This window comes from Prunus avium, chromosome 3, assembly GCF_965620075.1.
Source record: "Prunus avium chromosome 3, drPruAviu1.hap1.1, whole genome shotgun sequence".
Taxonomy (NCBI): Eukaryota; Viridiplantae; Streptophyta; class Magnoliopsida; order Rosales; family Rosaceae; genus Prunus; species Prunus avium.
This window is the reverse complement of record NC_142286.1, coordinates 2,871,510-2,981,314: the sequence shown is the minus strand read 5'-3', so window position 1 is coordinate 2,981,314 and position 109,805 is coordinate 2,871,510. Positions and strand designations below refer to the sequence as shown.

At 37.4% G+C, this 109,805-nt stretch overlaps 14 protein-coding genes, 1 non-coding gene and 1 pseudogene across 21 annotated transcripts; 5 read left to right on the top strand and 11 right to left on the bottom strand.

Annotated features, from left to right (window-relative positions):
• The first annotated feature begins 6,987 nt into the window (after positions 1–6,987).
• On the top strand, positions 6,988–14,328 carry PSD (ARM repeat superfamily protein). The gene is made up of 15 exons (XM_021972765.2): positions 6,988–9,168; positions 9,360–9,449; positions 9,590–9,679; positions 9,805–9,909; positions 10,207–10,266; positions 10,646–10,708; positions 10,801–10,896; positions 11,154–11,318; positions 12,050–12,223; positions 12,320–12,385; positions 12,468–12,566; positions 12,850–12,996; positions 13,689–13,874; positions 13,990–14,033; positions 14,142–14,328. Exons 1-13 carry the CDS (start codon positions 7,444–7,446, stop codon positions 13,776–13,778), a joined length of 2,970 nt encoding a protein of 989 aa, XP_021828457.1. The 5' UTR covers positions 6,988–7,443; the 3' UTR covers positions 13,779–13,874; positions 13,990–14,033; positions 14,142–14,328.
• A 2,211-nt stretch (positions 14,329–16,539) lies between these two features.
• LOC110768915 (plastid developmental protein DAG) lies at positions 16,540–21,285 on the bottom strand. Of its 3 annotated transcripts, none has more exons than XM_021972784.2 (4): positions 20,937–21,285; positions 20,684–20,781; positions 20,550–20,615; positions 16,540–16,806 (listed from the first exon to the last, which is right to left on the bottom strand). In XM_021972784.2, exons 1-4 carry the CDS (start codon positions 21,236–21,238, stop codon positions 16,790–16,792), a joined length of 483 nt encoding a protein of 160 aa, XP_021828476.1. In that variant the 5' UTR covers positions 21,239–21,285; the 3' UTR covers positions 16,540–16,789. The 3 variants fall into 3 exon arrangements, with proteins under 3 accessions (XP_021828476.1, XP_021828475.1, XP_021828474.1); XM_021972783.2 differs by lacking the exon at positions 16,540–16,806 and adding an exon at positions 19,774–20,185 and having other exon boundaries at positions 20,550–20,585; XM_021972782.2 differs by lacking the exon at positions 16,540–16,806 and adding an exon at positions 19,774–20,185 and having other exon boundaries at positions 20,937–21,282.
• LOC110768913 (Protein kinase superfamily protein) lies at positions 16,848–19,148 on the top strand. Of its 2 annotated transcripts, XM_088251201.1 has the most exons (6): positions 16,848–17,205; positions 17,287–17,463; positions 17,587–17,722; positions 17,882–18,018; positions 18,138–18,261; positions 18,364–19,148. In XM_088251201.1, the coding sequence occupies exons 1-6, from the start codon at positions 17,080–17,082 to the stop codon at positions 18,948–18,950; spliced, it is 1,287 nt and encodes a 428-aa protein (XP_088107327.1). In that variant the 5' UTR covers positions 16,848–17,079; the 3' UTR covers positions 18,951–19,148. The 2 variants fall into 2 exon arrangements, with proteins under 2 accessions (XP_088107327.1, XP_088107326.1); XM_088251200.1 differs by having other exon boundaries at positions 16,849–17,463.
• A 2,541-nt stretch (positions 21,286–23,826) lies between the features above and the next one.
• LOC110768900 (trimethyltridecatetraene synthase) lies at positions 23,827–25,848 on the bottom strand. Its single transcript, XM_021972769.2, has 2 exons — positions 24,900–25,848; positions 23,827–24,594 (listed from the first exon to the last, which is right to left on the bottom strand). The coding sequence occupies exons 1-2, from the start codon at positions 25,800–25,802 to the stop codon at positions 23,965–23,967; spliced, it is 1,533 nt and encodes a 510-aa protein (XP_021828461.2). The 5' UTR covers positions 25,803–25,848; the 3' UTR covers positions 23,827–23,964.
• Positions 25,849–36,594: 10,746 nt separating this feature from the next.
• Positions 36,595–38,304, bottom strand: LOC148295451 (uncharacterized). Its single transcript, XM_088250174.1, has one exon. The coding sequence runs from the start codon at positions 38,302–38,304 to the stop codon at positions 36,595–36,597; it is 1,710 nt and encodes a 569-aa protein (XP_088106300.1).
• Positions 38,305–41,774: 3,470 nt separating this feature from the next.
• Positions 41,775–46,196, bottom strand: LOC110768882 (linoleate 13S-lipoxygenase 3-1, chloroplastic). Its single transcript, XM_088250492.1, has 8 exons — positions 45,623–46,196; positions 45,227–45,507; positions 44,575–44,812; positions 44,135–44,464; positions 43,770–43,963; positions 43,256–43,557; positions 42,868–43,131; positions 41,775–42,681 (listed from the first exon to the last, which is right to left on the bottom strand). The coding sequence occupies exons 1-8, from the start codon at positions 45,993–45,995 to the stop codon at positions 41,925–41,927; spliced, it is 2,739 nt and encodes a 912-aa protein (XP_088106618.1). The 5' UTR covers positions 45,996–46,196; the 3' UTR covers positions 41,775–41,924.
• A 10,295-nt stretch (positions 46,197–56,491) lies between these two features.
• LOC110768869 (uncharacterized) lies at positions 56,492–57,059 on the bottom strand. Its single transcript, XM_021972732.2, has one exon. The coding sequence runs from the start codon at positions 56,986–56,988 to the stop codon at positions 56,623–56,625; it is 366 nt and encodes a 121-aa protein (XP_021828424.1). The 5' UTR covers positions 56,989–57,059; the 3' UTR covers positions 56,492–56,622.
• A 1,441-nt stretch (positions 57,060–58,500) lies between these two features.
• TRNAS-GCU (transfer RNA serine (anticodon GCU)) lies at positions 58,501–58,582 on the bottom strand. Its single transcript has one exon. It is a non-coding gene; the product is annotated as a tRNA-Ser (tRNA).
• Positions 58,583–59,237: 655 nt separating this feature from the next.
• On the bottom strand, positions 59,238–61,936 carry LOC110768872 (Subtilase family protein). The gene has a single exon (XM_021972734.2). The coding sequence runs from the start codon at positions 61,795–61,797 to the stop codon at positions 59,479–59,481; it is 2,319 nt and encodes a 772-aa protein (XP_021828426.2). The 5' UTR covers positions 61,798–61,936; the 3' UTR covers positions 59,238–59,478.
• A 4,304-nt stretch (positions 61,937–66,240) lies between these two features.
• Positions 66,241–67,948, bottom strand: LOC110768910 (DUF1677 family protein (DUF1677)). Its single transcript, XM_021972779.2, has 2 exons — positions 67,508–67,948; positions 66,241–66,916 (listed from the first exon to the last, which is right to left on the bottom strand). Exon 2 carries the CDS (start codon positions 66,906–66,908, stop codon positions 66,432–66,434), a length of 477 nt encoding a protein of 158 aa, XP_021828471.1. The 5' UTR covers positions 66,909–66,916; positions 67,508–67,948; the 3' UTR covers positions 66,241–66,431.
• A 4,190-nt stretch (positions 67,949–72,138) lies between these two features.
• LOC110768908 (Alpha/Beta hydrolase fold-containing protein) lies at positions 72,139–86,722 on the bottom strand. Of its 2 annotated transcripts, none has more exons than XM_088250307.1 (9): positions 86,219–86,722; positions 85,682–85,997; positions 84,925–85,122; positions 84,506–84,778; positions 83,856–83,958; positions 83,556–83,674; positions 82,835–83,011; positions 82,548–82,619; positions 72,139–73,361 (listed from the first exon to the last, which is right to left on the bottom strand). In XM_088250307.1, the coding sequence occupies exons 1-9, from the start codon at positions 86,278–86,280 to the stop codon at positions 72,594–72,596; spliced, it is 2,088 nt and encodes a 695-aa protein (XP_088106433.1). In that variant the 5' UTR covers positions 86,281–86,722; the 3' UTR covers positions 72,139–72,593. The 2 variants fall into 2 exon arrangements, with proteins under 2 accessions (XP_088106433.1, XP_021828469.2); XM_021972777.2 differs by having other exon boundaries at positions 86,333–86,721.
• Positions 86,723–87,442: 720 nt separating this feature from the next.
• On the bottom strand, positions 87,443–91,381 carry LOC110768878 (proteasome subunit alpha type-6). Its single transcript, XM_021972749.2, has 9 exons — positions 91,163–91,381; positions 90,467–90,561; positions 90,296–90,377; positions 90,063–90,159; positions 89,045–89,103; positions 88,827–88,909; positions 88,386–88,481; positions 88,082–88,141; positions 87,443–87,808 (listed from the first exon to the last, which is right to left on the bottom strand). Exons 1-9 carry the CDS (start codon positions 91,236–91,238, stop codon positions 87,716–87,718), a joined length of 741 nt encoding a protein of 246 aa, XP_021828441.1. The 5' UTR covers positions 91,239–91,381; the 3' UTR covers positions 87,443–87,715.
• A 148-nt stretch (positions 91,382–91,529) lies between these two features.
• Positions 91,530–93,425, top strand: LOC110768879 (V-type proton ATPase subunit G-like). Its single transcript, XM_021972750.2, has 4 exons — positions 91,530–91,689; positions 92,037–92,129; positions 92,596–92,696; positions 92,941–93,425. Exons 2-4 carry the CDS (start codon positions 92,042–92,044, stop codon positions 93,082–93,084), a joined length of 333 nt encoding a protein of 110 aa, XP_021828442.1. The 5' UTR covers positions 91,530–91,689; positions 92,037–92,041; the 3' UTR covers positions 93,085–93,425.
• Positions 93,426–95,843: 2,418 nt separating this feature from the next.
• Positions 95,844–101,039, top strand: LOC110768888 (uncharacterized). 2 transcript variants are annotated; one of them, XM_021972760.2, is made up of 13 exons: positions 95,846–96,404; positions 96,791–96,937; positions 97,020–97,232; positions 97,303–97,392; positions 97,533–97,649; positions 97,956–98,225; positions 98,525–98,681; positions 98,778–98,855; positions 99,317–99,417; positions 99,610–99,780; positions 99,959–100,033; positions 100,236–100,352; positions 100,598–101,039. In XM_021972760.2, exons 1-13 carry the CDS (start codon positions 96,027–96,029, stop codon positions 100,931–100,933), a joined length of 2,250 nt encoding a protein of 749 aa, XP_021828452.2. In that variant the 5' UTR covers positions 95,846–96,026; the 3' UTR covers positions 100,934–101,039. The 2 variants fall into 2 exon arrangements, with proteins under 2 accessions (XP_088107197.1, XP_021828452.2); XM_088251071.1 differs by lacking the exon at positions 100,598–101,039 and having other exon boundaries at positions 95,844–96,404; positions 100,172–100,337.
• A 644-nt stretch (positions 101,040–101,683) lies between these two features.
• Positions 101,684–104,764, bottom strand: LOC148295450 (uncharacterized; annotated as a pseudogene).
• A 2,027-nt stretch (positions 104,765–106,791) lies between these two features.
• On the top strand, positions 106,792–109,422 carry LOC110768887 (Nucleoside diphosphate kinase family protein). 2 transcript variants are annotated; one of them, XM_021972759.2, is made up of 6 exons: positions 106,792–106,941; positions 107,148–107,242; positions 107,505–107,723; positions 108,520–108,627; positions 108,757–108,866; positions 109,083–109,422. In XM_021972759.2, the coding sequence occupies exons 2-6, from the start codon at positions 107,166–107,168 to the stop codon at positions 109,112–109,114; spliced, it is 546 nt and encodes a 181-aa protein (XP_021828451.1). In that variant the 5' UTR covers positions 106,792–106,941; positions 107,148–107,165; the 3' UTR covers positions 109,115–109,422. The 2 variants fall into 2 exon arrangements, with proteins under 2 accessions (XP_021828451.1, XP_021828449.1); XM_021972757.2 differs by having other exon boundaries at positions 106,930–107,023.
• The last annotated feature ends 383 nt before the right edge of the window (positions 109,423–109,805 follow it).

Below are 109,805 nucleotides of genomic sequence, written 5' to 3'. Positions count from 1 at the left end.
TATGTATTGGTAAATGTCCCCAAAATCGGGTATGAACTCGTAAATAACCCTATAGGTTGGGGGGTTTACTGATGTTTGTCCTTGTTTTTACTTTCTAGTTTTTGTTTTCATCACTTTTGTTACTCATTCCTCTCATCCTCCAATCCTCCCCTCCCCTCCCCTTCTCTCTCTCAATCTCATCCTCACACACATTCTCACTCTCATTTTTCTCTATACTTACAAAAAATGATTACTAAAAACTAAAATTGAAATGGTTATCAAACGGACCCAAAGTGACTAAGAAATTTCATACCTCATCAAATGTAACTTTATTTGTACAATTGATAATGTCATATTTGGTCTCAATATCTAAATCCAAAAAATATTATTAAACTTAAAAGTGATCATCAATGTAAGCCTATATTTTTGTTATTCAAAACATATTACTCCCCCACTACTCCTCCTCCTCTCTTCTTCCTGATTATGAATTATAGAACGACTTATTTGTTCTATTAGGTTCAATTTTGGTGACCCCTTATACCCTTTATGTGGGTGTGAGCTCGAGCTCTACTCAAATATTCCCTTACCCAGATAGGCTACAAGTGGCTTGGTTGGAGGGCTAAAGGGCTAAATATGGCCATCCAAATCTACTAACTAGTTAGAGGGGGCCTTCACAAAATTTTAAAAAATAATTCGAATAGGAGCGCTCAAGCGCTAACTAGTTAATAAGTTAATATGATACTAACTACTTGGTTTAGCCCACTTCATAATATCATTTCATATTGATTAATATTTTATCCATTCATTACAATCATAATTGTCATGAATTTCATATTTTAAAATAGTTGAATATTAATCTCATCATCTACACTATTAAAGGCTTAAAAGTTAATAATTTATATTCAAACAAAGAGAAGAAATACAAAAAAAGTTCAAAAATCCCAATATTACGGCACCCTACTCAGACATGTAAAAAGGAGGGGGGGTAAATTCACAAAGCTTAAGTTAAACAAAAGAGGAAGAGGAAGAGGAAAAAAAAATATTTAGGAGTTTTTAGTGCAAATATCATAACCTAACCTAGAAGATTTAAGGGAAAGTAAAAGAGTGATTAAGAAGTTTTATGGTTAATTTGTTGACAAAAAGAACATAATATATTATTTATTTTAGAGTAAATATCCCAAAAATAATCTAATATATAATTTAATTAAACAATTAAATTAAACAATAAATAGAATAATGAAATTAAATATGGCGTGCTCCACTAGGATACAATTATCTAAATCAAAGTCCTAGCACTAGGGCTTTGATTTCTAGCGAAATTTGCATGTTTATCTATGCGGCTATACAAGAATGATGATATGAATGTTCTTTGCGAATTTACAGGACAAACTCAATCAAACAAAAGCATTATATGATATTTCAATTTTAAAAATTATTCAAATAATTAGTTAATTAATTAACTAATCATGATTAATTTAAATCACAGAGCCCAAGACGTGTACAAAAAATGAATGTATTATTGAAAAAATGTACGTATATAATACGAGTATTAAACGTGAAAATACTAAATTTTTTATATGGGTAATAACTTTGGCAAAGTAAAAAAGTCAAAGGGGACAATAGAGACACCAGTAATGGCCTAATAGTAATGGATAACGCTCTAAACTACTTTTATCGGTAAAAGAAAGTCGTGGAAAAAAAAAAAGAGATCCTAATATATAATAAAGAGTATAACCGATCGGCTTTACTATTTATCAAAAATATATATATTTTAAAAAATACCCGCGTAAAGCCGGACGGCTATACCATTTTGGGGAAAAAAAACCATTTATGAATAAAAAAAGCCCGCCTAGCGGCTAGGCGCCCAGGTGTGAAAACAAGTATGGCAGCGCGGCTATACTAATTTTAATTTTTTTTAAATACCCAAGTAAAGCCGTGCGGCTATACTATTTATAAAGAGAAAAAAGGCCGCCCACGTGTGGAAACAGGTATAGCCGTCCGGCTATACTATTTTTTTTATTATAAAAAACACATGTATAGCCGTGCGGCTGTACTATTTGCAGGAAAAAAACCCCACCTAGCGATTAGGTGCCCACGTGTCAAAATAAGTATAGCCGCACGGCGATACTAATTTTTTTTAAAATTACCGTAGTAAAGCCGGGCGGCGATACTATTTGTTAAAAAATTAAAAAAGGGTATAGCCGTGCGGATATACCTTTTATTATTATTATTTTTTAAGTACCCTCCTAGTTGCATTATTTTAATTTCCTAGTTTAACCATATTCAAAGCAGATGTTGAAGAGAGAGAAATTTCACAGTAAATCAATATGAAATTCAATTTTTTCTTCTTCTTTTTTGGTGCGAATGTTTGCCTTTGGAGGAACAACAATCAATATTATATCATATATAATATATATTAATACAAAGGGTAAAAAGATTGAGGGGGGGTTCCCTACATGGCCCCGCCCCTGACTACAAGTCTTAAATGTGATTTCTTGCGTATTACTTCGAAGATGTGTAAAACTATAGCTCAGGTGCTTGCACCATCTCCTTCATGTTTCTTGTTAATTGCATATTCCTTTGGTTATGGATCCCTTAGTTGCTGTGTTAGTTTTGGTGCACCATCAGTTCGATTCTTGTACGCTTTTGTTTGGGCCTTTGGCCTTTTTGTAAGGAACTGTGCTATGTATTTTTTGGGACCTTACCAAAAAAGAACTATGCCTAAATCTCTCCAACGGGATTATTTTGAGCTTATGTAATTATCATATTGTAATCTTTCCTTAGTAATGAAATTCCTTATGACAAAAAAAAAAAAATCGTTCACATCAAATATATGTTATAATATAAGTGAATAATAGAGTTCATATGTCATAAATTGAAAATATTATATTCATATATAGTCCATCGTACAAAAGTTAATAATTTATATTCCAGCAAAGAGAAGAAATACAAAAAAATTCAAAAATCCCAATATTACGGCACCCTACTCAGACATGTAAAATGGAGGGGGTGAAATTCACAAAGCTTAAGTTAAACAAAAGAGGAAGAGGAAGAGGAAAAAAATATTTAGGAGTTTTTAGTGAAAATATCATAACCTAACCTATAAGATTTAAGGGAAAGTAGAAGAGTGATTAAGAAGTATTATGGTTAATTTGTTGACAAAAAGAACACAATATATTATTTATTTTAGAGTAAATATCCCAAAAATAATCTATTATATAATTTAATTAAACAACAAATAGAATAATGAAATTAAATATGGCGTTTGCTCCACTAGGATACAATTATCTAAATCAAAGTCCTAGCACTAGAGCTTTGATTTCTAGCTAAATTTGTGTGTTTATCTATGCGGCTATACAAGAATGATGATATGAATGTTTTTTGCGAATTTGCAGGACAAACTCAATCAGACAAAAATATTATATGATATAATTAGGAATGGAAATTTTCCCCGTGGGTAAGGGTCTTCGTGGGGATTCGACCCTAATGGATCGGATATGAAGGACAAAAATCAGGTATGGGGAATTTTTTGGGTATGGTGTTCGGGGAGGAGTGGGGATGGTATTTTAATCCCCAACCCGAACCCTCCCCGTTTAGAATATATATTAATTTTTTGATGAGGTATATATATATATATATATATATATATATATTGCCATATATAAATATGCTATTAAAGTGATTGTACTGACTAAGTTTTATATTTTATATTATTATATTATATACTTATATAATTTATACAAATCTTATGCCACACTACTTATTTATTTAGTTAACTTCCAATACATATATAAACATTCTTATATTGTCTTATAAGTATATATTATATATATTTATTATCTTGAATTAGTTTTTTTTTTCTTTCAACAAAGTAGTTATATATTGATTTTTTCTTCCGTAATGCGGAGGGTCGGGGAACCCATTCCCCAACGAAGGTGGGGATGGGGAATCCCCGATATGAATATTGCGGGTATGGGGGAGAAAAGCTTAACAGGGATGGGGATGGGAATGCCATACCCACCCCCGATTCGACCCATTGCCATCCCTAGATATAATAAGAGTATTAAACGTGAAAATACTAAATTCTTTATATGGGTAATAACTTTGGCAAAGTAAAAAAGTCAAAGAGGACAATAGGGACGCCAGTAATGGCCTAATAGTAATCGATAATGCTCTAAACTACTTTTATCGATAAAAGAAAGTCATGGAAAAAAAAGGATCCTAGTATATAATAAAGAGTATAACCGATCGGCTTTACTATTTATAAAAATATATATATTTTTAAAAAAATACCCACGTAAAGCCGAGCGGCTATACTATTTTGGGAAGAAAAAAAACCCCAGCATATAGCCGTGCGGATATACCATTTCTAAATCAAAAAAAGGGCCACCTAGCGCCTAGGCGCCCGGGTGTGTAAACAAGTATAGCCGACCGGCTATACGTTTTTTATATTTTAAAATTAAAAAAAAAAACCAAGTAACGCCGTGAGGTGAGGCTATACGATGTTGGAGTAAAAAAAAAAACCCCAGAGTATAGCCGTTCGGCTATACTATTTATAAAGAAAAAAAGGCCGCCTAGGTTCTAGGCGCCCACATGTGGAAACAAGTATAGCCGTGCGGCGATACTATTTGTTAAAAAATGAAAAAAGGGTATAGCCGTTCGGATATACCTTTTATTAATTTTTTTTTAAAGTACCCTCCAAAAAGTGCCGGCCAGGTGTCGGCTATACTAATTTTTTTTTTTATAAAAAAAACCCATGTAAAGCCGTCCGGCTATATTATTTATAAAGAAAAAAGGCCTGCCTAGGGTCTAGGTGCCCACGTGTGGAAACAAGTATAGCCGTTCGGCTATACGATTTTTTAATTAAAAAAACCCATGTATAGCCGTGCGGCTGTACTAGTTGCAGGAAAAAAAACCCGCCTAGGGATTAGGTGTCACGTGTCAAAATAAGTACAGCCGCCCGACTATACTATTTTTAAATAAAAATTTCCATAGTAAAGCTGCGCGGTACGATTTGTTAAAAAATTAAAAAAGGTTAAAGCTGTGCGGATATACCTATTATTTTTTAATTTTTTTTCAAAGTACCCTCCTAGTTGCATTATTTTAATTGCCTAGTTTCACCATATTCAAAGCGGATGTTGAAGAGAGAGAAATCTCACAGTAAATCAATATGAGAATTCAATTTTTTCTTATTCTTTTTTTGTGGGAATGTTTGCCTTTGGAGGAACAACAATCAATATTATATCATATATAATATATATTAATACAAAGGGTAAAAAGATTGAGGGGGTTCTGGGACCACTCTGGTCTCTACATGGCTCCGCCCCTAATTACAAGTCTTAAATGTGATTTCTTGCGTATTACTTCGAAGATGTGATTGAGGGGGTTCGGGTGCTTGCACCATCTCCTTCATGTTTCTTGTTAATTACATATTCCTTTTGGTTGCTGTGTTCATTTTGGTGCGCCATCAGTTCGATTCTTGTATATGTACGCTTTTGTTTGGGCCTTTGGCCTTTTTGTAAGGAATTAGGCTATGTATTTTTTGGGACCTTACCAAAAAAGAACTAATGCCTAAATCTCTCCAACGTGATTATTTTGAGCTTATGTTATCATATTCTAATCTTTCCTTAGTAATGAAATTCCTTATGACAAAAAAAAATTCGTTCACGTCAAATATATGTTATAATATAAGTGAATAACAGAGTTCATATGTCATAAATTGAAAATATTATATTCATATATAGTCCATCGTACAAATGAGAAAGGGTAACACCATGTGATCGTATTCCTATATCATAATCCATCAAAGAATTACCCCACTTTTTATTTTTATAAATATATTTTTTTCCTAGCCCAGTAATTTCAAATAGATTTCTCCTAGATGTGATGTATAAGGCCTATGAAATCCACCGCAGGAGAAAATGCTGCAGCCAACGATGACTGGAATGCTAATGGACTTTGTGTAGCAAAATATTCGTGGGCTGGGCCTTAGGGTGTAGTAAAAAATGGAGAATTTCAGTTACACCCTTTTGAGGTTTAGTTTAGACCCCACTAGTTTCATTTATTCCATTTACACCCTACACTTTTTAACATATGTGAACTCCCACGAGCAGTCAAATGGCAAGACCGTAATTTGACACTTAAAAAAACTAAATATAGTAAGACCCCCTTCAAATTTAAATAAATAAATAAAAACTCATGTTTCAATTCCCCAAATACCCTCATAGTTTACTAAAAAAAAAACAACTCAAATTCTATATCGACTCATCAGCCCATGACTATTTGTGTGTGCAACTCAATTTATTTTGGTCACTCCCAATTGTTCATAATTGATTAATTGTTGTGTTGTGAGCATGCTGACCAATTCATTACATTAAAAACTATATGATCTGCACGTGCAATATAATTTATGGCATTATATTGTTGTTTTATATAAGTGATAATTTATTTTAATATAATCTAAAGTAGAGGGATATGGATTCTAATTCGAGTGCAGAGTGGAAGCACATCCACTATAACCAACTTGACTAAGCTTATGTATACTATGACATTATATTGTTAAATTGATTTCAGCACTAGTAGGAGAATCATATTCTTAAATATTTAACTAAAAATTGCATCTTATGTTTTATGATTCATATTATTCTCTTCAAAGCAATAAAATTGATGAATATAGAACATCAAAAAATCACACTGCCAAGGGAACTTCTAAAAATTAAATTTTGTTAGGTATTTTTATTTTTAGATCAACGGGTAGAAGGGAATTCAAACTTAAAAGATATGAAATTATGAAATTATATTGTGAACTGTGCTACAAAAATGGCTTGTGCCATATTAATTTTATGAAAAAGTGGTTAATTTTCTTTTATAAAAAAATTGGTATTACAAGAATATTTATATTTTCTCAGATTATATTTTCTATTTTCCCAAGAAAATTCAGGGGTATTTGTGTATTTTGATTCTTGGCTTGTGCCATATTTAATTTTATAACCCACGTTAGCCTTCTTCCCTTCGTTCATGCTTCAGTCATTACTGTTTCTCTCTGGCTTCTGTTTACTACCTCTGGAAGACCAGAACTCTAAAAACCTATAAATTAGACCCAAATCCAAACCCCCCCTCTAGGGTTTGCTCTCCAACACACAAACACAAAAGCCACTGTCACAAAAACCCTAGCTACCTCTAACACACATTCTTGTAAAGATCTTCCAATTGATCTGATCCAATAAAGAAAAAAACACAAAGGTAAGCTCTCAGATACCTCTCAATCTCTCTGTCTTTCTCTCTCATTCGCTCTATACCCTTTTCAATATTCTTCGGATTCTCAAACCCCACAGCTGCCTTTGGGAAAAACCCAGATAGAAAAACCGTAATTTTGCTGGAAAAATACCTAATCGCAGCAATATAGTTTGAAACTTTGAAAGAAAATTTATTATTGTGGTTTTGGACCTAAGGGGTTTTAGGTCCATGGATGATCTCGAAAAAGCAATACTTATAATGTTTGATGAATCGGGCACCGTTGATTCTGAGCTGAAACAGAAGGCAAAAGATTACTGTGATAAAATTAAGGAAGAACAAGCAATATGTAGTGTTTGCATTGAAAAGTTGTGCTTTTCGAACTTAGTTCAAGTCCAGTTTTGGTGTTTGCAGACTCTGCATGAGGTTATTAGGGTCCGGTACTCATCAATGAATCTAGATGAGAGGTATTTGATCAGAAAATCAGTGTTTTCAATTGCATGTTTTGGTGGATTTGATGATAAGAGTACTGTTAGGGTTTTAGAAGGTCCTGCATTTATAAAGAACAAACTTGCTCAGGTTTTGGTGACTTTGATATATTTTGAGTACCCATCGGTTTGGTCTTCGGTGTTTGTTGATTTTTTGTCACAATTGAGTAAAGGGGCAATGATCATCGATATGTTTTGTCGGGTTTTGAATGCTTTGGATGAGGAATTGATTAATTTAGACTACCCTCGGACACCTGAAGAACTAGCAGTGGCAGCGCGGGTTAAGGATGCTATGAGGCAGCAATGTGTAGCTCAAATAGTTAGAGCTTGGTATGACATTGTGTCTATGTATAGGAACTCTGATGAAGAGCTTTGTGCTAGTGTTTTAGAATCAATGAGGAGGTATATTTCTTGGATTGACATTGGATTAATTGTGAATGATGCATTTATCCCGTTATTGTTTGAGTTGGTTTTGGTTGGTGGGCTCTCCGAACAACTCCGTGGTGCTGCAGCTGGATGTTTGTCAGCAGTAGTATCAAAAAGGATGGATCCTCAGTCAAAACTACCGCTGTTGCAGAGTCTTCAAATGCGTCGGGTTTTTGGGTTAGTAGCTCAGGATAGTGACTCAGAGTTGGTTTCTAACGTAGCTGCATTGCTTACTGGGTATGCGGTTGAGGTTCTTGAATGCTTTAAAAGGTTGAATTCTGAGGATGCTAAGGGTGTTTCAATGGAGCTCTTGAATGAAGTTTTGCCCTCTGTGTTTTACGTGATGCAGAACTGTGAGTTGGACTCTACATTTAGCATTGTGCAATTTCTTTCAGGTTATGTTGCCACAATGAAGACTCTTTCCCCATTGAGGGAAACACAGTTGCTTCATGTGGGCCAGATTTTGGAAGTGATCCGTTCGCAGATCCGCTATGATCCTATGTACCGTAAAAATTTAGATATATTGGATAAGATCGGAAGAGAGGAGGAAGATAGGATGGTGGAGTTTAGAAAGGATTTGTTCGTGCTGCTGCGTAATGTAGGTCGTGTAGCACCTGATGTTACTCAGATATTTATTAGAAACTCATTGGCTACTGCTGTTGGATCATCATCAAATTGGAATGTTGAAGAAGTGGAAGCTGCACTTTCCCTTTTCTATGCATTTGGGGAGTCAATAAATGGTGAGGCAATGAGAACTGGGAGTGGTCTCTTGGGTGAATTGGTACCAATGCTTTTATCTACAAGGTTCCCTTGCCATTCAAATAGGCTAGTTGCACTTGTGTATCTGGAAACAGTAACAAGATATATGAAGTTTGTTCAAGAGAATACCCAATATATTCACATGGTTTTGGCTGCCTTCCTCGATGAAAGGGGTATACACCATCTAAACGTCAATGTGAGTCGAAGGGCGAGTTATCTCTTTATGAGGGTTGTGAAATTGCTGAAATTGAAGCTTGTGCCTTTTATAGAGAATATTTTGCAGGTATGATAACAAACATTCGTTCTCCAATTGCTTTCCTATATATCCACGTACTTATATTTCAGTTCCTCCAGACCTCATTAATTTGCTTTCGCCTTTTACTTTCATCTCCTTTGAATTCCTTTATACATATTACCATTCTTTTTTTCAACTTCTCTCCATCTCTGCTAAATTAATTTAAATGAATTTTACAGAGTTTGCAAGATACAGTCGCTGGATTTACAAGTATGGATTATACATTGAAAGAGCTTTCGGGATCTGAAGATGGTAGTCATATTTTTGAGGTATTCACTTAATATTTTTATATATCTGTTATTATACCTTTTATGTGCGCTCATGAGTGTGTTTGGGAAAGAAAGGAAGTATTCTTAATAGAGAATGTGGGTGCCTGTTCCATTCTAACGTGTATCGGGTCTCTTCGCAGGCAATTGGTTTATTAATTGGCATGGAAGATGTACCACCAGCAAAGCAGTCTGATTATCTCTCTTCACTTCTCACTCCTCTTTGCCAACAGGTTGTTGACTTTGCATGGGTGTCACCCCCTCCTTTCGACCCCCAATTTTTTTTTTTTTTGACCCAAAATTAAGGACCGAGTGAAAATGTGAGATAAGCATTTGATGTGGTCTTTCTACTGTCTAGGTTGAAGCATTGCTCAGGAATGCCGAAGTATTGACTCCTGAAGAGGCACCTCAAAAATTTGCTAATATTCAGCAGATAATCGTGGCAATTAATTCTCTCAGCAAGGTTTTCAACATCCTTTGACCTTCTAGTTAACATGTTTCTTGGTTGATTTGTTTATATGTAAAATAGCATATGCCCCCAAAAAAAGTTATAAAACTCTTGATCAATTCGCTTACAAGATCTGGTAAAAGAGGAGTTTTTATGTTGTCACTTATATTAAAAGTCTTCACAGTCCTTTACCCCTTCTGCCAATCCTGCTTAGTAAGCTGTATGGTTTCAGAAAATTCACTATGTTTGAATGCTTCGAGATTTGTATTTATTTACATGAAATTACTCTACTGAAATTTATATGCCATCCAGGGCTTCAGTGAGCGTCTTGTAACTGCTAGTCGCCCTGCAATAGGTCTCATGTTCAAGCAGGTTAGTATTTATATCTTTCTTTTGTTCACCTTCCTTCAAGCACGTGATCTGATTAATTTTTCTGAATGCCAGTTTCTCTGAATTAAAATTGTGGATATAGGGCTTTATGTGTGTTTTTTTGTTTGTTTTTTGTGACTCACTATCTCTACACCTTGATGTTTGCCTATTTGATGAACTTTATGGTTAGCACTCGTGGGCTCTGTGATATTTCAATGCTGTTTTATAACATTTTGATCTTACAGTTTCCCTTTTAAAGTACAGCCCTTGTAATTAGTGATTTTTGGCATATGGATGGGAACTGGTCTTTCCATACTTGTGGAGAAGCTGTCAAAATATTTCATGTTTAACAATGTGTGTTTCTTTTCCCATGGTTATCCAGACATTGGATGTTCTCCTACAAGTACTTGTTGTGTTTCCTAATGTAGAGACTTTGCGCAGTAAGGTAAGGAGTTGTGTGTGGGATACCAGAAGTACTTTGTTTTGATATTTTATCATCTGTGCTTGTAACCTGATGCTAGTGTATGTGGTATCCAGGTAACATCATTTGTACACCGCATGGTGGACACTCTAGGAGCATCTGTTTTTCCCTACCTCCCAAAGGCACTGGAGCAATTGCTTGTGGATAGTGAGGTATAAAGCAGTTATAACTAAATTCTTCTGTTCTGATTTTTATTTTATTTTATTTTATTATTTTTGGTGTTAAATCTAACTTTGAGAAAATAATTTTTGGTAATAAATAGAGAACAAATTGTGGACAGGTACTGTGTCACCAAGAAATAAAATTCAGAAAACAACAGTTCTGTTTCGCATAAGTGTACTTTGCACCAGTTATCTTCTCATTTTTTTGTTGACAACAATGTTTGACTATGGATTCAATGATGATGCAGCCAAAGGAGTTGGTTGGGTTGCTTATATTGCTTAATCAACTGATATGCAAGTTCAATACATTATTCCGTGACATATTGGATGAAGTATTTCCTGCTATTGCTGGTAGGATATTAAATGTTATTCCAGTAGATGCACTCCCTTCAGGACCTGGATCCAATACTGAGGTATGAGACACTGACTGTTGCTGTTTTTCAACATTGAAAGACCTGTTCCTTGTGCTAAGCATATGATCTCTCATAGAGTTTTATGCTAATGGCGAATGTATATGGTGTTACAAGTATTATCAGTTAATTACAAGTAGTATCAGTTAATGTCATCAAACCATCATACAAAGGTTGTTACTTAAATGATTCATTTGTATCTTTTCCCCCTGTTTCCATCTTTTATGTGCCATGTAAATTTACGTTTAGACCAATTACAGTTGGGCAGACATGTGGTATAAAAAGTAATGCATCATTGCTTGCTCTAATGGTACTTACAACAGGATCTTTAACTTGTTGTGGACGATGAGTTCTGTTTGTGTGAGTATGTGTTTTCTTTTTCTTATTTGTTTTTCGGTTTTATTTTGGCTATCGGATAAAAAGAAAAATAGGGAAAATAGGACACCAACTTAGGCAATTTAAATGCCCAACATCAAATACGAAGTTACAATGTTTATTTCGTTGATCATATTTTTGTAATATACTTCATTCCACTTATTTTTCCTTTTCCCCAATGTTGGTAGCAATGAGCTGCTTGTGTGTTCTTCATTTTCATTAGTGAAAGCTTCTGCGGAACCAAAACTACTTTAGAGTATCATTTGGAACATTAACAGTTTTGAAAGTTTATTTATGAAGTTTGAATGTCAAGGCCGAAACTTTTTATACTGTTATTTAATACTCCATTCTCGTTGTAGGAAAATCGCGAAATGCAAGAACTTCAGCGAACATTATATACATTTCTTCATGTGATAACTACACATGATCTATCTTCTGTTTTCCTATCCCCCAAAAGTAGGAGCTACTTACAGCCAATCATGCAGTTGCTTTTGTTCACATCTTGTAAGCACAAGGATATTCTTGTAAGAAAGGTATGTGTTCTTGGTTTGCCTTTGGCGTTTTGGTTCTTATTCATTCTAATTACTCTGCATTAGGATAATTTCTAACATATTATTGCTGTAACTTAGGTATGCGTACAGATATTTATAAGACTGATCAGAGATTGGTGTGCGATGCCTAATGGTGAAGAAAAGGTAAGAGCTTACCTTTAGTCCTTCTGCTTGGTAATGTTAAAATATATTGCTTTTCATCTTAATATGGGGTCCTTGTTTTCAGGTACCTGGTTTCCAGAGTTTTATAATAGAGAACTTCGCTACCAACTGTTGTTTGTACAGCCTGCTTGACAACTCTTTCGAGTTTCGTGACGCCAATACTGTAAGATTGGAATTAATAATCTTTGTGATACTTTTATTGATAGTTTTCGTTGTTAAACCATTAAAGAAGAGCAGAATATACACCATAAAACGAAGAGTAGACTATACACCATATAACTAAGAGGACTAAATTGCTGAAGCAGATTTGGAGACAGAGATGTTCTCTTTTAGTAGTGTTCAATTATATGAGAAGTTGCTGACGAATACTTTTATTTATAATTTGCCTTGGATTTATTTTATTGCTTCATACTTACCTTGAAAATTGTTATTTTCATTTGTCGCAGCTTGTTTTGTTTGGAGAAATTGTATTGGCTCAGAAGGTCATGTATGAAAAGTTTGGCAATGATTTTCTAGTTCATTTTGTCTCAAAAGGTTTTCCAGCAGCGCATTGCCCCCAAGATTTGGCTGAGACATATTGCCAGAAGCTGCAGGTATAAAAAAGTGGCTGTAGATTACCATGTTTTGGTGGACCAAATACAAAAGTGTTTCTTTTTAACGCATTTTTTCATTTTTGTCTTCATTTGTTCCTGTAGTTTACGCATATTTATTTCCTTGGAGTGGTGCTAATACATACTTTGGTTATTTGATGACATATACTGATTTTCCAAAGATTTTCTTCAATAACTACAACAGTTAAAAGTGAAGAAAATATTAAAAAAGGGGTAAAGTAGTCAAATAATTGAGTAGGCTAAGTTAAAAGAAATGAGGAAAAAGAAAAGGAAACACATTGGCCTCTGTTCTTTCCCATCACTCTGGCAGTTGCCAAATGCCACCGCTAATATTAATTAAGCTACTAGTATCAGTTTGTTGTTTCCCTGAAGAGTGTTAAATTTGTAATATGATATTATGAGAAGATGTCAAGGTTGGTGATATTTACCTGTTGTGTTAATGTAATATTGTCATCTAAAATGTTGATCTGTGAATGCACGTGTCATGTTGTTCCAATATTACCTATTTGAAGATGTTGGTCAAGTGTCTTGAGCTTTTTCCAGTGGATTTGGGGTTGGTTTACAGGATGTTCTTAAAAGTGTATTGCTTACGGAAATAAACCAGAGCTGAATATTTAGTAGAACATTTCCAATTATTTGTTTATGATTTTTTTGGCTGCTCATTTTTTCTGCAGGGTAGTGATATCAAGGCATTGAAGTCATTCTACCAGTCTCTTATTGAAAATTTAAGACTTCAGCAGAATGGGAGTCTTGTTGTCAGATAGCATTGCCACAGTAGACAAAATGACATCATCTCATGTCAGAGTGTTCCTTGTTTTTGTTTTGTGGCAATTCTGGCGACGCATTTTTGTTCACCGAAGGTAACTACAGCTGATGTTTGTGTATCTCTGCTGATTTGTTGTACCTATTTGGAATGTTATATTTTTGTATGTATTATGTATTTCTGTGTTGTACTTACTCTGGTAAATGTTGCAGGTTCTTTCTGTATATAGCTTTTGTGCGGCTATGTTATGGACAAGGTATAAATTCTTCATATTGGTTTAAACCAAATCTGATAAATAAAGTATTCCAAATGACTTGTATAGTTGCTAATTTGTTTTTTTGCCCTTCCAATTGTTGTTCTACAGTTGTATATTTAAGGAGGAAGTTCTGCTAATTGTCTAAGAAGTTCTGTTACATCCATCGATTGGAGCTGCCTAGTCTGAGATCAAGGTTCTTGTGTTGTCTATAGCGATTATTTTCTTCTACCTGATGTAAACATCATCTTTTTGTATTTTTAGCCATATGCAATTTTCCAATCTTTGATTCATCCAAGTCTTTATGTTTCTTTAGTCACACGCTTTACTGCTTCAAGCTCTACTTCGTTGAGATTTTTTGTATAATCTTTATAAAGTCAATAATTAAAAAAAGGAAAAAAAAGAGAGGGACTCTCCCTCTAATGCTTTCTTCAAGTTTATGCGCCTTGTTTATCAGAATGTCGTATAACTTGTGGTATACCGTCAATTCTGGAAATCTACTCTTATGTTTAAGAAAACAGCCTAGTGTACAAGATGTCTTTGGGGGCCCAAAATGCAGAATAACTTATGTGAAATGTGCTATTTCCGGCTAATCATGATATGCCAAGTAGAAAAGTGACTATACGTGGCATACTGCGATTGGCCAGGATAGCAAAGTAGAGCCATTCCTATTACACTGTAGTGTCTGATGTGGCCGTGGGTTTTGTTTTAAATCTATTTTCACCCCTACACTGATGGGTTTTGTGACCATCAGCATCGCAAAATTTCTGCTTCATTTTCTGTCAACTATCAGAAGCCGGCATCTGGTGTTACTTGAAATTCTTGTTGGCTTGTGGGAGATTGTAACAAGGTTTCCGGCAACCCTATTGGAGGCATCGTTCTTGACGTTCTTGCTGTTGACCATAGACGATTATAGCCAAGTTTTCCATCAAAGTATCAACCTTTATTGGGGGCAATACGTTTCCTTGCTGTTTGGTACAATTGCAGCATGCAAAACTAGCATCTTTTTCTTGACAGACGGAAAAGAGTCAAATGTCATGCGCCCCCCACTACACAAGCAAAATAAAAATCACTTAGCCATCTGCGATTTTCTCTATTTTTCCTACTAGTGTCGTCTAATCATGTCACAAAATATCCTAAACTTTTTCTTTTTATAGCAGAAAATATCCTAAACTTTGTTTTTATTTTTAGTACAAGTAATTGAGGGAGGGGGGTTTACACACAAATATTCATTGGGGCCTATGGGTTTCGAAACTCTGCCCATATCATATGAGTGGAGGGGTAAGAGCTCAACCAACTAAGCTATACCCAACTGGCTTTATTTTGCCATTTTTAAATTTATGAGAACCAGAAATCATCAACTAGTAATGGGGTTGATCTAATTAAAATACGTCAGCTTTAATTCGTCACCCATACTACACAAGCAGAGAGAGCCCTTTTGTTTTCTTTTGTTTTTTGTTTTTATTAAAAAATGTAGTTTTTGAACTTTCATTTTTTTGTCTTTGAAAACACAAACAGAGGATTGAAACGAAATTTCATGGAAGATGAAGGGAAATAATTAGTTACTTGACTTTCTTGGTTACAACCTCTTGAAGCAAAGAATATTGTAGGTCTTACAAAATGTGTTGACCTCCTTTTTTATCCTAAGCTGGCTGTAACTTTTTGAGTCTGTCTCAATTTCATACAGCGGTCGCCCAAGGAAAGCAATAAATGGATGACTATGAGCCTTTCTTTCTTTTTCTTTTTGGTTGCGTCAAATGATAAAATTGAAGTTCAGATTTACTCATCATGTTGGTTGTAACCAACAAAGGTCTATCATCTATTGGTAGATGATTTAGGGTTGGGGCCATTTTGCTTTTCCTAAAGTTCATGGTTCAATAATTCCTGTTACCCTAGTCTTTACCGGATTCTAATGGCTGGTTTGGTAACGTTTTAGATTTTAGTTTTTAGTTTTCATTTTCCTTTGTTAGAGATAGAGAGGAAATATATGGAGGAAAAGTTAAATGAAGAGCGTGAGAGAGAAACGAGTTAGAAATGAAAGAGAATGAATTAAACAAAAACTTGAAAAATGAAAACAACTTAAAATTATTTTTAGTTTTACATAGCATTCCGTACACATTTCTTCAACCCTCCCTTTCTCTCACATATTTCATCTCTATCTCTAACTGAAAAACTGAAAAATTAATAATAATAAAAAAGAAAAAATGAAAAGGTTACCAAACAGGTTCTGGGATTTGGTTTTTTTAATTTATTAAAGTTTCAATCTGTCATCTAATTGCTGTGTTTATTATAGCCAAGAGCAAACAATTAGAACAAACAGTACCAGATATTGGGAGATTCTGCTTTCCAAATCACAAAAGTTACCATTGTTAGAATAAAATACATGTAGCAAATTTACGGTGCATGCACAACAAATATTTTGAGTATGCTTTACCAAAACACTAATTGCAGCAATCATGGGGAAAAAGCCATAGACTTGGAAGTGTACAAGGAAATGAGAACGTATGTTTTCCCATTTGAATGATTCTTGCCACAAAAATATATAGTTTCCCAATCAATTCTCAGAGGTCTCACAAAGACCAACAAACAATACACTTGAACCTAAACTCCATTAATTAATCTGGCAGATGATCAATAAAAAAAAAAAAAAAAAGGCTCTAGAGACCTGGTCTTTCACAATATGAAACCATCCAAAAGTGTCTTTTTCTTCTTCTTCTGCTGTGAATCTTCCAAGTCTTGAAGGGACCAAACTTTATACACTACTTTAGACTGAGGACTGAAAATGAAATAAAATGGTTTCAAGAATCATATATTTTATTGTGTAAGACATGAAGATCAGCCAAAATGGAAAAGAAGAATATGGTTGGTTAACTTATGATCATCATTGGATCATTGACTTCTTTTTGCAGAGTCTTGTGGAATATACCTTATATATTTAGCTATTCCCCCATATCTTTCTCTAATTTAATCCAACCATATGTTTTGGACACACAGATAAGGCTTCTTTTAACTCACCCGAGCCTCTGAGACCATATAGCCTCAGTAAAATATGAGTCTCAGAAAACTGGCACTCAAATTATTGACACCAGGTTGTTTCAAGACCAACAAACCAATCTCAGATCAAAAATCCCAGACGTCGAAAGAAATCTCTTCGCGGAGATTGTCACTCTCCGATGTGAGTAATTCATCAATCTGCACTGTCCTCAGTGATCTGTCAAATTCACTTATTGGATCAAACCTTCATATCTTTACACAGAAGGAACTCAAAAAGATTACCCACAACTTCTCTAAGAGCAACTATCTTGGTGAAGGTGGATTTGGGAAGGTATACAAAGGGTTCATTGATGAAAAGCTTAGGCCCGGGTTGGAAGCTCAACCTGTGGCTGTTAAGGTGTTGGATTTAGATGGCAAACAAGGACATAGGGAGTGGCTGGTAAGCTTTTTGTTTTTGTTCTTGCCTTTTTTTTTAGCCCATTTCAAAGTTTATGTTGCTAACAATATCATATGCTTCCTAAGTTATAAAAATGCTAATTCTCAAACACTTCTGTATTTGTAGGCTGAAGTGATTTTTCTTGGGCAATTGAAGCACCCCAATCTTGTTAACTTGATCGGCTACTGCTGCGAAGATGAACATAGGCTTCTTGTGTATGAGTACATGGAGAGGGGCAACCTAGAAAATCGACTATTCAAATGTAAATATACCATCTGCTAACATTTAACTGCAAATAATTAAGATCATGCATGCAGGAATTTTGTTCTGAAACAATCAGAAAAATATTGATTTGGGAGTTCACAATTTTATTAGCAGGATGACAGAACTTATGAATTTTTATGTTTGTTCATTAATGCAGGTTATGGTGGAACCCTGCCTTGGTTAACAAGAATAAAAATAGCAATTGGAGCTGCAAAAGGCCTCAGCAGCCTCCATGAAGAAGAAAAGCAAGTCATATATCGAGATTTTAAGGCTTCAAACATCTTACTAGACTCTGTAATTTTTCTCTCCTTAGCTCTCTTCTGCGCTTAATACAAGCATATAAATATGGCTCATACAAAACGAAAGAAGTTCCAGAAAAAATTGAGTACTAATATCTCTCTTTTTCTCCCCAGGATTACACAGCCAAGCTCTCTGATTTCGGTCTAGCCATAGATGGCCCGGAAGGAGATGAAACACACATTACAACATGTGTCATGGGCACTCATGGCTATGCAGCTCCAGAATATGTCAAGACAGGTAATGCAAGTTGATTTTAAGCTACTACTTTCATTCCTTCTTTTCATCAGTGGCCTTGAAAATTTCCACAGCTAACTAATCATGTACTCTCTTTTTTTCCAGGTCATTTAACGACTATGAGCGATGTCTATAGCTTCGGTGTAGTTCTTTTGGAGCTACTAACAGGTAGAAGGTCCGTGGATGAGAGCCGCCATGGTAGAGAACAGAACCTGGTGGAGTGGTCTAAACCATTTTTGAAGGATTCACATAAACTTGACCGTGTGATGGACCCGGGACTCGAGGGTCAGTACTCAACCGAAGGTGCTAGGAAAGCAGCTGCATTGGCTCATCAGTGCCTTAGCCATAACCCAAAGTGTAGACCAACAATGAGCACTGTGGTCAAGACCTTAGAGCCTCTGATGGACTTGAATGACATTCCAATTGGACCCTTTGTGTACGTTGTTCCAACTGAGGAAAAAAATAAAGTTCCTGCGTATAGGATTGAAAGAGAGGGTCAAGCTGAGTGTGAAGTGGTGAAAAATGGGAAAAATGGTGAGGAAAAAGAGGTGGAAGTGAAAGCGAAGGGGCGCCACAGGAGCCGAAAAGGTCATCGGTATAGAAATCGGATTAAGTCATTGAGGTCTAGCACTGTTTATTCTGATACAGCTCTGTATAGAATTCTTGGAACCGGTTTATACTCTCCCAAATAAGCACTCGAGACAATTAGGAAAACAAACACAGAAGAAGAAAAGAAAAACTATAAGCATATATGTGTATTATGGTTGTTTTATTTGTTTCTCTCTGATGGAGATCTTCCCTTGTGTATGACTTTCATGTGGGGTCTTTGGATTCAGAGTTTTTGTAGCTTCTCTTACATCATTACAAGAAATACAAGTACTTTGAGACAACTCACTCTTTCTCAGAACACTCTGTTTTCAATTTTCTATGCTTTCCCATAAAAACAGTTTCAGCTTTCATATTTAAAATGAGTTTTCCTTTAAATGGAAAAAATGTTTATTTCAAACTATGAAGTCATAGAAAGAATAAAAGATGATCTTGTTTAAATTATTTAAGGGCTCATGTTGGTGGATTGATCAAACCCTATACTATTCTAATCTTCCATTAGGTTCTCGAGGGCAAATAATGTATTCAATATTCCAAGTCAATTTCCATGAATATTTCTTCCTTTGTTTTGTGTTCAAAATCAGCTCAAACGGCATGGTGCACCAATCAAAGGTTTGAACAACCCACCCAGCAGATTTCGGAGGGCATATTTTTATTAGTCTTACAAAATCTATGGAGATAGACTAGAATTCTTCAGGGCCAGCCTCATATTTCAACACTTGCACCAAACTCCACCCAAATCCCAAGTTGGCCTAAATCACAAGTTACGTGCTGGTGTAACTAAAGAATTTGCTATTGCCTACGACTATAACAAAAAGTGGGTCCCCTCCAATTCAAGGATTTGCAGAAAGGATCATGCATCCCCAATTCAAACCAAGTATGGTTTGATAAGGACTTGGGATACATAAATGCAATGCAACTTTTAACCAAATTTTGAGTGGGAAAAGGCAAAAACTAGGTTTAGCTCGAAGATAAAACTATGTGATAATGTAAATATTGGAGCCAAAGAAACAATTAAGTTTCTAAAACAAGTCTATATCTGCTACATCTCTTCATATATTACCAAAGATGAAGCTCTTTTTCCTCCACTCTATGACATTCAGGTTGATGCAACACAACTGCTTCACATTGTAATGTCTTGCTGCTTAAATCTCCAGGAGGTGAAACTTGAGCATCCGGATCGAAACTAACTAGTTGAGGGTAAAAATTCAGGGGTATAAGAGTGATCAAGACTTAACTGTTGTGTGATTTTCGTCGAGCACCCAGTCTGCATGATATTTTTCATCATATGGAGTAACAATGCCATCAACCAAAGGTTCTCCTGTCCAAAACCAATGCATTTTGAGCATAGACAACGACGGATCACCTATGGAATTTTCTCTTCTTTGGAAACAAGAATCAAACTTCATTTTCCTACTGAAATGAACCAAGTCATTGTGGCTTGAGATTACTTAGATGAGTGTCTACATGGTATTATGACGAGTAGGGCTTACATTCTAATTCTACTTGATGAGTTATGACTTGGGATTTATTTGCAATAATCTTTCAAAATCCATATTTTTCAATGTTCTCTTCTTATCTCTTAAAAACATCATTGTTCATGAATCATGTAGCTTCCACTTTAGATATTAAAAAAATCTAGCTCAACATGAAGAAAAGAAGATAAACCAAGAAAAACAAAATACCTCCATAGTCATTTTCACCATGACTCAAGTAAGAATCTGGTAGAACCCATTTCACATTGGCCAGAGCTGCAACCAAATTAACAACTTCAAATAATAATAATAATAATAGAATAGAAGAGTTTTGAAGAATTTACATTTGATCTTAAAAGTCAAATTCTCTGGGACTTTGCAGCCAAATGCGTAGTAGTACTTTGTAGAAACAGAGTAAATTGACTTCTTTGCCTTCTCTGCACTGCAATTACACAACAAACTAGTTGAAAAAACAAAATTCAAAAAAAATAACTGCTACATTTCAAACACTTCAAGCTAAAAATAATTAACACTAATTCAAGTTTCAAACTTTGCAACTTAAAACGCTAACCCTGATGGCGTTTTTTCAGTTTTTACCTTCCGAGGGCCGTGGCTAGGGTTTGGATGTAGCCATTGATGATCTCATCGCGAAGAGGGTAGCCCTTAGGAGGCTCCATAACCACGAGCCAGTGCTCGTAGTCGCAGCCCTCCACCAGCGAGGCCAACCGAGTCAACCCGCTGCACTGAGTCGCCTCCGAGCTGTCCGCGGCGGAGGAGCCTATCGGAGCTGAAGAGGAAGAGAAGCGCGAAGATGGAAACGACGGCGGACTTGAGAAAAGGTATCGGCGGAGTAGTGTCGCCGTTAGACTTAACGGCTTTCTCACAATGCTTGATCTCATTCCCGGTATGTCGTTTTACTCTCGTTTGTGCGCCGGCACTAGGCCCCCTCTTTTAAGTTACGACATATCATGTATGGGCTGGCCCAATGTATATCATGGGCCTACCAACTATATGTTGGCTTCTAATTGTGATGAGCATTGGGTTCCATTTTGGGTTTTGTTAATTTGTAAAGTGTTGATTTATGCCTGGAATTTGTTCGATGAGTCATTCTTTAGTAGGGCCCTTTATGAGGTATTATCCTTTAATCGTTGGATCAAACTAATTAATTTGATCCAACGGTTAAGATATAGGGCCTTAGATAGGCCCTTACTATATCTTACGTTGGAAAAATAGCATAATTTGGGATGATTTAAGGGTTGTCACTTTTTTCTTAAAAGCTGGTTTTGTATGAACAAGATATACTCATGTCATGACTTTAATCAATTGGTACCAAATCCTGATTTGACATCTTGAACTTCATGATTTTCACAATAGCATTAGGCGGAAATTCAATTAGACTTAAATCACAGTAATAAAATAGGAAACTATTTATCCTTATTTGACCAATATAATTATTCTGAATCAATTAAACAATTTATCTACCACATAGGACACTTCATGTAAGCCACACAAAATAACCTATTTATAAAATATTCTTACAAGCATAATTTAGGGTTAGTACCAAGTCCGTATCAATGGAGTGGGGCAGCATAAACGTGAGAAGTATAGAAGCGTGGGAAGTAGCTCATGGGCACATCCTTACAAACTGGTGTTAGGTAATAATGCAAAAAGTGGGATGTTGATATGACTTTGAAATGCATCATATGCATGACTTGGTCTTTTGGGTAATAGCACTGTGTTAGTTGACAACCATGGTTATCTTATTACCATGCTCAGATTCTCAAAAGTCTTGTATGGAGGTGACAAGATAAGTTTTGCAAGTACACTAACCTTTACAAAGTTGGCTTTTAGTGTAGAAAATTTAAGGCAAGTTGTTGTCACATTTATTTAATCAAGTGATCTCTTCTCTAGGATTGAGATATGTTTATTATACTTGTATTTATATATATATATTTTAGTCTTCATCATATATTATATATTATCTTTCATCAATTATTCCTTTATTTATTCTAAGATGGCCCCCATATTCAAACTCTTTTCATTATTTAGTCAAGTTTCTGCAATTGATTTGCAATATTGTTCAGTGATACTAGTGATTAAATTTAGAGGAATGCTATTCACAATCGCTCAAAAGCGATTCTCACAGCACTTGCTAGACACGTGTACCCGTTCCCATCCTTTCTTTTTTTTAATTGTTTTTTCTCTTTCTTCTCTCGGTTGCCTCCCTCTCTCTCTTATTCTATTACTTTTCTCTCTTTCTTCTCTCTGTTGCCTTCGTCTCTCTCTTTTTTCTATTTTTTTTTCCATTGCTCTCCCTCTATTCTCTCCTCCTCCTGCTTCTTCTCCTTCTTATTTTCTTTTCCCCGTCTCCGTCTTCTTCTCTGTATCTGTCTCCATCGATGGGTTGTAAAAACCCAAACCTTTTGTAACACAAAAACAAATACCTCAAGCTTTAAAAACCCAAACTTCTTCTTCTCTGTGTATGTCTTCCCCCAAATCACAGTTCTCTCCCTCAGATTTCTTAACTTTCTTCTCTCTGTTTCTCTTCTCTCTCTTTTTTAATTTCTTCTTTTTCTTCTCATCTGGTATCCGAGAAAGAAACCCATTTGATGGGTCTCGGAAAAATTCTAATGGAGCTATTGGTGCTGGAGGTGTAATCCGTGACTCTACAGGGGACTGGGTCACAGGGTTTACAGTTAATTTGGGTAAAGGCCAAATCTTAGAGGCTGAGATATGGGGGCTGTTCTTTGGTCTCAAATTGGCAGCTGAAAAAGGCATCCCCAACCTTGTGGTTGAGATGGATTCTGCAACTGCAGTTCAGCTTTTGAGAGAGAGACTTAAGACTTGAGATTAAAAATGGAGGGGAGTGCTGAGGTTTCAGACCAGAAAAATAGAAACAAAAGGGCTGTGCAGGCCAGAGAGCACGGAAGGGAAGAGGAAATGGAGAGAAGGAAGAGAAAAAAATAATAGAATAAGAGAGAGAGGGAGGCAACCGAGAGAAGAAAGAGAAAAAACAATTAAAAAAAAGAAAGGATGGGAACGGGTACACGTGTCTAGCAAGTGCTGTGAGAATCGCTTTTGAGCGATTGTGAATAGCATTCCTCAATTTAATTTATACCAGTGGATTCTGAGGCAGCTAGCACTCTAGTCTGTCAGCAAGTGGAACTCACCCATCAAATGTGTGGTTTAGATGTTTGGTTGTGGAAACACTTACATGAAATTGTTATTCTTGGCAAATCACGGTAGATGTCTAGTTGTGGAAATACTTACATGAAATTGCTATTTTTGGTCAATCACGCTATGTCATGCGTGATAACTTTTTCATACGGTATTTTGTGATTGGCCGGTAATAGCAAAACAAATCCACGTTTCATTCAAGTTTTGTTGGTTGGTTAGTTTGTTCATGGCAATTGGTTTGAAGCAGAGAAGTAAAGATGTAAAATTTACCATGTCCACGGAGGAGGAGAAAAGTGGAAAGAACAGGAAATTACAATAAGAGCCTCTGGATTTTGATCACACACATCATAATCTTACAATAGTGCTAATTTTTTTGGTAGTAAAACTTAGCATCCCAATAGTAATTATTCAGAGGGAAGAAGAGAAGTAACTGAAACTAAGATAAAAATCAGAGTGAGTAAACATGAGGTGGAAGACGAGGTTCACAGACTGCAACAAGAGGAAACTTCTTTGGAGTTGAAAGCCCAAAAATTTCCTCCATGTTCAAATCCTCCTCCTTCAAGTTGTCAGGCAATCTCCATGTAAACCCATGTAGGAGATTGGCCAGGCTTGCCTGGATCACCTTGATGCCAAGGCTGTAGCCAGGGCACATCCTCCTGCCTGACCCAAATGGAAGCAGCTCAAAGTCCTGGCCTTTGACATCAATGTCCTTGCCAAGGAACCTATCAGGGCAAAACTCTTCTGGGTTGTCCCAAAGTTGAGGGTCTCTTCCTATGGCCCAGACACTTACTAGGATTCTGGTGTCCTTGGGGATGTCATAGCCAGCAACTTGGCAGTCTTCTCGGGATAGTCTTGGCACCAACATGGGCGCCACTGGGTGCAGCCTCATGGTTTCCTTGGCAATGGCATCAACATAGGGTAAGTTGACAATGTCCTTCTCTTCAACCCATCTCTCCCTTCCAATCACCCTGTCTAGCTCCTCTGTTGCCTTCTTGAAAAACTCCGGCTTCTTTAGCAGCTCTGAAATTGCCCATTCGACGGTCACTGCTGAGCTCTCCGTTCCACCGGCGATTAGGTCCTAATAGAATCCATCAATCAACAAAAGCTTGAGTAAGATAAGTAAAACCAAAGTAAACCATAAAGTTTTCACCAAAAAAAAGTAAACCATAAAGTTTTCAATCCCAAATAAGCGTGTAACTGTCAGCCGTTAACGCATATAAGACTCACACAAATCAACGGCTCGCTGTCATTGACTCAAGAGTAGAGGACAAAGCCTAAAATTCATCCTAACACATGAGACACTAAAAATGACATGTGACATTAACTAGAGTTTTGGAAAATTTTACTGCTTCTATCATTATTGCATAAAAGAATTAATCATACCTGGGTAAAGGCCTTGACCCCATGTCTTTCAAGCTTAACTTCAAGGTCAGGATCATCAGCAAGTTGCAGAAGCACATCAACCATATCTTTTGCAACAAAGTCTTCACCATCTGCCTTCCTCTTTGCAATATGTTCATCCAACACATGCTCCAAGAACCTATCCAACTTCTTGCTCAAAGCCTTCATTCTCTTTATGTACCCTTGCAAGTCCAAGAAATCAAGCCACGGTATTGAGTCACCAATATTCAACACCCCGCTCAGCAAGAAGAGCTCATCCAACATCTTCTTGAACTCGTCGGGGCTCACGACCGAGTCTTCCGACTCGTCCGTGTACTTCTTTCCGAGCACCATGCGGCTTATAACATTAAGACTCACAGTTGAAAGGTGATCTTTCAGCAAAATGTTTGTGTTGGAGGACTCAAATAAGCCTCTGAGCAATGCGTTCATTTCCTCCTTTCTGATATATTCATACGACTCTAGGCGTTTGGCACTGAAAAGCTCCATTATGCACATTTTACGGGCCTGGCGCCAATATGGGCCGTAAGGGGACCAAGTAATGTCCGAGTAGTTGTATGTGGTGTGCTTACCGGCTGCGAATTTGGGTCGTCCGGCAAAGGTAACGTCGTGGGTTTTCAGAAACGCCTTAGCCATTTCAACCGAAGAGCCCACGACGACCGGGTGCGACCCAAACTTGAGGTACATGATGGGCCCATATTTTTGGGCGAGTGCATGGATAGACCGGTGGGGAAGTTGGCTTATGAGGTTGAGGTTTCCAATTATGGGCCAGGGTTTTGGACCTGGCGGCAAATTGAGCTTGCGGTGGCGGAGGTGGCGGGAGAGGAGGATGAGAGCGAGTGCTCCTAGCCATGCGGCAGCGTATGCAACCCAAGAAGTGGATTCCATTATTGTGGAACTTCTCGTGTAGTGGGTTGGTGTGGTGAAGTGTTTGATGTGTGTTTTGAGGTGAGGGGAGGGGGAATTTATAATTGAAAAAAGTCAGGGCAAGAGTCGACCCACTTGGAATATTTTAACATAAAACAGTGTTTGATAGTAGAATTTTCCGATTATACCAACTTGATTCATTGCTTTAGTTCAATTATAAATTGACCATGTTGTCCTTATGCATCTTTGGTCTTTGTATTAAAGAAAGACCCGTTAGTCAATGCTTACCCTTTTCATACGGCAAAGTTAACCACTTTCGTGTGAAGCTTGGAACTCGGGTGGTTGTGGTTGAGTATTTATTCACCCAAAAATAGAATTTGATGGTGGCCTTGTGCGTTGAATCAAAATAATATTGATAGCTAAACTAGTCGTTAGTGGTTGTTTTATGGCCAGCTTGATAATTTGAATGAAATTTACTTGAAAATAAAGGGCATTTTGCAGAGGACTAAACTTGGTCAAAGATCAATATGTTTAGTTTAAAACAAAGAAAAGAAAGACCCCTTTAGTCTTGGTGAAATTAGTAGGAAACCCACCAAAAGCAAAACAAGAGGATGAAAAAAGGGAAAAGTATTTTCTGAGTTGGTGGTGGGGAAAAGTTTGAAGGACTTGACCATTGACTAGCCTGGAAAATCACCTTCATTTCTTCTGAATTTCCTCGAAAATTTCGGAAATATTTTTCCTCATCACTTTTAACTTAAGATGCATGCACATTACACTTCTTAAATACTTGATACGTGTCCATAACATAATCATAGTTAACTTTTTACTTTAATTTATATAACCATGGTTAAACTTATGGACATGTGTTAAATATTGAGAAAGATAATGAATATACATATTTAATTAAAATGGTAAGTAAAAATGCTCCCAAAAATTGTGAGATCATTGGATGCAAAGCACAATTGAATAACGGGTTTTTAATTTTTATTTATTTATAAAGTGGACATTTCAATCAATGGTTAGTAGACTCAATCAAAACAATATTAAATGTGCCACGTCAAACAATATTGAAAGTTACACATTTTTGTACTCACTCGTTTTTCTTGAGCTCTCGTTTTTCTGAATTCAGATTTTATATAGTAAGTTGAAAGTTGCAGCAAACAATTATATAGAATTAAGTACATTACGATCAAAGGCAAATAAGTAACACATAGCGCGTGTCATTTCGGTCCAAGTGGTTTTTAATTCGAAGCAATTCAAAGAAAATATCCGATTTAGGTTACTTATTAAGGGGCATTTCAGTCTAAGCTGGCAGCTCTTCCCCAACCACCCAGCATCCCCTCCCCACAACCACCCAATAACTCTACTGGTTCAGGCTCAGCCTCCAGGTTCGTAATCTTTAAGGTTTTTGGCCCAAAGTGGTCCCTTGGATATTGTCCGACGGCTGTGGTAACTTGCAGCTTTGAAAGGGAACAAGAAATCAGGGGGAGATGAGTAGTGTTTCTTGCTGCAAGAGATTGGACCACTAGAACTCGTCTTCCAACAGCATCCCCTCCCTTGTTTGGTCGAGAAGAGAGAAGCTTGGAAGCTTGAAAGCTTGGAAGCTTGGAAATATAAAACTTACCAATCACAATAATTATACGTACGACTTTCAGATTCAGTGTGAACAATTTGATAAAGGATTTTGATTTCATATTCTCGTATAATAAGACTATTTAGACTCATTTTAGGCATTATTATAAGTGCCACTTGAGAAAGAAAATTGAGGCAATATGTTATTTCAATTAAAATTTTGTTATAATATTGAGACATTTATGACGAATTTCATTTATTTCTTCGTTTAAAAGATATTGCATGTGCTTCACACGAGATTCTTCAAAGCGAGTTTGTTTTGATATTTTAAAGAAAATATTGAATTAAAAATCACGTATTATCAAAACAATAATAGAAGTCGAGTAGGGTCGAGGGCTGATTAGGGTTTCCACTTCAATGAAGGCCCGCATATGCTCATATTCCTGACCTGTCAGACAGAGTGTGGCCCTAGTAGAGGACGCAATTTGGTTGTTAAAGGGACTAGAAAGGAATTTGACGTTTCTAGATTTTTATTTTTTGGGGTCAATTGACGTTTCCAGATTTATTTGGCTCTATGCAGTGATTATCAGAAGAAAAAGCTGTTTACTTTATCTGAGCGGGGTTAACTTGTTTCTTATCATTTGAAAGGAAATTTCAACGACAGATAATTGAAGGCACAAACGTGTTAAGTGAATGAGCATACTTTTGAGTAGGGGTCATCATTAGGTTCGCGATCCCATGGGTCGATGGGGCCCGTCCGGCCCATCGAGAAAAAGCCCGGTCTGATTCGTTATGGGCCATGGGCCGGTCTGGTCCATTATTGAGTGGGCTGAATTTGGGCTGAGGTGTCTAAAGTCCAGCCCGGCCCATTTGAACTCAAGAAAGCCCGGCCCGACTCACTTATAAAAGCCCAGCTCACGGGCTCACATACATATAAATATATATATAAACTCAAGTTAAATGAAAGACGGAGAAAATCATTATCTATCATCATTGTAAGAATTTTTTTAAAAAATAAAGTATTGGATAAAATATGAGTTTATTAATATGGCGGTTGTATAACTATATCTTTATATTTATGGGGGAAAAAAAAAGAATTATGAAGTTATGAACAAAGAAAAAAATGGAGACAAAAACATATAGACAAATGTAAATAGAGAACTATGAAAAAAATGGAAACATAGAAACACACCAAAACATAGAACAAATTAATAAAGAATTGACAAAAAAAATCCATATAAAAAAAAAAGACAAAATAAAGTACGCCCATTTAGGCACAGCCCGTTGGGCTTAACCCGGCCCCGCATGATGGGCTTTTTCAAGTCCAGCTCATGAGATGGGCTTGGGCTTTGAATTTTCTAAAAAAAACTCGGACTGGCCTGGCCTGTTATTTTCTCTCTCTTCTTTGAAGATCGCCCCGACCCAGCCCAAGCTTATTAAATTTGGGCCGGGGTAGCCCGACTTCACCCATTGACGAGGCCTACTTTTGAGGACCGATAATGGTTTCCATGAAAATTTACAACCCACAAACTCCAATAGTATTTCCGATTTTTGAGTGAATCTGAACTGCATATTCAGTTTATGAATCAACTTAATCAATACTTCGAATTCTAGTCTCATATGTGAACATGTAGGGTTACAACAACTTCTCTAACGTGATTCTCCTATTGTGATAAGTAAAAGGGCATTCTCTAGTGGAATTAATAATGTGATTTAGCCCATAAAAACTTATTAGTCCACCAAATATAACCTAGTAATTCATAGTCCACTTAACTTTGTAGGCCTATAATCATCTCATTAGATTAATTTGTTTGCTCAATTAAGAGACATAATCCCTTAGTAAACATTCACGACTTTAACTCTCTACATTTTCATATGCAATAACAAAATATTTCAATTCTCTCAAGAATCATAGGGCACAACATGAATAGGTACAATTTCAATTTTGTTGTTGAACAAATTTTTATTTTGTTAATGTGCTTTTTGATTGCATCTAATATTTATTTATTAAATGTTAAAGCTTCTTGGAAATTAGTAAAATGTGTTATGAACTTGCATGATTCATGTTATTTAATTTAAGTAAAAAAAAAGATTATAGAAAGACTATAGACGTTGTAAATACAAAAACAAAAAAATATCATTAGATTTTAAGCTAATAACTTTAGCTAGCTCGCTGCCCTCCCATTGAAAATTTTCTAGTTCCTTCCCTAGTATGGTCCGGGAGATAGAACCCCATTGGTTATGTATTTTCTTAGGTAATAAAGTTTTGGGAGCTTTAGTTTTAAACCATAATATAGTTTACTAATTTAGTAGAAAGAAATACAATTTAGTCTAATTAGCAAAAGGCCAAACCCCAAAATGTAACAAAAATACCATTACAAAATATGAAAATTACAACATATGCCATTTTCAGTATTTAGTTTTAAATCAAAACTGAAAAACGACATCAACTTCACTTCCAGAAACCTCTTCAACTTCACCTCCAGAAACCTCCAGACCACCAACGATCATCAAACGGTTTTCTGCATCACAGTTTCGTTTTCGTTTTCATGGAAAATAACTCTGAAATTAACCAATTAAACCTCAAAATTTCTGAAATCTTACTCAACTAACAGCTAGATCGTGGAAAATAACTAGAGAATCATACCTCAATCGAAGGATTTGATACACAAGAGTTGAGAATCTCAAAATTTTCCAGTAAATTCTAATAAACATTCTATAATTTCAACGAAGATAAAAGCTATTTTCTGTGTAATTACATCCTATCAAACTCCTTGAAGCTCTTCAGTAAGCCCTCCACCTCTGCATTGCTCGTGAACACCATCGCATCCAACGCTCCCTCCTCAATCCTCTCCACCACTTGCTTAGCGCACCCCGGTCCGGCCCACCGCGTCTCGTACGCATTAACCCTAACTGGAACCCAACGCTTGGACTCCAAATCTCTGAGAAAATCCGGGACCACATGAGGCTCAACCAGTCCCACCACGACCTTGGAGTTACCGGCGAAGGCCGAAGGGATGAGCAACTTGAGAATTCCATCGCAGCCGCAATTGAAGGCTGTGGTCGTCGTTGCTGCGGAGAGAGAGAGAGAGAGAGAGAGAGAGAGAGAGAGATCTAATCTGATAAAAAAAGGAGAACAATAAATATTTTAATAAAAAGGATATAATTGTCTTTTCAGTGATTAATATAAGGTGGGCCAACGAATCTGAGCCTCCTCTTTGGCTTAATCCAAAATAACAATTCTTTTATAGGTATTAAAACCCAAACTAAAATACCCAATGTCTCAAATACTAATTAATAAAGTTAATTATGTCTAATACCTAATTTTCCTTAAAGTTTTTATGGTTTTTATTTAATTACATGTTATGATGCTAACTACTACACATTTGTATTATTCGGATTAATAATATAGAAACTATTACGTCCATTTTTCCATTTTTCTACAAGAAATTCAAGAATCATATTATGCAGAGAAGAAGAAGAATAATAATCACAGCAACAATTGTTCAACATTCAATGACATTGGTTGTAGACTTTTCTAGCCGCATAAAGCATAGTCCTCTTCCTTCTTTATATTTTTTAATCTGGCCAATAAAGAATAGTTTGTCCCTCCATTAACAACTTGTCGACATATAAGGTGATGTCGTCTTGTTCACCTCTATATGACGACATATAGATAATTTTTCTTGCTTATATTACATTGATTTTATTTTATTTAAATTATTTCACAATTTCATAGGTATAGTGTTATTTCCCAATACCTATGCTCTTTCTTTAGAGAATTGCATACAAAAACCAGTGATAAAGTTCGAATTTGAATACTAGTGTGGCAAACAATATCATTATAATTTGAAAACACACCTATACCATTATAATTTTAGTGAACTTACATATCTCTCCATTGAAAAAGTGACAAAATTTAGAATCTTGCCATCATGATTTGTTGACTTGCTCTTTATAGTTCATACAGCCACCAATCACAAGAAGAGCCTCCAATCGGTGAAAGACAAGGAATTACAGAATTTCCCATATTGACTTTAACCCAATTGGTGGGCTCAAAATTAGAAGGATGGGCTGCAGCCCATTAGGTCCTGTTAAAAGAGGAGACTGGAGCCCAAGCAAAAGAGACTGTTGCTGAAGGACCCAAGGATGAATTAAACACAAGTTACAAAAACTCCTTGCTTTTGATCCATAGTTCTCCTTCTAGCTCTCTCTTCTTTCTTCTGTTTATTTTCACCCTAATATTTCTGTCTATTGTTCTACTTTGTCTTTGTCCATGATCAATCTGGTATTAGAGAAACTTTACTATACATACATAGGTGCCGAAATTTGATGTTTTTGAGATTCCGATATTGTTCTAGAATACAAAAAGTAAGATGTTTTTGAGGAAAAAATGGCAATGACAAAGTCAGAGAATAGACAGAAGATGTGACCAATTTGAAAAACATATTGATTAATTACGATTAGCAGTAGGTGCCCAAATTTGAATCCCATGTGTTGGTATCGTATTTTGCATCTGAAATTACGTTTTGCTTGGGTAATTCATGTTCTCTATTGATAAAGTGGAGACTATACCCTTAAACCAAATCATCATTAACGTATTCGTAGTGTCTTTATGCCATGTTTCATATGGAGGATTATATTAGACAAGGAATAGTATGGATGTTGTCTTCTAACTTGGATGATTTGGATGAACTATTCATAAGAGGTTAATACCTAAAACTTATCCCTACTAATTCAATCATTTTCAAGAGGATTAATGGGGATAAGTTTTAGACATCAACGATCATATAAATAGTTCACCTTAATCCTTTAAGTTAGAAGACAAAATCTATATTCTTCCTTGATTGCACATGAAATCTAGTCATTTTACTAGTCCAAGCTAGTCCAACGTAACCTAATCCTCCATATCAAACATGGCCTTAGAGCATCTCCAATAGCCTCTTCAACCACTTTGGAATGCTCAAATAGGTGAGCCACATCATAAAAAATCTCTCCAACATCCTTGTCAAACTTTAGTCATCAAAGCTGCAACATCTTTCTCTCTTTTCAAGACTAATAAGTTGACTTTGGCTCTTCAAAACATTTAATGGTACTTTGGAAAAACAAAATCTCCCTTGAAAATGTTAAAACCATGCATTTTTTTTCTTTTCAAATAAAAAATGCAGATACATTTTTCACATGTTTTCATATTTTTCATTTTTTTCCATGATATTGCATTAATTGAATTGAAGAGTCTATTTGAGCACAAATTATTGAAGTAGCAAATAAATATTTTCAAATTGTCACATAGGTCAACAAACTTTAATTTGAAGAGTTTAATTTGCTACTGCTATTGGAGATGCTCTTAGTGTTTTTATAATAAATTAACACCTTAAAACGATGAAATTATAAAGATATACGGATTCTAATTTGCTCTAACAAAAATAAGGATCAATAAGCCAACGGGTCTAGCCCAGTGGAAGGGCCTTGATTTGCAAACCAATGGTCACAAGTTCGAACTCCTATGGAATCTTGGTAGTGTGCGTATGAGAAACTCCTTTTCTGCTTATAGTTTTTTTTTAACAAGCATAATTTCATTAATAAAGGGGTAAATACAAGAGATGTACAAGAAGAACACACCCCAAATAGAGGTTCTTGCATACAATAAATCAGGAAAAATAAATCCAGTAAGACAGTGAGTAATAACTATTACAAATTCAAGCCCAACTCACTCAGAGTTGACAAATAGAGGATCAAGAATACTTTTTACAGCACCAATGCTACAAAAAAACCATGAGAACAAATGATTATGCATGAACACGGAACAAAAGCACCAAAAGTGAAAGGGCCTTACCGTTCAATATCCACTTGGCCAAAGAAGGCCACAACACCACTAGCATCCCATACAAGGGCGGAGCCAGGAATTTTTCTATGAGTGGGCTAGCTAAATTTTTTAGCTAAAATAAAAGTATACATTAAATCATATGTCCAACAATAATTTAAAATGTACCTATTGAAGTACTTTATAAAGACTAAATGAATAAAAATAATTAATTTTCACATATACATTAGTTGTAAACACAAGCACAATAGAGACAATTTAATGAAAAAGATTAAATTGAAGAATTATGGCTAAGAACTATACCTTTATAGTGCATTTGAACAATGAAATAGACTTTGGTAGTACGAAATATAAAACGTTGTAGATATCTTTTTGGGACTGCTAGGGCTAAGTTTCACAAATAGCATTTTTTATTGACTAGGATACTTATTGCGTAGGACAAACTAGGCAAGGATACTTCATCATGTCACACTAGGATCCTTAATTAAATGAGAAGGACAACACGTTTTTTTTTCCTCTTCCCTCAATGCTTTTAACCAAACCTTTTGGCTGGTTTTAACTGCAGCCTCCCCAACCCAACACTACAAAGCCATCGCCACCCCTATTCCGAATACACCCTCATCACTAACCTCACTACTGAACCGATAAGGACGAGCAGGTAGCCCACAACTTTCTTTTTTCTTTTCTCTCTCTCTCTCTCTCTCTCTCTCTCTCTTATTTCTCCATCACTTATCTCTCCATTTCTTTCTCTCTCTTCACTCAGGAAACAATGGAGATCAGCGACTTTCTATCCTCCAAATCTGAGGTGAGCGAATGCGGGGGGATTCGAGGTTTTGACGGCTAATCTTCATTTCTTTCTCTCTCTCCTCCCTCACTTCGTCGGAATATGGTATTCAAATCAGCCAATCAAACTTCTATTATGGTTGTAAATTCAAAAACCAAAAATTAAAAGCACATAATGATTTCAATCCAGGGTCATGGGCTCCAAAATTGGCCGGAGGTTTACATGGGAGGCTTGAGTAAAACCAGCCAAAATGTTTGGTTTTTTTTTTTTTTTTTTTTTTTTTTTTTTGAAAATCCTCGCGTACGAGGAGAGAATACTCATAATAACAAAGTAGAAGGACGAGGGGGGCGAAAAGCCTGACCTCGAGTACAACTATCGACATCAAGGGCGTCCTGAATAAAATCAGGGGGCACCTCGACCCACGCACATGGGTGCGAACAGTTAACAGCAAATTTAGCTAAACAATGAGCTACACCATTGGCCTCACGGCGAACAAAACTAAAGCAATCCCTCCGGTGATCCCGCAAGCTAGACTGAATATCTTCGATAAGCTGCCCCAAGGGGGACAAGTTTACCTCGGAGGAGAGAACATCCTGGATAGTATTGAGCGAGTCACCCTCAAACCTGACCGCCTGCCCCCCCATCTTCCACCAGAACCGTACAGCCTCTTGAGCCGCGAGGCACTCAACATGTTCCGCAGAACTAGCGAAAGACACACGCATCGCAAGGGCAGCCAGAAATCTCCCATCTTCGTCCCTAATGACAACCCCAACACCCCCCCCCAGTCGACCCAGGGTGGAAGGCCCCGTCGAAGTTGATTTTGATCGTGCCTGGTGGAGGGCAACTCCAGCAACTCGCACCAAGGGAGGCATGACTACCCGTAGGTTGGTCATTTGCACACCGGAACTCCTCCATATATTGGAGCACAAACTGAACGAGATCATGCGGCTGCCGCTGCGTGCTACGCCATGTAACATCATTCCGGTTAGACCACAAGGCCCACATCACGACCATGGACAGGGCACGAGCAGCGGACGGCAACTCACGCCAAGAGACAAAGAGCCAATCTTGTAAGGGTAAGTCAGCGTGCCGATCAGAGGAGAGAAGACCCGGGAGCAAACGCCAGACCGCCTGAGCAAACGGGCAATTCCGGAGGATATGTAATGTTGACTCCTCCGCACCTCCACAAATGCAGCACCCCAGTTGCGGTAAAGAGACCCGCCGCTTAGCAAGAGCACAACACGTAGGAAGCATATCATGGATACCACGCCAGGTACATAATTTAATCTTTTCAGGGAGCTTTGCATTCCAAACCCACTTCCACAACAGAGTCATGCCCGAAACCGAGGAAGATGGTGGGTCGGGGTCAGTCGACAAAGTAAGAGCCACACGGTACGCGCTCTTAACAGAGAATTTTCCCTTCCGGTCAAAATGCCAAATGAGGCAGTCTGGGGGAGACCGGAGGCTTAAAGGCACCATAAGAATCTCCTCCATATCCAAAGGCGGGAACAGGGACGTAAGAAGTGGTATATTCCACTGGGGTTGGCTCGCCTTACAAATGAGGCTGCTAACTTTTAACTCTTCAAGCCCCACGACAGGAGGAGTAACCACTTCAAAGCTGGTTGGCCTAGGGAGCCACCGGTCCCCCCAAACCTTAATATCGGACCCATTACCCACACGCCACCGAGAACCACGGGTAATAACCTTCATAGCAGAGAGAATGCTACTCCAAACAAATGATGGTTTGGAACCCGGAACCGCATCCAGGAGAGAAGAGTGGGGAAAATACCTAGCCTTCAAGAGCTTGCTGATCAGAGAATCTGGGTTATGAAGGAGGCGCCACCCTTGCTTAGCAAGCATAGCAAGGTTGAACGCATAGAGGCTCCTAAAACCCAACCCACCCTCGCTCTTTGGTAGACCCAACTTGCCCCAACGCATCCAGTGGATTTTTCGCCTATCACCATGCTGACCCCACCAGAACCTTGCCAAAAGTTGCTCAAGATCAGAACAAAAGCTTTTGGGTAGCAGGAAGCAACTCATAGTGTAAGTAGGAATAGCCTGGGCCACCACCTTAATTAAGATTTCCTTGCCTGCCATACTGAGGGTCTTGTCCTGCCAACCCTGCATCCTCTTCCAAACACGCTCCTTAATGCTCTGGAAGCAAATATTTTTTGAGCGTCCCACCACCATAGGCAGCCCCAGATAAATGTCATGGTGAGAAACCTTGTTGATGCCGAGTTGATGGGCCAAGATCCCCTGAACGTCAATAGGGATATTTGAGCTAAAAGCCACAGTACTCTTTCCACAATTAATTTTCTGTCCCGAGGCCCGTTCATATAACTCAAGGATATGTCGTAAATGGTAACAGTTAGCTGAGTTAGCCCGAGCAAAGATAAAGCTGTCATCCGCAAAGAAAAGGTGGCTGACGCTCGGTGCCCCACGACAGATGGTGATGCCCTGCAGCTCCCTACGACGCTCGGCCATATTAAGCAGGGTAGTAAGCCCCTCTGCACAGAATAGGAACATGTAGGGCGAAATAGGGTCCCCCTGACGAAGACCCCTAGAAGGATGCAAGTTGCCCCGAGGCTCCCCATTAATAAGGAAGGAATATGTAACTGTACGAACACAGGCCATCAGCAGGCCATCAGCATTTCCACCCACTGAGCGTGGAACCCCAGCTTCAACATGACCTCCTCCAGGAAATTCCACTCCACACGGTCATAGGCCTTACTCATGTCTAGTTTAGTTGCCATGCAACCCTTCTTGCCACGTCTACGTTTACGTAAATGGTGGGCCATTTCAAAAGCCACAATGGAATTGTCAGAAATCAATCTACCCGGAACAAAAGCGGACTGGTTTGGGGAGATGATGTGATGAAGGAGTCCTTTTAACCGGTTTGCAAGGACCTTCGCCCCAATACGGTAGATAACATTGCACAGGCTAATAGGGCGAATATGAGACATATTTCGGACCTCCCTCACCTTAGGGATTAAAGCAACAGAAGTAGAATTGATCCTTGAGACTGCCCCCGGACACCGAAAATACTCAGTGACAGCACGCACAACGTCGTCCCCAACAATAGCCCAGTATTTCTGATAGAAAAAAGGGGACATACCATCCGGCCCAGGAGCCTTGGAAGGATGCATTTGGAACAGAGCATGTTTTATCTCAACAGAACAGAACGGCTGCATTAGGGAATGGTTCATCTCAGGCGAGACCCGACACTCCAGGTCATCAAGAATCTCACCCGTCCCCTCACCCTGAGCAGACGAAAACAACTGGGTGAAATAATCAAGAACCGTCTTCTCAATCCCAGCATCGTCAGAATGCCACCTACCCTCCTCATCAAGGATACCCCGTAACAGGTTCCGCTTTCGGCGATGATTGGCATGTTGGTGGAAGAACCTGGAGTTTTTGTCCCCCGCTTTCAGCCAAATAGCCCTTGAGCGCTGCCTCCAATATATCTCCTCCATATGAAGCAGAGCGTTAAGGTCACCCTGAACCACCCGTTTCTCATCATCCAAGGAACTAGAGTACGGAGCTTGGAAAAAAAGGGCCAACTTCGCCCGAAGGTCAGAAAGTCGCCGTGCAGTATTACCAAATTCCGCCGAACTCCAGGTTCGCAACTTCAGGGACGTCGATGATTGACGTTTCTCGAAGCGTGTAGTAGGGTTCAACCAAGACCCAGCAGACCAGCTCTGCTGCACCACCCGCTCACAGTCAGCATGGGCTGACCACATCTCCTCAAAACGAAACCGCTTTCGGGATGGACGACGACGCCGCGGCTGAGACTGGAGAACCACGAGGATGGGCAGATGATCTGACGCACAAGGGTCAAGATGCAAAACATACGAAAGAGGGAAATGGTCCTGCCAGTCCGACTTTGCCAAAGCCCGGTCCAGCCGTTCACGGATTACCTCACCCGCATAGTTTCGCTTCCAAGTAAACTTGTAGCCAGAGAAACCCAAGTCCTGAAAAGCACAGAGATCCACAACCTCACGAAAACCATTCATCTGCCGATCACTACGAGGGAGCCCCCCCTCCTTCTCATGCGCAAAGAGGAGCTCATTAAAATCACCAACACAAAGCCAAGGTAAATGATTATGCAAACCCAGCTGAGAAAGCAACACCCAGGACTTATCCCGGTCGGCGGTTGCCGGAAAGCCGTAGAAGCCCGTGAGACGCCATCTCCCAGCCACCCCAATAGAACCAACTTCAGCATCAATAAAGTGATCCGAAAAAGACTTAATAAACAACTCAGTATCATTGTTCCAGAGTAGAGCCAAACCACCAGATTGGCCCCTGGAACTCACGGCCAGAACATGCGCAAAACCAAACCTCATTTTCAACTTGTTCATGTGACCACTACTACAACGGGTTTCACAAAGGAAAACGATCGCGGGAGATTCTTTTCGGATTAAACTCTTTAATCCATTAACTGTCCAAGGGTTCCCAAGTCCTTGGCAGTTCCAGCATAGGATATTCATTGGGACCGGCGGGGCTGAGCCGAAGCAGCCTCCACCGATGAGTTCATTGTAGTTGGGTCAGTATGGCACCTAAAACGTTTTTGGGTTGGCAGGTCATCCCCAAAAGGAGCAACATGCATGCGTCGCTTGGCTGGAGTGAGGTCAGGAGGAAACTCAGAAGCAATACGTTTTGCCATACGTCCTTTGCTGCTGGTTTTGCATGACCAACCATGCACAAAATTACTGTCAGCCCCTTGCTGTCTAGTTCCCATAATGTGCTCAGTGGTTGGCCCAAGAAGGAAAGGATCAGACCCAAGTGGCTGGGCCACATCAGCCACATTGTTTCCCAAGATAGGGCCCAAGCATGAGTCCAACGATTCCCCAAGGCCTAAAAGGTGGTGGCCAGAATGATTTACCAGTGGCCCACTTGACAAGAAAGCAGCAGGTGTCCTATAAAGATTTTCAGAACTATCAGTGTCAAAAGGCAAGACATTTGCACGAGAAGGTTTCAAAGAGATCGTTGAATCCACCATATTAGAATCATGAATCGGTGTGCCAAGGAGCATAGGTTGGTTCCCAAATTCCATGGGGTTAAGTCCCATCCCAAGCGCCAGAGAATGTTCCTCCGACAAAATGGCGGTGGCAGCAGTACCAAGACCAGGCACAGAGTTCAAGTGCAGACTCTCCTCCTGTTCCACTGTCAGTGCGGGGATGTCAGACCCAGCGGTGCCCCCGAAACCCAGACCAGGAGTGTGGTCAACACCTGCCACTGGATCAGAGTAACGCCGACCAGGTGCACGACGGCGGCCTCTTGGTTGGGGAGGTGCTGTAAATAAAGTATCGAGACTTGGTGCCGGCCCAGTGCCCATCCATTCTCCGAATAGCTGCTCTGATTGGGTTCTCATAGTAGCGGTAACAAAACTACAATCATTTTCCCCATGGCCAAGACGCCCACAAGCAAAGCAGAAGTTTGAGAGTTTCTCATAACAAAATGCAATCCATAGTTTGGAATGATCTGACCGTGGTAGACCAAACCCAGGTGGAAGGGGTTTACTTATGTCAACCAAAACACGGACTCGGAGAAAGCCCCGAAGACCACCTGCTTGGACTGGGTCCTTTACTTGCAAAACATCACCAATAAAATGCCCCAGAAGATTAGCTTTTGCAATGGTCATATCTTTCAAAGGAACACCATGTGCTTGAACCCAAAAAGGTATACGGTGAAATTGAATTTCTTCAATAGCCAAATCAGATGGCCAAGGTTGAATGGAAGAAGAGAACCCCATAACTGACCAAGGCCCGGTATCCAGGATCCTTTTGGCCATTGTCGCATCACTGACAGTAATAGCAAAGATTTTATCCTTCACCTCCACTATTTTGGCTTCACCAAAACCGCTCCAGGCCTTCTTGAGAATTCCCTTTGCAGCTCCCCTGTTTGGGGGTTTGTCTGCAATGATGGTTCCAGCTAACATAGTCCCCGCCTGGACCCCACCAAGGTCAAGACAATCCCATTGTTGAAGGAGCTGGTCAGCACTTAAGGTATTCTCTGTCATTTTGAAAAAAGAAAAAAGTGGGTCGATGGTGAAAAAAACAGGAAGGGATAAGAGGTACAAGTGAAGGGAAAGAGTTTTAAGGAAAAAGGGGAGGGTAGTTTAAAGAGCTGAATTGTGGTTTGAGGGTAAAGATGGTGGAGAAAAAAGTAAAGAGTGAAAGGGTAGGTGAGGACTTGGACAGAAAGAAAGGTAGACGTGGAAAGAGATGAGATTTGGAACTAGAAGTTGTCTAGGAAGAACTCAAACTAAGTTGGAAAAAAGAAGAACAGTAATACCACGAAGGATATGGAAACTCTCAGGTAGAGAGGGAAGCTCTCAAGAAGAGAGAGATTTTCGAAACTCTTAACCTAAAACTTTTTAGAGTTGCCAAAATGTTTGGTTAAAAGCGTTGAAAGAAAGGGGAAAAAAAGAAGAAAAAAGGAAACACGTGTTGTTGTTTAAGGAGCCCACGTCATTGTTGAGGAAGGATGGCTCCTGATATGTCAGGAGCCAAGCATTGTCCAAATGAGAAACCGCCAAGATAGACATTGAAAAAAAAAAAAAGAAGAAGAAGAAAGTAGCCGCACCCATATTCCCAAAATGAGGGCCCAGTGAGAAAGGTGTGCTCAAAGTGAGAAAGTTTTGTTGATGGGCTATAGGTATATTCTTTAAATTTCCAACCAAAAAAAAAATCTTTAAATAAACATTAAACCTACCTTAGCTATAGGTCTATTCTTTAAGAGCACTTCCACCCATTTGTCATGGCAAAGGGTAAGGGTAAAGGGTAAGGCAAGGGCTATTACTATTCACGTAAATAGTGGTAGCCCTTACAAAAGGTTATGGTGTTTCCATCCATTGTCATGGCAACCGAAGGGCAACCACTATTCACATAAGATATGATGAGAGAAATTTGTATAGAGTTTTGGTGTGGGGAAGTGAAGAATATGACTAAGTACTTATTTTTTAAAAATTCTGAAATTTTTGGTATTTTTTTAGATTAAAATTTTTTTTTTTTCATTGCTGACATCAGCAAACTCAGGCAACAGCCCATGCTATTCTTGCCTTTGGGCTGGCCTGGTTTGGTGGGACCCATGATCTACCAGGGCTGTAGAAGCCCGCTGGAACTACAAATTGGGGCTAGGCCCCTTGTTGCCCGGGTTGGGGGGACACCAGTGGAGATGCTATAAGGAAGGCAAAAAAAAGCCTACCTAGGCTAGGGTTGTAGCCTTGTAGGTAGCTTCGTCCTTGATCCCACATGATCTCACTAAGACCTAGTATAAAAGATCCATCTAGATCTACCTTTTCAAAATAAGAGATTTTAAAAGTCGGACCAAAAGGACTAGGTATAAACAAAACCCAGTACAAAAATTGGGGAGAAGCAAAACCCAATATAAAATTGCGGAAAAAAATCTCTTTACAACATGACGGAAGAGAGAGTCGCCCAATTTATTAGTCGAAGGGGTTGGTTCCAAGGGAAAATTCCTGGAACCAAAGGGGGTTGCAGAGAAGAGAGACCAAGAAGAAAGGAGAAGAAGGATCAAGAGTTCCTTATAGTTTAGACTATGCTTATATTAAAATTATGAAAAATGTAAGGACCAATAACATTGACCAGTCAAAAGCAAACATGTGCAGGGCCACGCTCACACTAGCTTTTATCACATTTTTTTGTTTAAATTTTAAATTAGCGATAAAGCTTTTATCACATTTAGCTCATAAGGTGAGTAGAGATTTCCATATTGTTCTAGAATACAAAAAGTAAGATGTTTTAAATAAATAAAAAAGTCAGTGAGATTGTCAGAGAATAGACAGAAGATGTGACCAAGTTGAAGAAAATCGATTAATTACGATCAGCTGTAGTATTTAACATATTCATCATCCACTAGATACCCAAAAGACATATTACATTATGTTATTAATTATAATTACAAAATAATAAACTAAATTCATGAGCCCTCAATTTTGGACTCAAATTGAAACACTATTAGGCACACCCCTACAAGTGATCCCAGGTTCAGAACTTGGAGCAAGCAGCTCGTAAGGCAAAACACCAGCCCCGCACCTGTGCTTAAGCTTTGGATCACTGTTCCTCTTTTCGATCTCCTTCTCAATCTCTATCATCTCTGCAGAAAACTTGTAAAATGCCTCAACAATTTCTGCATCACCTGACCACGTAGAGGGCTGCTGCCTCTCCCCAAGATACTCTTCATCTGGTGAATGTGTGGACAATATGTCCACAACAGCCATGTACTTGATGGCTTGTAGGACACTAGGCAGTGAAGAGAGGAAGTACTTTTGTGGGTCTGATATGAAACTTGCATATTCAGGGTCATTTTCTTCTGGTATCAGCCTTCTCATTAGGGGTGGCCTGTTGGGCACATACCCTCCATAAGGGTACTGGCCAAAGTTGAGTGCAGCATGTTGTGCTGATGCTAGCCAAATTAGAGTGCTGAGGATAGAGACTAGGTCATCTGCTGAGGACAATGAGGGCCACCAGTTTTCGTGGCGGAGATCTGCGTGGCCTACATTGATGGACTCTGAGTACCAATTTTGTAGCTCTCTGTCGTTTCGTATCAGGCTCGAGTCTGGGTAGTAATGGTGCACATAGGTTCGAACCCAGTTCTCAATTGCACCCCAGATTAGCAAACCATCACTGCCATATGGGTAATCTTCGAGCACAAGTCTCACACCCTGGGGTTGTGTTGGGTCAGGCACTGCCATGCCCCTGCATCACAAAAATCATGCACCAAATAAGATTAGCCAGAGAACACAGAAAGACAACACATAAAATGGGAAAAAAATAAAAAATAAAGCTTTGGGGAAGGACTTCCTTGTCCCATGGCCTGACAAGTACCATCGAGTTAAAACATAACATGTATTAAAGAATCTTGCTAAGCTCTTGGTATCGTACCTTTGTACGAGATCTGCGGGAAGGCTTTCACGGTCAAAGCGCCAGTTTTCGTATGCAGAAGAACTAATTTCCATGGCATAGCGGCCGGGAGTGAAGCATGACTCAATAACACCATCAGCGTTGATTAAGATCTGGCGAGCCAATGCATTGATCTCTAGTGTATATCTCATGTGAGGATCCAAAAGCTTGTAGATTGGGTGCATTGCACTCAATTGTCTATGTGCTGCCAATATAAATGGTTCTAGGGTAGCATGGGTACGTAGCCTGCAACCAATGCAACAAAAATTCAGTATAATAAAAAAAACTTATATATTATACAAGAGTTAGGCAAGAACATCAACTCACACATAAGGCGGTTAACTAATATTATCGCGACAACTTTACTTACCAATGGTGTACGAGTTGGTGGACCCCGGCATCGTTGGCGCAGACATGGGCCTTAGCAAGCTGCCACATCCAATTGGAAGTAGCATCAGTTGCAGGTGTCAAAACACGCTTTGATCTCGAACTTGGTCCTGAATTTGGGAGGCTAAGCTCTATGGCAATGGGCTTAAGAGCTCCGGTTGGTGTCAAGAAATAAAGGGTACGAGTTGCATATGCTTTTCTCCCATCCAGAGCATTAATTCGATCAAGAAATGGAAGGTAAACGTCATGGTAATCCACTATGTACAACTTGTTCTCATCCAATGCCTGCACAAAATATAAAACCAAAATGAGAAACGCAAGAAAACACAATTGAAGAAAAGAATTGTTATTCGCATTCTCAGTTTAACATAAAAAAAAATAATTTTTATTATTTTATTATTTTCCAAGTGGAGTAGATTTACAAACTCGAAGTCTGAACAGCAGTTCTTAGAAAACATCAAAAGTATTAAAATAGAAAATGGTATAATTGGTGTTACCTGTTGCACAGTCATGCCATGGATATTAGGTGTAATATGCTCTTCTTTGAGTGCAGACTCTAAAGGCCCATAGATTTCAGGATCAAGTTTGCTCACTGGTGGGAAAACTTTGAGCCTCTCAATGCTCGATGGATTAACCCCTGCCACTGCTTGACGGGCAAATTCGTCATCTCTCAACCAAGCTAGCTTGTCCTCTGCACATGGAATCAGATCTTAGTTAATCAAAAACCTAATCAATGATTTAAATTAAATAATGACTGCGCACTGCATGTATTTTTTATATGCATAGGGATAGTGGGCACATGGAGGGATTATAATTTTTATAATAATGTATAGTGATTAATTAAAAACATGATGAAACTCACTGCTTAGAATCTTGGGCGTGTCATATTTGAGAATGCCCTGGTTATAGTCTTGGAACTTGCTGACCATATTTGGCAATGGAAGTTTCTTTAGGAGCTCATCTTGCAGCCCCAATTTAAGGAGGATTCCTTCACTGTAGAGGCTGTCGATGTCGCCGAATACCCGGAAATCTTTGTCACCCTTGAAACTAGACATCAAGGAAGGGATCAAGTTATGAAGAACACCCTTGAGCCTCCCAAAAGAAAATGTGTCCATTTTTGACTCCTCAAACTGTTCATCTCTAGGAACATACATTGGTAGTGGCTTCTCAACCCTGCTCTCTGCTGACATATCTGTGCCACAAACAAGGCAGAATAAAAATTAGTTACATATTACAATAGTATATTTTCAGACCGTCTGACAAGAGAACATTTACGTGTTAAAATATTTGAGCGTAATTTACCAGTATCAGTTGGGAGGCGACCAGTGCGACATCTTCTTGGATAGGGAAATTTTTGACCACCAACTGTAGGCCTAGCTAAGTCAGTTCCCTTATCAGGGTTTCCCAAATCATTATACAAAGCATAGTCATAGATCCTATCAGATAATTTTCTGACTCCACTTCCATCACCCCTCAAATTCTTCAGCTCTTTCTGTCTCAGTTCTTTGAGCCCCTCAGGAGTCTGGTTTGGCAAATATGGCTGCTCAAAACAAAAAATTACAAAAAATCAATATTTATTTAAACATGCTGCCAAAAATATTAGTTCTGTAATATACAAGTATAAAACAAAAGGACGGAATGATATCATGGACCATGGTAGTCGGTAGCCTTTAATTATGGGGCCCAATGGCCCATGACCTAAACCAATTAATGAGTGGCTCATCAAGGGAGAACACAGACAGAAACTGAGTTCATGAAAGAAGGGACCAGGCAACTAAGTTAATAATAACAATAATATTAAGCTGCTAGCCATGAACCATTCAACTTTTCTGACGTACCAACTTAATTATTAGTCACTTGCAGATATTCAAAACCTAATAAATTAGAAGGTTTGACTTTCCCATCTAGGCAAACCATGATCAATGGAAAATGGAAAAAATGAAATCTAATCTACCTTGTTGAAGAAGACTATTCTTTTCCCAGGGTGATCTTTCTTAGATTGCATCCAGGAATTAACTGGGAAATGTAATGGACCGCAGGCGAAACCTTCAAGGGTTATAGTTTCCAAAAAGAACTCTTTTTGATGCTTGTTTGTAACCGTGATTGCTCCTGGGATACCAAAATTTGAGTCCACCATAAACTCAGCTGTGTAATTAACCCTCTCTGCTTTGAGATTAGATTTCTTTGACCAGTCCTTGAGCACACCTTCACTGCTTTTCTTGGGTGCCTTGGTTCCTATAAAAATTTGAGGAAGAACCAAATTAGCAACAATTAAAAAAAAAAGTATTAAAATTCTCAGTTGGGTCCAAAATATTAGCAAAGTATTCCCAAATAATAGAAAGTTGCTTACTTGGGTCTATTTCAGTGCTGATGAGCTCCAAAGCAATATTTCTACCAATTTTGTCTGTGAGAGCATCTAAGTGTTTGGAGATGGTCTCTTTCAAGTCCTCCTTGATCTTGTTCCTCACAGTCACAACAGCTCTCACCTTGAACTTGACAGGCTTCTCTGCAGAAAAAACAGGCACAATCTTCACCAAATCTTCACTGATGGCAGCCACAGTACCCCTGTTAGCCTTCCTCAAATGCTCCCTCCTCCTCTGTGAAGGAACCAAACTTGGTCTGACCAAAAACTGGTTCTGATTTAAAAACAATTTAGATGATGATGAAACAAATTTAGACTTGTCCATCAAAGAAGTACCCATGATTTGTTTAGTCAGTGCCATCTTTTCTGCCTTAATTCTCTGCACAAACAGAGTCACTCTGAAACTCAATTTGTTCAGAAAGTTTGAGTCTTTTTGCTTTGTGGTTTGTGCAGAGAAAGAAAAAAAGAAAGAAAGAATGGTTGTTGTAAAAGAAGTGAGTGCAGAATATGCAGAATATGATGAGTTGGTGTCTGTGCTTTGTAGTGTATATATATACAAAAGAGAAAATGAGCATGGCAGAGGAAAAGTTGGGGTCCTGTTGATCTCACCGTCCACACGTTTTTTAGAAATTGTGCTTGTGAAAAACACTTGGGTTTTACTTTTTAATGTTGGCTTTGTTTGTTTTTTGTATTTTTCGTTTCGGGAAACATATTTTTCATTTGGGACTTTGGAGAAGTTCAAAGGGAGGTCCCGAGTCAAAGCGAGTTTGTGAGTTTCCGAGTAAATACGCGGTGTGGGGGAAGGCAAAGGGAAACTGGGATATGTTGAGTGCAAAGGACATGTGTCCCCTTGTCTTCTCCAAAAATGGCAACTGTGTCCCTGTTCATTGGAAAGTTTCATGAGTGAGAAGTTGAATCGTGTAAAAGCAATCCACTTTACTAGTCTATGGTCCATAATCCATGGTTGATTTGACCAAATTTGAAGTCTTTGAAAAATATTTTAAATTAACGTTTCATTCTTTCATTGAAGTTTGCTTCTTGTTTAAAATTTCCACAAAACAAAAGGTTTTTTTGGGTATATCTAGTGACATTTTAGTACCTTGTAAATGATATGAACGAAAGCACGGCCTCAATTGAACGAAAGTGATTGAGGGCACTACCTAGTGTCATAGTCTCCTAAAGAAAAACGACACATTGCATTCATAATTTAAGCTTAATGATTGTCAATCATAATGACTTATACAAACAAAAAAAACTACATAGGATTAATAGAAATAAGGAAGCACAATAACCACAATGAACTCCTCCGTATATGGATTAACCCATTTAATGAGCTTTGATAACTGAGGTTGAAGAAACTGTTGGAGAGAGATTTTCTGATGTGACTCACCTATTTTAGAATTCCAAAAATATTGAAAAAGCTGTTAGAGATGCTCTAATAATCCAATGAATTCAAAGCAATGAGCATCACCTTGAAATGGTAATGACCATATTTAATTAGTAGCACAAAAATTTGATACAAATACGTAAGATAGTATAGGTATGTAGATATTATCCAACATATGGTATGGGGATCCAACGAAAAACAATATTGAATTGAAGTTTGCACTTTCAATTTAATGAGTGGATGGGATTTGTGAATAAGATGTGCTAGTGGGGATATGGACCACAGTTCCACTCAAACCCAAGCCATGTCAACTTTTGGGTGGTTCCATGGTGATGGGTGTTATTACTGTTTTGGACTGCCACTCTAGCTACCCAGAAACTGCTAAAGAGAATGAGCCTCAATTGACCATGACTGCATTGACCACCATGACATTTCCAAGTGGAATAGAGGAGCACTTTGGTCACTTGGCTTCAATATTTTAAGCCCCAATATCAAATGAGGGATAAGTTTTAGTCATCAACTTCTTATTATGAATAGTCATCATTCATCTTTTAAGTTAGACATCAATATCCATATTATATCTTGATTGCACGTGAAATGTAGTCATTTTGCTAGTCTAGTCCAATCTTATCTAGTTTTCCCTAACAAACGAGTCCTTAAGGATTGGGAAAAATAAAATCATAATTTGGGAAGCTGCCATAAGTGGAGTGTTTTTTAAAATCTTTTTCTTTTGGTTACCAAATATAGGTTCATCTGTCTATACACGCATGCAAACAATCACATCGATCGTGTTTAGGATGATAATGCGTCATTATCTTAATGTTAATGATGCGCTAATATGCATCCCAAAGTTAATCCTCATTTGTTTAAGTTTTGATTAAATTAATTAGCCACGGACAGGGACATATATGTATTGCCACTAAAAGTGCATGGCCAGTGGGGGGGTATCAAATTAGTGGGTTGTAATGGAAATTGGCAAATTTATATCGTGCTGCAATTGTGACATAATAATTTATATACAGGTCACTATGCCGCCGGTTTGGCACCTATTCCCAACTCGAACCTTCTTCCTATCTACTGTTCTCAAAAGAGAACGGGTCTAATCTAATAGCATGAAATACATGGCAGCCCAATTGACTGAAATTCCAAATTATCTTCCTACTTATGAGACGTGCATTGATTTTAAGGATGGTTTTAATTTTCTGAAAAACTTTAGTAGATGGCTGCATATTCGTTTTGACTTGAGGCTGCAGATATCTCTTTAATTATTGGGAACAATTCTAAATTACAATTAAATTTCTATAGATATTGATATAAAGTATATACATTGATCCCACAGCTTTCCAATCCACTAGCAGTCTAATAATTCCTACGTCTATGATGACTTATTGTGAATCTCTTGAGATCTTTTTCCTCCTTTGTTAGTACAAAATGTTTCGCCTTTTCAAACCACTTTTCCAGGAGAGCAAGTAAAGCTATAAACTTATATCATTGTAAGCATACACTATTGCATAATTTTTTATTTTTTTATTTTTATAAAAGCAATAATCTATTTTAAGGGCATTTTCACCGGTTGAGACTGTCAGAGCAAAAGGCCCCCTGGCAAATGGTGGGCTCCACCAAAACTAGGCAGGCCCGAAGGCAAGAACAACTCGAGCAGTTGCATGGGGGCTCTGATGTCAGCGCCGACGTCGGCAAATGGGGTGGAAAAGCAAAAAAAAAATTATTAGGGCATGTACTATTCATGTGAATAGTAACCACCCTTACTTGCCCTTTTCCTTTGCCAGCCATGGCAAATAGGTGGAAGTGCTCTAAACTAATATAAATTACCTAAAGGATGACTAAGAACGCCTAGAGTGGGGTGAATAGGCCAATTTGAAATTATAATCAATAAATAAAAATAAAATTCAGTAGCATGACTGATATGACTTATCAATCCTAAAACGTGCGTAGCATAAAATAAAGGAACACACGGAGAATTATTTTGCATTGTAAAACCCCACCTCTGGGAAAATCCATGAAACTCCTCAATCCAAAATAAAACCACTATAGAACGATGATTACAAGAAGTACTCACACACTTATCCTAGACACAATTTAGATAATGTTTATCGACTTCTTCGTAACTCAACTTCTGTCATAGGATGATCTTTCGACAATCCTTATGTTGAATGCAATATTGGTCACAATTGCTTCAAGCTCGCCAGAGTTCTTCCAACTCTCATTATGTTGAATCCAATACTGGTCAAGATCGATTCAAACTCATCAGAGAAAAACCGCCACAACAGTCTTGGTGCCCTTAACCGTATGAGTCACCGAACATCCAAATGAATGCAATATGAATGATAAAAGTGTTTGATAAATCACCAAGTAAACATGGAACACTTGATAATTTATCTTAAATAAAAACTCAGCTTTCTAAAGTTTATGGACTGAAAATATGATCGTGAAAGCTCTACAAAGAAAGAAGATAAAGGTCTAGTTTTATATCAGTTTTTCTTCATAAGAAGGAAAACCCACGTTTAAATCAAAATCTCCACGTTTGAACCTTCGGTCCCCAAGCCCACGTTCGAATGGGCTGCACCACACACAAAGGTGTGTAAATAAACTCCATGGGGAGAGCTTTCCCTTCACCCATGCCCGGCTCGGAGAGGTGACTCCTTTGCCACCTTTTTCTCACCCAAAAAAAAAATGACATGTCTTACCCTTCAGATCAAATGTCTCATACGTGTTAAATCACAATTTTGGAATTCGAGGATTGCTGAGCTGTTTCAATCATGTAGTTTTTGGAAATCAGAGACATCAATTTTGTTTCAACTCTCTAGCTAAATGACACTTCCAAATCTATATTAAGTTCTAGGAAATGCCAACACAATTTCATACTAACATCTTCCCATTCAGAAATTTCAATTTTCACATGTCAACAAATTAAAGGACCAAAATGTAGGCCAAAACAGACGAATTGGACTAAACCTATTTTTTGGTGACCAAACCCCTCTTTGAGAGAAAAAACACTGAACAATGCCGCACTGGGGGAGGAGGTCTTGGTTCCTCCTCCCCTCTCCTCACTTCCTTCCCTGGTTTCTCTTCCTACAAGTCCCTGCTTTCCTCTCTCCTCTATGAGAGTTTCCTCTCTTCCTTGTGAGAGTTCATCCTCTCCACTGTGAGAGTTTTTTACTTTTGCTGTTTGTTTGTGTTTCTTTTCTTCTCATCTTTTCCTCCTCCCCTACTTGTGAGTCGTCAGCTCCTCCCACTCCCTATGGGTGCATTTTCTTGGAGTTATGTCTCAAATCTCTTTTTTTTTTTAATCCCCTCTACAGTTCTCTCTCCTTTGGCCAATGGATACCCTTCATTGTTGGTTCTCAATCACCACCCTTTGCTCCTCGGGGCGGGTACAACTTATGTCGATCTCTTTTGGTGGCAGTATCTATATGTGGTGTGGGGATGCGTTTAAAACTCTTGTCCCTTGGATTATAGGAGCATGTTTTTTGCGGGTGGCTAGTTACCCCCCATCTTCCACTTGGATCTTTGGTATGTGTTGTTACCAGTTACTCATTCTCGATGACTGCGAATTTGCGATGGTGTTGTGGCTGGTGGTCTCTGGTTGGCGCAGCTGTGGTTTATGTTCAAATCTATGATTTTCTGTTTTTTCAATTATGTCTTTTGTTTTTGAGCCTTCACTTTGTCTGTTATGTACTTTACTATTTGGCCCTTTGTTTTGCTAATGTTCAATTTTTCTTTAGCTTGTGGTTCTCAACCTTTTGTAATACTTTTCAATTTATTTGAATAGAATTACATTGAAGAAAAAAAAAACCACAGCCGAATTGGGTCATAGAATTGTAGAGTAGTAAACCGTGGATTTCATTTCACACACTTTGAGATTGAGTGTCATAGCTAGCGATTGACCACAGACCACTCCCATTGAAGTTTGACTACGACTAAAATGAGAAGGCCAAAATAGAAAAGGAACCAAAATAAGAAATATAAAAGACAGATTTTTGTTTTTTTATGGGGTTTTTGGTCAAATTAATGGTAATTAATATTAAGTAAAAATCAGAATCCAACCAAGAGAAAAATTCAATCTGATTATCGCGTGGAAATGAAACTAAACAATTGGGAGGAAACCCAGAGAATATACAAACCCTAAATTAATTAAAGAAAATAGAATATACTTAAAAGTAAAATAAAATGTCAATTGATATTTACTTCTTTAAACGTTGTTGTTTTTTATTTATAAAAAATTCCAGTCTATGCCATACAATTTTTTAATGCAAAATATGAACAGGTCAACTTTGGTTTTTCCTCAGGTCAACAAAGTATTCATCCCATTGACTTTTTTTTCGGGTTAGAAAAATAAAATGCGGACCTCCTGTCCTGCACTTCTCTGTAATTTATATATTGTTATATATTTTGACTTCTTTCATTTCTCCTTGTACCTAAAATTCTGGCTAATTAATGCATGCCAACTACGCTAATTAGAACTATCTTCCCATGAGTTGTAAAAATGAGCTACACAAGTTTTTGTATTCCCATAAGAAATATGAATTTGACCCTACATACATAGCGGAATTCAAAGTTTCCATATCACAACAATGAAAAGTCACAACTCATTGATTTTGTCTTTATGCATTACTAAAATACGTTTTTGGCCGGTGCGTCATGGTGTCGGATATATAAGTTGTTAAAATTATGTTCTCTATTTTTGAGTTAAAATTTAGCTAAAAACATTCAAAAACTATTTTAGGAGTTTTCTATAAAAATTTAACTCCAATCATACTCTCTAGTTTAGAAATTCATAAATGCTATAACAAAATATTATATATAAAAAATAGTTAACATTAATTAAAGGTTTAAAATACTCATAAAACAAAACAGCATTAAATTATAGAGAGTCATTAGGAGTCTTTTCTCTCTCTTTAGATTTAGGGACTCCTAAAGCATATATCAAATACCAAACATCAAATTTAAATTTGATGGTTGATGTGGCAATTTGACATCTTACACAGGTTTACACTCCACCCAATATGTCAAATTAAATTATTATTTTATTATATTTTAGTATTTTTAATTAAAAAGAAAAGAAAAGAAAAAAATAATACAATATTCATTTGACATCTTGCTTTTGGGATGTCAAAAATAACATCTCAACCTCCAGCATTCATTCCACATCAGCTTTAACACATTGGTTGGGGGAGTGATGTGAGATGTTATTTCTAGCCGTTAAATGTCTATGTGGCACTTTTGACATATCAGTTAGAGATACTCTTATAGGTCTCTCTATTAAGACAGGAGGTGAATAAGGAGCATAATTGGAGTTATATTTTTTCAAATCCTCCATAAAATTTACGGCGGTTGTTTAAGGAACCCATTTTTGACCGTGAATATGAACTATTAATCAGGTTGATTTTTGTTTGCAATTGACAATAGAAATACATCTGAACCCTTTATGACAAGACTACCATACATGTACGTGGGATCCATATATATCTACACATCTTAGAAGAATCGTGTGGTGCTGACCAAATTGTGGGCACGTAGTACATATAAGAGGTTGCAATCTTTTGTGGTCTGGTTTCCGAAACTTGCCACAACCCCATTGGTCTAGGGTAGCTTCCAAATACCAAATCTTGACCCACAGGGCCAGATGTAATTGAGAAAATCAAAGTCTACCCACCACAGCATGTTAAGCAGCACCGCCCAAGAAGCATATAGGTGAAACAAAAAGTCCTGCCGTTTTTTGGGATGCAACGTTTAAAAATTTCATGGCCACTGGTTTTATGATAAAATTAGATAGGAAGAAGAAGACGAATTTAATTTTACTATTTTTTTCATGGACAAATTGATATTTAGCTAGCTCTCTACATGGAAAACATGTTCTTAATTTACAAAAAAGCAGCTGGTGGTGCTTAGTGCTTGGAATAGGACCAATCTGCTTCGAATCTTTAGGTGCCATTTGATGTGGGTGGTGAGCTTGATATGTCATCTTTCGGCACCTTCCTATGTATTATGACACTATCTTCTTCCCGTACGATGTTTAATAGACCTAGCTAGCTAGGCTTATAATGAATGGCGAAAAATCTAGCTAGGCTTATAATGAATGGCGAAAAATCTTTAGTTCGGCAATTGACAATATATATGATCCGATCGTTTATACAAAAAATCTAAACTCCTATATATTTGGGTCCACGGAACTCTACAATAATCCCACACTTTTGACTATGTTGCCCTATACCACAGTCGCACTCAAGAATCCCTCTCTACAGACTTCCCAAGTAAATCAACCCCCTAATTAGCCGATGCCTAAATAGAAGCTTGATTGCACGACTTAATTATACACCATTTTATCTTTTGGTCAAATGGCTACAATGTTGATTGAAAAATAGTAAAGAAACATGATTTAAAGAGAAATTGATATTAGTCATAACCTTGCTCATCTAGCGATTCTACCCTATCCAATTTTTTCAGTTATTCATAATTTCATTTTGATTGTAGGTTGTGAAGGAAAAGAAGACACATCACATTGGATCAATAGCCTATATGTTCAAGCCCATCTAACTCAGATCCTTTTTTCGGCCCAAGATGATCCCAATTGGACCAACCAACTGCAATTTTGACAGTGTGCATGGGTATGCATCATGGTTCTTTTTGTTTCTTAAGATAATCTTTTGGGTTCGATAAAAAGAAAAGAGAAAGATAATTCATATATCATAAGAGTTCAAGAGAAAGAAGAAGGCATGAAATTTTTTTGGTTTTCTTTTGAGTGGAAGAAAGTATTTTTTTTTTTCAAGGAAAAAACATATGGATGTAGTGGGATCTTTCCGTCTTTTTTTTTTTTTTTTTTTTTTTTTTTTCTTCACGTGGCCTTGTACCAAGGGATATGCGCTAAAAACCAGCTCGACCAAATACACTTATGTGTCAATGTGTTGCATGCTAGAGTATATATATACAGTTTTTATAATATTAATATATAATATAAAGTAAAAATATTTCCCTAAAAAATCGGAGGCCATGTGCAGTGGCGCCACTTGCACCATGCCAGGGCCACCCCTGTACCCATGCACTCTGTTAAATACATATAACCTATGTGCATGTCTAACCCAAAATATTGTGTAGGTGTAACTATGTATAAGTATTTAAACAAACAACTTCAGTTGAGCAATTTCTCAAATAACATTATTCGACATACATATATTGCAGGATGCTACTTGAATGAAGATTTGAAAAATGGAAAATTTGAAACGTTTGAATCATTCAACTACAATGCAGATTGAGTTCTACAATATATTCGTAAACTCGTGTTATTTGAGGAATCTCCCTACCAAATCCCACTGAATCTGAACACATAAATGTATATATGTATTATAATTTTATCTTCTCAAAGCAAAACGTATGGTTATCAATCTTAAAAAAATGCATTGAATAAAATTGAACTTGTAACTTAATTGATAGACTAACAACATAATACTACATATTAAAATGTATGGTAAGCAAACATTATCAGTTGGTTTGCCATTGAACGCATCAATATTAATTGTTCTTGACCATTTCGTATAGCTGCTGGGTTGAGATTCTTGAGAATATATACTTAATCCAGTCAACTGGTTAACCTATTGACCTGAGTCTGAGAATTCATTGATTTGCCTGGAAATTCAGAATTGACAAAGGACATTCGATCCAACAACTATTTTTATTAACCATTTAACAAGTCAATGACAAAGTATTATCTGATAAGCAAATTGCTTTCACACCAATTCATATATAGATTATTGTGGTCTAGCTTTGAGCTTAATTTTTGCATAATCTTAAATTAAAGTTTTAGTTTCAACCCGTAACCTTGCCGTCTAATACGACTCGTGAATCTTTCAGATCCATCTTAAATAGTACTGATCAATTGCATCACCGTACAAGTTATGAATAAACTATCAATCTTTTTATAATAAAAGATTAATGTGTGTGTGCATAAACTATCAATCTTTTACTTAAACAGATGAAGCAGGTGGTAAAGAGAAATATATCCTGCTACGTACAAAAATATGAAAACAACAAGTGGCAATAATTTAAATGTAGAGCTAGCTTAGTCACATGGTGGAGCACAAAGAAGACAACATCAAAGCTATGACTTAGCTAGGCATTGCCAAACTTTGGCATATCGTGACAGCTATCAGCTCACACCTGTTGGGCATGCAATGGGGTACTCAATTCAATAATGCATTCATTAATAATATTTGGTTCTAAGATTTCATTTTATTTTGGTCCTTCCTTTGTCTCCAGAATTCTTATTAGTGGTCAAATCAAGCCATGAAAGTGAAATATATTTTTGTACTATGTGTGTGTATATATACTAAATTCCCATTTCAGACAGAGACAAAGCATGAAATGCTGTTGCTAGCTGCACCCTAATCATCAAAGAAGATGAAAAATTATTGAACATCTCAGTGGATCCCCATGCCATCCTTCTATGTGAGCACTAAACACCAATCTAATTTTCAAGTTTTCAACATCATGCTACCCATCTTTTGCATGCTCCCTCTGTCAGCTATTGTCAGCTGTAGGTTTTCGTAATGACTTATGTAAGAGCAAGAACAACTATTGCTTTCAGGCTTCCAAAGAAAAAGAAAAACTTGCCCATAATTGGCATGTGATTTCCTCTCATAATAAGTGATCACGTGTTAAACACAATACATCTCTTCTTCTCATAATAACTAATCACATGTTAAAGCACGACACGATTCACCAATTTACCAATTTTCTCTCATAATAAGTGATCACGTTTTCTCTCTCATAATGAGATGATATATAATAGTGTTCAAGAAGAAGAGTGTATAGATTCATGCAAGTTTCTCTCCTTGCGTGGGTGGCCTGCTAAATTTTTCTTCTGCTTTTGATTCCCAAACCAGTCAGATCGCAGCACCCAAGATGCTTAATGCATTTATAATTTTATAAAGCGATCTTTTCACTTCATGCATTTAAGCCCAATTAAAAACATTGACATAAAGTAACTCCAAACTCTTCAATGGGCTATATCGTAAGAGTAAAGTCTTCACTTGTAACTGATAATGCCAAGTGCCAAACTTGCTTGCACCCCCCAAATTCTGACCCTTTCTGCTGGAAATTTATGTTGGTTTCTGACTTATCTTGACCAGGATTTTATATGCTTTATTTTCTTGCCTCCACCACTGAATAATTCTACACACAAAAATATCCCACTATTCATGCTTGAAATGAGATGCAAAGAAATCACATGCAAGAAAACAGAGAAAATTCAGAAATCAATCTACTCCAAACCTCAAACTAAGATTTTGAGACTTAATTAAGTCATCTCTTTTCGTTTCCCACATAACATAATTCCCACAATAACAAATCCTACAAAAAGCCTACAACCATCAAACTCCATATAAATCTACATTTCCAGGAAATAAATTGTTCATTTCCTTTACAGAGAGAGAGAGAGAGAGAGAGAGAGAGAGAGAGAGAGAATAAAATAAAATATTTTTCATAACGTACAACACAAAACAACAAAAGAGTGACATGTTTTTTTTCTTTTTTAATTTTCAAGAGATTCAAAGTTGATGAGATTTGACAAAGAGAACAAGTACTTCTTCTACATGAAAAGGGTTCGAGGCCGATCTGATCCAGCAACAGAAGGGTAGCTGGAAAGAGAAACTCCCATTGGTATGGCAAAAGAAGTCTCCATGAAAATCCTCTGGTGGAAGGTCTCCAAGCTCGCGCCAGCTTGCATTAGGTCCTTCATCATGTTCTTGTAAGACTCCTTGAGCTTCTTCAACATGCACAAGTAGTGAAGCTTCAGCCACCTCATCCTGATCTTCTTGAGCATTTTAACAAACACAAGTCCCCGCTTCGGCTTCGGCCCACCGAGACGGGCAACCGGCAGTTTCCGGCGGCGGAGAGGAAAACCGCGCCTCACCAGGCGCTGATTTTGGCGGTGGAGATCATGATCTTGAGCCATGTGTTTGTGTTTGGGGTGTGAAGAAGGTGTGAGAGAGAGAGAGGAACAGAGAGAAGGGAGGATATTGTGATAAAACTTTATATAAGTGACAAAAAGGAGAGAAAGTTGACCAAATGAGAACAAAAGCATCACGCTATGAGTGGGGTATATGGGGCCCACAAATTGATTAATTAAGGTTTGAGATTTGGAAATCATAACTGTGGATTTGGAAATCATAACCTTAATCAGATTCATATCATAACTTCCATAATTGTGAGGATTAGATTGGATTAATGAATGACTAGAAAAACATGCATAAGAGACTTTGTTTTATGAGGTCAGATGTTTACACACGTATATACTTACTCAGGTCAGTCAGGTAGGTGGTGAAGTTGAGTTCAATTCCAATTCCATCCACAAGCATAGCTTTCCATATAAATAAAATTATTTTTGGATTTGGACTTTGTCTCACCTTGGTTTTGTCGGTGAACTTGGAGTCAGTCGTTCTTTTGTACTTTATTATATGTCATCTTGCGCCGATCATACTTACTCAACTGTGTTTTCACAATTTTATATTATAAAGTATAAATAAAATCGAATTTTACATTCAAGAAGAATGACAAACAAATTTGTTTTTATATATAATTAATTAAGCAACTTCCTTGTATAATAATGTGTATTACATCCATGCACTAATTTTAAAAGCAACCTCCTAATAATACAATTAGTCTTACGTAGGTGATGATTGTGAACTGCAGGATCATTATCTATATTATGCGGAAAATACTTCTCTTCTTATTACGTAAATAGGAGCAAGGCCGGAGCCACTCTTAGGCCAGGAGTGGCCTTGGAGGCCCCACTAATTTTTTTACCTCCCTCCTCTACTATATTACATATAATATATAATATATATTATATGAAGTATATTATATACACTAAAATAAATTAAACATGATTAAGTTCGAAATATTTAACTCTAACATGTAAGTTTTAAATACTTTATTTCCTACATTTATGTGAATAATAGTGTGACATGTGTGCATAAATTTTTCTTTTTTTGTTTATATGTATGTCAAATTGTGATTTACAAGAAGGTGTATCCCCTTACAGGGAAAGAGACAAGTAATATCCATTTTATATTGCAGCTCCTAATTCCAAATAAAAGGGGAAGATTCTCTTATTAATATTATATGTGCCTCTTCATCTGTGTTTTTTCTTTTTATTGTACTAAACCATGTGGCATATGATAATTTAGATTTATCAAATGGCCCTAGACTTTCTAAATTATTCTCATCCAACTAACTCAATCTTTATAAAAATAAATAAATTAAAAACTAAGTCAAGTTTTATTTTTTTTGTTGGGTTTTTGGGCATAGACTTGAGCTCTAAATCTAACTTAGCCCATGTTATTCGCATCCCTAAAAAAGGTTTGGGTTCTTTGGGCTGCCACTTTTGGAGCCCAAATTGGTTTTCCTTGATCATTTTGTTCATGTGGGTTTTATATGAACAAAAAAAGATTGTAAAAAGTTATTTCGACGCCTGAGAGATTCGAACTCTCGCGGGGAAACCCCATGTACTTAGCAGGCACACGCCTTAACCACTCGGCCAAAGCGTCGTTGTTGTTAACGACTCTGAACACGTTGTATTTAACCTATTCCCAACGCACGTACGTGCACATGGAATTAAATAAGAATGATTCTATATCAATGTCCAAATCTATACGCGACGATCCTCGTTTTGATGCCTTGAGCTGCACATTATCTATTCTATTGAGTGTTTCATTTGTTACATTAATTGATCTCTCCATCACTTTTCAGAGTCTAGACTAACAACTAGAGGTTAGATTATTAGAAAATTGAAGAACTTGACGCATGCATGCTGCAGATGCCTGTTAAGTCTTCCCTTCCATTAATTGAGCTGTGAAGTTTCTTAACCAATGGGGTATCAATTGGATTGGCCCCGACTTTTGATTATGTGCTCCCAAGTGGTCTTGTATTCAAGGCACCATGGTACCCGTGTGTGTGAGTTTTCCCCCTTCCCCTTTCTAACTTTGGCCCAAAAATAAACGTTTCTTACACCGCACACAATAAATTAAGGGATGTGCTGCATTTGCATATCAAACTGGGGATATTTTTGCAACCCTCATTGTTTCCTCTAAAGGCAAGAGCTTTATTGATTAACCAAAAGACACATCAATGTGGAACTGAACAAGGCCCTCTCTTAGCCAAAGCATATATATTGTTATATCTCACTTTCATGGCAGATAATCATAAAAGAGAAGCATAATGTGACTGAATTTATTGCTTAGGTAAGTTCTCAAGCTTCGATTTTGCAACAACAATGTAACGTATTCACACAATCAGGGCCTACCCATAACAATTCAAAAGCCCTTCAACTTTACACAAGAGGCTGACTAATAAGTTAAAACAAAGCAAGCGACTATGCTCTCATTGCTCTTTTGCCCAGAAGAACACCACCCATTGCTATGGCGGCTGTTCAAACTGCTAAAACTCACACGGAAGCTAAGGAACTAGCACTGCTCCACCTCACAGCAACTGGACTTCTCACTAGATGCCTGCCATCTGTCCACTCAATCGACCCATATCTCTCCCCGCTATCGTACCCAACACCTCGTTTGAATGTAACCTCATAACTCTGAGTCTGGTTTTCTGCACTAAACACCAGCTTCCTTGGCTCAACACTAATCTCCACACCAGCTGGAGCATTCAATGTCACCTCATAAACTGCATCGGCGTCTCCCCCAACATTCGTGGCTATTCTCTTATACTTAACCAGCCCTTGATCCGAACTCAAAACCACTGAAAACGAAGGGTAATTCAGATCACCAGGGCTAGCCAAACTGTTTCCTGTGCATATATCAGAACCAGTAGGCTTCCCCACAAACACAGCTATTTGCCTTGGACTGTACCCAATTGAGCACAAAAACGCCACATAGTCGTTGACATTGAGATCATAAACCAACCCAGGATTAAGAGCTCTGTTGGGATCAACATGCCCTGCTCCATGAACAAAAGGTGTTGACTCTTCCCCAGTTCCAAGGTCCTTAATTTTCTTCCCAGCATTGTCCAAAGTGTAAGCTGTTGTAATCAGAGCAGATTTTATAGCAGCAATCGACCAATTCGGGTAAGCCTTTCGAAGCAGAGCAGCAATGCCACTCACATGTGGGCAAGACATGGATGTGCCTGAAATGATATTGAACTCAACTCTTCTAGGATCAATGTCCAAATCAGTGGGGGCAGTAGCCCCAGTCCAACCAGCCAAAATGTTCACCCCAGGAGCAATCACATCTGGCTTGAGAATCTCTGGTGTGAGAGAGTTTGGTCCTCGGCTCGAAAAAGCTGCGACCTTTGGAGAAGATGGCGAAGACCCAATTACAGTTCCGCGAAACACAATGGTGGCTGTTGGGTATTGGCTCAATCTGATGTACTCTCTTATCTGATTAGCAGCGATCTCACCCACCTCTGTTGCAGGTATGAGGTGACCATCAGCAAGAAGCTCTTCTCCACTCTCCTCTGTATTGGCCAATATCATCCCAAGCCCACCTGCAAGCTTCACCGCGCCTCCCTTTGCCACTCTCGCATTGCCTCCGCGATCACACACCACAATCTTCCCTTGAACTTTCGATGGCTGAAGAGCCCCTTCATAACAGTACCGACTTCCACAGTCTCCGCCATACACTAACGGAAGCTTGTAGTCCACAAGAGGCTCGCCGGAGTACAACGAAACCCCACTAAGAACCCGATCATCGCCGAGAACAACGTCCGCCGGGAATTCTCTGTCAATGGTGGATGCACCCACTGTTAAAATCCACGGAGCTATGTTGGTGGCGGTAAATGGGTTAGGCCCAGAATTCCCAGCCGAGGCAGAAACAAGAACACCATGCTGGGCAGCCCCAAAAGCTCCGATGGCTATGGAGTCTCGATCGTAAGGCGGAGCACGACCGCTGGCTCCGACAGAGAGCGAGATGATATCAACACCGTCAGCAATGGCTTGATCCATGGCGGCCAAGATGTCAGAATCGAAACACCCAAAAGACCAGCAGATTTTATAGACGGCGATTCTGGCCTTGGTGGCCATTCCTCTGGCTTCGCCTTGAGCGTACGAAAAGAAGCTCGCGTTAGCGACGACGGCGCCCGCGGCGGTGGAGGCCGTGTGGGTCCCGTGGCCTTCGGTGTCTCTCGGCGACTTCGCCTCCGTCGTGTCGTCCATCAACCTTCCGATGTGGGATTCGTAGCCGTTGAAATAGGCGCGAGCGCCGATAATCTTGCGGTTGCAGGCGGAGGAAGGGAAGTCCGCGGTGGTGACGCACGTGCCCTTCCATCGGGTCGGGACGGGGCCGATACCCGAGTCCGAGAAGCTGGGGCGCTCGGGCCAGATCCCGGTGTCGAGGACGCCGATAACGACGTCGTCAGCGTAGTCGGAGTTGGGCCAGAGGCCGAAGGAGTCGGCGAGGCCCAGGAAGTTGGGGGTGTGAGTGGTGTGGAGCTGACGTGGCTGGTCGGGCGTGACGGAGAGTACGGACGGGTGGCTGAGGAGCTGTGTGGCCTGAGAGGAAGTGAGGGTGGCGGAGAAACCGTGGACGGCACGGTCGTAGGTGTAGAGGAGCTTGGTGGGGTGAGGGGAAGGGAGATTTTGGATGATGGAGGTGTACCAGCTCCGGTGGGAGGAGAAAAGGGAGGGCTTCTGGGATTTGGACACGTGGACGATGAAGGTTTTTGGGCGGTCGGACAGATCGGGCGGGATTGAGAGTGTTGCAGGAAGGAGAAGAGAGAGTAGGAAGAGGAAGAGGGAGAGAGTGGAAGTGGCCATGAGTGTTGTGTTTGGTTCCTGAGAAACTGGAGGGATCAACAAATGGTTTGATGGCTGGTTTTTTTAAGCCCACTTGTCTCTCCACAACTTTTGTTTGGCCTTAATTTGTGCATGAATTTTGGTCAGGTTCATCCGATTAATTCGAGCGCAAGAGAAAATAAATATTTATGAGATTTAATCAAGGATATTTTATTTTATTGGATAAAATATTTTATGGGTTTTTCTAGTTATGTGGGGAGTTTTGGACCAATGAGAATGAACAATATGGATGATTGGCTTAACAGGCGTATGTCGGTTCGAAACCAATATAATTTAGTTAATCCTCATACGATACAATATAGATTGAACTGTGATTTTTTCAATCCGATCTAATCATATTAGATGTTTAAATTCATTGTGATAATTGAATTGGATTGGATTGGATGACGATTTTAATAATGAAAAAAGACAATAATAAAATATTAAATATTTATCCTTAGGTTTAATCTAATCAAACATATTAATAAATGTAAATGTAAAATATAAATGAAATGCTAGAGAAAATTATTTTGATTATATAATATATTAAATATAACTTCATTAAATGACTTAAAATATTCATAACAATTTTTAACTACAAATACGTAAAAGAGCAAAATCATTATAAAACAAACTATATTGGATTAGATTCTTATAAGCAAATCCGTTATCTAATCCAATTATGTCGGTTTTGAAAATTATGAATCCAATTCAATTCACCAAATGATCAAAACTGATTGAAATAGAATTGGATCAATTTCAATCGGTTTGAACGAATTGAATTGAATCTTGTACGCGCTGCTTATAGTACAAAATGTGGGACCAAGATGTTTAAGGGGTCGATGGCAACCAATTGGATAATGACAAATCAATGAATGTGGGCTTTTGAAGAAAACGACATGAAATGGATGGAGAATCAAGTGGAGTGGTCCGTGAATATACTATCATGGCCTATGGGACTGGGCAATGCTATGGATTCGATTTTATTCTACGGCAAGACAAGCTTTGCCAGAATAATAGCCATAATTTCGCAAAATGCCCATCTCCTACTCAAGTTATCTTTGTGTATCAAAAGAGTTGAGGTAACACTCAAACTATGAGGACTCTCAACTCTTAGAACAAGGAACATGCTCTATTATTTTAAATTTCAATAGGTATTCATTTGGCTTCGTGTGCTAATCGGGTTTAGAGGTCTAGACCCCGATAGCCTACAAGTTATGATATTTCGTACTCCAAAAGGCCATCTTTTTATGTTTGTGCTTCACTACATTAAGTGAGAAAAACAATAGTCATTAAGAAGTCGGGTTCTACCTATTATTTTGTTTATTTGTTTTTTCATTTGAGTGACAGACAATGATAAATCAGTTGATAGGAAGGTTTGCTTCTTACAATGATTTTGTTAATCATTCATTCATTCATGTTTGTGAGACTCACACATCAAAGATCAAGGACTTTTAAGTGTACACAAGTAAAATGCAGCATTTCAACACGCAACCAAGGAGAAGTTTCCTAACTACACTATTTCCTACTTGTTTTTTTGGGGCATTCTTAGTTCTGTGAAGATGACTTTTACAGATATGAGGATGATGAAGTGGTATTCACACAATTCCTGACACAAAAAGGGAGTTGGAGTTGTGGGGAAATTGATCTATATTCAATTAAATTAAGTGAGGCGGGGATACGGACTTGAAATCTAAATATATCATAGGTGTGCTTGGTATTCACAAACCAAACTTAAAAATTAAAATCTAAATATCGCTGAATTAAGATTTAATTTCATTTAATTTTTCATTATCTCCTTCTAACTATACTATTCAATATAAAAAGGAGAAAAGGTTAAAGTGGAGTTTGGTGGGTGATGCTTAGATCCACTTTTCATGGGCATGTATGCATCAAGCGTGAGCCTGCGTAAAAGTGCTCTTCCATGCTTTCTTCCATGCTTTCTTCTCCTTTCAAAGCAAGGCACATCTCTTCCTCACTCAATTCATTTCTCTCGCTATCACTAATTTCCATTTTCCTGAAAATTAAATAATAATGAAAGTTATTATTATTTCATTTTAAAATCAAATAATTTCACTTAAAATAATAATATTAACATGATGAACATCAAGAAGAATAATATTAAAACTGAGCTCATGAAATGGTCCTTGTGGCTGAAACCACAAATTTTGGATTTTGGGTCCATCTTAAATTAGGCGCAGACCATGGTTTAGCCCAGTAAAAGCAAACAACCAATTCCTAGCCAAATCCAATTTTAGGCATATGGCCAGGCCCAATTTCAGACGGGGACAGTTCTTTTTATTTTATATATTTATTTTGTGTGTGTGGATAAAACCGATATTATACTTTAATCTAATCTAAACTATAGAGAGGGAGATTCGAACTCGTGTGCAGACGCAGAGTGGGGAGCACATCCAAACTTTCTCCTTAAGCCATCCACACTCATCGCGTTTCTTCTCCACAATCTTTTTAGCATTTTAGTCTTAAATTTATATTGACAATTGAAGTCATGTTAATTGCGAGGCAAGAGAGGGCTGTGGATTGTGGAGGAAGGTACATATTCTTATGGTTGAAAAGACTTAAGGCACAAGATATTTTGGGGTTAAAAACAGAAAACCACACCCAAGTCAACCAAAATCCTTAAAAACTAATCTCCAATGATCTTATTGAGGTGAAGACAAGAAAGAATGAATCATGTGAACGTTTTAATACCACATTAAACAAGAGATCAATGATTGAGTCTAGACATAAACTACACACAAGTGAAAGATATTAGATATATCTTATTGTGGGATTAGGTAAATGAGCCTAAAATAATTGACCAAGCTAGGCTTATAATTGGTGCAAGAGTTTAGATGCTAAGTAGGGTGGTTTGTACTGTTGGTGTTTTTCTCACAAGGTAGCCACCAATTTCCAAAGAAAAAGACACTTGATTTCCTCTTCCTTTTAAAAAAAGAAAAAATTTATGTCAGTCTGGTTGGTGAGTGCATCTAATAATTTTGACCTCCTCCATTAGAAATTAGTGTGCAATTTGGATATGCTAATTGTTGCTATGATGTATGTGTTTGGAGTGATAAAGTATTATTTCGAGCGACTTAATTTATTACTAACCTCTTCGCACACGCTTTCGCGATTGCGAGAGGTTTTTCTTTTAATTTTAATTTTTTTTAATATGAAAAAGTGTGAATTTACCATATTATCCTAATTTAATTAATAATTTCAATTCTTAATATTTGCATTAACCAAGTATTTTGAATGTTTTACCATTTTCTGCGTTTTGATTTATGTATATAGATTCTGAAAGAGCAATGTACTAGACCGACGATGTGAAAATGCGTTTGCACAATCCGCCCCGAAAATCAATTGCCAAGCTGTGCATACTGCTTTACACGTTTTGGATTGGAGCTACAAACAGGAATCAAGTAAAATTGTGCTGTTAATCAATGATTGAGAGTTAGAGATACTGAAGAATATATATTGTGGCCAAAATCTGATGTCCCATTATTTAATCAAACTCTGAGTCCCTGAGGCCTGAATATATATTGTGGGCAGACATTCATGCAATGCAATGCACCAGATCCGATTCCCTCCCATAGGCATCAATCCATAGCCTTCTAAATCCAGCAGAGACTCCACGCAACAGAATTAAGACAAGCACTGCTGTCTGTCTGACACTGATTCTCATATTCCCTTCCATAATTCATCGGCGCAATTGATAAATCACAGAAGAAGAATGAGAAAAAAAATATGGAAGGGAAGAATCTAAATAAGGCTTTGTCTAAAATTGAAAACAGAATGAGGTTGATTGCAAGTGAAAAAGAAAAAGTTGTAGATCAGTAGGAATGATTCTCATCACAACTTCACAAGTCCTTGTTAGAAATTCGATGGCCATGTATGTAGGTTCCACGTTTCTCTTGATTCCTTTGCAGAATGATCCTTCCATTCTCATTAGTTAGTTATATATGCCAAGAAATTCTTGCCAAAACAAGATCATCTTTAATGGTTCTGAATCACTCCAGAACATAAATAAGTGGCTAGCCAAGATCACCATTAAATTTTACAAATATTTATTTCATACCAAATTGGTTAAATCTAAACTCTTTAATCTAAATTGTTGGAACATTGTATTTTTAGGGGTCTGGCTGTTATGTCCCCCTTGGTGTTCGTTTTGACACTATTCAATAAATTTTCCTCATACCGTCAAGGTTTCTCATAATCTTAAATTGAAGAGTTGAACTGAATTTTTTTTCATTTTGAACCAGAATGCATTAGTGATATTAATCTCATGAATTGCTCAAAAAAAACAATATTAAATTAAAGCTCATTAATCATGGCAGCTATAAAATGTGAAAGAAAGAAAAAGCTTTGATCAGAAAGAGAGATTGAATTTCTAGCAACAGAAAGAACAGAAAAAGAATGAAGAGATAAAGAAAAAGGGTCTGTATTCAATACTAAGTACAACCTAAATTAAACATCTATCCTTAAAAATTAAATTTCTCTTTTCTTTTTTTTTTTCCTTTCTGGGTTTTTATTTTCAGCAAATGAAATTGTAAATTTGCCAAACTTTTTCCCACTTTGATTCTTATTCCCATAATTCCAACACCGCCAGATCAATCTCAACCAGTGAGAGTTGGAAAGCAACTCTCAGACCTTGTAAGCCTCTTGCCATTGATCTTTGTTGGGCTAGTTGGAGTTGATCTCAAACCCCTTGGAGAATCCAAACTGCGCCTAAGAATCTGCCTCATGGCAGAAATCAAGTGAACTGTTGGGTCTGGAGGGGGTCCTGAGGCCTTAAACTTCTTGCAGAAGTTCATGTGGGTAGCCATGGCTTCTTCTGTGCTTATGAGCCTCTCAGACCTCACAATCTCATCTTTGATGGCCTCTGCACACAACCCACAAATCCAATGGCCCTGATATCGCTCCCGAACATGTTGAATGTAGGCCGGGGTGCATTCCTCCGACAGGCCGCAGCAGTCACATTTAACAAACTCGATTTCGATTTGGGCAATGAGTTTTGCGGCTTGTGGTTGTTGGGTTTCTGGGGCTGGTGGCAGAACCACTGGGTCGCTGAGAATAGTTGCAGACAATGCCATTATAAACCCTGCAAACAATACAAACAATCCAAACAAGATTGCCAAAATCTTGAGTTCTCTGACTGCAAATGGAATTGGTTGATGGCGAGAAGCAAAATCTTGTGTTATTTTTTTATGCTGCTCTGTTTGGTGAGGAAAAACAGAAAGCTTAAGTGTCTACTTGGTTGTCACAAAAACAGAAAACTGAAATTATTTATGTTTCTTAATGTTGGCAACGACAAAAGAAGCACTAAAATTTGTGTGTTTGTGTGTGTGGGTTTTAGGTTGTACAGTTACACTTTCCGAAAGAAAACAGAATTATGGTTTGGATAACATAAGGATGAGCTTCTTAGCAAAACCGAAAAAAAAAAAACACTGAGGTGAGCTGGAAACTGCATTTGGAACAAGCTGTACTTCCAACCATGCTCTTCAATTAGCTTTGTTGGTTTTAAAAAATTATCAAAAGATAGAAAATATAAAATTTTGCGTTCTGAAAAAAAAAAAAAAACACATCTTTTCTTTGGAAACCAATCCAATCAGATCCTTTACTTTTCTGAAACTCCACTCTCTTTCAAAAGTGAGAACAGAGCAGAAGCCCAAAAACAAGTAGAGAGAATTACCAGCAGAAGAAGCAGATCAAAATTGAATCTTAACGTTTCTTTGTTTTCTTTTTTCTCTCAACTTTCTGCTAATTTGGGTTTGTTTATGCGTGTCCTTTATCGCTCTTTCTCCCAAGCTCCTTCTTCCACCTTCTCTTCCGCAGCAACGAAAATGTCAGACATGAAAACCATTTCCAAGAAATCTTCAAACCTCCAAACAAGCCCTTTTCTAGCTTTCTCAAACTTGCCAAAGCTAGCTCCTCCCTGATGATCAAGACTCAAACTTTGATCTCTTTTCTTCTTTTGTCTGTGTTTTCTGCAAGAACCCAACTCTTTTTCTGAGCAAACAAAGAGATTGCTTTTTGTTTCTCCTCCACAAAATCTGCTACTAAATAATATATGAATAGTAGAGAACTAGAGATATAGAGAGAAAAACACAAACTCTTTCTAGAGAGTAGAGAGAGAAGACCCAATGATTGAAGGCTAAGGGGGTCGACTACAAGTCTACAAAAGTATAACCCACGTCAGCGACATTTGCTGTCCCGGAATTCTGACCGTTGATTATTGGATTGCCAGCTAAGCATTATCATGTTTTCAGACTATTCTTCTTTTCTTAGCCAATATGTGCTGTTTGGACGCTTTTCTAATTTCTTTCCTGTTATTTCAAACCAATCAATGGCGTCCACGTGTAGATCATAAACGTGTAAGCATTGTCTGGTTCCTTCCATTCCACAAGTGTTTTTTTTAATAAATTGTTTTAGGTTTTCTGCTAGACTTCCAGAAGTCTTTCCAAATCAAATTACTGCAAAGCTTTCGAATTGTCTGGATACAAAACACATCCTAATTTTGGTCTTCCAGGCTTACATTACTTTTGGTCATTTCACATTTGAGCTAACAAACAATTTTGTTTTCAGACTGTCTGTTTCTTCACAATGGGGAGATAAATGAGTAATTAGCATGTGAGGGGTGGGATGGGAAGTCAGAGATTAGTTTTAAATACCTAACTAATATATATTTTTAAAACAAAACTTAGAGAAGATGAAGAGTTAGAGTCTAATTCTGTTACGCTATCGGAATTATAAAGCCCTGCGTATTTTCCTCACGGTACCAAGAAAAAGTACAAGTCTAGACTATAAGGATTAGTGATTAATCCTAAATCGAAATAAATCCTACATGACAGTAAAATTGAAATCTATTAGATGTTCATTCAAAAAGAAAAGTCTTAAATTAGGGTATGATATATAGTGTATTGGAAATGAATATGCGATGTTAAATTGTATAACGATTGTTGATTGTTGATGCACAAGTATTATCGTGGGACTTATATCTATTCAGTATTGATTCATATATGTTTATGATTTACAACCGCCCGTACGCGCGTTAAGTATCACATGCCTAAATTGTAAGTGAATAAGAATTAAGAGGTGGGGCTTTTGAATATGATGTGCACAGTGATATGATCGCGGCTTTAATTATTGGAGTTTCACATTGAACAGAAGTGCATCTTACGCAACCCCCGTCTTTAGCCCCCACTCTATTAATTTGAGAAGCACGAGGATATACCTTATATTACCTGGTTGGCCCTTCTTCATGATCAATTTGACAATCTGATTGTTTTGGTAATCAAAGACCAACCAATCGCGATCAAAATTACATCACAAACAATGAATGGACCAAGCTCTGCCAAACCTCAAGATTCAAAAGAGACTAGTGAAACTAATGCTGATATCGATCACGAAAGAGACCTTCTTTTCTTTTTCTTTTTTCTTTTTTCTTTTTTCTTTTTCCCAAGTGATTATTATTATGACACCTTGCAAGAATAGATAGGCAACCCACCAAATGATCTGTTCCTATCACAAAAACAAGGACCATATTTGTTGCTCCTCTTAATGCCTCGTTTGAAATACACAGAGGAACTGCATCTGCATGCATGCCCACAAGTTCACATGGGCAGAGATATATTTTATATGCACGCATGCTTCACATGCTAGCATAGGACAATTTGGCATCAATGTGCATTTATCCAAAGTAGCAAGTGTATATATCTTTGAATGAATACGATAAACGCTTCGGATGATTGAAATACAGTGTAGAACGAGCTCATACGAGTGTATTACAAATAAGCTTATCATTTAAGAAATTCCTAACTCAAGCTATATGCATATAACTATATAGATTTAGCAAGTTATATAAGGGATTCGAAATGGGTGGTGTTAGAGGCACCAACTTTGGGCACCAACTCTCTAATAGAGGTAGAGCCTGCCAATACAACGGGTCTCACGCTCTATTAGAGCGTTGGTGCCTCTAGCATTTTCCATTCGAAACAATGGGAAAAGTTGTCATTAAAGTGGTAGTTTCATTAACATTTTGGCCATGCTGGAGGTTGAATCAATTAATTATAACATATATGAACGCATTTAAACTATACCTAATATAACTTTATTATTTGATCCTTGGCCAATTTTTTTTTTTTTTTTTTTTGGGGTGTGATTTCTTGGTCTTGATATTATATTGGGATTTTTTTTTTCTCAAAAAAGAAATATTATATTGGGTATCAACATATGTGATGTCTAGCTAGCTGTCTTGGTTTTGTTGAATGGGCAACCAGAGCCAATTGGCTTGGCATCCCTAATTATCCAACACATACAACGAAATATTCTTGTGGGTGACGTGGTGACTAATTGGAATGAAATTCTGACATGGCATCTGAGTCACTGCTTACGTGTTGCACACTAATCAAGTTGGTTAAATTATCCAAGTGGGTCATTAACATCATTTTAATTGCCTTTTTTATCTTCTTTCCTTTTGGTTTCTCATCATTTTACCATTCTAATTGTTTTTTGTTTTTGCATGAATTTTTTTAATATTTATTTGAGCTCTATGATTGTCTAAAATATGTCAAAAGGGTGTCTTAGTCTTCACTGTTTGAAGATCATTACTCTGGTGAATTTTCTTTGTCCTTTCTTCATCCTTTTGCTTTTCTTTTGCGAATAAAAAATTTGTATTTTGATGATACTTAACCTTACCATAATCGTTGATTAAAAAGAAAAGCAAATGATATTAGTATTAGCTATAAGATGCTGAAACAGGAATGACACCTAGCCTATTGTTCTTTTGTTTGATTTAGAATTTCTGCTTTCAACAACTAAACAAATAAACTTGGCCATCCATCCTTTTACAAAATTACAAGGAGGCATATGAGTATTTTTAGGTAAGTGATCTTTTTTTTTCGTCGTCGAAATCAAATTTCATTAATATAACAAGCTAAAGCCGATTACACCAAAGTGAATTGAGAAAATAAACTCAAACAAATGCAACACAAAATGCATACAGTATTTTGTTATTCGTTTATAAATGTATGAGGGAGGCTAGAAAGTCAAAGTATAGGAAGAAAAACTATGCATCAGTAAAATAAAAGAAATAAAACTCCCATAATGTGGTTGCATTGCATCACCATCGTACCACAAAAAGTCATTGGCCTTTAAGTTTTCTTTCGGCTTGTTTGTTTCATTTCAAGGGGTAGAAGAAGACCTTTGTTTTGTTCCTTTGGCAAAGTGGCAAAGTTGTGATCGATCTCGACAAAGAAATCACCAAAAGCATGATCACATTCACATATAAATTACATCCCTATTTATATATAATTAAAAAAAACTCAAAGATTTATTGAGTTAATTAAAGTTCGGTTGACCATCACTTCCATATTTAACTGTTGTGTAGCAATAAATGAAGAAAAATATTTAGGCAAATATTACCTTGAGGGTTAGTTCCCGCAATCGCACGGGGGATACCTTGGTTTTCAACAAAAAAAAGATCTTCAAACGATCGAATGATGTGAGCATAGACAGTGACTCATCACATATTAACAATCACACAAACTTCAATAGAAATACAAAACTCTCTACTACTCTTTTTTGTGTTGATGTCTAAAATATGAAATAGTTGCTTCATATATAAATTAAATATTTGTGATAATTACTATGAGTTATGGTCAACAAGTTCAAAATCATGATTGTGTGTGTATTTTTTAATTAATAGGTAGGGAGCGGAAGATTCGAATTCGGGATCTCTTTCAGTATTAGGAACATAAGTACCATAAGATCACGAACTAGCTCGTAAACCAAAATTGTTTTTTGAATTTGTAATCCTTAATTATAGAATTTTTTTTTTTTAAACATTGACTCTTATTTTCCTTTTGTTTTCTAATTATTTGTATTTTCAAAACTATGATACATATTTGTGCCTTTCAAATGAAGTTGTATTTTGATTTATTTTTTTTTCTTAATTGAGGTTTTGGGTTATTTATAGATAAATATAGATATATAGATATATAAATCAACGTTGGTTTGGTACAATGCATTAAATATAAACCTGTAAATATCGGCAAAAACAAACAAGCTAATTAATTGAGTAATAAAATTTCTGGTGGGAGTAGGCATGATATGTAGACTTTTTCTCAAAGAGTTGGATTTGACGTGGAACTCCAAATCCTCATTGCTTTTACAAGTGGAATTCCTTTCCGGGATTCTTGGTCTATGATTAATTTAAATTATTGTCCGATTAGTGCATCAAGCCATCAACTATTCAATCATGATGTGCAAATAAAAGAATAAAAAAAATGTCAATCTTGATGTATTCGAATATTTGCAAAAACATTAACAAAAAAATATTTCCATTCCCATATTGCCTACTTCTAAAATCATAAAGAAGATGTTTCAACAACAAGACCAAGATGGTAACCCTCTGAGTGCGTTTCCCTGGCTGAAAATAAGTAAGCCCAACAGGGCAACCCCAAAGAGGACACGGTATAATCCACAAGTTCAACAGAGAAATACTAAAAATTGCCTGCCAACTAAGTAAAAGAAAAAATGAACCAATTTACAGAAGATGAGGTTTTTGGAAACTGTATACAGGTTTCAGTGATAAAGAGGCAGCCAAAAGAGTGTTTTTATCCCTAGACTGCAGCACGCCATCACCGTTCTTCCTACACTGCGGCAAAGAAATGAAAGATGGTTATCGTCTCTATGCAGCTCAGATTCAAAATCAATGGGGTCAAAATTCCAAGTCCGGTGCAACGCGTATACACAGTATAATTCCAATCTCCCTCTCCCTATAATACTAAATCTCCAGTGGAAGCTATTTCTTCCTCAAGTTCTTTAATTAGTTTTTCAATCTGTCTTCTATAAACTGGCATGAAGTGATCGCTAATCATGGTTTGTGACAACCTCAGCTTACTGTACAGAGATCTTGGAGTGAGGAAAATACCAACCCTAGTCTCTTCTGGCTGCTCATTACCCGATGCACTCGAGCTAGGGCTACCACTTTCACACTCAGGCCCACCATGGTGATGCGTAACAATATGCATGATTTTCCCTGCAGGAAAAAATCTGTGTGCTTCCTTCATATCAGGGGAAGAGCTCTCTGGCTGACCATCACTTACCTCTGCAATTGCCGCTTCTTCCTCTTCCCTTATTTCATTTTCCACATTCCTTATTTCATTTGCCACATCAGCCTCCTCACTTTCTGTTCTATCATAAAGCTCATGCTCAAGGTGCTGCCACAATTCGACTTCAGTCATGCGGTCTTCATGTCTATCATGGTCCATAAGCCTCTCAACTTCATTACCAACATCACCATCAGTGTCTGGACGCATTCCATCAGAATAAGAACAACCAACCTCTGAAGTCCATTCCATTCCTACAGATGAAGATACAGGAAGATCAATGGTTTCAATGCCAGTTGAGCTTGTCATTCTCTTTGGGGATGTAAGAAGAGGGTCAGAAGTCTCTTTGTTTCTGCCAGAGGATCCTGGAGAATTTCCCTCATCATTTGAGTTTGAATGAGCAGCAGAGGCTCGGTGACGAGGGGCCATGCACGATGATCGGTTCATAATTGTATATTATTTCTTACCCTTCTAGCTTATGATTTGGTTATGTTTTTGAGTTAAACTTGTGCTTTTAATCCTTTTTGTGTTTATCTTTCAGTTAATTGAGCTTTAGGTAACAATGATGGCTTTGGAGAACATAATTCATGCAATTCAAGCATGTTAAGGCCTAATTTGGATGAATTGATGAAGAGCTTAAAGACAAACTCATTTTGGCTACAGCCCCCTGCCAGTCCAGTTTCGTAGGTCATATTGCAAGCTTTGTTTCAGCAACCTACATAGCTCGGATGAGGCCACATTCTTCATGAAAGTTGTTCCAATGGGTGTGTAATATAACATATCCAAAATTCAGCCCCATTGGATAAATATGGAGTCTGTTACCTAGCAAACACAGAGCCATGCTCAGGATGGATTTTATCAGCGCGCAAAATGAGTTAGCAATTTGTTTTGGCCTTAACTTCCTCCTCCGACCTTGGATTGGCCCAAATGATATATGGCTGGAAAGAAGACATTCTGAACTTCAAGTTTGAGTGCTTAAAGTCCTAATTTGATTAAGAGAAGCCCAAGTTGTAAGCCCTTGAAGTTGCTGGTCATGCTGACCTCAGCATGTGCTGGTTGGATGCTTGGTCATGGTGAGCTAGGTATGAGCTATCATTTCTGGTTGGAAGCTTGGTCATGGTGACATGAAGATGAGCTAGGGCTGCTGGTGGGATTTAGTGGTGAAGTGCATCAACCAATTCAAGATTTTCTAATACAAGTGCATCACCCATTTCAGATTTTCTAATACAAGTGCATCAACCATTTCAGATTTTATAATTCAAGTGTTGTATGCATTAGTCTTATTGAATTCTGATTTTCACTTCCCCTAGGCCTATAAATAGGGAAGTTCTCTAAGCTTGTAATAACACTCCAAGGGGGGGAGCTCTCAAACACTTCTCTAGAGCTCCCTTCCCTTCTCTCCCTCAAATTCTCTTAGTTTCTCTTTCTAGTTTTCAATTGTTATAATGAGATCTTTGTGCTGAAATTTTCCTTTAAGTCTTTCCAAGTTCTACTTTAATTTTCATTGTTATGTAAATTCTTTTCTTTAGTTTCAAGTTTGATTAGTTTCCAAGTTTCAATTATGATTTTTGTTCTTATTCATTATGCTTATAAGTTAATATGTTAGTTTGAATGATTGATCACCATTTAGGCTTGCATGTTAGCTATCTTGGTTTGAATTAAGAGTAGACACCATGCTTTAATTCGAATTGAACTATGAATAGGAAGAGTATGTATGGACATTCGACAACAGGGATTAGATACATACTTGGTTGTTTAAAATGTTCTTCTATGCTTAATGGGTTCCTAATGCTTAATTTTAGGTTAGACAACAAATGATCAAATTAGGGAATTAGGAACACAAGGTTATGACCACACACCATGGCTTAATCATACTTTAGCTAGAATCAATCCATTAATCTAATTGAACTTGGGAACTTATCTACTTGAGTTAGTTATTTCTTTCTTCCTTGTTTTATTTATTTCCTTTCTTTTTCATTTCTGTTTTGTGTAGGAAAAATGAATTGGATCTTTCAATCACCAATCCTCGTGGGATCGACCTCGCACTTACATATGCTATACTACCAAACGGCTCGTGCACTTGCGAGTATCACAAGTTGAGGATGCAACTGAATCCATTTTGGTGCAGCTGTATCTACACAACAAGTTTTTGGCGCCGTTGCCGGGGATTGGCAACTTAGTTTGGTTCTATTTCTTTTCCCTACTTGTTTTATTTTTATTTTTCATTTTCATGTTTTTCTAGACAATTTCAAGTTTTAAAGTTAATGACGTTAATGGACAAGTTGTGTTTGTAGTCCAACAGAAAAGGACAATTGCCCAACAAGCAAGAGAACTGGGTTTAAGTCCCAGCTTACACAACCCATTGGTGCTTGTTGCTTTGAAGCATGGAATTGGATGTGTGTTGATTTTCCTTTTCATTTTAGTTTTTATTTCCTAATCCTTTTAATTCCATTTCAAGTTTGTGTGTTTGTTTTAGCAATTTATGATAGCTTAATAAAAATGGAGAGAGATGGCAACCTCAATCATAAGAATGGGTAGTGTGGAGCAATGGGAGAAGTCGCGACCTCCAAGTGCATCACATTCGACCTAATCGCTTCAAGGGGGAGCATTTCAATCCTTTCTCTTCTTTGAATTATGTTTATTTCCGTCATTGTTTTTACCTTTTGGTCCGCGTTGAGTTCTTTGTTTTTCTGTGCTGAATCCAACCATATAAAGAACGTAAAATTTGGACTTACGGTTGGAAAGTTATAGCCTAAAAACTGAACACAGGTCGAAGCTGAAAAACAGAGAAACGAATCTGTCCAAATGGTGATAAACGGGTGATAGAAAGTGCTGTTTGTGTTTTTCTTTGGTTTATTGGTTTGTTTCTTTTAGTACAACAATTTATGTTGTTTGTTTGAATTTGTTTAGGGTACTTAGTTCATTTTCGTTTATGGTTTGTTGTTCCATTTTATCTTAATTTGTTTTTATTTCTTATCTTAAAAATTTTAAAATAAAAAAAAAAGATTTTTCATATGAGCCGACTTATGGTAACCTCAGTGAGCACTTCCGTTAATACAGTGTCTAGGAGTTCTTTAGGCGACACCTTCGGTGTCTAAGAAGTTTGGGTTTTAAGCGGGACCATTGTGACCCCTCCAACCTTCCCGGATCCCCTGGCTGTGTTTTCTGAGGCCCTTAACTGGTCATCCGTGAGTTGCTTGTATATTGTGTGTTTTTTAAATTAAGTTTTCTTTATTTTCTTTGTTTTCTTTTCTGTTGAGTCTTTGTTTTTGTTTTGTTTCTGTTTTTGTTTTTGTTTTGTTATGTTAGTTTATTTATTTATTTACGTGGTATGGTTAGTTAGTTTATTTCTGAGTGTTAAAACAATTTTTTTTTTTTTTATTTCAAACATTGCATAAAAACAAAAAACAAAAAAAAAAAAAAACAAAAAGAAAAGAAAACAAAACAAAAATAAAAACAATTAAAAATAAAAACAACTTCTTCATCTTCATCTTCATCTTCATGGCATGCCTCTGTTTTCTCTTACTTGCAGAATCTGCAGCAGCTCAACATGGTCCTCATTTTTTCTCTGCAGTGCTTCCACGTGCTGATTGGCACAATAGAGCCGCTTCTGCAAGTCTGCCACCATAGCCTTCAAGGAAGCTATTTCCTCGCTCATTGCGGCACACTCCCGTGTTCTCGCCAGCAATCGCATGCCCAAATTGGTAGCCGAGACCGCATGGAGTACAGTTAAATTATGGGACTCCTCCACCGCTGCCTTGTCAGACCTCTGTGCCACATGCAGATGATCTGTCGGTGTGAGCTTGTTACCAATCATGCCTCCCAGCAGCGCTGCTCTGTTCGGCATTGCCTCAGAAAAGTTCGGTATTATCTCAGCAAAGTTTGAGGCCGTACCGTGATGATATGTAGAGTTTGGAAAGACAGTGTTTGGAGGAGCCCTTGTCTGGGCATTCGGTGGTGCAAGTGAGAGCTCAAGGTTGAGATCATCAAGGTGAGTGCATGAGGATGCCATTTGTTTTGCTTCTGAATTTTTTGATGTTTTTCCTTGAGTTTGCAGGAAGAAATGCTGGGTATCATCCGCTTGCAGAGGTGTGGTTTAAATAGACATACGCTGATGAGAGAAAGCCAACACCATTTCGGATTTCCCGGGCATGCTCGACCTAATCGCTTCAAGGGGGAGCACCTTTACTTTCACTTTACTTTTCTTTTTTCCGTGTTTTCTGGTGTTTTATGTTTTTGCCCGTTACTTTCATTTTCTAGAGCTTTGTGTTTTTGCTTTTTCCTTTCGGCTGTCATCTTTATTTTATTTTAGTTAGGGAACTGTGCTTTCTTTTCCGTTTGTCGTCTTTATTTGATTTAAGTTTGGGAAGTGTGCTTTCATTTCCGTTTTCTTTTTTTTTCTTTTTTTTTTCTTCTGCAACTTTACTATTTTATTTTCAAAACAAAATAACGAAAATACAAAAACAACAAAATAAAATAAAAACAACAATAATGCAGTAGGAAATCATTTCTTCTCGGTGCTTGGTGTCTCGACCATTGGAGCTTTGAGTTTGGCCTTCTGGCTGTCCTCTTCCGGGGCTTCACGCACAGCTTCTTGGGGCTCATCACTTGAGCTCCCAAAGATCGCAATCTTAGCTTGAGCGTAACTACTCTCGCGATCTGCTTGTTTGCGTTTACCCGGTCTGTCTAGGTCTTCCAGCTGTTTTCGCATGTCGCGAGAGTACAACTCTACCATCTTTGATAGGTTTCTATTTTCGTCCCGCAATACTTCTAGCTGGTGTCGATTCACCTCCACTATCCTTGACCTCTCCCTTTTCAAGCTTTTTATAGCAGTCTGACACTCCTCAACCATACTTCGCTCCGCCGCCAACTGACCTTTCAGCACCTCTACCTCATGGGACTTCGCAAGTAGGCGATGACCCAAACTTGCGACTGTTGCCGTACTCTGCACGCTCAGTGCCAGGGCATCGCTCACGACCCGGTTGTCATCCCTTGTCCCCAGAACACGTATATCTTTAGGAGTCACCAGATTTCTGCCCACTCCAATGGCAACATCGTTGTCCAGGAGTATTGAGTCAGTTACTGTCACAGGCCCCCGTGCGGAAGCAAAGTAGGGCATCCATACTGGTGCCGCTGCTTGGCCTCGTGTCTGAGTCGGTGGAGCTAGGTTGAGATCCAACGAAAATGGGTAGTTAGAGGCCATTTGATTTCTCACTCTCTTTTTTTCTTCTTTCTTTTCTCTTTTGTGTGTTTCTGAGTTTGCGTTTTTTTTTTTCACCCTTTCTTATAGACTTAGTCTTTGACAAACCCTAGCCATTGCAGCATCTGAGCATTTTCTGAATCTCCAGCATTCCTTGAGTCCCACAACCTTCTCGCCTTCCAACCATACCCAACTCATTTATCACGACGTGTCTTTTCTGAACGAACGCGTTCAGTAAAGTCTTCGCGCCTTTCCATGAGCCCGTAATTTTTGCTTGTGGAGTCTGCGGCGCCTCTATGTGTCGACACGTGTCTCACCCTGTCTGTTGGTCCCTTACACTGAACCGAGACATCATGACCCATGTTAAAATCCCGCTCTTTGTGTTGCTATTCACGGTTCGATAGTTTGTTTTTACAAAACTAAATAATAATAAAAAGCCGGAAATGAAAACAAATTGAGGGTCGGGTTTCACTTTAGTTTGGGTTTCAAAGTGGGTTAAATTCACCGTGGTTTGTGTTTCAAAATTGTGGGCTTTGGGCTTCAAAATTTTTTTGGGTTTCGGAATTGTGTGATTAGGGTTTACTGTTTCATTTTTTTTGTTTGTTTGTTTGGTTGTGTTGTAATTTTTATTTTATAATTATTTTGTTTTTGTTTTCTTTTGTGATTTTGTGATTTTTTTTTTTAATTTGCTTTAATACCTTTCATTTGTTGTTATGACATTGTTTGTGGCTAATTTTTAAACATTGAGGACAATGCTCATTTCTAGATTTGGGGGTATTGGAGTTTAGCAAGTAAACTTCGTTTTTCTTTATAAAAAAAAAAAAAAAAAAAAAAAAAAAAAAAAAAAAATTTAAAAAAAATTTAAATTTCTTTCTTGTTTTGAATCTTGTTTTGTTTAGTCACTTTCCGAACACATTTGATGAGATTGTGATAAATGTTGCATGACTTAAATAAAAAATTGAATTTTATTTATTATTTATTTTTTTCCTTGTAAATTTTTATTGTAAAAAATAATAATTAATTAATTAATTAATTTGGCATCGTTCTAGCATGACATGTTCGAAACCTTCTTTGCACTTGCCATTTGTTTCATAATTTTCCAATTAAAGGATTTGCATGACCCAAAGAATTGTATCAAGCATAAATTAGACTTATATAACCATATAAAGTGAGCTTTTGAGCCTTGTACTTCAATTCATGAGTGTTATACACATACTCTTATTTTCTTGTCATCAAAGTTGTTGTTTGATCTCATTATTCATTGATTTGGTTGATCACTTAAAAGTCATTCATTCTTATGCAATTTGACTTCATGACATTTTAAGAAGTGATATTAAGGCCTTCTTTGGATCGTTTGTGCCTTTCAAGCTAACCTTATGCATGCTTAAGCATGATTTTCCATTGTTTACCATTTTGAGCCTACATGTAAACCTTTTCTTTCATTTTACCAATTATATTTCCTCGCCTTAGCCCGAAAAACAAATATTTACCTTTCTAAGGAATTCATGAGCTCTAATTTGGATGTGTTTTTCAAGCTAAGTTTGGGAAGGGATATTACATCAAAAAAAAATAATAATAATAAAAAAAAAAATTCACACAATTGGTGAAAGAAAAGAGAAAGTTGTGATTAAGTGGTGGTTGAATGAAATTTCATTTTTGGGTTTCATTTTTGGGCCTTCTAAATAAATTGGTGTTTGTTCAATTCAAGGAAAGGAGTATGAATAATTGTAAATGAAGGTATAAGGAGTTTTGATCGTGTAAAAGAAAAAATCTAATCGTGATGATTCGAAGTCTTGTAAACAATTGTTTTATGCTCTTATATTTTGAGTTTCTTGGACTTTGTTTTATCCATACCCTTCATTTCTTACTCACCTTACACCCTTGGCCCCATTACAACCTATGCTAAAGACCTAAATTGATCTTAAATGTCATGTGGTTGAATTGCATTTATTTTTCTACTTTTAAGTGTTTGGCATCCTTCTTGAGATCATATTAATGCAAGTTCTTCATCTTTCTATTGCGAGTTAAGTCCCTTATGGTTTAACTCTAATCTCATGTTTATAACTGAGTGTTGCATTGTAGCCCTCTTCCGAGTGATTCATTTGTGAGAGGACAATTTTGGTGAGATTTGAAGTTGAATTTGTGCTTTGTATGATTTTTGAAATTATGTGAAAACTAAGATTGGGGAATTTGTTGCATTTGGCTATCACACTACCACACTTTGAGCATATTATGTTTTGAACTTTGCCGCTTTGTGAATAATGTCCAAAATTGAGCTTTTATTGTTAAAAACTTTTGAGTCATGTGCATGAGTCATTTCTCTTCAGAAAATGTTCGGAAAGATTGTTTTGAGTTCTTTTTATTTTTTTAATTGTTTTTCTTTTTGTTTTATTTTTTTTGTTTTAAGTTCTTTGTGTTTTTGTGTTTGTTTTTGTTTTTGGTTTTGCTTAAGGACTAACAATCTTTAAGTTTTCTAATTACTTTGTTTTACAGAGTCAGTAAAACGTTTGTGGGTATCGTATCTGTTAAACCCTCAGGAGACACAACTCCTCCTACTAGGGATGCCTAGAGGTTTAAAGGCTTGTTGCATATGCTAAATGCAATCGAGTTACCTACGAAAGTGGTTTAGTTAACTTCTAGTTTTGTTTTTAACTTTGTTTTGTGTTGTTTTGCTCGAGGACTAGCAAAATCTAGGTTTGGGGGTATTTGATCGGTTCATAATTGTATATTATTTCTTACCCTTCTAGCTTATGATTTGGTTATGTTTTTGAGTTAAACTTGTGCTTTTAATCCTTTTTGTGTTTATCTTTCAGTTAATTGAGCTTTAGGTAACAATGATGGCTTTGGAGAACATAATTCATGCAATTCAAGCATGTTAAGGCCTAATTTGGATGAATTGATGAAGAGCTTAAAGACAAACTCATTTTGGCTACAGCCCCCTGCCAGTCCAGTTTCGTAGGTCATATTGCAAGCTTTGTTTCAGCAACCTACATAGCTCGGATGAGGCCACATTCTTCATGAAAGTTGTTCCAATGGGTGTGTAATATAACATATCCAAAATTCAGCCCCATTGGATAAATATGGAGTCTGTTACCTAGCAAACACAGAGCCATGCTCAGGATGGATTTTATCAGCGCGCAAAATGAGTTAGCAATTTGTTTTGGCCTTAACTTCCTCCTCCGACCTTGGATTGGCCCAAATGATATATGGCTGGAAAGAAGACATTCTGAACTTCAAGTTTGAGTGCTTAAAGTCCTAATTTGATTAAGAGAAGCCCAAGTTGTAAGCCCTTGAAGTTGCTGGTCATGCTGACCTCAGCATGTGCTGGTTGGATGCTTGGTCATGGTGAGCTAGGTATGAGCTATCATTTCTGGTTGGAAGCTTGGTCATGGTGACATGAAGATGAGCTAGGGCTGCTGGTGGGATTTAGTGGTGAAGTGCATCAACCAATTCAAGATTTTCTAATACAAGTGCATCACCCATTTCAGATTTTCTAATACAAGTGCATCAACCATTTCAGATTTTATAATTCAAGTGTTGTATGCATTAGTCTTATTGAATTCTGATTTTCACTTCCCCTAGGCCTATAAATAGGGAAGTTCTCTAAGCTTGTAATAACACTCCAAGGGGGGGAGCTCTCAAACACTTCTCTAGAGCTCCCTTCCCTTCTCTCCCTCAAATTCTCTTAGTTTCTCTTTCTAGTTTTCAATTGTTATAATGAGATCTTTGTGCTGAAATTTTCCTTTAAGTCTTTCCAAGTTCTACTTTAATTTTCATTGTTATGTAAATTCTTTTCTTTAGTTTCAAGTTTGATTAGTTTCCAAGTTTCAATTATGATTTTTGTTCTTATTCATTATGCTTATAAGTTAATATGTTAGTTTGAATGATTGATCACCATTTAGGCTTGCATGTTAGCTATCTTGGTTTGAATTAAGAGTAGACACCATGCTTTAATTCGAATTGAACTATGAATAGGAAGAGTATGTATGGACATTCGACAACAGGGATTAGATACATACTTGGTTGTTTAAAATGTTCTTCTATGCTTAATGGGTTCCTAATGCTTAATTTTAGGTTAGACAACAAATGATCAAATTAGGGAATTAGGAACACAAGGTTATGACCACACACCATGGCTTAATCATACTTTAGCTAGAATCAATCCATTAATCTAATTGAACTTGGGAACTTATCTACTTGAGTTAGTTATTTCTTTCTTCCTTGTTTTATTTATTTCCTTTCTTTTTCATTTCTGTTTTGTGTAGGAAAAATGAATTGGATCTTTCAATCACCAATCCTCGTGGGATCGACCTCGCACTTACATATGCTATACTACCAAACGGCTCGTGCACTTGCGAGTATCACAAGTTGAGGATGCAACTGAATCCATTTTGGTGCAGCTGTATCTACGCAACACACGACCATGACGACAAATTAAGGGAAGGACGAGTCCATGCTGCTTGAGCCATGCTCTGGGCTCTTCTCATAACAACCTGTGAAATTAGAAAGTTTCACAAGCCAACCAAATGATTAGATAGAAGAGGAATATAGGTTTCAACCACCAAATATCAAGGTTGATAGCTTCTATAACAAGAATGTCACAAGACACAATAAAGACTAAAAATAATATTCAATTTCTTACAAGAAGGTTCAGAAAGGAAAAGAAGATGGTGTGTAGCAAAATTACACTAGAAAGACAAAAGGCTACCTGTGTGCCATTGGAAACAGGGCGCAGAATTGCCCCTGCACCAGCAACTTTTGCTTTAGCACTGGCAATGGATGGAAGCCGCGAACCCAAAGCTGAGGCAGAACGATAGACAGTGCTAAGGATTCTTGTCTGCTCGATCTGATTTCTCAAATCATTTAACCAAGCAGATGCTGTCACCTGTAAAACGAAATAAATTGAATAAAAGAATATATTAGAAAGAAACACATATTAGAAGCATCACAGGAATATCAGCATTAGCAATGTTCCACAAGAACTATAGCAAGTATGCAAGCCTGTCAAGTACCAACAAGCCAGAGATCCAACTACTAGCACAGTATGGCTGTGTAGGAAAACTTATTGAAGCTAATAAGCTTTCGTGTGAAAAATAATAATAACAATAATAATAAATTGGGTATACTTGACAAATATAATATCTCCATGTATTATAAATGAGAAAAGAGCATGCTAGGAGTAAAAGGAATTCCTGCATGCATTTTTTTCAACTTCATGGTCGTAATCTGACTAAAATCACAAGTTAGAGCACAAAATATTTAGAAGAACCAAAAAAGTACAGTAAAAAACCTTCTATCAGCAGAAACAATATAAGTTCAGTACTACACACTTTTTCCAAATCAATTATAAGGAAAACATAGTAATTGCTCAAGAAGCACCCTCTCATCAAAATCAACATGATTTAATTAACCAGAGTTTAGAACATAACCTCAGCACGTAAATCATCCACCGACGCAGCAGAGAATGTGGGCACCAAGTCAGCTCCATTAATAACGGAAGTAATAAAATCACCACCTGATTCTGCCAACTCCCATGTCATGCAGGCAGCTGCAATGTATATCAAGTCATCACTAAAAGAAATACTCAACCAAACAATTTACACCATGCTAAACTAAACAAACATCAGGATTCAGAACAAAATAATACAAGACAGAACTTCAGAAAGGAACAAGACTTGATGAGTAGCACTGAAATTAATATTAGGCCATGGCATGTAAGGAACACAAACCTGGAGCAAATGTCACACAGGTGGTTGTCGAAAGTTCTTTCTGCTCTCGCAATATATATGTTAGAAGTGCTGCTGTGCCTCCACCCAAAGAATGCCCTACAATCTGTCAGAAACCATTACTTTTGGTAAATTTCTTAATCTTATGGACCATAATATTGTTGGAAGCCACCAAAGCAATTAAGAAGAGACAACGATAGTAAGTTCAATCAAGTTCCAAGAAAGAACAGTAGCTGGTCATATGGTATATATAATTTACGTAAAGAATGATACAGTTTTTTTTTTTTGGATGAAAAAGAATGATACAGTTAACAGGAGAAGACTGTGCTGAAAATAACTAATCAACCAATCAACAAATTCTCCACCGAGATCTGCATCAGCAAGGCTGCTACAGGGACACAGATTACAGATGCCAAGAAAATATCTGATACTGAAAAGTTTAAGAACCAAGAAGACTCCTACAAAAGTATACTTTCTAGAAACTACTACATCACACAAAAGATATCTTGACACAAAGATAAGAAATATAAAGCACAGTATCGTATATGAAAACAAGAAATTAAGTAGTCAATTAATTTATCTTCATAAACTGTCTACTAATTGATTTGTTAAGATGAGTAGTAGCATAGAGAAAATCCCATAAATACCATTACCTTAAGTTCATAACCAGGATATTGGTCAAGTGCCTCTAGAAGGCAGGGTTTTGCAAGCTTAGCAATCCATCTAGCAGCCGCAACCATTCCACAATGCGCATAACCCAAAACTAAATTACTGACTCCTCCCTCATGTACAACACTGTGATGGAATGGTACAACAGCTCCCGTTGCAGCTGTCAGAGTGTCCTTAATACTATGGGTTCCACGAATCAGCAAGAGAAAACATTTTTCATCATGATCAACAAGAATTGTAAAAGCAGGCTTCAAGATCTGCAGCAGAAAGTGTATAGAGGATTTGATATTAATGGATAGATACGGCTCAACTATTTTCCAATACCGTTGACAGTAAAATCACGCATAAAGGCACTGGCAAACAATCAGTACAACAGTAACACTATTTAAATTAAGATACTTACTCCTGCTTTGGGTTCCTGAAGAAGAACATTCTCTTCGGAATAGCCTGTCTCCTCTAAAAACAAAGGAAAAGGTTTCTTTGAAAAATGCCAACACAGTGTCAGCAAGTTTAAGAGGTATTTGAGTTCAGCAATTATTTGAGATCCTTTTAGCTGTTGACTGTCTATTCCACCAAATACACCAACAACATGCAAGTTTCCCTGCAAAGTACAGACAGTATAGTATCAAATATCATTCATCCAAACCAAAAAATTAAAATAAAATAAATTCATTCGCCTGGTATAAACATGAAAAACTAATTTAACAATTTGGAACAAACAATAAAATCTGTCATCTCCAGATTGGCAAACAACATTTGAACTCAAAAATGCCAGTTTCATTGTCATTAATATCCTAAAGAAGAATGGAGTAATGATTTTTAAAGCTGCAAAATATAAAGTCACATTTTTCACCAATTCTATTTCTAACTCTCAGTTAGAATGAAGCTTTTCATAAATCAACCACCTTTTTTTCCATCTCTAGATTGAGTATTATATTCAGAAAATAGATATATGTAAATAAGTTGCGCAAAAGCAATAACCATCTATAATCATGAAAAAGACCAACAAAGTAGCGCAGAACCCACATACGATAATCATGAAATCAACATAACCACTGAATTCAGCACATTAACAGAGAACCCCACACGCAAAAACATGAAATCTAAGCAAACACTGAATTCAGCAAAGTAACGAAACGATGGCCATGAAAGCATTTTACCTGCCTCTTCAGAAGAAAGCTGATTCCAAATGCCAAATCCCCTATAGGCCACTTCCCCAAAGTCTCGGAGTAAGTAAACCTAAGAGTCTCTGACAAGGTCGAGATGGTTTCCAACCATGTAGCCGGGGCTTGAATTAACCTATGCGAAACCCGTTCAATTCCCAAAGGAGCCTGATTTGGCACACTATCACCCCCATTTTCGTCATCATCACCGCCAGTCGTGGGGGACTGTAACTTACGGTTCAATGTATAATACAACAAGGCAGCTGCACCGGCTGCGGTGGCCATAGTTGCAGTTGCCATTAGCTTACTATCCCTATAAATATTGAAATCCAAAGAGCAATTAACAAATATATAAGCAAGACTCGGTTTTTACTCAACCTCTCGAGCTAAAAACACCAAATAAATCAAAATTGCATTACTTTCTTGTGCTTTTGCACCTAATTTTCGCTTAATTACCCAAAGATCAATGTTTTTCCTCAAGAAAAGTATACAGAAGCGGAAAATAAAAACGTTGGAGACAAAATTGCATCGAACCTGATTAAATTGATAAATTGGGTTAACGGAAAACCCCTAAAAATCCGAAATTTGAGAGACATTTGGGAGAGCAGGAAGATTTGATGCTATAAGGAAGGGTAAGCGAAAGCGTACCTGAAGAGATCGATTTTGGCGTAATTTATTGGGAATTAATATCTCTTCGTCTGTAAGGCATCAAAAAGATTATTCTCTGTGACAAAGAGAACGAGACCCCCCTTATTCTTCGGTTTTCCTTTTTGTTTGTGAAAGACTCGAGAGAGCTTTTGCGCAGTTTTGAAGCAAAACGCCCAGGCAACGACGTAGTTTTGTAGGGGTTGGGGCGAGGGGGACACGTGGCGGGCAGGGAAAGAGGCTGAGTCGGAGAGATGTGGCAAGTAGAAACCGACCTGAACTGAGATGGTCCGCGCGAATGAATCAGATGATCAGGTGGAGATCTGCAGGCAGCCGCAGATCCGTACACGCTGGCTTATACTTTTTCTCTCAAGTAGAAGAAAATGAATTTACCAAAAAGAATTTCTTTATTTTGCTAGAATATGATGATAAATTAATGCAAAAGTTTTCATGCTCAACCATTGAAAATTGGATAGTGGGAGTAAGCAGCTTATAGCTCAAGTGGTTAAGAACATTTACTTATGTATTCGAGGTCCTATATTCGATTCCCCCTTTCCCAATATCACTTGTATAAATTTATAAATAAATAAAAAAGATAGTGGGAATGTTTAACATCATTAGAAATTGAAGTCGATTTCAAAATTCTAATGCAAATAATTACTCATCAGAATCAATTACCGTGATTTGTCTCTATTACTCATCGGAATCAATTACCATAATATTAATCTATGTTAAGAAATTATAAAATAGGGTGTTCTACTTCAAGCACTAATGTCAAAACAAAATTCAGACTTCTAAACAATTTAGGAAAATTAACATAACAGTGATTTGTCTCTAAGGAAGAATAGCTCTTTATTAGTAAGGAGCCTTAGTATTTTTCTTTGGGACATGAAAAGAACACCGAATGTAATCTAATTTAAGTAATGGTGATTGATCTTTAATATGGATAAGGTGTGGATTCTGAGTGGTCACGTTAGCCATGAATTATGTTATAACTTTCCTTTTCTTTTCTCTTTTTTTCTTTTTTCTTTTTTAGGACATTGGATAGTGTCCAAAAGTGGAGATCCTTCCCTCACATCAACATCCGAAGAACACAGAAGAGACCAAGAGGAATTTTGAGTTGCCAAGTTTATCCACTCAACTACTAATTCTGGAAAAGGATACAAATCATGAAAACATATGAAGTTGACAATCATTCAACAGTTCAACAACAGCAACTTCAACTAACAAAAGTTACAGAAGGGGGAGTAAACGACCCGGCCAAATTGCATAAGCACTTGCTAAAGGATTTAAGTTAACATTTGATACTCCAAAAGGGATAGAAAAATGTCCAGCATTTTATCAAATCCAAACATTGCCCCAGACAGTATCAGGTTTCCCAAGGACTCAGTCTCGCTCACTTATAGCAGTCAAGTGCTCATCAATCTCGTCGGTCGACAACACTCTGAAGACAGGATTCTCCTTTACCACCACTCCAACCTAACAAATGATAATGGAAAATTAACATAAATTTGATTAACTGATGAAAGTCATTACTGCTGCAATTTGATAAATAAAAGCATAAAACATAGGATATGGAAAGCAACTGTGGAAAGCAATTTTGAGACATGGTAAAACCTATGTGGAAATCAGATACTGTCACATCATACAAGCAATAAAAAGTTTATGAACAATATGCCACGAACAATGCATTAAGGGTTCCCATCACAAAACAGTATAAAATTTCAAACACTAAAAGAGGGTTACAAATACCTCAATTTCATTGGCCTTGAAATCCTCTTGCAGAACTGATTGCAGGGCAGAAATTGCAGTCTAACAATGAAAGATATGTGGGAGGTCAGATAAGGAATCAAACGAGCGTATTAACATTCCTATTTTCATAAGTCTAACATAATCATAATTCATTATTTAACAGCCACTAAAATCTCCAGAAAGAAATTTAGTCTAAAGGTTAATTCACAAACGTGCAAAAAATCTTATGCACCTGTTTAACAAATTGGGCCCTAAGAACTCAAGATCACAGCTTTATATTAATCAAAGGATAAGAAATGTCTACCTGCACAGTCTCGTCATAGGTAAATAATGGATCATTCTTCATTTTCTTCTCCAAGAAATTGATTGCCTCTTGTTCTTTCAATCCAGCACTTGTGGCCTAAGATGCATAATAGTTGATCAGTGAGAACAAGCACCATACATTGATGCTCTATATATAGCACTATGGCAGAGCAGAGCTCATAGTGATGTCTCAAGATGAACACACTTTTCATTCTTTGTTGAAACGATCTACATATTGTAGTGGTGCAAGTTAACCTTAAGTGCTTTTATAAATGGAAAAACGCGCTCTAAAGAGGGATGAAAGAAAACTGCATGAGTGTCTGTTGATGAGTAAAATAATGGTTGATGCATAGATGAAAGTTGTAAACAAGTGTGGGAAGGTTTTTCAGTGATATTGCGTATTTTGAGTTCTTCATAATAAGTTACACAAGCAGAAATATACCTTGTGACCAAAGTAATGGCCAGCTGGGTCACACTTATAGAGTTGAGGTCCGAACTCTTCATCAATACCCAAAACCATAGCAACTTCAGAAACAAACATAAATGGAAAGGATCAGTAAATATGCAAACACAAATTAATAAAGCAAAAATTGTTGCATGATGTAGTTCTTTGCAAGAAGAAACGGTTATTCACTGCTATAGAAGGGAGTAGAAACAAACCTACTCCAAGTGGTCTCATATAAGCATGTTGAGTATAGATTTGTGATTTGTCTGCAATCCTGTCATACAAATGATATTAAGGTGAACAAAAAACCATTTGAACCGTTTAAATCGGGCAAACCAAATCAACTTGAGTGGTTCGGTTCGTTTTACACCAAAAAATATGATCTTAGATTGAATCAAACCAAATCACAATTGTTTGATTTAATTCGGTTCAATCTATGTCAAAGAATGAATTTCTATTTGACAAGTACTAGAGGAACTACAATTGATTGTTTAATCAAATGACTGAATCAAATCAGTTACTAAATAGGTTGGTTTGATTTGATTATACTTCTAGTATAAGGATAAAGTGTATAATTCAAACCGTAATATTACACAAATTTAGTATGCTCTTTAGATCTAAATTGAATCAAATCAGACCGAATCCTAATACAGTTACTAAATTGACAAAATTAAAACTTAGTAGGGTGCTGCTATTTCCACCATGTGTCCTATTTTCCCACCCACCTTATCTTCAAAAAATTTAAGTCAAATTTACCCCTCTGTAAAATGACTTCTAAGGACGGGGTGGAAACAAGCCCATTCATTTTTGTTTTGCTCTCTTGAAAGATAAAAGAAATTGTCTTCAGTTCCCACAGAGAGAGAGAGAGAGAGAGAGAGAGAGAGAGAGAGAGAGAGAGAGAGAGAGAGAGAGAGAGAGAGAGAGAGGAGTCATTTAAAATTATCACTACACAAGTCCAAGATTCCATGGGACCATGTCATCCCATTATGGAGTCCATCATTCTACATATCCAAATAAGGGGAAGGGGTGAAAAATCTTTCTGAACAGTTAAAATCAGCAACTGCACTGGCCCAAAATAAAAAAGCCTCAACAAGTGCACAACATAAATGGGATGCAATTAAACACTTTTAACTTTAACTATAATACATCATAGGAGTACTCTAAAACTGCAAGCTAAAAGTTCAGTTGTATTATAGAGTAACATAATATGGTATAAACAGTTAGAGTAATTACCATCTAGCCAGTACGTCTACCGGCATCTCGTATCCATATTTGAATCGAAACTCAGCTGCTTCATTCCTTGCTTGCTGAACTAGGGTCCTTGCATCAGCTAGAAAATTACACGCCAAAAGAATGAACCAAATGTGAGCTTTTAAACAACAAAAGCACATAAGTATCTAAATTTGTCAAACGAACTGTTTGAGTTAGCGCTTCCAATAAGCTTCCAGAAGGAGCAAAAAAGAAACCTGTCATGCCAGTAGCCAGCAACCCTAGGAACTTTGTGATGGGGAAAAGATGTGTGACACTTGTCTGATCCAAAAGCTTGTCCTGCATTAATTTCACAATTTATTTATAACCCGCACAAATTCCATCCATTCTAAAGTAAAGACTCAGTTAAATCAACCAATACTACTCACCGGGACTTTCTTCTGAGTCACAACACATACGGAATCCTTTCCCCGGACACCAATTGAGGTGATCCCAGCAGCCTTAACAGCCTTAAACGCATACTCTATCAATCATAAAAAAAGCGAACTCAGAACAGAAGAGCCCATGTGCTACTCAACATTAACACAAAAACATATTCTATTCTTACACCCCATTCCAACCTGAAATGCTTTTCTTCTTTTTTTTAAACACTTTGTTTTGGTAATATGAAAAATGATATTTAAATTTGTAATTTCTGCTATTTCCCTCAGATTTCTCGGCATCCAAACAAGGGATCAAGTTCAACCATCGAAATTAAGTGGGCTTTCAGCCCATGAGCCCGAGAAACCATAAATCTGGATAAAATGAGCAACTTAATTTTACTAATTTGTAAATTGAGCTAGCTAGTATCACACACCAAAGTGAAACTAATACAAACAAATTAAACATTCGATTTTCTCCTTTTTCCTTTCAACTTGTATTAGACAGAACGAGATTCATAATCGTGATTTTTCCCCTCTTCTCCTCAGATTTCATCATTAAAACAAAAATTGAAATGGGCTTTAATCTCATTGACCCATAAAAACCTAAAATGCCCAAAACCCACAAATCAGCTCTCTTTGAGGCGCTGTTCGAGATTGAGACTGGAGAAACATCAATGGAGGTATTGGGATATTGTCACTTACCGACTTGAAATAGACGGCCTTCGGGCGAGAAAATCGTGATGTGACGATCGTATCCGCCTCCACTTCCACGACTCATGTTTGAAATGCTTCGATTTCTGAGCTTCTGCCTCTTCTTCTCTGCTTAGGGCTTTCTGGGTCTTCCTTCTACCTTTGTGTGTATCAGAATCAGACTATTGCGGGCTACTGCGATGGATTTATTAGAAGAGGAAAAACGAAAACTTTTTTCCCAAGCTAGCTGAAAGCTAAAAATCTGATTCTTTAATACGACGTCGTTGGATTTGGCGGGTCAAGTTCGGCCTTCGCGTTTGATTTATGGATCTCAAGGTGGGCTGGGCCCAATGCTTTGGCCCACGTTTAAAATCATGGCAAATCATAAACCGGAGTCTCATCTCACGAATCTCCACAACCATCCAACGGTGAATAACACTCTTTCATCGCTGCCCACTCTGTTTCTCTTCTCATCGAACTCCAATCTTTCTCTTCTCCGGTGAGCCCTCTTGCGCCGGTGCCGTCGACCACCTCCTCAGGTATACTCGTGGCCCCTTCTCAGTTTTCAGCTCATTTTTTTGGGTCTTTATCTGATTTGTGTTAGAGATCTGTGAATGTATCTGAGTTTCTGTTTTGTTTCATCGATCTACATATGTTTTCTGGATTGAAGGGGTTTGCTTGATTTCTAGGGTTTCTGGATTGAAGGGTCTATTATTGTTTGAATCTCTGTGCATGAATCTCTGTTTCTGGAATTGTGTAATCTGTATGCTTGGAAAGTATGTTTCTGTTCAGTTTTGAGGATGCATAATTTGATGGCAAGATGATATATGGGTACATTATGCTATAGGATGCCTAATTTGAATAGGTGTCTTTTTTTTCCTTCCAGAAAGTATGGCATCCAACAGGGGTCAAGGTGGAATTCAACAATTGCTGACTGCAGAGCAAGAAGCTCAACACATTGTCAATGCTGCCAGAAGTGGTATTTTTTTTTTCCTTTTAGATTTACTTTTTTTATTAGGGTATTTTGTATATGAATCTATTATCTGTTTGTTTCTGCACTTTGTTCACTAACTTGATGCATGAATTTCTGGGTTTGCATTTTGCAAACAAAAGGGACTATGTTGCATTGTTTATGAATTGGCCTCTTGCGAAGTTGTGTCGAAGCATGAATTCTTGCTTTTAATTGGAGAAGCATAATGCCTCCAACTTCCCCATTGGAAGGGATGTTCTTTTTGTCCATGATTTTATATATAGTGTAATTTTCTTTTGTGGACAGTCAAACATATGGTATTGTCAAAATATGAATCAAGACCGTTATTTAGGTGAAATCATGTATGAAATGTGCAGTCCTAATGTGCTCTTTTAAAGGGTTTTAGATTTTACGCCATAATTTAGCATTTTGAGTTTTCTTCTAATTGCTTTGGTGGTTGGTTTTCTGCTTGTAGCAAAAATGGCTAGACTGAAACAAGCCAAAGATGAGGCTGAAAGGGAGATTGCTGAATCCCGTTCCCAAGTGGAACTTCAGTTCCAGAAGAAAGTTGCAGCGGTATGTAGATGTTAGTGAAAGCTATGCATTGAATGTTCATTAGGTCTGGCATTCTCAGTTTTCCAATGGCTTGCCCATGTCATTTTCATGTGTGCCTTACAATTTCTAGAAAATGAGTATACCAACTATAAGTATATCCCCCATTGTTTTTTAATATCTGAAGCCGTCCCTTGACTTTTGTTGTGGATACAACTGTGTTAATTCTGGCATTTTGCCCCCATGTTTTCATATGGCCACCAAGCAGAGCAGTGGAGATTCAGGGGCTAATGTGAAGCGTCTCGAACATGAAACTGAGCACAAGATCGATCACCTCTCTTCCGAGGCCTCAAGGATTTCAAGTGATGTTGTGCAAATGCTTCTGAAGCAGGTGACAACAGTGAAAGTTTAATCCCATTGATGGGAGAATGGTGATTTCAGACTCTTGCAAGTATTGTATTCTTTTGCCTGATTCATCCGGGTCCTTAGACTTGTGGCATTGCAGTTAGTTGCTATCCGAATATCGGTTATTAGTATGTTGTGGAGCACTTTGATCGGCAAATAAGCTTTATAATATGTATCATGTTCATAAAACAATAATGTTACGAAAATTGTTTGGCCAATTGAGTTGAACTTGGTACTAGTTGCATCCTGTTTTAGTCATTGAAGTAGGGCTTCATTTGGCCCAATTCTTGTAACACATCATCAAGATTTTCCTGGGAGTGAAATGCAATATTGACAACTGTTTATGTAGTTTGCCGCAAATCTTTTATAAATATTCAAATGCATTTTTCTTCTCCCTTCTGCTTTGCGATGGTTATATAATTAGCCTAACATCTTATGTTAAATATTGGTCAATTCGTAATCCTTTGTTCTGTGTTACTCAGTAAATTTTTTTATTTAATACAAGCGATATTGAGGAAGGGGGAATTGAATATAAACCTATGATATAAGGGTAAATACTCTTAACCACTTCTAGAAGTCCCTGGCAAGGTCTTTCTTTCTTTCGGCTTTGGTATCCAAAATGTCCAAGACATTAAATTATGGTTGATAAAATGTCATTCATGTCACATCTGTGCATGTACCAAAATTATAGAAAGCTACTTGCTTTAATGTAATTGGTCTCATCACTTGTGGTTCTCCTCTCTACACAATGCCACATTTTCCCTCCGCACCCCAAAAAAAAAAAAAAGAGTCTGTGTCACATAGTAAAAATGTCGGTCCAAAATTCGAACCTCAAAGCAAATTTGGAATGCCTTTTAGCTTTATGAATTGCTCTCAGAGTCAGAGCAGCAGCAAAAAGTATCAAATGGCTTGGCCCACGTTTAATAAAATCATGGGTGGTGACAAGTCCTAAAATTGTAATTTCATCTCACGAATCTCCACAACCATCCAACGGCGAATTAAAAACAAAGTCATTTCACGCATGTTTATCTTGGCAAAATTTCCAAGTGATGGACCACATGGTAGGCCATATGGACCACGGTGGTCCTCCTCGTACATGATTAGTAGCTGCATTTATTTGAGGACACGTGGCAGACAAATATTTAGGTCTTCCACTCAAAGACTGAAAAGAAACTTATCAAGTAATAATCACCCTCCTTAATTAGCGGCTTTGTTTGAAAAGGGAATTTTTTAAAAATACAAGCGATAGTCTAAACTACATACGCTATTAAGATGTGATGGAGTTCAAACTCGAGAACATTAGTCTAGACCCAGTTGATTTCTTTTTTTCTAGCAAGTGTCTGTCTTTATTAAAGATTTAAAGGTGAACATAGAATGAGGTCCTTTTCATATTTTAAACGTGAGGCTTTGTGGCATTTTCACAACCATGTATTATATGATTATTCTTTAATGTGTGATTCACACATACAAAAATTTTATATAAAAAAACATGGTTTGGATGGATAAGCATATGAAAATGATCATGAGAGAAGAAAGCTTTTAACAAAGTTTTTAGTCATGGTCAAGTTTGTTGGGCTGAATAAATTTAATCCCACTACAAAACCATAATGATTTTTAATTTTACATAATTTTAAAAGCAAAATTAAAAATAATAATAATTGGTTTGGTGGCTCCCATTTAATAAGTTTAGTCAACACATTTTTCCATTTTATATAAACTATTATCATTATTTTATTTTATGTTCATGGCAAGAGTTCAAGTGCATAACAAAATAACATAGAATCAAAGGTAGGTATCCCCTTCTAACCAACTAAGACATTAATCTCCACCACAAACATGCTTCCCTTTCATGTAAGGCAAAGAAGCTCAAGGCCTCTATCTAAACAGTTCTCTCCAATTCCACAATCACCTTACTCAATCATCATTTAAAATTCTAGTCTTCCCCAAAAGTCATTCACTTTTAAAAATGATGTTTTTACCATCTTCACCAAGAATCTTCAAATCTGCTCTTTGGAGCTATTAAACAAAAAAGTTGATTGATGGGGCACCACACTATCAATTTGTCTCCCCCCGATTACATTACAAGTTACAATTATGAAATTTAGGTAAATGTGTCATTTGATTTGATAGTCTATGTGACACTTTGGTCTATAACATTTACTTCATCAAAAGTTTATTATTTTAAACGATACGTGAAATGGTTAGAACAATTCACTTTATTAATAATTTACATATATGTCATATTCTACGGTTGCCTTACTTCTAACCTAATTCATTCAAGGGGCTAAAAATTGATGTGGGTAGAGTGAGTTTCTTTCCCATTAGCCTTGTCATTTTAAAATGCTAGGCTCATCAATAAATGAGCCGAAGTGTCATAGAGTTTGAACCTGAAGCTACTGGTCTACAAGTTAATGTCCATTTTCACTGAAAATAATTACCTTTCAAAACAATTGAGCTTAAAATATTGAAAGTATTACCCAGTTTTTCATAAATAAATAAAAATATTACACAGTTGGCAGTGGTTGGCTGGCTCCCTGGTTGCGTCGTAGGTGGGGTCCCAGTAGGGAGCACAGGACTTCCTCATCGAACGTCGCCGCACACGATCCCACCCTCCACGTAAATGACCTGTCCCCTTCGAATTTGTCCTTTATCTGGTGAAAAGCTCTGCACGAGATAATTCCACCACGTGGCATCCTCCCATTCGTCATGTCACCATTAAATAATCCATTAATTTCACAGTTAATAAAAAAATTAATTTTCCCTCCACCTCTGCGTTCGTCCCTCTTCGCCTTCACTCTCTTCTTCTTCTAACTGCCCTTCAAAAGCCGAAAGGCCTCAGCTATTTAAAATGGCCTTCGCCTACCTCTCACGCTCGCATCCCCTTCAAAACCATCTCACCAGCTCTAGCTGCAAGGACATCACCGTCGCCGGAAAACCTCCGCCGGCGATATGGCAGCCGAGTTCTCCAGCTGCGTCGAGTACGGCCTCGGGCTCTCGAAGAGGGTGTTCTACGGCAAAGAGTCGTTTCCAGACCCGTCGGCGATGACCAGGTCGTCGGAGTCGTACTTGCCGGAGGCTCCGATGGTGTACGCGGTCGTACCCGACCCGTCAATCGTGGATAATCCGGACATTCCGAGCTACCAGCCGTACGTTTACGGCATGTGTGAGCCGCCGGCTTTGATACCTCTGCATATGCATGGCATAGCTATGGAAATCGAGAGCTATTTGGACACTGCGTTCGTTACTGTGAGCGGCAAGTGGCGCGTGCATTGTGTTTCCGCGGGAAAGAGGTGCGATTGTCGAGTCGCGGTACCGATGGGCGATAAGGTAGTTTGAATTTTCTTGACGACTTAGATTGTATAGAACTAAAGACTGTATTTATTTGGTCCATAAAAAAAAGAGTGAATTGAAGAAGAGTGTTGTAGTTTCATTAATGCTGAAGAGAAAAGTGATGGGCTGTGCTAATAGTTAATCCAAATTAAGAAAGTTGAAGAGATTAGTAATTGGAATTGGAATGAGATTAGTAACATTTAGGTGTAAAATGGGAAAACGAGTAGAATATATGGTACATGGTAAATTTCTAATTGTCTTGTTAATATTAGAAAGATTGGTTGGTTATTTCATGCTATATAGATGTTTGTGAACTTACTTTTCCTCTGAGGGATGAAGCTATATTTTTTAAATTCTCAAGAAAAACATCATGTGGCTAACAGGGTTCACTTCTAGGTGTTGAGGCTGAAATTACCGGAAGATCATATGGTACTCAACTAATCACAGCAGAAGACACAACAGATAAGGAGAAAGTGGCCAAAGATGGGTACTTTCTGAAACGCCAGATATACACCCTAAAAGTCCCACAGGTTAGATTTCAACTTGCGGTGACCAGCAGTGACTTTTGTAACTTTTATTGAATATGTTCTTACAATATATCTTATATTTCAGGTTGACGGAGGCTCCTTCCTTTCATTCAAAATCAGATGGTCTCAGAAATTGTTGTATCACGCTGGCCAGTTTTCCCTCAGTATACCTTTTAGTTTTCCAGCATATGTCAATCCGGTGGCGAAAAAAATTTCAAAAGGAGAAAAGATTTTGTTGAATGTGACTACGGGTATTGACGCAGAAGTTTTATGCCAAACTACCAGCCATCCTCTTAAGGTAAATCATTTTCATAAGTCCCACTTAGGCCTTGGATACACCTGAACTGATATTGATTTATTATTTCCAGGAAGTTAGGCGCCAAAGTGGTAAATTGAGTTTTTCATATGAAGCAGAGGTATCATCATGGTCAAGTGCAGGCTTCAGCTTTTCATACACCGTAAGACTATGAATTTTTGTTTGTGTTGTGAATGGATCTCTAAATATTCACCATTTCTGAAAAGTGTTTTGGGAAAATGATGGTCATAAAGCACTAATGATACATGTGTAATTAATCTCTGTTGGTGGCTGTATTTACAGGTTCGTTCAAGTGACTTATTTGGTGGTGTGCTTTTGCAATCCCCATCACTTCGTGATTTTGATGATAGAGAGATGTTTTGCTTCTATCTATTCCCCGGAAATAGCCAGACTAGGAAGGTTCGTTAGCTCTAATATACTACCTATTCATTGCTTCAGAAAACAGAGGAAATCCCAACATATGTTAAAGGGAGGGTGGGAGGGAAGGGCAAGAGTGAGTCCACGGGTGAATATGCAGGGGAGGAATGCGTATTGATCATGTTACATTGAGTCTTTATTGGCATTGTCACTCCTAAAAGATGGTCAAATTGCCAGTTCCATTTTGCTAAATCTCTTGCACCAGAGTCCCAAACCCTTTTTGATTTTTGAACAGAGGCTTTGCAGCCTTTTTCACAAATATGTGATCCTAGTTTTAATTTTATACAGGTTTTCAAAAAGGAAGTTATATTTATTATTGATATAAGTGGAAGCATGCTGGGAGACCCTCTTGAAAATGCAAAGAATGCACTATTGGCGTCACTCTCTAATCTCAACCGAGATGATACTTTCAACATTATAGCTTTCAATGGAGAGGTTCACTTATTCTCATCATCAATGGAGCTGGCAACAGATGAAGCAATGCTAAAAGCTAAGGAGTGGGCTAGTACTAATCTTACTGCAAATGGTGGTACAAATATCTTGCTTCCCCTCAAACAGGTACGCTAACACCTCTTCCTAGTGACCACTGACCAATCAATTGTATTCAAATGATTTGTCTGTTTGAGTTAAAACTATAATCTTTAATTGGTTACAATGAAAATCAGAGATCTTTATAATTCTGTTGAGCTTTCGTTTTTCATCTCTGTACTCACTATGTGCGATGCATAACTTGTTGAGTTTTACATGTCCATTATTCAACGGCACACACACACACACACACACACACACACACACACACACACACACACTCTTCGAATAGTATCTGATTTTGTATCCTGTGATCTGGTTTACTTTAGGCTATGCAGTTGTTGGCCAAAACCAGTGATTCAATTCCTTTCATTTTCCTCATTACTGATGGGGCTGTTGAAGATGAAAGGGAGATTTGCACTATTATGAAAGGTTACCTTACAAGTGCCGGTTCAGTTTGTCCTCGCATATCTACTTTTGGCATAGGTAAAGCCTTTAGATAACTGTTGTAATCTCGACAAATCTTCTTGCTATCATTATTTTAGAGTTTTAGAATTTAATGTTTCTGAAATTTCTTGCCAGGTTTATATTGTAATCATTACTTCCTGCAAATGCTAGCCCAAATTGGGAGGGGTTACTATGATACTGCTTATGATGCAGGTGAGTTTCGTTCCCCCTTTATTTTACTGTGATTTTATCATCGTTCACCACGATAACAAGTCATCTATACAAAATTACGTAATTTTGCTTTTGTAAGTACTGATTCTAATATTGTGTGATGATATAAAAATTATGAAGTCTTGGTTAGGAGCATTACAAGAATATCTCTCTCTCTCTCTCTCTCTCTCTCTCTCTCTCTCTCTCATATCTATGTACAAGTAGATATTTCTTTATTTGACATTTTGGTAGACGCTCTTGTCCACTGACCTAGTGGTAGACTTGCAATTTTGTATTGTAATGAACCTCAGTCTACCTCAAGAGAGGTTCTTAACAAAGTGTTTGTGAAAAAGTTTGTTGTCACAGGCAAACTAAATGCTAAATAAAGTTATTTTCAATCTGCAAATTTGTTATTACTGTTGAAATAAGGATCTCTTATTATATGATTCATTTTATTTTTCCAGATTCAATTGACTATAAAATGCAAAGGCTATTCACAAGTGCTTCATCGGTGATTCTTGCCAATATAACCATCGACACTTTAGAATGTCTTGATTCACTTGAGGTATGCTAGATTTGGACCTTGGCTGAAATTTTGTGTTCCATGTTTGTCTTTTGAAGATTATTGATATTAGTGTCTATTTTACTTGGAGGACTTTGTATATTCCTATTTGTTTCTTTTATTAATAAAAATTGTATATTCCAATTTCTAATTGCATAGTGGTACGTTGTACTTCTTCTTTGTTCCTCCTTGCAGCTGTTTCCATCTCATATCCCAGACCTCTCATCTGGAAGTCCATTTATCATATCAGGCAGATATGAGGGAAGCTTTGCCGACTCCATCAAAGTTCGTGGTACATTGGCTGATATGAGTAATTTTGTCATAGACTTGAAAGTACAAAGATCTAAGGAATTTCCACTTGATCGGGTACCGACCTTGTACCTTATATGTGATATGAAATTGAAAAATGTTGTGTAGAACCATAGTATTCAATAATTTGCTGCCCTTCCCTGCACGTACAATTGATAGTAGTGAACTTACCTTCTTTTTTTTCTTCTTTTCTCTTCAAGTAAGTGAAACTTACCTGTGTTTTTTCCTGGAACAGGTGCTTGCAAGAAGGCACATTGACATGCTTACAGCTCATGCATGGTTATTGGGAAGTAAAGAGCTAGAAGAGAAGGTTCGTTGCTAAGCAAAGACCATAACCTTCATTGTTTTCCTATTCAAATTTCATGTTATCTCTGAATATAGTTTAAAGGTCCTTTGGTAGATGCATTATTAAGTGTAAAGGCCAATGATGATGTTCATATTTTTGTAGCCGAGTCATCACTTGTGTATTCATTTGACGTCAATCACAATTGTCCAACCTGCTTTGGCTGTAGGTTTCCAAAATGAGCAAACAAACCGGGGTCCCATCTGAGTACACTTGCATGATACTAGTGCAGAGTCTGCAGACTGATAACGGGAAGAGAGCGCCGGAATCTGTTACAATACAAGGGGTATGCATCTTCAGCTCTTCCCATGTCTTTTAAATCTTAGCTAGCCACCCGTACCTTGTAATTTTCTAGGTCCTTTTACCAGTTAGCTCTCACATCAAATCTAAGTAATCTCTTATACTTATTGACCAACTATCTATTGGTCTAATTTCAAGATCGAATGCCCCTCCCCCCAATTGATCAAAAAAGTAATCTCTTATTGCTTAGCAACAACAAAACGTAATCACATTGTTCCTACTTCCAAGCAGGTCTACAACAAATTTACCCAGCTGAACAAGACGGAGTCAAATCGCCAGAAGGTCATAGTCCTCGGAAACCTGGGTGTTGGGTTCGGTAACTTGAAGGCAACGGTTGAGAATAAAGCACCGGCAAGCGAAGAAGTAAAGCCAGCTGATCCAACAGAGCTCTTGGTTAAGGCTGCTTCCAACTGCTGTAGCCAAGTACTTGATCGCGTCTGTTGCATGTGTTTCATTAGGACTTGTTCACACATGAACAACCAGTGTGCAATTCTTCTCACACAAGTCTGCGCTGCCCTAGCTTGTTTTGAGTGCTTCAGTTGTTGCTTTGAATTATTTGCAGGATGAAATGTAACTGAAAACAGTAAGGCACACACAAGAATCTAATGTTTGTATATATAACCTTGTGTTGTATTTTCAATGTTTAATATATTTTCTCTTTTGAATTGCTCCATTAAGAGTGTTTATTTATTTATTTAAATTATAATTGGAAAAATAGGTAAATACTAAAATGTAGTGCAAGACGCATTCCTCAATTCAATTCCTCATTGAATTAGTAAGGGAAATTCTATATGAACCTCATTATTTGTTCTTTGCACCTCATATTTTCTTTACACCCTACTGAATTTTAATAAAATTTTAAATTACTTACTATACCCTTTTTCTTTTTTTCCTAAACTGCCCTCATGAACCTCATTCCCTAACCTATTGTGTAAACCCAATCCCATATCACACCACCCATCGAAAACTCCCTTCTCTTTTAGACACCCCATCTCATATCAAACCCCACCCCATCCCATATCAAACCCCACCCCATCCCTCCTTTTGCAGACATATCACATCGCACACCCCATCATATTTCAACAATCTCCATCGCACACCCCATCCAATTTGAAACAGAGCCATCGCAGTAAACCCCAACCCCATCGTAAACGCCCATCGCAGCAAGCTCCAATCCCATCGTAGCAAGCTCCAATCCCATCGTAAACCCTCATCGCACACCCCATCGCAGCAAGCTCCAATCCAATCCCAAGGTTTGATTTCAATTTTGATTTCTATATTTACGTTTTTGAGTGTAGATTAAGCCTAGGTTTGATTTCACTTTTGAAAAGCCAAAGTTTGATTAAGTCTAGGTTTGATTTCACGTTTGATAAAGCATCCACCCCATCTGTCTCTAACCTGTTTGCAAATAAATAACAATGTTAACTATGTAGACCATATATATGTACATGCAATAAATAAACTGAATTTACCTTTTTGACTCGTACACAATTAAACTCAAAGCCTTTATAGAAACAAAACCTATTAACTCTCTCAACTCCGAATGCCTGAACCTGTGTTGAATAAAACATCAACTCTTTTCAAAAGATGCCTTAATCTCTGTGTGCTCCAGTTCTAACAATGAGTGAATAGTTACCCATGATCTCTCAAAGTTAAGTTGACTCTAGCGGAGTTGTCGCTTCAACTTTGCATGTGCACTTTCCGCTCTGTTGATAATAATAATAAATTTTCCTGAAGCAAAATAAATTTTCAAATTATCATATCAAAAGTGGACTAAAATACTTATCTATTTGAGGTCGTCGGTCTAAGATGTATACAAGTGTCTGTCCATGTGACCACAAACCTATCATTAAATGAATTTAACCAATTGTTATGTATGTATTCAAGAGCTTTTTGAAATTCACTGAACTTAGACTCAATTTGTCGCAAACAACGCCAATATTCCTCCTCCGTTTCGGAACCAACCAAAGTATTTCAATCCTCATTAAATTGCTTCCATTGTTTGAGTGTCCCAAATAACTTCTTGCAGTTTGCTAACACTCCTTTTTTTTTTGTGAAAACCAAGGTATCCCCCGCGCGATTGCGGGGACTAACCCTCGAGGTACTGTCGGGCGCAAAGCGGGGACCTCTCCCAACAAAGTCTGCTCTATTCGCAAGCGCCTGGGATCGAACCCAGGACCTCTTGTTTAAAGGATCCAAGCCCCTTCCACTTGGACCAACTCCTGTTGGTTGCTAACACTCCTTTGTTAATAAGTCATATACATAATAAATGTAGTGCTTTCGGAAATATAGACGTAATAGAATTCATGAGTGCTAACTCTTGATCAGTGACAATAACACCATGAAGACAATTATCATCCAACAAACTCTTCAATGCAGTCAAAGCCCATGTGTAATTGTCTTCCTTCTCGGCATTCATATACACATACGCAACAGAGAATGTCATATTAGTAGATGTCACCCCCACAATTTGCAATAATGGGAAACGATACCTACCATGATAAGTACATGTGGAAATGCACGTAAAATCTCAATATTAATAGAGTGTGTCCAAAACAAGTCAGTTACAATATCACCAGATGTCCTATGTCACTCAATATAATTGTGTTCGGATAATTTAGTAAGCAATTGTTGCATTTGTGTGTGTTCTCCCAACAAATTCTTTTGTTCTATTTCGAATCCTAGCATTATATATTGTCTTCATAGTAAAAACATTCATTGCATCTCTATCCTTCAAGGTGACCAAAATATCTATAGGTTTCACCAAACTCTTAGATATGTCCACTAACAAGGCATTCTCCTCTTCAGAAAGTTGCCCCATAAATAAATGACTTTGAAGATACTCTGAAATAGGATGGTTGTGTACTCCGCAAACCACCTCCAACTTCCAATCATCCCCATCACCAATATTGACACCTTTTAAATCCACATTTCTTGGAACCAGTGTCTGTTTGTACCAAAATTTGCACTTTTTTTGCCAAAACTCTTCATTCAAGCCAGTCATCAACATTCTTGGAAATTGGGCCAAGAAACATCGGGCCTGTCATTTAAGGCCCAGAAAGAAAAGACAGAAATCAAGCCCAAGAGATTTCGGATCCCGAGAGCCCAAAATCCAAAGAAGCCCCACCCGAAATGAATCAAGATCAAGCTGAATAGAAATGGACTTCAGGAAAACCAACCTTTGGTTTATACAATTTAAAAGGAACAAAACAAAATGATTAGAACCCATGTGCAACACCTTTTGAAAAGTCAGCAAATTCAACCAAAAAGATAACAGGGACATGCGTACGTGAAGAAAGAGAAGACATTTCTGGAAAAGCCTTGCCACTTGGTACCACCAGGAGATTGTATATTCAAAGATAATGTTTTCTCCTCAAAATGCGCAGGCCATAGGAGAAAAAGCAGGGAAATGGAATGATGAAGAATGATGGTTTCTGAGTGCTCATCAGCCCGAATTGATCTAGCAAAAATAAGCCACCCACACCCACTCACGTTCAATATTTCCTATAAATATGAAGAGAGGGTGAACGCATCAAAGACACCGAATCAACCAATCAAACAATCAAAACTGCCAAGGGCAAAACAATCAGTTCACTGATCATTCTAGCCTTCAATAGAAGCAAAGCCAACAAAGGTACCAAGGACCTTCAAAGCTATCCTTGAGATTCTGCTCAGAATTCCCAGCCACTCACAACTCAACTTGATCATAGCTCTGCCAATTTCAACATTGGTATCGATTTCCAACTAATATTTTTTAGCTGAAGGTGCAGCCAATCCAGTCCAGCCACACAATCCAGTGCAGTACAGCCTGACCAAAATAGCCTCAGAAATGGCATTTCAGGCAGAATTCGAAGTCCAATATTTTGATGTATTTCCGGACTCAGCAGTTTCTTTTATTTACTGTATTTCAAACAGTTCTCCTTGAACTTGTTTTTATTTTCAAACACATGTATTTTTGCTTCACTTCCCAGTTTTATTTAGATAAATTATGAAGTCCTTACCAGTCTAAGGCATAGAAAAGAACTTACTTGGGAGATATTCCTCACCCAAATTCACAATCGTTTGTTCACAGTCAATAGCTTGGGGCGCAAGTTATTTTTTACTCTCAAGTCTGTTAGAATTGAAAAATTGCTAACGGTGGCACGCTCGACACACAAAGAAAGTTAATTTATTGACCAACCATGGTCTTTGGATTAATGGGGAACTTTACCCTACCATCACAGGTACTAAACACAAAAAGGGGTGAACAGTGTCCTTAGCACACTTTTTCGTATCACCATTTGCATCTGACTTTACATCAGTTGTCTTACTAGACTTGCAAGACTTATAGTTACCGCTCCTCTCACAAGCAAGTATTACTCGAGGTCTCCTCTTACCCTCACTTCCATAATCAGACATTCTAATTATAATTACAATATTATTCATTTTCCCTTATGCATGAGCCCATCTAAGTAATGCATCTCTACCATTGAATATCTACACATAAAACTCATGTTATTTAAAGTTAAAATTTGAAACATTAATGCCAAGTTAATGATACTAAAAATGATTTCAAACCCAAAAAAAACAACCAAAATAATTACTAAATAAGTTGTGAATTGATCACTATAGTTCATTACACATTATGTTCCCACATTGTTACCTTCAGTAGGGGCATCACCTTGTTTTTGTTCCTTCAATGGGAGTAAGGTCAAAATAGCTTGCATTAAATTTGAGGTCAACAATAAGTTACTGAAAAAATAAATATATTTTAGTTCGTTGCCACTAAACTGCAGGCAAAATTTAGATAATGCACCACTAAACACCGTTCAATATTACAATGGATCTCCACTGAATATTAAGTTAACGGTTAGTCAAAGATAACCGAAATAGATGCAACGTTCCGGTGGCATCCCACCGAATATACCTATCGCGTTTGGTACTGATGTGCTGAAAGCAACCAGCGACCATCATGAAATCCTAAAATTGAAAATCGCCAAAAAATAAACTCATATCTCATTTGAAGCCTCTCTAACTTCAATCTCACCCTTCATGAATAAATACAAGATATTTTTTCACCAATATAAACATATAAACCTCGTTAGGATTGTAGGAACATGATTTTTTGAGAAAAAAGTATAACTAGGGTTGCAGGAACATATGTGGGGTGTAGTAAGCAATTTTAATTTTAATTTTAAATATCTTTTGTCCTTAATGGTAATTATGTACAATGATAAAATAGGTTATTTATATTTAAAATTAATATGGGGTGTAAAGAGCAAATAATGGGGTGCCAATAAAATCATCCAATTGAGTTTTTATTAAAAATAGCCAAAATTTACCCCATACTTTCATAAATGTCAGTTTTGTAAAAAACTTTCAAAAATAGCCAAATATCCACTTAAATAGACTCAAATGCCCTCAAAACTAAAACCGCATAAATCTAAAATGCAAAACCCTACGAGATAAAAATTTAGAATTTGGTTGGCACATTTGCAGCGCTAGTCGATCTTCCTGCACGGTAAGTGCCATTTTTTTTTTGGTTTCCATTGCTTCTTTGTACGGTCTACCATTTTTTTTAATAAACATATGCGGGCCCAAGCATAGTCATGCTCATGGGATCTTAACAGTCCACAACATATATATTATATATAGAGAGAGGTTTTGATCCTTAACTATCTCGTTATATGCTGTTTATGAAGTGAGTCATACATACATGATATGATACTGCATAGTGTCTTCTTAAATATTGTAGTATCAGATCCGTATCTGTTCATCCCTTTACTGGACAACATGGTTCTTTTTCTTGTTTTTACTGGAATCCATCATGCTTCTTTAATGTTCATGATGGAAGAATTTTTATTTATTTAAAAAAAAAACTTATATAGTGTTCTCTCAGAAACTTTGCACAACCAAGATGGTCTTGAGGAATTAGCTACTTGGACTTGAATATAAAAGTGTGTATTGTATGTGATCAGTGCTCTACATGGAGATGGAGGAGGGGACTGCCTCTAGGCTGAGGACGTGAGTAATGGAATGGATAGTTAGAAGATGGAAGCGGGATCCACAAGTGCGATTTCCTTTTCCTAATGTTTCCCGAATTTGTTCAAAAAATATATATATAATCAAATAGTAGTAGTTTTAACTTTTATGTGGGTTTTAGTTTTGGGGGCATTTGAGTCTATTTAAGTGGGTTTTTGGTTATTTTTGTAAGTTTTTAACAAAATTGACATTTATGAAAGTAGGGGGGTAAATTTTGGCTATTTTTGATAAAAACTCCATCCAATTAGTAAACATGCCATCAATTCATATCGAATGGGAGCAATTCGATAAGCGATAAACGCCAAAATCTAATTCCAATTTTATTATTAATTTTCCTCATTAATAAAACCTTGAGAATTTTTAAAATAAAACTTACGCTGGTCAGTGGTAACACCACAATTTAGAAAGAGAAAAAAATTGCCCAATTAAGTTGGAGTTTATTTTTTTGGTTGAAAAAAAATTATGAATTCGGACTAATATGCGAATGCGTTGAGTTCAAGTTTGACTGAAACTTGAGGCCTTGAGTTCAGCGTGTTCGAAGTTGTCATTTTCTGGTTTGTCCATTTTTTTCCCTTTCCCGCCCATCTTTTTATTTTCCTATTCAATTGTGAATTTCTGTTTGGTTACCGAGAAAACGTAATCTCTCTCTCTCAGATCGAAAAGTATCAATCTTCACGGCAATTTGGGCAACCAAACAGTCAATTATCTGATTCTGCGATTTCTAATTGTTGCTAATCTGGTAAATTGATTGCTTTTACAGTGAATCTACTGCTACGGGATGCTCACCAGAGTTCCGTTCCTCTCCAACTTTCTCTTCATCGTCGTCCTTGTGGTCTCTCTGTCTCTCCCTTGCAGGTAATTAAAGCAAAAGCTTCAACTTTCTCTTTTGATGACTAAAAACCCTCTTTTTGGTGGCTGAAATAACACCAGAAAATGAAAGAAAGTTTATGATTTGATATCGTGAGAATATCCCACATCGGATAAATATCGATAGCATATTTCAAAATTGCAAAATTTCTTGCTTTTCCATACATTTATTGTTACATTTTTCTCACAACCAAACAGAATATGAGTCTACTCCTATCTTCTTGTGTTTCATGTTTCAAACAAAATATAGGTCTGATGGGTCTGCAGAGAAGGAAAAAACATTAGCAATAATAAAGCCAGATGGGTTGTATGATAACTGCACTGATAAAATAAAGAATGCTATCTTTGATTCGGGTTTTAGAATCGTCAAGGAAATGCTCATTCAACTTGATGAGGAGTCTGCAATGAGCTTCTATGCCGAGCATTCTTCGAGGAGCTTCTTTTCTAGCCTAGTCAAGTACATGACAAGGTATCCATTAAACTCACGGAAATGATTATTAGTTTCCTCGGCTAACTTCTGGACCAATATGTTTGGATGGTTGCTCTTTGCAAGCTTCATGTCAATTACTTTTTTGTATGCATAGTACATCTTTGATGGTTTTTCTTTGATTGTGTTTCCTTGTTTGCTTTCACATCTTTCTTATTCTATAACATGCATTTTACATGTCAACTTTTATCTTTCTTAATTTCTTGGCATCTATGCCATACACACATAGATCATAGGTGCATGCTTTGCCTTTGCACAAATGCATGCCAATGGAAGTTGCAAAGTACAAAACTTGTGTATAAGCATAGATATGTATTTTCTTCACTTCGTCACAACTGATCAAAAAAACTAGGCATCTTTTTTCACTCAGTGCTTTACCGATGGCAATTTAAATGCATCTTATGCATAAGCTATTTATGCATGTACAAGAATTATCTGAAGCTTAATAGAACTAGTTATTTGGAGGGTTGAGGTTCTCCCCAAGTTCTCAATTATGAGAAGTCTTTATTGTGACGCCTACCTCGCTTGTTTAAAAGCTTTTGGCCTACAATGTACTGCTGTTGTAGCAAATATTTCCTTCTTTTAATCAGAAGATAGACATATTATGAGGGTAGCATTCTCCCCTGGGTTTCTTTCTAGCTCTCATCCTATTGATGCCTGAATGAGCTTCAATTCACAACACATATTGGGGTAGTTTCTGTGATGTTTTTATGTTGTTACATTACATTGGGACTATGCTCTCTTTCTCTCTCTCCCTACAACTCATTACTTTTATCAGTGGACCAGTATTGATTATGGTTTTGGAGAAGGAAAACGCTGTTGCGGATTGGCGTGCTTTAATTGGCCCAACTGATGCCAGTAAAGCAAAGATTACTCATCCTAACAGGTCTTATGTCATTATTTAATCCTTATTTTTGCTTGTTGATTCTTTCTTTCAAATAGTTTCATACTACCATAAAACGTCACCTGGTATCCCTTGAATTTCCTCCTGATTAGTTCCTTTTTTATTCCCCAGCATCAGAGCCATTTGTGGGCTGGATTTACAAAAGAATTGTGTTCATGGGTCAGATTCTCCTCAATCGGCTCAACGAGAGATCTCATTTTTCTTTAAAGAAAAGTCTTCAGGTATAATATTTTTACGTTGTGATGTTAGCTTTGGAATTCAGCATACCTACAAATGGTTTCCATACAAGAAAATGGTCTAACAACTCAACTACAGACTCAAAAATGTTATTTCAATATGTTAAATGAAATGCTGAACTGAGTTGTGAATGGAAAAGGAAAAGTTTCTCTTGCTAACCTCAAGTGTCATAAACGCATACTGCTTATTTATTTTGACAGGCAGCGCAGTTACAGAACATGATGAATTGTAGCTGGTGAAAACTCGCAGACCTACAAGTCTTCGAGAAGCCTTTTTACACTCAATTGCCCCACACCATGTCTAGAAGGGCAAGGACAACTTTTGTACCAATCCCTTATGACAGTTAGGCAATTGCTATCTTGTAAAAATCTATTTATTCTTAACTCTCACGTGTTATCAATCCCGCTCTTCTCTCATTTTCTTCTTTGTTTTTGCTTTTGGATATCCCAAAAAGACTCATATGTGATCTTATCTATTAGATATAGTAAAGTATCACAGGGTGGAAATCACACAGTACATCAGGTGGTAATTTGTATCCAATGGGTACATATGTATAAAAGGGGAATGTCTTCTTGTTAAATTGTCTGACATGTTATTAGGAGACTCCAATATAAACCATGATTGAATGTGGGATTTAGATTGACAATCAAACAACATACATAATAGATGCAACAAAAAATGATAAGTGTGTGATAAGTTCCATTTTCTTTTGTGATTTGAATCCGAGTGTCGCTGCTAACAACATTTTATTTTTCAGAACTGCTCACAGCATATCGAGAGTGGGAGGTTCTGTGCATAAGCAAGAAAAGGTTTTGCTCCTGAAAGCTAACAAATTCTTGCGGCATGGACCAACTACTTGGAGAATAAGCCTATATCAGAAGGTTATCCAACTGGTTTTGAGTATCTTGAATGCTGGATTTCCC

Excerpts from the sequence above, each read along its gene's own strand:
- LOC110768878 (XM_021972749.2), bottom strand. The coding sequence starts at position 91,238 with ATGAGTCGTGGAAGTGGAGGCGGATACGATCGTCACATCACGATTTTC. Across the intron at positions 90,562-91,162 it reads AGGCCGTCTATTTCAAGTCG|AGTATGCGTTTAAGGCTGTT; the intron begins GTAAGTGACAAT and ends TATGATTGATAG. Across the intron at positions 88,482-88,826 it reads GCCATTACTTTGGTCACAAG|GCCACAAGTGCTGGATTGAA; the intron begins GTATATTTCTGC and ends TATGCATCTTAG.
- LOC110768869 (XM_021972732.2), bottom strand. The coding sequence starts at position 56,988 with ATGGCTCAAGATCATGATCTCCACCGCCAAAATCAGCGCCTGGTGAGG.
- LOC110768882 (XM_088250492.1), bottom strand. The coding sequence starts at position 45,995 with ATGGCACTGACTAAACAAATCATGGGTACTTCTTTGATGGACAAGTCT. Across the intron at positions 44,465-44,574 it reads TCGCCTCCCAACTGATACTG|ATATGTCAGCAGAGAGCAGG; the intron begins GTAAATTACGCT and ends TTTGTGGCACAG. Across the intron at positions 43,964-44,134 it reads CACGCCCAAGATTCTAAGCA|AGGACAAGCTAGCTTGGTTG; the intron begins GTGAGTTTCATC and ends TTCCATGTGCAG.
- LOC110768879 (XM_021972750.2), top strand. The coding sequence starts at position 92,042 with ATGGCATCCAACAGGGGTCAAGGTGGAATTCAACAATTGCTGACTGCA. Across the intron at positions 92,130-92,595 it reads TGTCAATGCTGCCAGAAGTG|CAAAAATGGCTAGACTGAAA; the intron begins GTATTTTTTTTT and ends TTCTGCTTGTAG. Across the intron at positions 92,697-92,940 it reads TCCAGAAGAAAGTTGCAGCG|AGCAGTGGAGATTCAGGGGC; the intron begins GTATGTAGATGT and ends GCCACCAAGCAG.
- LOC110768908 (XM_088250307.1), bottom strand. The coding sequence starts at position 86,280 with ATGTCTCTCAAATTTCGGATTTTTAGGGGTTTTCCGTTAACCCAATTT. Across the intron at positions 85,998-86,218 it reads CAATTTATCAATTTAATCAG|GGATAGTAAGCTAATGGCAA; the intron begins GTTCGATGCAAT and ends CAATATTTATAG. Across the intron at positions 85,123-85,681 it reads GCTTTCTTCTGAAGAGGCAG|GGAAACTTGCATGTTGTTGG; the intron begins GTAAAATGCTTT and ends TGTACTTTGCAG.
- LOC110768910 (XM_021972779.2), bottom strand. The coding sequence starts at position 66,908 with ATGGCATTGTCTGCAACTATTCTCAGCGACCCAGTGGTTCTGCCACCA.
- LOC110768887 (XM_021972759.2), top strand. The coding sequence starts at position 107,166 with ATGCTCACCAGAGTTCCGTTCCTCTCCAACTTTCTCTTCATCGTCGTC. Across the intron at positions 107,243-107,504 it reads TCTCTGTCTCTCCCTTGCAG|GTCTGATGGGTCTGCAGAGA; the intron begins GTAATTAAAGCA and ends AACAAAATATAG. Across the intron at positions 108,628-108,756 it reads AAGATTACTCATCCTAACAG|CATCAGAGCCATTTGTGGGC; the intron begins GTCTTATGTCAT and ends TTTATTCCCCAG.
- PSD (XM_021972765.2), top strand. The coding sequence starts at position 7,444 with ATGGATGATCTCGAAAAAGCAATACTTATAATGTTTGATGAATCGGGC. Across the intron at positions 10,709-10,800 it reads TAGAGACTTTGCGCAGTAAG|GTAACATCATTTGTACACCG; the intron begins GTAAGGAGTTGT and ends TGTGGTATCCAG. Across the intron at positions 12,386-12,467 it reads TGCCTAATGGTGAAGAAAAG|GTACCTGGTTTCCAGAGTTT; the intron begins GTAAGAGCTTAC and ends CCTTGTTTTCAG.
- LOC110768913 (XM_088251200.1), top strand. The coding sequence starts at position 17,080 with ATGAGTCTCAGAAAACTGGCACTCAAATTATTGACACCAGGTTGTTTC. Across the intron at positions 17,464-17,586 it reads AAGGACATAGGGAGTGGCTG|GCTGAAGTGATTTTTCTTGG; the intron begins GTAAGCTTTTTG and ends CTGTATTTGTAG. Across the intron at positions 18,262-18,363 it reads TCCAGAATATGTCAAGACAG|GTCATTTAACGACTATGAGC; the intron begins GTAATGCAAGTT and ends CTTTTTTTCCAG.
- LOC110768900 (XM_021972769.2), bottom strand. The coding sequence starts at position 25,802 with ATGGAATCCACTTCTTGGGTTGCATACGCTGCCGCATGGCTAGGAGCA. Across the intron at positions 24,595-24,899 it reads GGGTCAAGGCCTTTACCCAG|GACCTAATCGCCGGTGGAAC; the intron begins GTATGATTAATT and ends GGATTCTATTAG.
- LOC148295451 (XM_088250174.1), bottom strand. The coding sequence starts at position 38,304 with ATGAGGTTTGGTTTTGCGCATGTTCTGGCCGTGAGTTCCAGGGGCCAA.
- LOC110768872 (XM_021972734.2), bottom strand. The coding sequence starts at position 61,797 with ATGGCCACTTCCACTCTCTCCCTCTTCCTCTTCCTACTCTCTCTTCTC.
- LOC110768915 (XM_021972782.2), bottom strand. The coding sequence starts at position 21,238 with ATGAGATCAAGCATTGTGAGAAAGCCGTTAAGTCTAACGGCGACACTA. Across the intron at positions 20,782-20,936 it reads CTAGCCACGGCCCTCGGAAG|TGCAGAGAAGGCAAAGAAGT; the intron begins GTAAAAACTGAA and ends GTGTAATTGCAG. Across the intron at positions 20,616-20,683 it reads TTTGACTTTTAAGATCAAAT|CTCTGGCCAATGTGAAATGG; the intron begins GTAAATTCTTCA and ends ATTTGGTTGCAG.
- LOC110768888 (XM_021972760.2), top strand. The coding sequence starts at position 96,027 with ATGGCAGCCGAGTTCTCCAGCTGCGTCGAGTACGGCCTCGGGCTCTCG. Across the intron at positions 98,226-98,524 it reads TCTTGCTTCCCCTCAAACAG|GCTATGCAGTTGTTGGCCAA; the intron begins GTACGCTAACAC and ends GGTTTACTTTAG. Across the intron at positions 100,353-100,597 it reads AATCTGTTACAATACAAGGG|GTCTACAACAAATTTACCCA; the intron begins GTATGCATCTTC and ends ACTTCCAAGCAG.